The sequence below is a fragment of the Melospiza georgiana genome, chromosome Z (assembly GCF_028018845.1).
Source record: "Melospiza georgiana isolate bMelGeo1 chromosome Z, bMelGeo1.pri, whole genome shotgun sequence".
Classification (NCBI taxonomy): domain Eukaryota; kingdom Metazoa; phylum Chordata; class Aves; order Passeriformes; family Passerellidae; genus Melospiza; species Melospiza georgiana.
The window spans coordinates 18,686,139-18,796,976 of record NC_080465.1 but is presented as its reverse complement, the minus strand read 5'-3'; the positions used below and the strand labels follow the sequence as shown (position 1 = coordinate 18,796,976).

The following is a 110,838-nucleotide window of genomic DNA, read 5'->3' as shown; positions in this document are numbered from 1 at the left end:
CACTGGGCTCTCTTGTGAGAATAAACACAAAAACAGGAACAAAGGGATAAATTTAATTACTATGTTTGGAATTTTTTTGTTAGAAAAATAAAGCAGTAAGGAGTCCCTTTGTTAGCAAAGAGACTGCTACTTCTTTTGTGAGCAGCTTCCATGTGGTCGTTGGTTGCACATGAGTAAGTGATTATCCTGTTTCAGTAACATCCAGGAAATTCTGAAAAAACCCAAGACATAATGCCATTGCAATGTCTTAACAAATCAAATTTCTAACCCCTGCCATCAGAGTTACAGTATTTCTGGGACTACAACAGAAAATCAGGGCAGAGCTATAACGATCCCCCTTCAGGGGAAATAAGCAACTTCTGCTAGTGTTTAACACCATGGCTGCTGCTGTACCAACAGCTTAGGACAGAGACTGTTCCAGCCATTTCAGTTTCATGCAATATGAGATGGTATGATAGGAAGAAACCCACCCAGCAGGAACCACAGTGGTATCAGAAAGAGCAACACTGGAAATATATTGTGGCCAAGGACCCCAGTCCTTCAGAGAAAATGCCACCTAGCAGCAGCCAGACATGAGAATAAGCTGAGGGATAGTGGACAGTGCCAAAAACTGCCATTTTGACTGAGAACAGGCTGTGTTGCAAGACACCCTAACCTTTACCTCACCAGCATACTGGAAATGATGGCCCTGGGAGGAAGCAAAAAGGACAATGTAGCTGGTACCCTGCATGCTGGCACAGCTCACATGGCTGCCCCATGCAGGCAAGGAGTTATTAGGCCATGCCAGCAGACTGTGTACTTACTGTTCATTCCAGTGCCTAATGTACAGCAAGACATTTTGCCTGCTGTCTTCTGCCAGCGTGCCTACAAGCTTGTCTCCCTGTTTAAACACTGGTTTCCACTGGTCTGACTACCTGTAACCTCAGCAGCTTTGCAGAGGGCTGCAGAAGAATCTTGAACTTGGCCAGCATCATTATCCATTTCTCCTCACCGTAATGAATCCTCTTGAAAAGCTTTCTGGAGTTGCAGCTACACAGGAGTCTCCAACACCCCTCTACTGGGCTGGCTGTGGTCCTCCTTGTACAGCTCAGTAAGCAGTTTGCATTATACAAAATGAGAATTACTTTTGGACCATGTTCAAGCTCTTTTCAGAGTTACCTCCAAGTTCTATCCACCCGTCACTTCTCAGTCTGAACCAATCCTCAGGGTTATTCCTCCCTCACCCCTGTGTATCAGATGCACTGACACTTCTGCTGCCTGAGCTGTGTAAAACCCTGGTGGTCCAGTCCTCCCATTTAGAGATACCCCTCTGGACCAAGGCTCTGTCTTTCACCATGTCAGCCTCTCCCTCATAATGATTATTTCCAGCACTGTAAAAAACAGAAAAAGAATATGTAAGTATATATCTGCATATATATGTGGTAAGAGAGAAACATATAACATTTCTGTTTTCTGCAGACATGTGCTGTTGCTCTTCTGAGTTTTATGTTCCCTGGCACAGAAATACTTCCACTAAAAGTAATAAATGTAAAAATACTCAATGAACAAAATGAGTACAAAACAGGAGCCAAAGTTTTATTGATGTTCATACCTGTAGATGCCAGTAATCACTTGGGACGTTTACTGAACCCTCTGCCAAAACCATGGCCTGTCTGTGCTGGAGTGGTGCTGTGACTTGGCCAACAAGCATAAAAAGCCCCAGGTGATCAATTGACTGGTACTGGGTGGCAACTTGCCATTTTGGTAAAGCTGTTCTAGGGTGGGAATTTAAAAAAAGGCTCTGTACAACCTTCTCACCCCAACACTAGTCTAGAGATGACTAACTGGTTCTCAGTAAGTTCCTGTTTAGAGGAAAATAAATAAAACCTAAGTACACCTGCCATTACAGCAGAATCCTGCGAAATTTAGATTGGAAGGGAATCTCTGGAGGTGCCCAGTTCCAAAGCTGCACTCAGAGCAAGGACAGCTTCAAGAGGCTTGCACAGCCAAGCTGGGAAGTCTCAAAGGTCTCCAGTAGGTCTCCTTTCCTTGTAGTGCAAACATCAGACTGACAGCCAGCACCCATTGCATGGTGTGCCTCCTCAGACATGCTCAGCATAGGCAGGCTTTGTGGGTGTGCTTATTGCCATTGCTGCAAGCACAGGAATCCACCACCACAGCTGCCACGACTTGGATAGGCAAAGATGTAGTGCACCAGGGAGGGAGAAGGTCTCCATCCCTGGGGAATGGTTCCTGGGCATGGTGGCACAAAGCCACAGCTATCCTGACATCATTCTGGGAAGAGACCTGTCATATGCCAGAGCAGGAGACCCTCAGAAGGCCCAGCTGGTTTTTGTGCTGCTGGGTCTCATGCGACCTTACATGTCACCCTGGGCTCAGCTGCAGCCTCTGGCCATTCTGGGCAGGTGAGAGCAGGACGAGCTGTGTGCACACAGAGGTGCACCAGAGGCTGCCCCGGGCGTTCACCTCTACTGCCCCAGGGATATTCCCAGCCCCGCTCACCTCCGAACCGAGCTGCTTCAGGTTAGTTATCCCTGGTTTGAACGGAGGCGTGTGAACTGGAGAACTCCATAGGCTCCACCACCATGAGAACTGCTGGGGGTCTGAAATCAGTCAGGTGAGACAAATTGGCCAGAAAAGCAGTGGTGAAGGTGCTACACGAAGCTACTCAATGAAGCGTAAAACGCGGTCTGTGGCAGACAATTGAGATTAAATGACTAGGTACTGCCTTCGGCTTCTCAAGTTGCACAGATAAAAGAAAATCCTACCTAGGTGCAAATGCCTGCAAAGTTTGTCTTTGTTCTCAGATGAGTGCAAACTGACCCACCCTGGCAGCTGTGTGTTCCCACCTTGGCTTAGAAGGGATTCTGCAGGCAACTGGGTTTTGGGTTTTTTTTCTGCAGTCAAATAGCTGGCTTTCCACCCTTTTCCAGGACGAGCTCGGCATCCATCACTCGGCTTGGCGTTCTGACTATGAAAACAGTAAGAGGAGAGTGCCAGCAGATATTCCAAGACTCTCAAACTTTTGACTTTTTGACTTCAGCCCCTTGTGAGGTGTGTGTGTGTGCTTTCCAATGACAGGGACAGAATACTCAAGGATCTCATCCCGCCACCCTGCCACATGATGATATTACAGGTATTGATTAAAAACCAAATAAAGCACTTGTAATTGAAGGGTTATGCTAGCCAAGCAATTGTGCCTTGTCCACTCTGGTTTGTTATGGCCAGGCTACACACAAAGCAACAAGGACACCAGATTCCATGCTGCCTCCACAGCCAAGCAGCAGTACAGGCTGCTGGACTGTCTCTCTCCCGGCGCCAGTCCCTCCTGTCAGCCCACCCCTCTCTTGCCACCTGGGAAAAAAAAACTTGGTAAATTTCTTCCCTTGCCAGGCTTCTACACAAATGGGTGAGAGGCACAGTGGTTGTTGTGGACTCCCCCAGTCTGGGAGAAAGTATCCTTCTCCAGCTGGACACTGTCCATCCTAAGGGACAGCAGCTAGTTTCCCGCACTGAACCCCACAAGAAATACCAGAGGTGGAGACATGGCCAAATGAAGCTGCTTGGACATTTTGAGGCACCGAGACTGCTTTTGTTTGGAGTACCAGGGAGGAACAGCCTGAAGGGAGAGCTCTTCCAAGAATAAGAAATTCCAGCTACCTGGATGCTTTCTTGCCATGGTGCACAGGGCAGTGGTGGCCAGTGTGTGTGCTATCAAAGCCCAGCCCTCCAAGTCTGCAAACTGGGTGCAGATTTGGCCTCACCGTGCTGTCAGACAGTTTGGTTTTCTCCAAAGCCAAGTCCCATCACGGCAAAAAGCATTTCACACTGGTGACAGAGCAGTGAGGCCACTGCTCCTGGAGAGCAGACAGTGTCTTACTGGTGCTGATGATCTCAAGGCAAGGACTGGGGCTGGGGCTAGCCCTGAAGAACAGCTGTTGCCTGCCAAGCCACAAACATGATTTCCCGTCCCTTCCTTACTTTTACTGCTCTTTTTTTTTGCCTCTTGCCTCATTTTTATAAGCATCCAAGGGCCTTGCCCAAGATTACAGCTTGGAAGTGTAACACAGCCTGCAAGTTAAATATACTCAATCCTATCAAACGTTACTAGGGAGTGTCATTACTCATACAGTTACATAGAAACTAGTCTTCTCACAGTTCTCCCTTGTCTACAGTCCATAAAAATGAAAGATAAATGTCTTGAATCAGTTTTTGCCTGTGAATAACAGCTTTTCAGCCTAATTTTTAATTTCACTTCTAACCTTAGAGCAGTTTTTACATGACTCACCCAATAAAATCACTCAAATGAGTTGGAAAATCCAGCTTCTAACATAAATCTGTAGCATGGTCTCCCCCTCCAAGACAATACTGCGAAGTACACCATGCCACATTTTGTTTTCATGAGGCCTCCTGTGCTCTGCATACACCCAGATCAATGCCTGCCTGTCCTTGCATCACAAGCTGGTTTAGCACTTCAAAACTACACAGATTAGAAACATAGCAGCCACTGGTGTGAAAACTGTGCTGAGTGCCTGTGGCTCTATTGGTTTAATGCATCCAATGCCCCTGCACTGGTGCACAGCTGCATGCATGGATTTTGAGGCATTTTCTGTAAGTTGCATGTGGAAACACTACCTGAAAGCTGTCCTCACTGCAACCCCAGTGACTGCCTACCATCTGTGAGCTGCGCTGGGCCTCCCCGTGCCCCTCACCACACAGAGCAGGAAACCAACCCGCAGAGAGCAGTGCCCACGCAGCCTCAGGTCAGCTAGCTCCCCCTCGCAGCCTGGGGAAGGTGGCAGTGCCTCCAAGATGCCCAAGGCAGGAATCAGCTGGGCAGATGCACTCAGATGAAGCCAGTAGGCACTCCGAGCATGGGCCCTTTACATGCTGCTGCAGACCCCCATGCAGGCAAATGTGAAGAGCACGAGGCAGGCTGGAGACTCCTTCTCTGTTCCCAGCTGTTTACCCATACCACAGCTCAGCCCCTGCCACTGTGGCCGGATTCAGTCTTCCTCCCTGCAGCTGTGCGGGAGGTTTGGTATGAAACAGGATATGAAAACTCCCAGCCTGAGGGCTGCAGGTGGGCACTAAATGTAGGTCTAGGAAATCTCTGACCACACTTGGGACATCCTTTCACCTCTCAAAAGGAGAAGTAAGAATGATCCAGCTCTAAATACACTCTCTCCCAGTCACATTTTGCAGCAAGGCCACTTTCTAGGGAAACAGTAGTTCCTACTGCTCTCTCTGGATCCCTGGCCAAAAGAGACAGAAACTCTGCGCAGTTATCAGGACCCGTGGCAACCCACTGCACAGGCACCTGGTGGATTACAACCCATCACAAGGAGAGATAAGAAAAAGGCCATAACTAATATCAACTGGTTGCTGTGTTTCAGGAGGAAGGCCTGTCACCTGATGGGATCTCAGCAGCTCAGGAATGGGCCAAAAGCAGACTCATCAGTTTCTGCACAGGAGAGGTGATCCTCGCTCACCACTTTGTGCTGCTGAAGGCTTATCTCTCTATTGCATCCTTCAGTTTGGGCCTACAAGGAAAATTCTGACAAACTGGAAAGAATCCAGCAGCGACCACTGGGGTGGTTATGAGGCTGCAGCACAGGGTGCATGAAAAGACACTGAGGGAACTGGGCTTCTCCAGAAGGGAGAAGGGACAGCTGGGGAGTTCTCAGAGGGGTCATCCGCTTCCTGAATGGCAGTCATGGAAAAAGCAGAGACAGACTCTTCCAGAAGCAGACAAGGACAGGACATGGGAAAACATAACATGCTGCAGGATGGGACATTCCATCTGGGCATGGAACAGTTCCTCCACCGAGGGTGGCACAAATCAGAGACCAGGTCTCTGTTTTTGGAGGTATGCCGAATTCAACATGGTTAAACACAACTTGATCTAGCTTTGGACTGGGGAGTTGAACTGCAGACCTCCAGAGATGCCTTCCTACCAAAACCTCCTGAAAACTTCCTATTAGATAGAATACAGCTGCCTTCCTTTGGAGCTTTGGGATCCCCCCTGCCCTGGAACACCCCTAGGGCCTAGGATGTATCTGAGATACTATGTGCCTCTCCCTCACCATCCCAGGGCTGCTTTTCTCCTGCTAACATGGAAGTGAGGATTTTCAGCGTAGTTTCTTCACAGCCTGGGAAAGGCTGGAAGCTGTGTCCCAGCAGGCTGTCCTGGAAGAAAGGTCTCAAAACCCAGAGCTGAGCTGGAGCAGGAGCCTCTGTGCTGCATAGTGCTGTGCACTTCGAGCTGGCCCAGGAAATAACACAATGCTGCAACTCAGAGCCCTCTAACATGCCTTTGCACATCTTCTCTGTTACCTCTTTGAGAAGCATTTGTGTCTGTGCATCTACAGTTTTACTGATGCAGAACAGTGACGAAGCAGCCAGGGGAATTGAGACAAGGGTGGAAAATGACTGCAGGCATGTATTAAAGTATTCAGCTTATCCAGCTGAAAGAGATTTTTGCCAAACGATTTTATAAGGAATGAGGCATTTTACAGGAAAAGCAGGGCCTCTCCTCTCATTTCCTTTCCCCTCTCCTCTATGAACTTCAAAGGAAGGAGGGGTCAAAACAGAGGCCAGGCAACTGGAACTGAATTCCTGAGCCCTAAAGCCTAATTAGTCCAAGATACATTTCACTGGGTATCTTTCAGAGACTGGCCTAAATTACCAATCTTCCCTGCTGTGCTGCTGAGGGTCAGATGAAGCCAGAGTGTGGTCCACAGTTTGCAGGGCTCCAGGATCACCAGAGCTCTTGGGGGGAGGGGGAAATGTTTCAGTTCAAGCCCCACAGACACGAGACCGTCCCAGCCCCCTCCAGGCTTTCTGTGGCCACGAGAAAAATCCTCTCTTCAGGACAGAGAATGTCTCCACGGCTAAATCCCCCCTGTCTCCAAGGTCCCTGCCTCCCTGGTGCTTGCCCCAGAGCTGCTGGTGACTGCAGCTGACTAACAGCCCCAGAGCTAGGCGGCTGCTGCCCCTCCTTGTGTCAGCTGAGGCTATCAAAGAGCCTTCAGCCATTTGGAATTACCCTTCCAGTAATTACAGGCTGATATTAAACCTCCCTCCTGCCTCACCTCATCCAGGCAAGCCAAGCCCAGCTCCTGCCAGCAGACCATGTGCTCCATGCCCTTCCCTGCCTTGCAGATGTTTTGCTGGTCCTCCTCCAGCTTCTCCACATCCTACCCAGAAGAAGGGATGACAATGTCCTTTTATCTGTGTCTCCTCACTTCTCACTTGGCCCAGCACGTGGTCTGCCTCACCAGCAACGACAAGTAAAACTTGGTTTTGCACACAGGTTTAACAACTCTCTGGAACCACAAATCAATCTCAGTTCACAGGTCTCTCCCTGAGACACACTGGTCCTGGGGTGGGGTTTTTCTTGAGGGATCCACAAAAAGTATTCTCGAGAACTGAGAAACAGAAACCACAGGCTGCTTCCCTGCACAGCTTCTCTCAAGAGGCTGGCCTCAGAGGTGTGCATCTTATTTGAGACTACAGTAAATGCACTTTGACAGAAGGAATAATTTCTGGCCTTGTGACCTGAAAGCTGAGAAAAGCCAAACTTCACTGTAGATCACCAGAGTAATTCAGAGAGCAGGGAAAGGACATCATTGTCACTGTAAGCTTATGTGGCCTCCTGGTGCCATACCACAGCTCTGGGGCATAGAAAACAAGCCTTGCAGCTTGTGGGGCAGCAGACAGCTGCGCATGAAGTCAGACATCTGACTGGTGGGGAATGTGATGTCCTCGTGGATGTGGGGTGGGCTGTGATTCTGCATCCCATCCGCTTCACGGATCCTGCTTCACACTGTGTAGACTGGAGGCCTGGCTGGAAAAGGCACACCTCACTCCTGGTGCTCAAGCTGCTCTCCCAGAGAAGCAAAACAGCAGGATGAACCAAGGAGCGGAAAGCTGGAAACTGACTACTTTTGAATCAGGAGGTATTAAAAAAAATTTTTATTAAATTTTCTGCCAGAAAGAAAGGTAAACATATTGCATTAAAAATGTTGATTCCAAGATGCTTGCTCGCCTTCCATTTAAAGAATGGGCCTGGGACCAACGAGGACTGGGGTCAGCTCCAGTGTACTAGAGATAACTGTGTTGCCTAACTACATCAGGACTGTATATATCCCTTTGCATCCACTTCCAGTGGAGCCAAAACATATAATAGAAACCTCTTCTTCCCTTATGTAATGCTCTGCCAGAGCTGGCATCCTGTGAGTGTTGGCTGGAAGGATCTCCGGAGGGTTCCAGACACTGGACTGCTGCCAGCACCAGATGATGGCTGTAGCTGTGTCTAGCCTCAAAGTCCAAGTCTGATTCCTGTGTGCTTGCATAGCACTTGGACCACGGGGACCCTTTTCTCAGATGGAGAGCACAAGAAGGTTTACCTGGGGTGCCCACCTGCCTCTGCATCTATCAGGGAAGGAGGGCCAGAAGGGCTAGGTAAACCAGCATGCAGTCCAGTCTGTTAGCAGGCTCCTGAGCTGAATTCACCCCTCAGAAAAATGTCATCCTGAGGACTGGGACAGCTCAGGGCCAGAAAAAACCAACCAAAACCTGTTGGTTTTTCTTGCTAGAAGCTGTTAACACTGGGGGGAGAGCAGCAAGAGAGCACCAGCTGAATTTACTGAGGAATTGAGCCAGATTCCTATGTGCCGCCAGCACAAAAATAGCTGCCATCTTTAGGTTTTATGGCTTTTCTTTGTTAGAGTCTGGATCAGACTTGTTTTCAAAACAATCTTCAAACAACATGAATATACCTGTCATTGAAAACCAATAAACCTGGAACGATTAAACGACACTTCCCTGAAGTAATCCCTGCACCTCCGTAAAAGCAGTTAAAAAAATTAGTCGGGATCACAGAGAGGAAACAACAGAATGAAGAATGTTAGCCATGTATTTCGCTCACTGTTTTTTCAACTTCATGCTATTGGATTACTTTCTTGAGTACTCTGGGGACAGAGACAGCAAAGAACAGCTTTCCTTGGCAGAGGGAGGAAGTTTCTCACACACCGCTGTATTTTCCATGGCTCATCTAGCAAAATGCACACGCCTGAAAAAACAGCAAGAAGAAGTCCATCCAAGAAGGGGCCAGTACTGTGGATTCCACACTGCCATGTACTGGCAGCCTAGCTCTGGTATCAGGCTGGGTGGTATCACTGGATCACGGGGTGCAGGTGGGAAGTGCTGCGCCCAGAAAGCCATGAGCCGCACGATCCTGGTGCTGCCCAGGGAACAAAGAGCCTCTCTTCCTGACAAAGAAGCTTGTGTGCAGCCAGGAGAGTCACAGGGAGCTTTACTCATCTTGTAGCACTAACCAGGGCTACCTCAGTCAGAGTCCATGCAGGACAGATGAACTGCCAGGGCCACTTTCAGTGTGTTCCAAGGTGAGTTGTCTTCTCATCCAGGCACCACTGAAGGGCTCTGCCCAGTAGACTATAATTTTTCCAATTCTTGGTCCATAATTAGAGCAGCCAAGACGTGTGCTATTAATTTCCCTACTCATATTGCTTTGTGCACTGTCATTCTTTTATACATAACCACACTCCTGAGATGCAGAGCTCCCAATGGCTTTTTAAGGCTTGCAAACTGCAAGTAACACCCTGGACTTGCACCTGCAAACTTGCACGTGCCAAGAAACATGCGGCCAAGGAACTGCTGTGTGTCTTTGCCAGAATGCCTGACCTGCAGCCTGCCATGCCTGTGCCACCACAGGGAATCTTCTGAGATCCCTATGAATGACAGTGGTGGAATCACAGAATCAATTCAGTTGGGAAACAACTCTGAGATCTTTGAGTCCAATCTATGACCAAACATCACCTTGTCAATAAGACCACAGCAATAAGAGCCATGTCCAGTCTTTTCTTAACTACCTCCAAGGACAGTGACTCCATCACCTCCCTGGGAAGCCCATTCCAATGCCTAATCCTTCCTGTAAAGAATTTCTTCCTGATGTCTGACCTGAAGGTCCCCTGGTGTGGCTTGAGGCACCATGTCCTCTTGTTCCGTCACTGGCTGCCTGGGAGAAGAGGCCAATCCCCACCAGGCTGTACCCTCCTTCCAGGGACACGCAGAGTGACAAGGTCACTCCTGAGCCTCCTTTTCTCCAGGCTCAACAGTCCCAGCTCTCTCAGCTGCTCCTCCTAGGGCCTGTGCTCCACACCCTTCAGCAGCTCCAGGCCTTTCTGGCATTTCCTCTCGGTGGGAGGCCCAGAACTGGCACAGCACTCACCATGTGGCCTCACCAGGGGCACACTCAGCCCAGGTCCTGCCGGTCACACTACTGCGGATAAACGCCAGGATACCGCGGGCCGGCTGGAGCTGTGCTGCGGCTCTGCGGGAAGCAGGAACCCCTGCGGGAAGCAGGAATCCGTGCGGGAAGCAGGAACCCCTGCGGGAAGCAGGAATCCGTGCGGGAAGCAGGAACCCCTGCGGGAAGCAGGAACCCCTGCGGGAAGCACGGCACACCCGCGCGCGGCGCGCCGCCCGCCCGGCCGGCCCTGCGCTGCCCCCGCTCCGCCGCCGGGGGGCGCGCCAGCCTCGCCGTCGCTGCCCAGAGGGGCCGTCCCGGCCGGGTGACGTCACGGTGCCAGGGGCGGGGCGGAGGCGGGCGCGCGCATTATTTATTCAGGGACACGGGACGGGAAGAGGAAGTGGCGTGCGGAGCGGCGGGCGGAAGGCCTAGCGGCGACACCGACACCACCACTGCTGCCACTGCTACTACTGCTACCGCTAGCGGCGGCTCCGGCACCAGCGGCGCTTCAAGATGTCCATCGAGATCGAGTCCTCCGAGTAAGTATGCCGGTGGCGCGGGCGTGGCGAAGGACCGTGCGGCCCCTGCGGCCGGGGGAGCGGGGAGGGAGCGGTTTGGCGGCCCCGGGCCTGAGTCAGGCCCCAGCGGCGCAGGGGAAGGGAGGCGAGACGCGGCGGCCGCGGCGGCCCCGGGGTCGTGAGGGGGCCGAGGGTTGCGGCCCGGGAGCCCGGCCCGTGTGTCCGGTGCCCCGCTGACCGTGCTCTGTGTCTCGGCCGCAGCGTGATCCGGCTCATCATGCAGTACCTGAAGGAAAACAGCCTCCACCGGGCGCTCGCCACCCTGCAGGAGGAGACCACCGTGTCCCTCAACACCGTGGACAGCATCGAGAGCTTCGTGGCGGACATCAACAGCGGGCACTGGGACACGGTGCTGCAGGCCATACAGTCTCTGAAGCTGCCCGACAAGACCCTCATTGATCTCTATGAGCAGGTGAGCAAACGCGGGGTTCCTGCGGGCTGTTGTGGTCCTTGTGGAAACCTCCATGGGGTGCTTTCCGCTAACCCTTTGCTGATGCAGACGCTTGTCTCTGGGTGCAGGTTGTGCTGGAGTTGATCGAGCTCCGAGAGCTCGGTGCTGCCCGGTCTCTGCTGAGGCAAACGGATCCCATGATCATGCTGAAACAAACTCAGCCAGAGCGCTACATCCACCTGGAAAACCTTCTGGCCAGATCTTACTTTGATCCTCGTGAGGTACGTTGGTTAATCCTTTCTCTACAGACCTCTCCTGCAGGAGCCTCAGCATCACTGCATGCTGCCGATGGCTCACGGCTTTGGTTTTCGCTTGTTTTGGGGAGTGAGACTGTGCAGTTTCACCATTTGATAGTTTTACACCTTCTGTGAAGTTTTTGGGAAGTAGTGCATGATACTTTATCAGGAGGGAGTAAACCTGTGCTGCTCTTGGGAGTTTGGGGTTTTGGCCGTGTGTCCTGCCTGTCCAGGATGCTATCTGCAGCTTGCCTTTTCAGCGTTATGGAGGCAGCAGAAGAAAATGCAGGATGTGTGTAAAAACAAGGCACGTTTTCTGACTGCTAACATCAGTCTGAACGTCTTTGTGAGAGCATGTTGGGTTAATGGCTAACTTAGTTAAGGGCCTGATTTTGGAGATCTTTTCCAACCCTGATAATTCTTTGCATTTAAGGTTGGTATTAAAGAGAAGGGGAGGAGGAGCTCCTCTTTTGGACTCCTAACAGAAAATTTATATGGGAGGGGTTTTAATTTCAGAAGAACAGAGGGTTGTGGTTTTTGTTTTTTTTTTTTTTTGTTTTTTTTTTTTTGTTTTTTTTTTTTAGAAAAAAAAAAATTACTTGGCACAATAACCTCATGAAAATAACTTTTCTGCAGGCATACCCCGATGGGAGTAGCAAGGAGAAGCGGAGAGCTGCTATTGCACAAGCTCTGGCTGGAGAGGTCAGCGTGGTGCCTCCATCTCGTCTGATGGCACTCCTGGGGCAGGTGAGTCTTGAAAGATGTTTTAATGGCTATGTCTTTAGGTTGTTGCTGAATAAAACTAGTTATGTAATTGAGTCTCCAGCTGTTTAAAAGTAAAGTTTAAACGTGGTATAGTTTAAAAAAGTTTTCCCGTGTAGGAAGGATTTAGTAGTTGTGGAAGAAGTCATCACTCTAGTGGTAGATTTCTTCCAGTAGAGTAAATATGCAGCACAGCGTGCACTTTGAGAATAACATTCTGTGACACACGTTTTCTGGTGTGTTTTCAGCCCTTTCTGATTGTCAGAATGCTCGGTGCAGGCGGTGTTTCTGTGTGGTCGATCTGTGTTAATGGGTGGCTAATGGTGCGGTTTTCATCTCCTAAAGGCGCTGAAATGGCAGCAGCACCAGGGCCTGCTTCCTCCCGGTATGACAATTGACTTGTTCCGAGGCAAAGCAGCTGTGAAAGACGTAGAAGAGGAGAAGTTCCCCACGCAGCTGAGCCGGCACATTAAGGTAATGTTTGCTTTGTTTCTGCTGATCTTTCCTTCGCATGTTTAATGTGCAGAGATAAGAGGAGATCTTCTGAGTGCTTATTTTTCCCTGTTGTAAGTCGTTCCCCTCCACTCCCCACCTGTGTGTTTTCCTCCCTTTTCCCTGCGTTATCTTATCAGTAGACTTTTCTTCCTGGGAGTCTGAGATTAGACAGATTAAAATCTGTCTTTTAACAAGATTGGGTGCTTATGGTGTTTGTGATTAAGATAATGGCATCTTTGATTTCACAGTTCAGAACCAATAATTTTGCAGGAATTGGCGTAGTTCCCTTCTTCATTTGTTCGAGGAAGTACCTGTGTCTTAAACTGTTTTTCAGAAGTCATGAGCTTCAACTTAGGAAATCAGTTCAGTAACAACTTGCTAAAAATGCTTTATTAGAATTTTTGTTTGTCATTGCCGATCTTGTGTTTTTGTTTGGGCTAGTGAAGCTTTTTTCTTCTGTTGTCATGGCCACTTGAATTTAAAAATTTAGAAATAAAAAAATTGGACATTGAAAGAAAGCATTCTCTGTAAAAATTACACTGGAGAAACATTACTCCAAATGAACTTCAGAAATTTATTAAGTTCTGAAGTCTCACAGAGTTAAATTTCAGGGATTTAAAAGGTGTTTGTTAGCAGAGAATTCGCTGCAAAAAGAAAAATACCAACTCAGCTCCTGATGTAACCATGCAGGTTCTGTTGTAACATTGGACGTTACCAGACCAAAAGGAGTTGTTTTTTTTTTTGTTTTACCATTTTTTAAAAATGTAACTCTCTGTGTATTGACAGATTTTTTTTTTTTGTACTTCAGCATTAAATTTATTATGCATACCTCTAGAAAGTAGTGTATTTTTACGATCAGAATGACACTGTGGTTTTATTTTAATGAGTTTATTATTTTAAATTGCTTCTTAAAATTTGTTTATGTTCTTTTTTACACAGTTTGGGCAGAAGTCACACGTGGAGTGTGCTCGGTTTTCTCCAGATGGACAGTACCTGGTTACTGGCTCAGTTGATGGCTTCATTGAAGTATGGAACTTCACTACTGGAAAGATTAGGAAGGTAAGTTACTCCTTATTTCACCCAGAGTGACTTTGGTGTGCCAGAGCACCTGGATCTATGCTTTGAAATTGTTTTAATTTCTTAGGGCCTGTGACCCTGAGAAGATTCTGTTTAGGTGATGCAAATATCAGGCTGGAGTAGTTATGTGGGTGTAGTTCTCTGGTTTGTCATAGATTTGTCTGTGTGATAACTTCTTTACCTTCCTGCACTGTTTCTGTTGCCATTAAAATGGTGACAGTGGTAGTAGCCTGTATTACAAGGCTATGAAGTCTGATTTAGAGTAAGTTATAAAATATAACTGAAGTTAAAACTGTAAATGCTTTTGCACTTTGCCTTAAAATAGACTTAATTGATTTCACTAGTGACCCATGAATCTTCTGCTTTTGTTTAGGATCTGAAGTACCAGGCACAAGATAACTTCATGATGATGGATGATGCAGTGCTGTGCATGTGCTTCAGCAGAGATACAGAAATGCTAGCAACTGGAGCCCAGGATGGAAAGATCAAGGTACAAATCTTTTTGTACACTGTCTTGGGAGAGGTGGTGACCAAAAAGATCAGTTTGCAATACCAATAATGTTCTCATTTTGCATGAACTCAAAGGAAATTTAACATGTATTTAACATACGTGTTTGCTCTGATGTTGAAGCTCATGTGTTCTCATAACAAAGTAATCACTTATTTGCTGTTTCCTTTTCAGGTGTGGAAAATCCAGAGTGGTCAGTGCCTGAGAAGATTTGAACGAGCTCACAGTAAAGGTGTTACATGCCTCAGTTTCTCTAAAGACAGCAGTCAAATTCTTAGTGCTTCTTTCGATCAGACAATCAGGTAAATAAACTGAGAATGTGGGAGAACAGAAAACAGGTTTTTCTAATTAAGCAGTATGATTATGAGATAGTATAATCCAGGCCTGTAGGGGTCTCTAGTCCACTGTGCTTCTCAAAGCACAGCTGGCCTTTCAGTTAGGATAGCCTGTTCAGGGCCTTGTCCAACTGTGTTTTCAAAATCTCCAGGGTTTAAGATCCCACTGCCTCTCTTGGGAAAATCCTGTTTGGGTGTAGGGAAGGATATTTTGGTTAGGTTTGATTATGCTTGTTTGGTTTTTGTTTGGTTGGAGTTTTTTGGTGGGGTGGTATTTTTTTAATAGTTCCTGAATTTTGTACTTCAGCTGTACACCTTTTGAGGGGTCTGACTCGACTTATTTTGAAGACATGTTGAGTAGTGATGTTAACCCAATAGTTAGTTTTTTAGGTGTTAAGATACTAAAATTATTTAGGTGAATATACCTTCCTTTCTTCTTTCCCTTCTCTTTTTATTTTCCTTTTTCTTGTTCTTTTTTTTCGAAGGATCATTGCAGGATAGGTTAGAAGTGAGCATAAATACACCCAGAAAAATACTCAAACACTGCTCTAATCTTAATAGGAAAGGATTCTCAAACCCCTTTTCCTACAGTTCTTAGCATCTGGAAAATGTTGATTACTGTTTATGTAGTGCAAAATTCTGATCCTATTTGGTTACTGAGTGGAATTTGCTTACTCATTTTCACCTCTTTTGTCTTACAGGATTCATGGTTTAAAATCTGGGAAAACCCTTAAGGAATTCCGTGGTCATTCTTCCTTTGTCAATGAAGCTACTTTTACCCAGGATGGCCACTATATTATCAGTGCGTCCTCCGATGGCACAGTGAAGGTAAGATGGCATTTACCCTCTGTAAAGAACACATTCAGACTCCTGCTGTCTTATCCCTGCTTTGTTACAATTGTTGCAGTCACTGGGGAAGGACTCGGGGGTTATCTGCAGTAATGAGTGTGCTTGTGACTTTGCTGTAGATTTGTGTGAGAGCAGATGAGACTTGTTATCACAGTCTCTTGCAGAGCATGTCTGTGCTGCATTTATGAAACGGAGACATAAGTGTAGTGCTCCCTGCCTGTTCTGCTTTGTTCTAGACTCTAAACTGACTGTCCTATGATGTAGGGATTCCCTTATCTGCAATAATTGCATATCAGCTCTTTCATTTTTTGAAGCTAATTTGTTTTGGTTTTTTTTTTTTTTACACTAGGTTTGGAATGTGAAGACAACAGAGTGCTCCAACACCTTCAAGTCCCTTGGTAGCACTGCGGGGACAGACATTACTGTGAACAGTGTCATTCTGCTGCCTAAAAACCCAGAACACTTTGTTGTTTGCAACAGATCGAATACAGTCGTCATCATGAATATGCAGGGACAGGTATGTGGTCTTACTGGTAGCCCTCCAGGTCACTCTGTCATTTCAAGAATGCAGAAGACCTAGTTAATAACCTAGCAGAGTTAAAACTGATTTCTCTGGTTTGCTTGCATGGCAAACTATTCTGAACTCAAGTTTATAGAACACAGAAAGCTCTTGAGGCTATGGAGAGATCTGTGTTCTGAACAGGCCTAGTACTTCTTAAATGTTTTTGCCCTAAACATGGTATTGATATGCTGCTGATTAATCCTTCTGTTTTCTTTACAGATTGTAAGAAGTTTTAGCTCTGGTAAGAGAGAAGGTGGTGACTTTGTCTGCTGTGCACTTTCACCTCGTGGTGAATGGATCTACTGTGTTGGTGAAGATTTTGTGCTGTACTGCTTCAGCACAGTGACGGGCAAGCTGGAGAGAACTCTGACTGTAAGTTTTCAGCTCTGAGCTTTTCCAGAGTTTTAAACATGGGGATGATGTGAATGTTCATTATGAAGTCCATTCTCAAACCAAGCAGTCTTTCATCTCTAGCAAACATGACTGCTAACAAATGAATTTCAGGAATTTGGCTGTAGAATGTGTCTGGGGTTTTTAGAACCATATAATTGTAGAAATTAGGGAAGTATTTACCCATCAAGCAAAGACTCAGTTGGTTCAGACTTCCTTGAATGAGGGCATATTTTGACCTGGGCTCTAGTTGGTGGAGAATCTGAAAAAGCCATCAGATTTAAAGGTTTAAATTTGGGGTTTAAATTTGCTTTAGATTGAAATTAAAGAGGAATACCAGCATGAATGTCTAAATTTAACAGGGAACACTTTGATGTTGTGGATTTCAGTGGATGTAAACCTTCACTGAACCTTCCCTTGCCCAACAAAAAGTAACTGCCATGTCAGAAATTGTTGCGACTGGAGTTGAATGTTGGTGTGTGCCCCTGCTTTTGCTCTGTGCACAAAGCACCTTAACCTTCAGTCCAGCTTTCCTTCACTTGTTTTTTGAAGAGAATATTTGTCTTGAATCTGCTGAAGGAAGACTCTCTTAATGTCTCTTTCTGTTTACTCTCTAGGTCCATGAAAAAGATGTCATTGGCATTGCTCATCACCCCCACCAGAACCTGATTGCCACTTACAGTGAAGACGGCCTCCTCAAGCTCTGGAAGCCATAGATTGATTTTGCAGCAAGCTCTGAAGCATGCCTGTTAGTTGCAGGTTACTAGTGTTCGTGCTTTAACAAGTTCTAAATATGCAGTGTGATACTTGCTCAATTTTCAGTTCAGGTTTCCAGAGAATTACATTTTTACCTCCCTAGAGTGGATTGATGCATAAATATAGCATCAGTTAATTTCATATACTTTTATTTTTACTAGAGTAGTTGAAGCAACTTCAGTGAGAATGCTTTCTCTGCCTCCTGAAGTCTATACTCTTCCTACAATGTTTGTTCAAGTTCATTGAGTCAGCAGCTGTACACGCTTGTGAGTGATTGCTGACTTCTTAGAATACAGCAAAATGCTTTTTTTTTTTTTTTTTTTTGAGTAAAATGTGGAATGGAAAGCTGTCTCTTCCCCACTGCTGAAACAGGAATAGTTTCCTGGAATGCAGATGAGGGTACAGTATCATCAGCTTGATGATGGGGTTATTTCTATGCCATTGGGCTTTGCTGTGTTCAATTTACACTATCATTTTTCTAATTATATTGGAAAATAGTGTCACACAACTGCCTCAGAATTAAACTATCCTTCCCCATCTGCCAGCACTTCCTACTATAAACTAAACCTGCCTAATGTGGCAGTGAGATACATTTGATTTTGTTTGGGGATTTTTGTTTTGTTTTGTTTGTTATTTTGTTTTACTTCACTTCCAGACTAAAAGGAGTTATTACCGGGGCCCTCTTTCTGTAAGTGCAAGGTGTTTTCAGACCAGCTATATCTGAAACAGGCTCCAGGGGATCAATATTTTAAAACATGCAAAAGTTGCATGTTTACATAGGTTGCGTTCCTAGTGCTGTGATAATGTTTTAAATAAGTATTTTAAAGATTTTTTTTTTAATTTCATATGCCTGTGGACCTAGCTGAGGTTATGCTTAGGGGTCCTACAAGATTTTAAAAAGATAAAAAAATTGCAGGCTCTTCAATTTGAAGCACATGATTTTTTTTGTTGAGAGATTCTGACTAATGTACACTGTTCTGAATGTACACCAGAGTCTTCTAAAATGTGACTGTCTTTTTCCTGTATCCTATACAGGAAAAACGTCATTTTTCTGCAATGATGAATCAAATGCATGTGGATTTGAATTTGCTATATTGTGTTCTGTCCTCATCTCTTGTAGAATGCTTTCCTATTGTAGTAATCTTTCAGACAATAATAACTTGTCTTCAACTTAATAAATGAGTTCCACTTTAAGTGTTTTGTCTTGTCTTTAGTGGGGTGGGGAAATGTAGAGAAAGCTCAGCTGGAATTCTCTCACGGCCCCTTTGCTACAAGTATGATGTTCAGTTCTGTTGAGCTATGCTGTCTGAATTCCCAGGTTGTTTTATACTTCTGTAGATATGCTAACAGAGGAGGGTTTTAGATACTAAAAACTGATTATTTTTCCTGCCTGAAAAAACAGAAGTATCTGTCAGTGATATCTGACAAGCTCCACGGGCTTCTGTTAAGGGGGAAGATCTTGACAAAATGTTTTTAATATACTTTCCTTATAGAAGAGATGCTCCCATTCCTTCAGCATCTTTGTGACCTTTGAGTGGTCTCTCTCCAGTACAACTCTGTTCCTTTTTTATGGGAAGACCCAAAACCAGATGTAGCATTCCAGGTCTGTCCTCACTTATGCTGAGTAGCTGGGAAGGGTTGCCTCCCTCCACTGCTGTCAGCCAGGACACCATTTGCCTTCTTTCCAAGAAAGAGCTTGGTGTCCACCAGGACCCTCATCTTCCTTCTTGGCTGTTTTCCAGCCAAATGCCCCCAACGTGTGCAGTTCCATTGGGGCACTCTTCCCCAGGTGCAGCACTTTGCACTTCCCCTTGAATTTCATGATATTGCCAGCTCATCCCTCTGCATGGCAACTCTTATTTTATCAGCTACTTCTCCCTCTTCTTGCTGAGGCAGTACTGACCCTGGGACACTGCCCCTCGCCGTGGGCTTTGTTGCACTCATCACCACCCTCTGGGCCTGGTGTTCAGCCAGTTTTCAACCCACTTCACTTTTCACCCATCACATACCTCAGCACCTTCTCTGCATGGATTACTGTGGAAAACAGTGCCTTACGGAAGTTCAGGGACACCATGCCCACTTCACTCCTGTCATGTACCGGGTCAGTCACTCCACTGCAAAATGTATCAGGTTGGTTAAGTGTGAATTCCCTTTGGTGAATCCCTCCTGACAAAACCTCCCTTCAGATGGTTTTCCTGCTCTTGATGTGCCTGCAAATGGTTTCTGTCCAGCTGCACCATTACCTTCCAAGGGATTGAGGTGAGGTTGACAGACTGTTTTCTGAGGATCTCCCTGTCTTGTCCTCCTCAAAGACAGATGTGACATTTACTTTCCACCAGTTTTTTGAGCACTTCTCCCAGTCACTATGCTCAATCAAAGACTGTCACGAGGGGCCTTGCAATGACATCTGCCAGCTCCCAGAGCATGTGTGGGTGCGTCCTGCCAGGGCCCATAATTTGTGTATCTTCAGTTTTCTCTGACGTCATCTTCCCTACATCAAGGGAACATCCTCCTTGCTCCAGACTTTCTTCTTGATCTCTGGAATGCTGAGAGCTTATGTTGTCACTAAATAAGACAGGCAAAGAAGGTACTCAGCACCTCAACATTTTCCATGTCATGTGTGACCAGATGCTCCATCTAATTCTGTGATGGCCCCATTTTTCCCCTGCCCTTTCCTACTTTTGTACTTCAGAGGCCCTTGTTATCCATTTAAGCTTTAGCTTCCATAACTTAATCTCTGGATGCCACATCTGTGTAGCACATCACATCTGTGTTCCCCTCAATATACCCAGCCTTGGTTATACCCTCCAGATAATTCCTTCTTATGTTCTAGTTTAGCCAGGTGTCTTGGTTTCGAAAGACAGTTGTCAGCTAAGGAAGGCAGGAGCCTCCCCTGAAATGGAAAATGTAAACCCTGCCCCTCTGAATTGCTATGAATTTTAAATTAAGGGGCTCTCAGGCAAAAACTATGGGAGCAGGAATAACAGTTCTTTATTAGGGAAGAAAATAAACAATGCAGTAAACTAAAACAACACCAACAGAGTCAGAACACAACCTGACATCCTGTGGGTCAGGGTGTTGGTAGCAGTCCAATGGAAATTGTGGCTGCAGTCCTCCTGGAGCATCAGGTGTGATTCTGTTGGAACAGGGATCCTGTAGAAAGGGTGTAGTCTTCCTCTGAAGATTCAGTGGAAGAAGCAGCTGTTCCTCTGGCTAATGCAGTGGAGACGCCATGCATGTGTTCCAGAATCTCAAGATTATATCTGAGTAGGAATGCTTGGCTCCTCCCTCTGGGCAGAGCATCTCACAGTGGGATGTAGTTCTTATCAGTCATGCAGTGACATTCAACAGCCTATTATCAGCAGATGGCTCCCCAGAGGGAGGAGTGGTTGTGGAAGAGATAAGGAAAACTGCCCACTTTACAGAAGACAGCTGCCATGCAGATGGCAAATAAAATACAGTTAGCTTGGCAATCCAGGACACCAGGAGTTCTCAGGAATTCCCACAGACGTGGCCATTTTTGCCTGGCTTGCTGTTCACTGGGATGGACTGCTCTCAAGCCTGGGGGAGGTGAGCCTTGAATATTAACTAACCTTCTTAGGCTCTTCATTCCAGAGCCTTATCGTTTGGAGTGCTTCTAAGCAGATGTTGAAGAGACTAGTCTACTTTTCTAAAGTCTAGAGTTGAGAACTGTCTTTTCGTCCTAGTTCTTCCTCTCAGTCTCCTGAACTTCACCATCTCATGGTCACTGCAGCTGAGGCTGCCTTTGACCTTGACAGTCCCAACAGTCCCAACAAGCTCTTTGGTTTTGAGTACAAGATCCAGCAGAGCACCTCTCCTAGTTGCTTCCACTATCAATTGGGTCAGGAAATTCTCATTGATGCACTCCATGATCCTCCTGGACTGATTATCACAGAATTGTTCGAGTTGGAAGGAGCTGCTGGAGATCTAATACGATCCCCTCCCAAGGCAGGGTCACTTAGAGCAGATGGCTTTTGAATATCTCCAGAGAGGGGGAGTCCATGTCCTGTTCCAGTGTTCTGCCACCCTCAAAAGAAGTTCTTCCTCATGTTGAGGTTACCTCAGCCACTCCTCATATGACTTCCCCTCAAGGCCTTTCACCATCTTAGTTTCCTTCCTTTGGATGCTCTGTATTGGCCTAATGCCCTTCTTACACTGTGGCACCCAAAACTGCACATAGGACTGGATATGGGGCCACCCCAGTGCAGAGCAGGGCAAGCCTCTCCCTTGCCCAGCTGGTGATGCTGTGCCTGATGCATCCCAGGATAGGACTGATCCTCCTGGCTGCCAGGGCACACTGGATAATTCTCATCCACAATCTCTCAGTTTGTTTATTTGTCCCTGGGTAGAGCTTGATACATTCCTGTTCCTCTCTCATGTAAATAGAAACTCCACTAGCTTGCTTCTCTGACATGTCTCTGTTGTTTCTAAAAAGGACATACCCATCCATGACAATATTCCAGTCATGTGAGCTATCCCACTATGTCTCAGCACTGCAGTGAGATCATGGCCCTGTGAACACACACACACACACACACACACACACATATATATATATTTCTTGTTCATTCCTCATGCTGCATCATTTTGTATACTGACACTTCATGGATAATCAAGGAATGGGGTCTCCTAGAAGGATGTGAGAGGACTCACCACAGCCGTAAGCACCTATGTTTTATGCTTGGATCCTCAACTCCAGGGGCAGCCAAGGTACATCTGACTCTGCAGTGGTTGCTATAACCTGCTTCCCAGGAGGAAGCAGTGGCACAATCGTTGCCATTTGCACCCTGCCTCCCAAGTCCTTCAGTTTAAAGCCCATCTCACCAGACTGGCCAGAGTGCTGCCAATGATTCTCTTGCCCATTTTAGCCAGGGGTAATCCACTTCCCCCATAACAGGCTGAAAATCATAAAAACACAACCCACTGTTATAGAAGCCAAAACCACCTTCATGCTTTTGGCCACAAACCCAGACACTGATTTGCACAATGTGTCTGTCTCTGGCTGTCCTGCTTTGTCTAACAGGGAGGACAGAGAAGGAGATGACTTGGGCATGGGGATGACATGTGGTATTTTATACCTACCTTGCCAGGGCCTTATAGTCTTCTTTGATCTCACCTATTTTTTGGCATGTGTTGTAGTGTGTTTTGTTAATTTGTTCAGTTTCTCCCCTATTGTTCTGTAATGGTTGTGCCCTCCCAGTTTTTCCCGCCTTAGCCCTGTCAGTTATTCTGTTCCCATGGCAACTCCCGCCACTTGTTATGTCAATCCCCTCTGTTATGTAATTTCCCCTCCCCTCATTCCCTTTTATGTAGACTTGTTTCTCCTCCCTGGGCCTAGTCAATCACTCCCTACCCCTCCTGCTCCTCCAGAATCTTCTGCTCTCAGGGAGACTTGATTGGCTTTGGCTCCGGGCCCCTCCCTTATATTGTATCTATTGGTCTTCCTTTAATGCCTATTATCTTAAGATCACTCCCTTGCACTCCCCTATTGGTTCTTATGTAATCCCCGCCCATGTTTTCCTCCCCATATAAAACCTTATTGCACGCCCCCCTCCCCCCGGGTTCGGGGTCACTCCCTGGCTGAGGCCGGTTAGCTTCAATAAATCTGACGGTCCCCAGTGAGTGTCCAAGCTCTTTTCTCTCATCGACACAGCAGCGAATCCGTCCGCCACGAGTGCAGCCCGACGCCACAGACGCCGAGGGGTGCTCGTCCAGTTGCAGTGGGCTGTTGGCCGCCCCTCCTGCTAGCCGGACTCTCTACCGAAGGCCACCTCGCTGCAGGCATGTGGCACCACCTGTACCCATATGAAAAAGTGATGGGGGTAGTGGTGTATGACAGGTCAGGGTACCCTCTTGGCAACACCATGGATCCCAGCTCCTGGAGGGCTGGCAAATGGACAACTCAGTGCCCACTACAACCACTTGATTTTATTTTTACAGTAATCACAATGCACTGCTGGTGAGGTTCTCTTTGTTGGCCTTGCTCATGGACATCTAAAGCCTTTAAAGCATCAGATTTGTATTTTTGGTCTGCAAGTTGAAGGCTGGAGATGGAATTGGAGGCCTGCTTTTGTGGGTCCCCAGGGTGCAGGGTGCCTCAGGCTCAGTGGTATCCACAGTGGCTCTGAATCCACCTATCTCTGCTTCAGCCCCTCTATATACTGCACAGCCAACTGACTGTCTCTTGTCATTCAGCCACCTGCTGCAGCTGGTCATCCACCTGTGCACACTTTGTACAGGTACCAGCCTTTTCTTCAGAAGTACCTGGAGTATCCATGGAAACCACCTGTACTGACACCTGCCTCACCAGTTCTGTCTGCAGGGAAGCATCAGACTTCTCAGGGGCTGTCTCAGTAGACACACTGGCTTTGGCTCAGGAATGCCCACCATTATGGCAGAGACCTAAAGCACTTAGTACTTACCTGAGATGTGGATCTACTTTTAGTTTTATTATTAATTATAATTACTTTGTTTTCCTGACAGCAGTTAACAGGGCAGTTGAAGTCCCATTCTTTGGGCACTGCAATTGTTCTCATTTACTCCCTAAGAAAACAGTTAAGCCTGGCATTTGTTTATGTGCTGTTTTCAAAAAGAGTGGCTTAAATCAAACCTCTTTTCTTAGTGTGCTTTCCTATGCTCTGAGCAGAAATCAGTCACAAACATGTCTTCCCAGGTGAAGCTGCTAATGAAAAAACAGAGGGCAAGTTGCTTGACCTTGCATCACACTGCAAATTCAAAACAGATTTGGGATGATTGAGTTTACACCCCTGGGCTGAACCAACCTTTTCCACTCTTGCTGGCTAGCAGATATTCAAAGCTATGGGAAGGAGAGGACCTGTAGCCTAAGGACTCTGAAAGCAAAGCAAAAGGGAGAGTAGGCTCTTTCCCAGCCAGCCTGTGCAATAGTGGAACTTTGTTTTATGGGGAAAATATGAAGTCCTAAATACTTTTCACTGGTGCACAGTGAAAAGAATAATTGTAATAAACGAAAATATAAGCTTGATCACATGAATTAGGTGGTGTTGAAACACTGGAAGTAATTGCAAACTCAGATTACAATAGATCAGGTTACTATACTGGCAGTTACAGAAACAGCTATTTTGTGCTACTGTATCCTTTGTTTGGGGCACAGATTTTGTATCTGTAACCAATTCATTTCAAAACAATACTAATCTGGTGGTGTTCCTGATGCCCCCCCTCCTGGCAGAGCATCCTTCCCTGGACTGCTCTGCTAAAGCCTTTAGAGGCAGCTCCTGGTCAGCCACCCTCCTCCTGGAACCCGGCCCATCTGCCGTGTGGCCACCAACCACCAAGCACAATTGTCATGTCATGGTCTCCAGAGTAAGTCAAGAATGTCACCTCAACTGCATGCCAATGCAGCTATGGGTGAGTGTGGCGAAAGGAAACGCAGTGCTCCTGTGAAAGTAAGTTTACGGAATGAGTTTTTCTGAAATATAATACACAGTCATCTGAAGCAAAATCATGTCCCACTGTCAAGACAAAGGCTATGAATGGGTGTTGTTTGTCCTTACTGTTTTGATCAAGTGGTTAAGGAAAAAAAAAACACCCCAAAACCAAGGGTGCTTACTGAGCTGAAAAAAAAGTAGCTTATTTTACTGCTGTTTAAGTCTCAAGCCAGCTGTGCAAGATTCAGCCCTAGCCAGAAGATTACTTTCTGTTTCTCCGCTTGACTCAAACCATCCTACTGATAGAGCACAGGCACCTGCAGGTCACATTTTTCATCTCACTGATGAGCTCACTCAAGTAGAATTTGGAAAAACACTTGGCCTACAGAATTTTATTTCTGTTGAGAAAGAAAACAGAAAAGTAGGTGAAACATGCAGGTGAAAGACCACAGTTCTGTAGGTACCTGAAAAGGACCACATTTGAGGTACAAAATCCACGGTATACTAGCTGTCTTTATACAATGAAACTTGGAAGGCTTAGATAAGCTAGAGATGTTCTAAGAGCTTCCAGATATTCAGGTTACAATACATGTACTACCACGCAGCAGCTACTCAGATGAGTTCTCCTCGTGACACTTTTGCTTCAAAGCAGAGAAGCACAAGCTCTGTCCTAAGCCAGATGGTTGAGTAAGACTAAACTATCACACTAGAGGTTAAATCTGGACATGTCCTCTCAGCATATTTTCTGAAAGAAGGTTTTAAAGATTTTTCTGTGAATAGCTGTCTAAAAAGAAGGGGGTGGTGTTTTTGAACCAACATCTGGTCTAAGAAAAGAGGCAATGAACAATTTTGTAATTATATCGGAAACACTTCATCTACAATAATTAGAACATTCATACAGAAATTTAAGAGTCAGCTTGAAATAATGCACACAATACATTCATTGCAGAATATCCTAGATGCAGTGGTTGGTTGCATTCACTAGCCTTCTTTCCTCTGCAGGATCACATATACCCACTAAGAGGACTGGTGCTGCTCTCCACAACACACCAAGGGTATCTGATTTCAGTAATCAGGGTGGAAATCGAGCTTCACCTAGCAGCACTCTGACGTTCCGAGCCACCTGCATGCTGACAACACCTAGAGGATTTTACTGATGCACAGCAGCCAAGGCAGCTCCAAGCACGCCCTGGCTCCACAGGCAGTGTGGCGCAGGACAGCAGCCAAATGGGAGTCACTGATGAAACAAAGGAAGCTCCATACCTAGCTCTGGGGTCAGGACCAGTGCTGGCAAAGGAAAGGACTATCCGACCTCATGTGGAATAGCGTGGAAAGCTTGGGGATCTCCTGACATTAATGGGCCTGCGAAGATTGATCACATCTGTGTTAGCCTCATCTACCATGTGTGTGCATTACAGCCAGGCCCTGTTTAACAAACACTACTACAAGCCCAAACATTATTATCCTAATTGTACAAAACTTTACTACATCTTACCATGGATTATAAGTACTTGTGCATACTTTATTCACAGAGTATAAGATCTAGAATTTCTAAAAAGCACACCACAGAATCTTAGTTTAAGCCTGGGCAATTGCACACATACAGGAATTACAAGGTTTGGAATAAAAGACAAGCAGGTAAGGGAGTTTTCTGGAGCAAGAGGCAGGGGTGAAGTGCAGTCAACTTCATTTCAGCTTGTATCCTGGAGCTTTATACAAATCGCAAAGTCAGTTTAATTACTTAGTTTATTTCTTTTTGCTTTTAGAAATGACTATGGCTGGATAGAACAACAAATAGCAGGTGAGGGTAAACTGCTTGTAGTCCTTCACTCATCCACTACTGCATACAAAACAAGCATCACAAGTTATTCACTGGCCCATTTATGATGTCTGGCACTGAACACCACCTCTAGGCTGATGCTCATCATCTTCATACACTTCTCCATTATAGTGGTGTTTTCGCTTTTGAGACGGATCGAAGTCCACTAATTCCACCTGTTCCATTTCCTCGGTTTCTTCTATCTCCTGCCTTGTAGGTAGCAGTTTTTCGAGTAAGGACAGCTTATCTGAGGAGAGGAAGCCACTCTCTGGGAAAATCACCTGAAATCAAGAGCTAAGGTTACTCAAGTCTATCTGAACTGTTTTTTCATTAGGTCAAAGAGACCTACAGGTTAAATATCTGTCAAAGTCAGGTCTGTCGTCCTAGGTTACTTAAATTCAGAGCTTAATGTCAGCATCATTAAGCTGGTTTTTAATGCCTGCATGAAGTTAGCTTCTAACTCTGGCAACTCAATCAACACCTTTATTCTTCTGCCTCAGGCTGCCCTCTAGAATCAACCACAAAAGCAAAGCAGAAATGTAATACAGTAGCACATATTACTACATATTTATAATAGCATATACAACTACATATTCAAATATATATATATATAAACAAAACATCAACATTAGAGATATGGTTAAATATATTCTAAGCTGTAGCAGACAGGCCTTACAGCTACAGCTCCCAGTATTAGCCTCTCCCCAGAGAAAAAAATCAGCATTTTCCAACCTACTCTTCTGCTCCAGTGCAGAAGTTGAAGTTACTCATGCATCCTTCCTACAGGGCAATAGAAACTAAACAACATGTCAAGCAAATAGAAATTCACAAGGTTGCTGAAGAAACTCCTCTGGTACCTAATGTACTTTGAGGGCACAGTGTTCCGGAAGTTTTCTCTGTTCTGAACTATAATTCTGAGGGGTTCCATGTTTCCATCATTGTAAAGAACAAATACCAAAACAGGATATCTGATTATTGGTATCTCTTCTTGACTGAGGTAGTGCTTACTGGTTGAATTTTGGATGGATGTTCGGTCCTGAAATGCTGCGGAAGTGAGTTGAATCACTTACCCTGAATTCTATGATCAGACGTCCTTTTTCATACGGTCTGCGATAGATTGGCATACCTTCATTCAACACACACTTAATAGCCCCATGCTCAACAACCTGGCCTAAAAAAAAATAAACAAAAAATCACCAAAAAAGGAAGAGAGCCATGCAAGCAACAGAAGCAGCTTTTGTTATAATTCCCTTCAATATTTATGTAGCTTTCTATATTGTGGTTAGGCAGCAACATGTAGTAGTCTAACAGGAACTTACTGCCTGGTAACATATCAGCAGGAAAGCAGATTGATGTCTCCATTACATTCCTGTAAACCTTGTTATGCTTCCCAAAGGAAGCATACTTACAAATTTATTAAGTGCTCCATCGCTTCCAAGGCTGAAAAAGTGGTTTTCAGAGACCCACGGCCTTCAATTCTCATGAGATATCCTCAGGATGCAAGTATGTCCATGAGGTAGGGTCTGTTACTATGTCACGCAAAGAGAAAGTTACTGCTGACTGCTATGCAAAAATCCTTTTTTATTTTAAGATTTGTACTGCAAAGACTAGGGCAAAGAATTTGACACCAGCACACATCCCATTTACATCAAGATGGGGTGCTTCTGTTCCTTTAGATTTCCAGCTTACATTCACTGTATGCAAGAATTTCCAACAGAAAGCAAACCAACTCTTACCAGGATGGGAGGTAATAATAATAGTTCTGTTATCCAGAGTTGTGATGGGCTTTTGAAAGCCACATAGTGCTTCAACCAGTTGAATATCCATAGACAGAAGTAGATCTTCATCTCGTCTAAGGCAGAACCAATCAACAACAGTCACAGTGAGAAATAGTACAAGGATCATGCCCAACTTCAGTATTTAAAATCTAGAAATTACAATAAGCTGTAATTATAACAGAAACCCAGGCAACTAAAAGCATACCAAATATTAATGTAGCTCCTCAATTACTAGAATGATGCTCACTCTGAGAGCCATTACGATTATGTCAGGCTATCTAAAGTGTTACAAGTGTTTATTGAGAAGAAATAATACAGTAAGGCCCACTGGCATCCAGTTTCACTTCACTGCTCATTCCCAATTAAAAAAAAAAATTCTCAGCCTCATAAATACTGAAACTGGGACAATTAATTCCTTTCTTTGTGTAGATAAATACAGTCTTAATTGCACTAGTTTGCACTACGGTGATCTGTGACACCTTCAAGATTTATTACCAGGGTAAGTCTGAACAGGTGATGGCCACTTTGGGTAATGATACAAGTACCTTTGACACAAGTACCAAGAAGTATCTGGAATAGATAGTGTTAATTACTTTAACTGTGTTCTGACTTCAGTATGACACTACTAGTTCAAAGTTCTAAGGCTACAAAATCCTTCATCTTATTCAAAGAATATAGAGCACTCACCCTGTTTTTAAAACATCTCTGACAGGAGACTTGAACGAAAAGCTAATTTTAGACTCTGGCAGGAGAGGAGGAACATCCCACTTGTGCGAGAGCATGACCTCAGCATAACCCCACAAGACCAGTAATATCAAGTGTTATTGAAGGACACTAGAACTGAAAGCACTGGGCAGAAGGACAGACAAAAATAATGTAGCAGCATTTTGACTTCAGGTCCCAGGAAACCATGAGAACAGTTTGGCATATCTGAATCAGTGTCTGGTTTCACTGGAAGTTAAGAAAAATCAGCTGAGTAAGCAGAAGTGATTCTTAACCTGTGAGCTCAGTGTTCCTTGGCACAGAATTCTGGCACCAGCTTCAAGAGCTCAGCACCATACATGATAGTGAGGTACACCAGCTGCAGGTTTCCCAAGAACCTTTGGCTCACTGTTCCTATTTACAAGCACAAGGTCAGTGATAAGTGCTTTCTCTAAACCCACCACTTCCTCTGTAACTGCTCTGAGCAGCAGCAGTGAGAAAACAAATGCAACACAGTTCTGCAAGCTCATCAACGGTGCTTTTAACCAAAATATACTGAAGAGACTAATTCCACAAACAGTAAAACTACAGAGGGAGGTATGCAACACCCAGCAGTATTGCCTGGGAGCATGAAATAGTTGAGATGTGGTCAGCGCTGCTTGAGTCACTTTTGCTTTCACAAGAAAAGCCAGACAGGACCAATTATGCTGCCCATAGCACTTGGGCAGGAAATGAAGTGTGGCAAACCATGTTTGATCACAAGGGTGCACGCTATACTGAGTAAATTTGTCCTAAATAAGATCCACAAACACATATGCACACACTCCAAGTTTTCTGTGTCTTGAGGCCATGCGGACAACAGTGGACTACATTAAATGACAATTTTCTGAGCTAAATAATTGAAAGCAAGGAAACAGTCACAAATATTCAAAACTACTATAAATCTCAGTATTCCAATGAGTTCTTAAAATTAAAGATTTGTAAACTCTTAAATGTAACTGCTTTTGTTTGCCTTCTATTCCCTTCTGCTGCCAAAGCTCACAGGAGATTACCTCATGCTATCAGAACACAAGTGGCCAGACTAGCTGCACCAGAACTCACCTCAGCACTCCTCTGACCACCCAGACAAACTCATGGCTGAGTGACAGTCATGTGATCCTATCTCCTGACACTCCAGTACCTACAAGATGAGTGGTAACCAAGGAAGCACGTGGAAAAACATCACAGGAGATAACATAAGAGAATTCAAGTGTCTTTACCTTGTAAATACAGAGTGGTCTTTCTGATCCAAGACAATAATAATATCCCCGGGCTCCAGACCTGGCTCTTGGTCCCCTTCACCATGGAATGTTATTTTCTGACCATCCTTCATTCCTATTGCACAAAGCAAAAACATTTTTCTTATTTTTAAGATAAAAGCACCAACAACAAACACTTTTAGAGGCATGAGCTGGTATCAAGATATCTTCAAGCAAGAACATCAGGATTTCCCTTGAAGGATTTGTTTTTATTTTTTCTTTTAATCCACTCACTTGTTCAACCGATCTTAGCACTGCTAACCTGAATTCAGTCTCAAGACCATCAGGTTTAACTGTACTGCCAAAAGAGCCACCAACATAAAGTCCTGAAGGAAAATATCATCAGGACAGTTTTCATTATACACACAAATACAAAGAAGAAATCAGAAACACTGTGTACAAACTCTGTTCAAGAGCAATTGACTAGTCAGGTTCTTCAGTTTCATAAATATGTGGCACATCTTATGAAGCATCATTTCAGTGCCTGCCAAGTAAAAGAAGCATTCCCCATGGACTGAAAATCTCCTGTAAGAAACTTGTTTCACCCACACAAGAAGTCTATTGAACAAACATACTAGCTCTCTAATGCTATATGAGTCTCTTTTCCCTTCCTTCTAGAAAAACATCCTCATATGTTCAAAGTATCAGTAATATATATCCCTTCTAGTCCTCATATTTACTACTACTGTAGGATTTGGCCTACAAATTCAGGCATTGCATAAGCTCTGCTTACACTTCACACAAGTAACAGCTGCAGGTCACAATCACGAGCGAGTCTCTAAAAGTCATGTACTTGTCAGCTTGCTCTGTCCTACAAGCTGCACTACTCCACAGGCTTCTCCCACCAGCCTCTGGGCAGCCCCCTCAGCAGAAATGCATTTGTCACTCAATACCATTACCTTCACGCATCACACTGAGGGTCTGTGTATTGAGCTGCACTTTGACAGGAAAGGAAGCAGTACCTGCGCTGGGCAGCACTGTCAGGGGTGTGTAGCCAACAGAGTTCTAAGCACGAGAGGCTTAGCACTGTCTCTGCACCCTATCACTATAGCAGACCTGGTTCCCCTTCACACTGAAACACAGCGGAAGTGATCGGAGTCTGCAGGGTTTTGCTGCAGGCAGTGAAAATTGATCAGACTACCTGATCACAAACTGGCCTTAGAGGGACCTGAAAAATAATTCACTGCTTACAATAATGTAAGTTTCAGAATTCACTCTTAGTTATGTGCCAGGCTTAAGAAGTGAACACAGATATAGCTGACCTTCCCTAGAAAACAACTCTACTTTTTGTAAGACAACAATAAGCAATTTTGCTATGTATCCAGCACTGTTACTTACCAAATTGACACCAGGTATTTGCTAAGGCTTCTGTTTTAGTGCTGCAAAGTCAGTCAGCACATTCAAGTTCAATACTTCACCTCAGTAACACACCTCACCTTTGTCAATGTGAACTTCCAGGATCTTCTTCTCCCGAACAATTTTTCTGCCATTGCAGCTCTTACACCGGTCCTTGGGGCTGATACGCTCCCCATGCCCCTGGCACTCCATACACACAGACTGGATCTGCTGCACCATTCCTGGCCCAATCTGGTGAATTCTGATCTGCATGCCTGTTCCCCTGCAATTAGGGCAGCATTCTACTGCACCTTTCTTACCACCACGACCTGAGAACAAAAATTGGAGACAGGTAGTTATATGCTACCAGAAAAAAACCCCAAAAGCTTTAGAAACATATTCTCTTTAGTTTCAGTTTCAACATTACCTTCACACTTGTCACAGATGACATTTTTCTGCAGTGCAAGTTTTCTCATTGCACCATTGTACATATCTTCCAAACTTACTGACAACTGGTGGACCACATTTTTACCTGTAAAAGAACAAATATTTATTCAAGCTTAGAAGCTTGGTCTTCACATCTCCCTGTCAAGCCATGATAAGCCAAGTCTCTGGGCTTTAGCATCTTGTTCCAATAGAGCTTTGTCTTGTTTTGCTCATATTAGTCAAAAGCCCCTTCTCAGCTGCTGTCATATTAGGGAACAGTTGTTATGACTGACTCTGGCAAAGTCAGAGGAGACCTTCTGGAAAAGTACAAACAGTGAAAGCAACAGAACATACAGAACCTCAAATGTGTAAATTTTATAATATATATATTTTATATATATATATATATAAAATATATATATATATATTTTATAATGCAGGACCCTGGTTTCAACAAAGTCACCAAACAGATCTCCTACAAACAAGTGAGAGACTCTGTTTGGAATCTCCACTTCAGCACCTTCCTCCTCTCACCACGTGACCTTCTGGAACCAGAAATGACCAACTATATTTTTACTCTCAGGAACTCCTTAGCACTTCAGCTGCTGTAGGCTTAGTTATCTAAAGGATGCTGAGCTCTGGGTTGTTACAGACTCTTAACACTTGGATAAAAAACAATTTTTCTTCCCCTTCTCACCAGATCTGCACTAAGAGGTGATGGGGTCAGCACTGCTCTTAACAAGTTTAAAGTTCTTCCCAGCGTGATTAAACTGGAGCTTAACTTCTGGGTAGCATTTTACTGCACCTTCAACATAATACCAATGCACAGTGCAGAACACAGAAAAGTTTCACAGACTGAACTGGATCTTGATGTCAAGATAGTTGCTTTTACATGCTACACTTACACTAGCTTAGTTAATAAACCATTTTAAGATACTTTACCTTTCCATTTCCTATTTTGTCTACCAGCAGCTGGGCTTACACTCAGCTAAAGGTACTCCGAACGCACCTGGTTGGCGATTAACAGAGGACAATGCACGGGAGACCAAACTACCACTGCACCAACCACACGCCCTCCCTCGGGGTTTCAGGCGTTAAGGGAAAACAGTTTTCTCCAATTTGCAGATTAACTCTGTAACTTCAACTAAACTCTGTTTAAATTCCCAAATCTATGACATTCTCTTCAAAGAATCTGATATCCCCGCCGACATCTTACCTCGCCTCTCCCTCTGCATCCTTCCCCCGCCGCCGAAGAACATATCGAATATGTCCATGGGTGACCCGAAGCCGCCGCCAGAGCCGCCCTCCTTGATAGCTTGCTCGCCTCCTTTGTCATACAGCTCCCTCTTCTTCGAGTCCGACAGCACTTCGTAAGCTTGCGAGATCTGCTTGAACTGCGGAAAGGACAGTCACCGGCACTCAGGCACCTGCGGCACCCCCGGCGGGACTCCCGCCCGCCCCCCCCTCCCGGCCCGTCCCGCCGACCTTCTCGCCCTCATTGGGGTTCTTGTCCGGGTGGTACTTGAGCGCGAGCTTGCGGTAGGCCTTCTTCAGCTCCTCGGCGGACGCGTTGGGCTTAACGCCCAGCACATCGTAGTAGGTGGTCTCCTTCACCATAGCGGCGGTGGCGGCGGCAGGAGGCCCCCGGGGCGGCGGACGCAGATCCCACTCGGCGCTGCTCTGATCCCGACTCTTCTGGAAACTTCGGGCCGGTCCCGCAGCCCCGCCGCTTAACAGCCGGCCCCGCCCCGGAAGTCCTGCCCCACCGCGCGCCGGGCCCGGGCGAGTGGCCCACCAATGGCTGATGGGGAGGGGAAGAGGCTTGGCCAATCAGCGCGCGCCTCCGCCGCCCGCATTGAGCGCTGACCCCGCCCCGCGCGGGCTGTGGCGTCCCTGCCCAGCGTCTGCCTCGCCCTGCGCCTGCGCGCCGGGCTGCTCCCGTCCTCGGAGGCACCGAGCTGCACCGGATACGGGGCGCCGCCGCCTTCCCGGCACTGCTTCCCTCCTTTCCCCCCCTCACACGACGCGCGCCTGGCTCCGCGCCGCACAGGCTGGTAACCGGCGGCCCGGGCCGCTTCACTCTGCTGCGCCTTTGCCTGGACCCACTGCCCACCCCCGGCTCCGCGGGCCCAGTGCGCCTGCGCTGGGCCACGCGGCGTGGCGGGAGCCTTTACTTGGTCACGTGGGTGACACGCTGCAGTATCTGATTGGCTGCGGGGCGGCGGCGGCGCGAACGTCACCCGCGCGGTAAGGGGGAGGGGTCCGTCCCGGCGTTGCCATGGGAACGGGGCCCACGGGGATGGGTGTGCCCTGGGAATGGGTGTGGGGATGGTGGGTGTGCCGTGGGGATGGGTGTGCCGTGGGATGGGTGTGGGGATGGTGGGTGTGCCGTGGGGATGGGTGTGCCGTGGGATGGGTGTGGGGATGGTGGGTGTGCCGTGGGATGGGTGTGCCGTGGGATGGGTGTGGGGATGGTGGGTGTGCCGTGGGGATGGTGGGTGTGCCGTGGGGATGGTGGGTGTGCCGTGGGATGGGTGTGGGGATGGTGGGTGTGCCGTGGGGATGGTGGGTGTGCCGTGGGGATGGGTGTGCCGTGCGGATGGTGGGTGTGCCGTGGGATGGGTGTGGGGATGGTGAGTGTGCCGTGGGGTGGGTGTGGGGATGGGTGTGGGGATGGTGGGTGTGCCGTGGGGTGGGTGTGGGGATGGGTGTGGGGATGGTGGGTGTGCCGTGGGGATGGTGGGTGTGCCGTGGGATGGGTGTGGGGATGGTGAGTGTGCCGTGGGGTGGGTGTGGGGATGGGTGTGGGGATGGTGGGTGTGCCGTGGGATGGGTGTGCCGTGGGATGGGTGTGGGGATGGTGGGTGTGCCGTGGGGATGGGTGTGCCGTGGGATGGGTGTGGGGATGGTGAGTGTGCCGTGGGATGGGTGTGGGGATGGGTGTGCCGTGGGGATGGGTGTGCCGTGGGATGGGTGTGTGACAGTGCCGGTGTTACACCGGGACGGAGCCTGGCTTTCCGCGGGCATGAGCTCTTCACCGCAGAGCTGGGAGGAACAGGGCTGAGCGCCGGGCAGGGTGAGAGATCTTTGCTGTTCAGGGTCAAATTGATGTAAACTTGAAGATTTCATAGCATGGTCCGTGTGCTGAGTGTTGCTGGATGGAAGCTGTCCCGATTTCTCTCATCTCTTGTCTTCTGCTGCTCTCTCTTGTTTTGGTGGTTAATTTCTCGGGTGAACTCTGATCCAGTGGGAAACAAATTGAGCTTTTTTGTGGCTAGGCTCTTCTGTCAGACAGAGGAGTCCCATTAAATCCAATTGATTTTTCCTGTATATGGTTCACGGATGTGAGAATGTACAGTAGTGTAGGAAGGAAAACAGGATTGCCCTTTCACCAGCAACCTGCTCATAGATTATGCAAGTGCTGGTGACATGCTTTGCTTTGAATTTCAGAAACTTGAACCAAGTTAGCAGAATTGGTTCAGCTAATGGATGGGCTGGCGCCAGAATTCATGGACCCTGTTCCACACGAAGGTGGCCCTCGGGAAGTAACACACTGTTTATTTTGCTCTATAGCTCAGTGATGCGTGTGTGCTGGCTTGTGGACAAAGAGAAATGCGCTCAGCGGGTGAAACTGCCACACTTGGAAGCTGTGGTGGTTGGGCGTGGCCCAGAGACCGGGATAACGGATAAGAAGTGTTCACGGCAGCAAGGTAAGGTGATTTCGCTCAAATCCTGCTTTCCATGTGCAGAGCAGCTCAGCTTGCCTCGTTCCTCTGTGTGGTCTGCACTGTGGCCTGGTTCTTGAACTCATCAATCCTTTTTAATAAGCACTTACAGAGATCTCTGGGGCCTAAAAAATCAGAGACACCCAGTGACAGGACATCCACCTCTGTAAACTAAAGCTTTGAATCTTAATGTGAGTTCCCAGGCCAAAAGTTGTGTTTCACTGCCTGCATCCCCCTATTCGTGAGCAGCATTTCTTCTCCATAGTATTCCACCAACTGATTTTTAGCATGACTTGTTATTATATACATAAAATAATGTGATGTTGGAGAATATATGAAAATGCCTATCACCTATACAATGCTGCACATCTTCCTTGCTTTATCTTCTGTGCCTCTGGACACAGTCTTGCTCTATGCCTTTTTTTTTGTCCCAGAGGGCTGGTAAGAATGTCAAGAATACATATAAGACATCAACAGAATCCAGCTTTGTTCTGAAGTAATTCTACCCTTGGCTCAGTGTGTGGGTTGGCTCTGTTTTACCTGTGGTCCTGGAAAGAAGAGATGAGGCAGAAGTATTCTTGGCACACATTCACAAAGATCAGCTCCAGAAAGAAACAGCTCTTCAAAAATAGGAGTGTTTCCTGCACTGGGTGGTTCAGCAGAGTTCTTTTTATTTGCATGGTTTTGTGACACTTTGTTCTTTCTTTTCCAGTTCAATTAAAAGCAGACTGTAACAAGGGGTATATCACAGTTAAACAGGTATGTTTTTATGTATGGATCTGCAGTGTTTCTGGCAGTTGTACTTACTGGGACAGTTGTACTTAGCTCCACAAATGCTCCAGATGGTGATAATGATCACTGGGTCTGAGGGACCTGAAGCTTTCTTATCACCAAGGGAGGTTAGAGCAAGTGACCCTCAGAAGTGAATGTTCTGCTTTGTGCATCTCAATGAAAGGCTGCACTATTCCTTCCAGATACATTCCAGTCTAAGACAGCCAGACTTGCGGCATCAGGGAATGCTGTTGTGAATCCTCAGTCACTTCTGTTGGGTGCTGCATTTGAGAGACTTTGGACTTCTTCTACTGAACTTGTTTATCTTTCTCCTGAGCCTTAAACTTCATAAGCTGAGGCAGCCCTTTGTTTAAGATTGAACTTCTTGTGTTAATGGGACTCCCCAGCTGTAGAGTATTTTATGGGTGAGCTCATAGAGCTGGAGATGTGGTTACTTATGGGAAGAGATGGGATGAGAGACAGCACTGCTGGAATGCCCCTGTTACCCGATGGATGGTGGCAGGCCTACTCCCTCATGTGCACCAGACCCAGTATCTCTGAGATACTATGAAGGGAAAGGTCTGTGGTGCTGGTGTTAGTTTGTGTGTGTGTGTGCCCACAGCATCAGCCTGTGCAGACAGTACCACAACATGTTGTACCTGCCGAGGGGTCACACTCCTCTCTCAAAATATCTCCACAGCCCACTATGCACCGGCACCTGGGGGTATCTGGTGAATCTGGCGGAGATATCTAGGACAGTTTCTCTCAGAAATCAACCCTAGTCATGATTTGAATATTGTGTTACTGGAATCTCAAAACTGAGGATACTTTCTGGTGGTGGGTGCTAGCATGTTTTTGCTGCCTGTTGAGGAGTTGCTCCCCAGGTGTGTGGCACAAGGTTCTAGTGATCAGTTGTTTGATAATTTATTCACTCATGGGAGGCATCCTTGACCTGAGTGAAACTGCAGAGCTGTAGACTAAAGAGATCCTGGCTGGAATCAGGTGTGTGCTTCATTGCAGTGAATACCAAGTGAGAGGTGTAGTACCATCTTGTAAAGCATGCAGGTATGGCAGTGACAAAGCTAACAAAAAGTTTCTCTGACTGAGTTCATCAATCACAGGAGAGAGCTGATTTCCTAAAGCCCGTTTTGTGAATAGATATTAACCAAAAGCATTTTGCTGAAGACTCCTAATTTTTGTAGGGTCACCCACATGATGATGCAAAATTCAGCTATCAAGCAATCACTGTGGGTTGCCTACATCACAACACCATTGCACTGAAATAATTTGCTAAAGCTGCTGTTACTCCTCAGAAATAATTGCTGCTGTTATTAGTTGTTTAATAGGTTGCTAATTTGTGTGGGAAGTGCAGCACAAGTGGTGCTGAAACTGTGTAACTGCTGCAGACCAGGCTCCCTCTGACACAGGCCCTAAGGCTGTGTGCTGACAGCCGTGACTGCAAGACTGGGACAGAAGCAGATGTCCCCAGATGTCCCCAGTGCTGCACTGCCTGGTCTGCTGAAGCGCGTTGATGTGGGCAGGGTGGGTGGTGAATACAAAATGCATTTTCTTTCCAGGATAATGGTATTCCAGGAGAACTGAACAGAAGTTGGCAATTCCACTCACAACATAATTTTCTACTATTTTTTCCTTTTTCTGTCTACCAAAGATAGGGGTCAACCCAACTAGTGTTGATCTTGTGAATATTGGCAAGGGTGAAGTGGTGAAAATGAAGCCAGGCCAAGTTCTGCATATTGTAAATAACCTTTACCCCTACACGGTGCAATTTGCTGAAGAGTCTGGGAAAGCTGTTCCAGAAACAGACAAGATGCCACATGAAGGCTCCTGTGAGAATGATGATATAGAGCTTGTGCCCAGAAAAACAATGAAGTTGGAAGTGGTGGATACACAAGGCAGTTCTACAAATCCAAAGCTTAGCAATACCAGTGTAACTACACATGAAGGAACTTTGAGCAAAAAGGTGAGTGTGTTGGTATTAGTACTTGTGCTGTTTCTTCTGGGGTTGTCTCCTCCATGAGGAGACATGGTCTTTTGCTTTTGTGGATTCTGCTGGTGAGAGGCATCTCGGGTGAGCACAGATCCTCAAAGTATACAGAGCACGAGAGGTGTTGTGTGCTCCTGACATCACCCATGCCCTGGGAAAGTTACTTGGGACCCATGCTAACCTGATCTGAGAGTTAGGTATGTGTGAGGATGAGCAAATGAGGATTTAATCTCTGGTTTCAGCTGCAGTTTCTGCTAGAAGAACAGTCCACGTGAGCTCTATTTAGCTGCAGTCACCCAAGGACACTGTCCGGGCTCTTGAGTGGTTATCTAAAAGCAAGTGCACAGAGAACAGAACAACCTGAGAATTTTCTTTTAAAAATTTGTATGTTTATAATTGCATGAAGCTTTTTTTCTCCTCCTGCTTTGTTCATTCCGTATGGCAGAACCATGTTTACATTAGTGAATGTTATCAGCCAGAATCTTTGAAAGGGAGTTTTTAGCCCTGTGACATGGACAAAATAAAAGACCTTAATGCATTTGGAACTAGTGCAGTGCTGAAGGAGAAGGCACAGAAATGCAACCCCTTAAGACAAAATGTTATTCTCAGGTTGCTGTGAGTTAACCACTTATTTAATTTGTGGACTTGGGCTGGTTACTTTAGGGCCAGATTTGTGGTAGAATGAGCAGGGAGATGACAACTCACACTATAGCCCTGCCAGCACTATAATAATGTTTGAATATCTTTCTTTGTAAGAATATGATGAATGTTATTACTGCTCCGAATAGTTAAAACATCTGTTTTGAAAAAGGTGCACTCAAGACACACCTTCTATTAGGTGTTCAGTAGCAAAGTTAAGAAATAGTTTGTGTTGATCAAAGGCTTGATCTCCCCATGCTGATTGTTTTCTCTGCAAGCCACTGAACAACATAAAAAAATCAATACATCTAAGGATAAGGCCACACACTGCAACTACTTTTTTTCTGTGCAGAGCAGTATGGGATAGGACAGTTAATGGACATCTTTGTTCTTTCTTTGGTTCTTATGATCCCTGAAGCAGAGGGCCTTGTGCCATGACACATGCAGGCAAATTATTAAATTTAAACACATTTATAGTTCCCTGCTGTTGAATTTCCAATGTTTGGAAGATTTAACTTTCCATCTTCACAGTATCTTGTTAAAAGTTTTCAAAAGTAGCTTTTTGGGGGCAGTTGGAGCAGGTATGTTGGCATTTTATAGAAGGGAAATAATTGAACTCTCATTCAGCTGTTATTGTACTGCTGTGTACAAATGAATATTCTTTACTGAATCCTTTGAAGTATATAATTGAACGCTTAATTGTCTTACAATTTATTTTTCCCATTCTGTACTATAGGAACATTTAGGACACTGGAATCAGGGTCTAAAGAGCTCCATGCAAGATCCAAAAATGCAGGTGAGAGCTGTATACTTGTACTTTACAGTAGATCCTGTCTCATAAAGCTAAATGAGCTTTCTTTCTTCCTTCTGCAATTTGCTTTAACAGTCTGGTTAATCAGTGGAGTCCTGCATGAGGTCTGAATTGTACTTGCATCTCTCTGTAGTAACATTAACTTGGAAGTCCCTACTGTACTGATTTCGTAGATTCTCATTGTGTTAATTTCTTTGAGCTCTCTGCACTGTGAGATTTGGCCAACAGATTTCAAAAACATTGATGGGATAGCAGGAGAGCTGTGCAGTTGCTTTGTTTCCTCAGGGAAACCAACTAAGTGTTATCATTTGAAGCTGAGCAAGCCACAGGGGTTCCCATTCTCCAGCAGTCAGTGCTGTGTTGTTTCCTTGTTTCCAGCAAGTTCTTAACTTTCATGCCTTTATGTCAGCTGACACGATCTGACCTCTGGCCTCACTGGGCCCCTTCAGGTGACGATCACTGTTAGGCTGAAGATAATTTAGAGTCATAGTGTATGTTGAGTTGGAAGGGACCCATCAGGATCATTGAATCCAACTCTTAGCCTTCACAGGACATTCCCAGAAATCATATCATGTACCTGAAAGCTCTTCTTGAGTTCTGACGGACCTGGTGTCATGACAGGTTCCCTGGGGAGCCTTTTCCAGAGCCCAGCCATCCTCTGGGTGAAGAACCTTTCCCTGATATCCAGCCTAAACCTGCCCTGACTCAGCTTCAGGCCATTTTGTCAAGTCCTGTCACTGTTCATGAGAGTGAAGAGGCCAGTGCCTGCTGCTTCTTGTCCCCTCACAAGGAAGTTGTAACTGCAATGAGTTCTCCCCTCAGTTTCCTCTGGGCTGAACAGACAAAGTGACCTCAGCTCCTCCTCATATGTCTTCCTTTCAAGGCCCTTCATCATCTTCTGAGCCCTGCTTTGGACATTTTCTAAGGGCTTTATGTCCTCTATTGTGTCACTCAGAACTGCCCCCAGCACTCGAGGTGAGGCTGCCCCAGAGCAGAGCAGAGCAGGACAATCCCCTCCCTTGCCTGGCTGTGATGCTGAGCCTGATGCACCCCAGCACACGGGTGATCCTCCTGACTGCCAGGGCACTGCTGGCTCATGTTCAGCTTGACATGAACCAGGACCCCCAGCTCCCATTCCATGGAGCTGCGCTCCAGTCTCTTGTTCCCCAGTCTCTCTCTATGTCCAGAGTTGCCCTGTCCAAGGTGCAGAATCGAGCCCATTACCTTGTTAAACTTCTGCCCAGCCCTCAATTTGTCCAGGTCTCTCTGAAGGGCTTTCCTGCCTTCAAGGGAGTTGACAGTCCCTCCCAGCTTAGTGTCATTGGCAAACTTGCTTTCTGTTCTTTCCAGTCCTTTGTCCAGGTAATTTATGAAGCTGTTGAAGAGCACAGGGCTGAGATGGAGGCCTGTGGAACCCCACCAGTGACAGGTCACCAGTCTGATGTCACCCATTCACTGTAACCTTTTGTGCCAGACCTGTGAGCCAGTTCCTTGCTTAGCTGATAACTAAACAGAAGGCTCCTGTTTCTGGATTGATTTTTCTTCTAATACAAGTGTGCAGTGTTGAATTGCATAGATTTACAGGAGAACTGGATAGCCATTGTCCTAGAGTTGCCAGCACTTTCAAATGAGTCTATATATAGGGAATGATAAAGCCCCTATAGAGTACATTCTTCTTCCATACTTTTTAAACATGAAACCTTATTTTTACCCCTGAAGGAGAATTCTGTATACTTACCAAAACCAGGCTTTCTTGACCCAAAATGTAAGCAGGTTTTAAAACTCTTTTTTTAATGTTAGACACAAATACCTGTTTATGAGTGAAGGTTAGCTTTATTAGTTGTAGTTTCAATCTGAATACACAAACAATAGAACTCCTATCTTTTATTTTTAATCAAATATTAAATAGCCATATTTCTTTTTTCTTGAACTTGAAAAGATTTGAATGTGATCCTGTTCCTGTTGGCAGTAGGAGCAGACAGTAGTATGTGTGTATAAAATATCTTGCTGCTGAAAGAATCAGTCCTATGATTTGTGTGCCAATAGAACTCTAATCTTCTTTCCTGTAGAGTAAGACTGATCTGTATATAAACATCCAAGACTTAATTAACAAAGGTGACAAAGACATCATCCATCTCTCATCAGCTGGTGCCCTGCTAAGAGACCAGAGACACAATACACAGTTTCTGCGTCACAGCCTGATGGCTTTTTATTGCTAGGTTCTCCCCACTGTTGTCCACAAACTTCCCAACCATTTCTCTTCCTCAGCTGCCCTGAATTGTTGCAGAACGTAAAACAAAATGAAAACAGGAAGAAGGACATGATAGACAGGATTCTGTTCTCCTTCTTGTGAGTGATCTTACAAAGCAGCACACTGGGTAGGATGAACTGAAATAGCCCAGACTTGAATATTTTTGTCTTTGTAATGCTGGTGGAGGTCTGTTGCACACTGCTGTTAGCACATCTGAGATTTGTGCTTCACTCTGGAAATTTGCAGCCTAGTACATTCCAACATATTCTGTATTGAGCACTGTGGTTTTGTTTGTGACTGCAGAGCTTGAGCATAGCCTGATGGAAGTAGAGTTCCCTAGGCCTCACTGATATCTCAGTCCAGGTGATTTTCTAAAGTTCATATACTGCTGTAGTTATGGTTAACTTACTGGAAAGTAAGATTAGAAAGCTTTTGCCCCTTTTATAATAAAGTATATGAAAAAGGATGCTGGAACATCTTTCCATAGCTGCCTGGTATATGTTATGGAAGAGGGTACTTATCCTGGAGCAGCTTAATTCCAGCAAAAGTTTTCACTGGATAGCATCTCTCCACTAAATATAGTGCTTATAGGAATAATATGTTTAACTTTCAATTTTACAGTAATCTTGTTATTTCGTTTTTTTGCAAGGTTTACAAAGATGAAAAGATTGTAGTCATCAAGGATAAATATCCCAAAGCACGTTACCACTGGCTTATCTTACCATGGGACCCTATTTCAAGCCTGAAGTCAGTCACCAGGGACCACCTTGCACTTCTGGAACATATGCATGCCGTTGGGCAAAAAATGATTGAACAGTGCCCTGCCCGAGAGAGCCTGGAGTTCCGACTGGGTTACCACGCTATCCCCAGTATGAGGTAAGACCTAGAGGAGTCATGTGGCGGACATGCTGTTGTTCCAGTTACACAGATCTGGGGCTAAATCCATGAGGAGATTTGGCATTGCTAAAGAACAGGCAGTCCTCCTCAACACTAGAGACAGCTTGGTGTGCAGTCCTTTGCCCCACGCTGCTGTGTAGATCCTGAGGCGCGGGGGAAATGCTTCTTGGGCTTCTCTAGCAGAAGTTGGTGCCTGGGGCTGTGGGACGCCTGTGGTCCAGCCCCAGTGACAGAAGCAATACTGCCATTGCTAGGGCATCCCGCTCCCAGGGCACCAGCATGAGATTAGAGACTGACTCCTAGACCTGTTAAGGCTAGGAGCAAGGATTTGAGTCTTGTGTCTAAGTCCAGACCTTAGAGTGTCCAAGTGTCTGTTGATACTGCAGTCAGTTGTTCTCCAGTTCTTGAATGAAGTTTTTGAACACTGATCAAGTCCCATTCAATTACTCTACAAATAATAAAACTTTGGTTTATTATTAAATCTTTAATAAACCTGTGGTTTGCTAACACTACTGTCTCTGCCTTTTTGGAAACTAGCAGGAATATAGACTGCAGTGAGGACCAATGGAATATGCAGACTAGTGACCCTGACTCTTTATAAGTGACATGCTTGGCAAGAGACAGTGCTTCCAGAACAGACTGTGTTTCTTCTGTCACAGGGTCAGGACTGACCCACAAGGCTGGCACCCTGTTGAATCATGTTTGCAACTGACGCAACTGCAAAACAACTTTGAGCATTAACCATCTTCTCTCATATCTACGTTATATTTTTTTTCCAGTCAGCTACATTTGCATGTAATCAGCCAGGATTTTGATTCTCCAGCCCTGAAAACCAAAAAGCACTGGAATTCTTTTACTACAGACTACTTCTTAAACTCTCAAGGTAATGATTAGAGAAAGTATTTCATAACATACTTGCACATTCTGGCTTCGGGCTTTTCTTCCAAACAAATGTGCAAGTCATACTTGCATACAAATTATTGCAGTAAGTGAAAGATTTTATTTAATTTAAGATATTGGGGAGTAGCACTGAGTAAAATTCAACAAATTTTGTGCCTGGTTTAAATTGGAATGCAGCAATGACATATTGTGCATGCAAAACAATGCACAGAGATTTGCAGTGTCATGTGTTTCATGACACCATGTGGTCTCAATACCTATGGTCTTTTTTATTTTTTTCCCCAGATGTGATAGAGATGGTAAGAAGCAAGGGAAAAGTAATGGTGAAAGACCATACCTCTGAACTTCTCAAACTCCCCCTCAGATGCCATCGCTGTAAACAACAGCTGTCCACAATCCCACAGTTAAAGGAACATCTTCGGAAACATTGGCCAAAATGATTTTGCAAAAAATAATCTTTCAATCTGTCTTCAGATTTCAAGCCAACACAAAGACGACAAAATGTTAATGGAAATATATGTTTATTAACTAGAGTGACATGTTGTAATGTGGGGAAAAGTGGCCTGGAAACAGCAGCATACTAATTTAGTAATAGCTTCAACAAAACCTCAAGCCCTCTTCTTCCTTCCTACTGAAAATGTAAATAAAGTGACTTCTGAAATGGAAGCTTTTTGGTTGCAGCTTTATTGTCGTACAGTCGCACCAATCTGTAAGTGAACTGAAGTCTGGGAGAAGTGCTTTGTTTGGATGAAAGGATTTATTTTAATTCAGAAGCTGAACTGAGCCCAGATCTAGGTTTCTACTGAGAAAGAAACAATGATCCAGAGGTCTTTCTCTTGACATTTTCTGCTTACCACTGAAGTTCCTCCTATGTGTTAATGTTGCAGGCACTGGTGTGGCTGACAGAATGTACTGTCAGTGGAGAGGCAGGAGCAGCAGCTGATCACCCCCGCTTCGCTGAAAGGCCTGACTTCAGGTTCAGTGCTGCTGAACTGCCCCTCAGCTAGGGTACAGCCACTGCTCAGGCTCTAAGTGGACCAAAAAGCTCATTTGGGTACAAGGATGTATTTAAACATTTTTTATGTAATACATTTGTAATACACAATGACCAGCTTTACTACTTCCTAGAGTAATAAAACTATCAAGGTTTGCAGTTGCTTGTCTGCATATGTTGAGGTTGTACAGAAATTCTGTGGTTTAATCCTGTACTGTTTTTGCAATCAGGATTTTAGTGAGCCTCTAATAATTTGATTGTTGTCAAGATGTGAACTTCCAGAAGCAGCAGGACAGTACTAGTAAAAATCTCTTGAGTCCAGATCTGGTTTGTACAGTTCAGCTTCATCTTAAGCCCAACTTTGAGTTAAGTAAGATGCTCTCTGGGTGAAATGGCTTTCAGTAAAAGAGTGCACAGAGCTTTTGTTACACAAGCAAAATGCTGCTCCTAACAGTAACACATTCTCTAGGGAGAGGGTGTCCTCTTCTTCCATTCCCCCATGCAGCAGCATGTTACTGTACCCACTCAAATGGGGCAAATAATAAGCAGATGTTGCTGGAAAATAATAAAGATGTTTCTGTCATAAAGTGACTCCCAAAAATGTGCTCTTTCAACCTGGTATGCAAGAAGCCAAACCGCACAGAGGATCACATTTATTTCATGCTTCTGCAGAGATGGGTGCTGGCTGGTGAATCCACAGAGCTAGCACACCCAGTTCTAGCCAAGCAGTGTAGCCAAGGTATTTTCAAAATATCTAAGTCTGCACTTACCTGATGTCTAAATACCTGCCAACTCAATAGCTATTGGACAATCTTTTGCCTGCTTCAATATAAGGGTATAATGCGTTTTGAATTTATTATGCATGTTCAGTAGGTAGGATTCTTCATTTGGAGGTGGGTAGTCTAAGCCTTAGAGATATGGCTTTCACATTATAATGAGCTAAGTTCATCTAAAGGATGCTTTTTAGCTGCTTTAGTTAATTTCAGTAAAACAGGGAACCTTGCCAAATGCACGATTTCTGTTTGTGTTCTCTTGTTTCAAAACTATTCTGCAAGACCTGCCATTTCCCCCTTTTCTGGGTCTTTAAAGTATTTATTGTTCTCCTATGACTCACTGTGCAAAATCTTTTCTTAAACCATTCACCAGAATGGGGTACAGTAAGCTTAACAGGTGGCCATGGCCTAATTTAAAACACCAGCCACAGTTCAGCTATTGCTGACATCAGTATTAATATGCCTTAAATTACAGAATAAAGCTTAAGACAGTATGGAACAAGGACAAAAGCACAGCCAGTCTATGAATCCATTCTTGTCACAAACTAGGGCTTCAGCTGCTCCAGAGGTAAAGTGCTAATGCTTTGCAACGGGAACTAATTTGTACCAAGGCCAGTTGCGAATGCTAGAGAGCTGTGGTCTTCCTCATAGCAGACCCAGGCCAGAAAGGGAAGCCATGCTTCTCCACAGTGAAATGTGCTGCTTTTGGCCCATGGCCCATCACATCTGAGTGGGAGTCATGGTTTTAGAACTTCTTGGAGCAGGTCAGAGTGAAGCATAACCCCCTGCAATCCATCTGTCTGGGAACATCATGTAGCTTAGTCACAGTTGCCACACACTCAAATGGGGAGCACGATTCAGGGGGACAAGCCTAACTATGATGTCGTAAATCAGCAGCATCACCAGGAGAACCACTGCCACTGGGCTGACCTCAGGGTGAGGGATGGCAGCATGTCCAGCACTGTGTGAGGTCACCAGTGTATGGAAAAGGTCCGCAGGAATGGCAGCAGTGGGCACAAGCTCTCTGAAGCCAAGAAGGGGAAGCCACCTATAGGAGTAGCCTCAAGGCCACAAAGTGTCACAAGTGACTTTGTGTGTGGCTTTGCAGGTACTCACAGCCTTCCTCCAATCTTTCCTCTACAGCTGCTAAGTCCATACAGGAGACTGCGAGCAACCAAGATAACATCTCTGGTGGAAGAGAGCTGCAGAATAGCAGCATAACCTTAACACTCATCAGCCAGTGATGATAAAGCATCTCCCATCCACACCTGGCTGTAATTAGATCTCTTATGGAACTGTATTATTTTCTGTGATATTGTTACAGAAATGAGGCCTAAAGCCAAGAAAGATGTGGTAAAGGACTTTCCATGAGATATGCCATGAGATATGTGAAGAGATTAACATGGGCTGATGGTAGGCTGATGGGGTGACGGGTTATCAGGTGGAGGGGCAGATGACCCCTGCCCCTGCAGCCATCCCAGTGGAAAAGTGAACGGTACAAGAGTTCTATTCCACCCTTATGAAAATGCCACTGGCTTTGTTCTCTCTTTGTAACTCTTAATACTAATTTACAAAGGAAGTTCTCTCCCCCTCTTCTCCGTTTACAATTGCAGTTAATAGAATATGAGACTATAGTCATCTCTACTTCTCTCAAAAAGAATAAATTTATTCTTTGAAAGCCTCCAAGGCAGAGGATGAGAACATAACCACCTTGCAGAAAAGTCAAAGGGCTTACTCATCTCTCGCCCACAGCAGTTGCCTCTTTGGAAAGATCTGTGATTCTGACTTCATTAGAGTATACCTGGGAACACTTGTACAAAGCACTCTACGCTTGTATTTAGCAGGTGTGTTTATCACTGGCAAGAGCTATAATCTATTGCTCCAATGAACCACACTGTGCATCTGTTCATGAAACTTCCTACTGAACTTGATGGATTTATGTTCCTTCTGTGTTAAATGAAGCTAATCAGCAGACAGGTGGAAAATATCTAACAAGAGAAACAGGCTTCCATAGAGCCGTATTTGCTCAGAGGTTGAGACATTTTTAAAGTGAACTCCATATTTCTGCATTAATGGTTTACTTCAATTCCTGGTATCTGCGTTTGTAGGAGCCCCCACAGAATTCCTAAGAGTAAATTCAATGTGTCTGTAATGACAGTAACTAAAACTGAGTATATTTCAAGATTACAGGCATCACTAAGAAAGTAAAAGAACATGGCAGCAGAAATCAAGGGAAAGCTGCCTCCTAGCTGCTGCTGAGAAGATATTAAGGTCCAGCAACTGCAGAAGTAGTAAGAAGGATATTCCCCCTTGAGGCTCACCCACACCAGGTGCTGCTCCCAGCTCTACTGCTCCTTATTCCAAGTTCACTCAGGAGGGAAAGGTGTAGAGGAAGACAGTAAGAATTTGAAGAATGATGTATAAGACTGGTCTTCACTTGGATGGCAGATTTTTGCCTTGGTGAGAGAACAAGAAAGCATGCCTAACACAAAAGGGTCCTTGGCTTTCACCATCACTATGATGAAAAAACCAAAGAAATCGTACCCATTCTTAGGCACAAGCATGAATCCTCAGTAAGCCAGTGGCAATTTTATCTTTTCTTGTGTTCTCTTTCTAAACAATAGGTTCAGTTGTGCAAGACCTCAGCATTTCTTGGCATCAGATTCAGGAATGTCAGGAATTACTAGTGTCAGTGTCACATTTCAGCTGCAGGGCCAGAGTGCTTTGCACAGAAGCACAGACTCTCCAGATCTGGTAGATGGCTTCTGACTTCACCAGGGACTATGCTCTGCTACCATTTTGAAGACCAGGTCCTGTGAAACAGTCTTGTCCTGTAAAGACTTTCATGTGTTTTGCCATCTCAAAAGGCATTACTCTTGGAGAATCTCTTTCCAGTGTAGTCACAGTATTTGACAACAGGCTTAAGTCACCCCCACACAACGCAGAACAGGCCAGGCAACTCAGAAAAACTGGAGATGTGCTCCAATGCTTCACACTGAAAAAAGACTTCACACTTTTACCACTCTCCTCCATCCAGCAAGCCCAAGCCAGCACAACACAGACAGTGCAAGACTAAATGGCCAGTCCAATCTGATGGAGTTCTTGCCACACAAGAAGTTACCTGCAGCACTGCACATGCTCACGGCTGTGCAGTCAGAACACAGCTGTGCCATTAAACGACTCCAACAGACAGCAAGCACCTTGTCTGTAAGGTGTTTTTCTGCAGAACCCAATGGAAATGGCCTGAACACTACCAATGCCAGGCCAAAATTAACCAAGAAGGGGATGCTGCCACTGTGAGGGCTTCCAGTTTCATCTCCTTCCTCTGCTCCCAGAACTACTGCTGTTACTTCTTGCATCAAATGACAGTATTCTGATGTAAAACCTAATTCTCAGTACAAGATCAGTTTCCAGATGACACAGCTCTGCAATAATGCTGTGCACTATTGCACTATTATCAGGATACAGCGGCTGATCGGTCAGTGCCATAAAGCACCATTACTTTATCTTCTTTGATGTCAGATAATTAGGGTAGTATTACCCAGCAGAGTGAAACACCAACACCACTGTCCTGTTTTTATTCGTGTTTTCCTCTGTCCAAGACACCCTGGTGTGATCAGGCCCAGTTTCAATACAATGGCTGTTGGCACTGCAGCATTCACTCTGATATAACAAAGCAATAATGAAAATCTGGTATCAGCAACACCCAGTTTCAGAAGCAACACCCAGCAGAAAAGACACAAAATTTGTTTGGCAACTGCAGGAATTTGCTATTGATACAGTCTTGCAGGTGAGTTCTCTAAAGCAGGCTGAAGTGCTTAAAATGTGGCCTGTTATCATAGCAGATATCAACTCTGGGAGGTAGGGATGGCAGTGAAGATAACCCATCCAACACTGGTGGGATTGCTTCATCCAGAAGGGGGAACAGTGGTAGGAGCTGTCAGAGCTGCATATCCTTTTGCTCCCCAGCCTAACAAGCCACCTCTGCAGTGCACATGAGGGCTGTGCCCACAAGTGTGACACCATATGGGTGGCAGTCACAGCTGCACCAGGTGGAGGGACCCTTCACTTCCACAGCCCTAGGAACAGTGTATCAGAAATACCAGAACAGCAACGCCTTCTGCAAAGATATAATGAAATTATATGAAAAGTTAGAGTTCGGAGTCCACAGAGATTCCTTGGCTTCTGGTTACTGGAGAAGATGCAGCTTCCATTGCACATTTTTATTGAATTTTGGTGCAGTCAGTACTTCTGGATCTGAAAGACAAATGGAGCAAGTGTCAGAACAGGGGTAACAGCATACAGTTTCTTCAAGAGCTGTCAACTACTTTTGTCCACTTTTCTTAAATCAAAGGATGCTGACAAATCTCTTGACATCTATAATTTCCCTGTAGTGACTGATAACCAGCCTGCACAGAACAGCGTCCTCAGAAGACCTGCTTTCACCAGGAAACGTCTGGGCACACCAAGTCCCCTCTTAATAGTTAAGTGTCACTGTTCAGAACGAGGAGGCACAGGCACAAAGCCACAACCATTAGTGGCACAAAGCAGAACCCAATTCATTCACCTGTCATTGGCCCATCATGCGTCACAGTGAGCTCCTTCTGGAGTGAGTAAGAGCTTTTTCTGAAGCCAACCCTGGCAAGTGGCAATAGACAGGTTGCATCTATAGATTCATCAGAGGATCTCCCCAGGCAATTTCAGGACTAGCAGGGAAAGAAGATGTAGGACTAGGGGAGAGATGGAAGACTGAGGAATTGGGACCACCCTTTGCTAGGTCTCTCAGCCCTAATTTTGTATTCACTGCAAGGACTTCGAGAAAGCAAAGTGACATGACAGATTGTAGCCTGGTCTGGTCAAGGGCCTGGCCTGACTGCCAAAGGCAGAGAGAAAAATTCAGCAGGTAAGTTACAAGAAGAATTATCTAACACGCTCTTTAAGAAATCAGATTTTCAATTCCCTCACAACAGACTGACATTACACACACAGTAACCCAAGAACAGTTGAGATATTTTAGCACAGGAGACAGTTTTAGAACATGAATTCAGAGCAAAATAAACTTTATTAAGAAAGCTGCTCACTTGCCACAAGGCAGGATGGCACACCCATAAAGAAAAGCGAGGAACCACCACAGCTGAGTAACTGGTACAATTGTTGGCAGGTAGCAGTGTTTGGAGAGCCACCAAGCCCACTAACCTCCCTGACATTTCACACCCAAACTTAATTCAGAGACTCAACTAACCTTGTACAACAGGAGGCATCATCCTCTTTTGCTGATAAGCAGCCATAATGCTGTTTGCAGTTGAATTGGGTCCCAGGACCTGTAAGAAGAAATAGCCATTTTCCAACCTGAACAATGCAAGGCACAAGCAGGGACACCCTCAAAGGAAACTCTGCTATGATTGTCCAAAACCAGGAGACCTCACAGTACAAAGTGAACAGGATCAAAGTGTGATCGGTGTGATCAAAGCCCAGCAATGTCTCAGAAAAGTTAATACAGAGGCAGAAAGAGAGAATTGCTTTCACACAGCTTTTCATGACACAGAACTCTTATCCAGCACCTACTTCTTCACAGCACCATAAATGACATGATTCAGCAGGACCGACTTCATTACAGCACCACCAATATTTAAAGTTCATCTGGGAGTCTCTGTTCCCTGTCACACAGAACAATTTTAGTCTGTCTTTAAGAGTCCTGCTAATCAGCAGTTGGGGGGGAAGATATTGGGGAACATTTTGTGTTCACCATAAATGCTCAGAAACACTTATTAGAAATAAAAACTTTTACTCTGGAAGGGAACTAACTAAAGCCCTTGTGATTTCCTTATTCTGCATTAAGCTGAAGCTTAGAAGCCTGACATAACCCTTCTTTATGTAACTTACTTCTTATGATATATGGTTCAGACTTAATTGACCAATCCAGTAGTTTTTCACTTCACAAGACCTACTCTACTCCAGTACACTTCTACCATTAGGCCTAGAAAAGAGAGAGTGTTCCCATATTTTACAAATTGCTTAAGATGGAGCTTACAAAAACAAGCCACCACTAGGACAAGGCAACACAATCCTCAGAAGACCTCATCACATCCAATGTGACACTCAGTGCAGGGGTGACAGTAGACTGTACATGTTGTACCCATCTAGAGTGTACTGAATCAGCAGGTCCTGCCCAGAATATCTACTGAACCTCTAACAGAAAGAAACCCCAGAGTTTGAAAGCCATGGAAGGATTCTAGGGTCTGTGCTGGAGAATGCAAAATACTGTTAAACACTTGATACTGTCTAGTGAGAATGAAAGGTGCTGTAGATGAGCACAGACCAGGCTGACAGAGCTCTGTTGCAGGTCTGGAGTCCAGATTTCTGGGACCGAGGTCTCCATCAACTGCAAAACCTCTTCCAGGACTTGCTGCAGTGCCCCAGCTTGCTCATCATAACCAAAGAGCACAAGCTGCTTCAGAAGGATGTGTATCTCTCCTGCAGGAGGGAACAGAAGCAATAAAATAGCAATCAACACAGGTATACTAAATAAACAGCTGCATTTCTTTGCTATCAGCATACAGGAAGGAGAGCAGTAACTCAGAACTGGTTCTGTTCCTACTGAGCCCCTACAGCGTCTGAGAACAAAAACAAGACAAATCTGAAATGGTACAGAGAAGGCTTCTTTTCTCTGCTCCCAACTTCAAACGCAGAGAGTTCAGATTATTCTGAGCACAGAGGCAGATTAAATAAACCAATGTTCAATGCAGAGAGCTGTATGGACCAGGCAGCTTTTCTCTACAGCATACACAGTAAGAACAAGCACAGTACCTTAGCTGTCCTCATCCTCACAAGCTGCAGCATGGATTAAGATCACCAATTATCCTACCTTTCACAGTCTCAACAGCACGAACACTCTCTCCCAGGACTTCCAGAAGGGCAATATCTTCAAAAGGGCTCCCCTCCTTCAGGCTGTATCTCTTACGCTCTGCCTTGCGTCGGTTCTTTGAGGATCGCCTGGAAAGAGCACGTTCAGTTACAGTGCGCACAACAGATTTGCTGTTAGCAGGGCTATGCATGAAGAAACATCAACAGTGTGCATGAAGCTTGTCACTCAAGTCCTTGCCTTCTCCAGTGACAGAGGACTGTGTGTAACCTTACGTGCTCTGACAATATTTTCAGCTCTATTTAACCAATATACTTAGTGGTCTGAAACACAAGATAGGAATCAAACTGTTTCTCTACTCCAAAAAGGACTGCTCCATGTTCCAGCAAGGTTAAAGCATGTGAACAACACAAAGCAGGAGCTGGTCTAAGCACAAAGCAGTAGTCATTATCAGGCAAAGTTGAGGTCCACTTAAAACACTCGTGGCCAGGGTCTGTGCTTGGCTGTGATCATTTTAATTTCTGCCATCTCCAGAGCCTGCTCAGCTCCTAACCATAATCACAGGAAAACAACTTCTTTCACAGACTAGACCTACTTGCATAATGTTCCTAAGTGATCCGCACACTTATGCTGAATACTAAGGCAGCATTCTCCTTCTTTTTTACATCTGGTCCACAAGAAAAAAAAAAGTGTCTAAAATGTGCACACTTTCCCCACAACTGTATTCTTTCACAATTCAGCCAGGGGATTCAGAAGTGGTCCCAGAGACTACACCAGCCTGACCAGCCTGTAACGCACCCCATCCCACACTGCAGCTCATACTACTGAGAGCATTCACAAACAATGCACATAAACACTGTAGGAAGACATTGGTATGTCCCACACACCAAGTGTGAAACCTGGGCCAAAGAACACAAGGCATGCGCACAAGCTGCTAATGTTTGTGAGACTCTGCCTGTACTCTCTGGCTAACTTTCTACAGCCAACATCCATGGGAGCCAGAACCCACCCAGAGTCCGTGCTCTCAGCTCTTCTGCTCTTCCTGTTGCACGAGTAGCTTTTGGCTTTTTCTGCTCTTTCCCTTCCAATGAGAGCTAAAATAACCATCAAATGCCTGTAATTAAAGCAGCTACAAGGCATGCACAGCTGCAGGAGGAGCAAGCCAAGCTTGAGCAAGCTAACCTCCTGAATGCTGATGCCAGAACAGTCACTACCTGACTTGAAGGCAGATACCTACGCTGATATTCTTGAATTGCTGTGTGTATATTTGCTGTTCATGTCACTGGCTGTCACAACACTGCTGGTTTCAGAAAAAAGCTCCAATTCCGGGCAATTTGGCACTTCATAATCTGCAAAACATAACAACGGTCACAGTATGGAAAAAGGTCAGAATTATTTCAAGCTTTCTGATTGATCTGTGTAGCTTGCTGGGAAGAGTCATTCTACCTGCTGGTGTTCTGAAGCTTTATGGCTCCCAAATTCACTGAGCCAGCACACAAGATGAAACAGTAATTGTGAGAACAACACTGCTCCTCCATCCTGGTGGGGATCGTGATATTGAACAGCACAATAAAAGGGATGATAATCTCAGTGCAGCAGAACTGGACTAGGACACAGCATTCTGCTTTCAGAGAATTCCCTGAGCCTGTGTCAGTGGGCAGGTGAATATGCCTATAGGTACTTGGCACGGAGGACATGCTCAGCACTGTCTCACCCAGTCAAGTTGGTACTGTGGAGACAATGCTGTGTCATTTTGAAGAGCTTTCAGGTGCATTTTCTTTGCGTGAAAGCTGTGACCCAAGGAAGAGCTGAAAATACAAGAGTAACCACACTCCAAATACGGAGTGAGGAAGGGTTGAGAAGGGTGCTGTTTTACTCCTGTAGGTCCCATTGGAGCTAAAGGAGAGCATAGCTCCATCACAGCAAACAGAAACCACACATAAAAACATGATCACAGTTACTTATGTAGGAAAAAGTCATATGCAATTCAATACCAACCCTGCAGGTTCTCACAGGCCTTCTCCTTCAGCTCTCGCACCACTTGCAGGCGACTCTTATGGCGAAGAAATGCTGTTTTCTGGGAATCTAGGAAGATCAGCTGACTTTTCTGAGCTGATCATTAAGAAAATCAAAACATAAACATTTGTGCAAGAGAAACAGAAAAGCATTTTTTACACAAGCACAGTCCTTCAACAACCTCAGAAAAAAAATCCCTCAACTCATAAAGCATGAAAAGGAAGAACAAGCAATAGTAATAAAACATTCTTCCTGAATGGAAGGGAGAATAAAGCTATCAAATAATTTTTTATTTCCAAAAACTACTCATCAAAGCTTACAGTACAGATAGCCATTTTCCTGGTCCATAGCTCTGCTGCCACATATGCTTTGGAACAAGGACTTTTCTGCTTGTTCATGGATATGCAGACACGGACCTCTTTGCAGCTTTTGACTGTGTAGTCTGGAAAAGCTCCAAAGGAGCCTGACTAAGCTAAAAAGGTCCCATGACACTGCAGGGTGTCAAGATGAACTGAGGACAGCCAAACGCAGATAACTGAGCAGCATCAATTAGGTGGAAACAAAGTATCCTTCCATACACCTTCCAGTACTGAAATGCTGCGACTTCCCGCAGACCCAGCAAAGATCTTCTTTAGCCTCTACAGCACAGAGAAATATTCTAGCACAGACTCACCTTCCAAAATAGCAGGTTTCAAGTTGGTTTCCAATATATCCAGCCTACCATACTTGTGAATCTGGATCAGGGAAAGAGAAGGTATCATTCAAGGATCTAACCCACACCACATCCCTCTGTTTTTGCACTCTAAAGATTTATTTCCACTTCTGTTATTATAGTTTGAAATGTCTTACCAGTCTCAAAGCCTCTTCCCAAAGAGCTCCTTCTAAGAGCAGGAGAACAGCCTCTTCATAGTCCTAGAAGGAAAGAGTAACCACGGGTTGCTGCTGCTGCTAGCAAGACATGTTCAGGTAGAGGCTATTCAGATGGCTATTTCTACACAGCAGTATCCCAGTCAAGAGAGGAAAACACTACTATGCCAGCTACTTCAAGGTGTTGATGACATAAAAACCCAAACAAGCAAACAAAACCCACAAACCAACTCAGCAAATCTATGTTACTTCTCCCACACTAAGGGGAAATCCCTCTGGAACTCTGTCTTCCTTATTCCAGTCCTCATGCTTCAGCTCCCTGAGACAAAACAGAGCTGAAACATTTTTCGTATCAAAGCATGGGAGGCTTTACAAGTGGAAAAACTCAGAGACACAGCATTTATCCCCAGCCTGCTCATGGCATCACCCAGGCCTGCTCTGCCCTCCCCAAGGGGGCCCTCGGCAGAATGTTTTGCTGTCAGCATGCATGGAGTCACATGTGGCGCAGAACAGAGGAAACACAGATGGTGTATCTGACTGACAATACTGGGCATTACTGGTCACAGTCAGGAGGGTGATGACATTACCTGAGTGTACTGCTCCAGGAGTATGGCTGCCTCTGCATACTTTCTCTGTTCAACTAGTTTTCCTACAAGAAAAAGTGGAGTTTCAGCTTCTCAGAAAAACCTAGATTTTTGTGCCAGAAAACTACAAAGTAGAGGAAAAATCCCACTCACTGAGAGACTTTCTATCCGCTCACACATGTACTCAATTGCTAAATTACAGCTGTAATTTAAAAAGGGCACCATAAAAAAGCATTAAAGGCATGAAGGATTTAAATCACATTGACAAAAAAAGCAAATACTGGGGTATCTGACTCTGGAAGAGTAGACTTCCAGAAGCCATACTCCCTCTGTGTTAAGTGGCCCTTCATGAACTCTGCCTCTGAGAAATGATGCTCCATTCTCTTGCTGAAATATAGGTCCACCAGGTCCACAACACACCTCACGTCTGACCTGTGCTAGTGAGTACAAATTCTGCGACCAGCTATCTTCCTCTCCTTAGGACAGCACACAGCTTTATGTATCAGCTGGTCCTAGCTGCTAGCTGGCTTCAAGGAGAAAACAAGATGCAGCTCCAAATTATCCAACAGCCTTGAAGGTTGGTGAATAGGCACAGCACTTGACCAGTTAATGTCTAGAGGCCTCAGTTACATCAGACACTTCAGTGCACGTCCATTCCTTGGGGTTAACTAATGAGGCAATTTGGAAGAGCAGTCTGGCAACCAGCTGCAAGGGAACAATGCAAGAAGCAGTCAGCACCAGGCAGCCAAGGGCACAGTTTCCTTGGCAGCTCCTGTGTTGCCTACCAATTCAGCTTCAGCATCTTTTGGTTCTTTTGAAAAACAAAGGTCATGTGCAAATGCACAAACCTTGGGGAAACATGGGATCTTTGTTCTCATTTAAGAAAACCGCTGCTGAATAATGAAGCTTTCATTGAATTTTAGGAAAAATTGAAGTGAACCATAAATAACAGCAGCCACTCTGCTCTGCACATTTACATCTCTTCAAGGCCTACCTGCCATGCTCCGTGCCAGGCTGGACAGCTTATCCTTTGTGTAACCAAGCTGAGATGCCATGCACAGGGCTTGTTGCCAGCTGCCACTGCTCTGAAAAGCATCAAGTGCTTTTGCAAAGATGCCAGCACGAGCAAATATCAGTGCAGCCTGTTCATACAGCTGCTTCTGAATCAAGTACTCCCCATATGCATCACTGATATCCTGAAAGACAGGGACCAAAAAAAAGAAAAAAAAGAAAAAAAAAAGAAAAAAAGAAAAAAAAGGAAAAAAAAAAAAAAAGAAGAAAAAAACAAAAACAAAACAAAAAAAAAAAAAAAAAAAGGGAAAAAAAGAAAAAAAAAAGAAAGGTCAGTAGCAGTCCTCCATTGGTAAAAATGGAGGCTTATCAACAAAAGCCTCTTACCGAGCTTCTCCAAGGAATTTCTAGGCATGAAGTTTCTACCTCATTTCAAACTCTATCAAACCAAGGGCTGATGATCAGCACATGGAGATACTTCACAGAGCTACAGTAATGTGACACAGGGCTGGTACCTGATTCTCCAAACCAAATGCTGGGTAAATTAGATACTACAGGAAACCAGACCCTTCCTCCTCACCCACATGAGCAGTTTTTGTAGAATATCTCTCTGAACCAACCTACTTTAGGAAACAAACACTGGCACAAGGGAACACACAAGCTCAGTAACTCTACAGGCACAGGCTACTCAAAGCTCACTATCTCCATGAAGAAGGGGTAAGTGGATTTCACTGGAAGGATACAGGGGGAATAATAAATTATTTCCGAGGAGTCACTCAGAAACAGATCTCCCTCATGAATAAAGACTCCTTTTTGCTTTCACTGTACTGCAAATAAACCAATTTTCTCTTTTTCCTCTCACTCAACTCCTCCTTGTACAAAGGCTTGTGTGTTTGAGTATTTACAGTATCTACATTAGCTTATATTAAATGTATTTAACATTTTATCTCAACCTTGGACAAGCTGAAGTTCTTCAGTAATACTGAAACCAGTAAGGGACACTATGTACTAGGAAGCAGCACATCCAAAAGTGTCCAAGTTCTTCAGCACTTTTCAGAATAGTTTAAGGATAACAAATTGTCCCCACACAATCTGCAAGCCACACAGAGGTCAAAACAGGGAGAAGTCTTCCTGAGGTTATGAGTTATTCAGCACACTACAGGATAGTGCAGCAGAAGAAACAGGACTTCCAGATGCTCTCTGAGTCACAGGATGAAAGGAATAACAACCATTGATGACCAAGTCACACAGGGTTAGTGCTGAGAGTCATTCCACCTGTTATCTCAGAAAAGGGTCTCAGACAGCACTGGAAGAGCAACGACCTACAGAGCTTGAACACATGCAGCTGCAGTTTCTTTCCTGCCCTCATGCAAGGTGCTGAGGAGATCCAAACACATTCATAAGGGAATATAAACCTTTGACACTGCACTGTCATGAGCTTACACACCTTGTACTCCTGAGTGCTAGAGGAGTAGAGCTTCAAGGCCTCAGAATACAGATTCTGATCTTTCACCAAGTTCAGAAATTCAGAGAAGTGTTCAGGACCTGCAGAAACAATTTACTTTTTGTAAAAATTAAGGAGAAAGTACATGGCTCCGAGACAGTCTGGGTTCACAACATGAAGAATCAACTAGAGGTGCCTGGGTGGAAGACCACCCATTCTACTACAGTAAAATCAAGGCGTTCACTTCCTTGAGGTTTTGCATCAAGAGATATTAACCAGGCACAATTCACTTGAACAGGAACAACACAAGGCTTCATGTGCTTCATGACCACAGAAGAGTAAACACTTCTTTCTTCCCACACAAACCTACAGTACAAAAAGCAAGTAGCAGAAGTTCACCACCCATTACCAGATGGGAAGATGATTCTGTGCAATCCTTCTCTTTCTTCAGCTATTTTCCCTGAAAGGCTCTCCCAAACGGACATGTTACACTGCAGAAATCCTCCTTAGGATACCTACCACATTTGCTGAGGTGGCCAAGAGCTTTTGTGTATCTCTTCAAGTGTCTGTCTATTGTATATCGCTGATAATTGGTTTCCATCTTCCGGAGGGCATTTAAGAAGGGCAAGTATTCTTTTGGATCCTGTAAAGAAAAATAAAAATGGCAATTGAGTTAATCTGCTAAAATCCTTATTTGCCCCCATCTTCACAAACAGACAGTCCCATATTTGAAAAAATATGGTAACACACTAAAAAAGGCTTTTCCCCCCCAAATGTAAGCCATCTTAATCGAATTGTGCACATACTCTTGCCAGAAATTACTAACTTGAATTACCAGGCTCCCACATGGATTTCAACAGTATCTAAAGGCTGGCAATATTTAAAATTCAAGCCTATGTGTCATATCAAGTGTTGTTTTCTATTATCTATGATTATGTATACATTTGCAGACATAAGGTTGATCAACTTCCCCACACCAAAGGTTATAAAACCTGTTAACACGAATAGGGTGTCCTAACTGATGAGCAGTAGAATTTGCTATAACATTAGAAAACTCTGAAGATGCAGATGGGCATTTCAGTTCAGAGATTTTACATTAAACCCAAATGCTATTATCATAGGAACCACTAAAGAAGCAAGAAAAAAAAGTGCAGAACTGAGAATGAAAGGAAGGCAGTTGCAAAACTTCAGATACCAATCCCTCCCTTCCCCAGAGCTACTTTGCTCTGCTGCTCTAGAACAGCACTGTTTCACCTTGAACACAAATAAATTTCCAGAGCTGTGCTCAAGAACCAAAGGATGCAGAGACATGACACTTGCCCAGCATCATCCCAAACACACATAGGGCTTCTGAGCAACTGCAATCCTGCCTGGGTAGAGAGCCATTACTACGAAAACATGCAAACTGATCTGCAGACTACAGAGAACCTTTGAGAAAGCAGAAAAATAAGTTCCTTAGCTGGAACTATGAACCAAGACCTTTTGAGACTTTTCTGCCACCATGACGACTAAATCAAAATCATACGTCCCCAAGGAATAATCATACAATTCATTGACATCCACAAGGAAAAGCAGGTACTTTAGTGCTTCTTCTGCACTCACAGCTTGGACGTCTGGCGTAATGGTTTCTGGAACAAGACAAAACAGCATATGACCTGTTACACCACCAGCAGTGGAGCCGTGCTGTGAGGAAAGGATGCATCATCAAGCACAACCCTGACATCAGAGAGATCCCATCGGACTAACAGCTTGCTCTGCCTTGCAGAGGGGTTACTTTGCCTTTACTGGGCAACTTCAAGGACCATCCCCAGCATAGCAGTGAGTGTGCAACTGTGATGAACTTGAAGGATCAACACAGAATAAAAGCAAAGTTTGCTAGTTTGGGATACCAGAATCCAGAGTAGGAACCTCCTATTCCATTCTGGGAGAACTAGAGCTCCAACTGGAAAGTGAAAACAGGTCCAACTCTGGGGTAACTGCCAAAAGACCTAGTCAAAAGGGTGAGCTGAGGGTATGTAGAGCAGCCTGTCTTAGCTGATATGCTGCTGTACCTAAACACATACTGGATTCAAGTCCATTTCTGGTTTTTGGCTTGCTCCATAAACAGCAACCCTAAAATAATTTTTTTGGTGAACCAGGCTAATGATCAAAGTGTTGAGGAACACATCCAGTGCAGTATTTCAGGATTCAGCTGTGCTGGGAAATCTGGCAGGTTGAGCACTGGGTGGTGAGAGCTCCAGTTTGAACTGCCAACCCCTTGCCTAGCAAAGGGGATAGAGACCTGTGAGACACAGTAGGAGCTGAGGACTGCCAGATTTTTGCAGCGATGTACTGCGAGGGTATAAAAGTACTCACAGGCCCAGGGGTTTCTTTGCTCGGGTCCTCTCCTCAGGGGCAATAGCTGGAGCTGCTATTTTGTTACTTAGTTACTGCACTGAGACTAATTATATTGAGGACCAGAATGCCTGAGACTCTGATACGGGAAACTGAGGTGGAGCCAGTAAGGAATCCTGGTCTGACTGTGAGGGTAGGGGATGTAGCTGTGGGGGGTGGTCCCAGCTCAGGTGGTGCAAATGTGACTGCCAGTCTGCCAGGATCCTGGATGGCCAGATGAGGAAGTTTCCCCCTTAACAGTTTTGGTTGGACAGAGAAGTTTCCTTAACATAAAGCTTCTGCAAATGACCCATTTTCAAAACTTTTGAGCTTCTGATACAAAACCTCGAAGATCATGAACCTTCTGGAGAGCAATTTCCAGTTCTGGAGGACTTTTTTTCACATGTGCTGTCAGTATTGACAGGCAGTATCTGAAGAAAAGAGAAGAAGTGAATGAGAAAATGAGAAGGCAGAAACACAGCTTATTCCTTTTTTAAGCAGTTTGTACAAGTTCTAGTTTATGTCTTAGTAAAAAAAAAATAAAATAAACTGCTCAGGCACTGTGATCCTCCTAGAGGGAGGCAGCAAACACAGGAAAAAAAGAGAATAGACCAGAAAGGCTCTTCTATCAGCATGTCTTCCCAAACATGTCACAAAGCTGGAAGTGTGTTTTGAGTAGAATGAGCTTCCTTTACCATGCCAGCTAGCATGATGAAGGAACTCTCTCTGAAAGTTCAGATAGCTGGACATGGTTTTCCAAATGAAATCTGGCACAAAAATAGCATTTTTTTAAAAATTGACAGCTTTCTAGGGTGTTATTTGTACTTCCATACATCTCACATTTACTATTTCAAAATAGCTTTCCCAGCCAAGCAAATGCTTTGTTTTCTGAAATAGTTTGCAGGAAAGTGTCTAAATTCTCAGTAGCTACTCACCACCAGTTGCTCCCCTCTCCACTGTTTAATATTAGACTGTCAATACTTTAGCACCATTTCACCAGGCATTGTTACTATCCTATTTTCCCAGCTTTTATCTTTGTCTGGTGTTGATTCATCCAGGAAGGATGGTTACCAAAAAGGTAATCAATCAGAAAAATGGAGCTGATCATTTACAAAGTAATTCAGTGTCAAATGGAACAGCTGATATCTTTCCAAAGGGCCAGCTGCTTCAAACAGTCAGCAACTCACCAAGATGAAACTCTCGCTCATATGTCCATTCCCACACAGACTGATCCTAAATTGAGTGTATCTCCAAAATCTTTATAAGCATCCTGCATTTATTATTTTAATTCTATTATTTTATTTAATAGTAAAATGTTGGTATGCTGTCTGTGGAATTATTAGATGTTTCCAGGATAGCATACTCAGCAGAAGCAAGGCATGGTATAGTTAATTTTGTGGAGCACAAGCTCACCTCAGAGAACCTAGGGCCAAAGGAACTGATGTCAAGGACAGCTTTGCTTCCTGTCAATGACTTACTGGAAATCTCTCTAATGGTTCCTTTACAGTAAGAAAGTGCTCACTTTTGAGGGTCAATGTGCTCCATGGCAACTCTCATCACGTCACAGATGAGGTTTACTTTTTTCTGATCAGGATGCTGGCGTGGCTGGCTGTTACTGCTGCCGTTCAGAGATGGGTACATACTCTTAGTGAAATCTTCATCTCTGCATAAAAACAGGTAATGTGAATAAGAGCACCACCCGCCACATAGCCCAGAACAAAGACAGTAAGGTTAAGGAACTCAAATGCATGCAGAACATAACTACTCATTAACTGCTATGCTAACAGGAAGTTCTCCAAAAATCTCTGACAATCCAAACTGATTGTCAGCCAAGAAAGGCATAAAAAATCCCCTAAAACTGGTCAAACATTTACTTCAGAAGCACCAAAAAATCAGAAGACAAGATTTACAAGATACAGCTGTCTTCCACTAAATTCGCTATGGATATTTCCACTGAACAATTCAGAAGAGTAAGCCATTTGCTATTATTTCTGGTCAGGTCAAGACTGAAAATCAAACCGAAGCGATAGCACCAGTTCCTACACAATTATTGACTTTAGCAAGCTTGAGAAGTTGTGAAACTACCATCACTGTAAAGCCTCATCACTGAGCCTTTAAAAAAGAAGTCAGGGGACTTGGTTTGAGGATTCAAGCAAGTATCTTGGCCTCAGAGTAAATATGCACTGCTACCTTACTCCTCTTTATGAGGGAAAAAAACTTTCTCTGTTCTCATTTACTACTCTACAGCAAACCAGCAGAGAAGTCAAAGCACTAGGATAATGTACTAATTACTTGCTACAAAAATCTAATGGCTGCCTGCAAATGGGAATTTCCAACAAGACATGCTATCCCTGAAACTACTGAGCCTACTCAAGACTTTATGACTCAAGATGCCAGATTTCTGATTCCTTGCACCCACACTGAAGAGTTGCCAACATTTTGACAAAATAAAGTACAACCACTGATTACATGCATGTTCCATTTGCAGACTTATACTTACTTCAGTTCTGTGAAAAACAAGTTGATATAGTTCACAGAATCTATTTGCCTGATAAAAGTTTCTGTGTTTTCCAGAAATGCCTGAAATGAACAAGAGTATTACCACTGATATTCTGAACAGTAAGAACATGTACATCAAGTATAAGAATAAATTCAGAGACCTTGTCTGAAAGTACAGGATGAAGGAAATGCTAAATTTGATCTGTGTGTGCAATGATGCTGCAGTGCAGAACAGCCAGCCATCACTGCTGAAAGCAGTACCACCTACACTTTTGAGCACACTGCTCAGTGGATTCCAGGATAGATTAGTGTAGCAAACAACACAAGAGAGCTGGGCAGACTTGCCTTGGGATTGTGGTCGTAGAGAAGATTGAGGTTGATTCGGAGCTTCCTCATACACTGAAAAGCTTCCCTGAACATAAGCCTGGAGGAATGAGTCAAGTAGGAGAGTTTACTTAGTGGATAAGATGCAAACAAAGGCAACTGATTAGAGCTAAGAACAGAAGCAGTGGGATGAGAACCGCCTACACCATAAGCTGTGTAGACAGCATTCCAGAAAAATGTGCAAGGTCAATAGAGCTCACTGCTGACCCTGGCAGTGGGACACGCCAGCTTGCAAGGTTGATGAAGCAATACAGAACTTCGATTATTTTTATTTCCATTAAAACAATGTTACATTTTGTATCAATTTCCCTTTCAGAAAATTTCAGTGTAAATGAACTCAGTAAAAAATGGAAAACAGCCAGCTTAATCTTAAAGTGATTGAGACGTCTGGAGAATGGAGCAATGAAGATTTCTCCCACCCACACAATTTCAGCACATATAGATGAAGATTTCTCCCACCCACACAATTTTTAGCCCTTCAGTGGTGAAGCGAGAAGTACCTGGCACAGCTGAAAGCTAGACTCCTGGGTGGTCACCCTAGAAACAGTTTTGCTCCCTCTCATAAGGTCAATTCCTCTGAGTTTAGCCTCCCTCTCTTTTCCAGGTCAGTCAGCGTCTAACAGCTCAGACTGGAGGAGGGAAGACAAGAATACACCAGCACCATTTACCTGTCTAGCCACTTCCGAATCTGGGCAAGAACCAGAGCACGGTGGTGAATAGTCTCCAGATTTCCTCTTGGCATCTATAACACAAGATCCACACGAATACTTACTTTAGTTACTCTGCCTACATTGTGGGGAAAGTAAGGACTGGCCAGTTTCTTTGGCCTGTCTGCTACTTGCAAGTGCATAGGCCTGGTTGCTCACTTCAGAGGGCAAGCAATTTCAACAACTGTGGAAAAATACCTGAACACTCTCTCAGTCCAGAAACATTCCTTCCTCAGAAGGTTGGACTCTATCCAACCAGGCATGACCCAGAGCAACCTGATCAAATTTTCATGTTAGTCCTGCTCTGTGGAAGATGTTGAGCTCCACACCTTCAAAAGTGCCTCTCAAATTACATCCTTCTCCATTCTGTGAATCTCTAGCAGTTCTGAAGAGCAAGCTCAGCAAAAAACTAAGTGCCAAGGCTAATGGAGGGCTGTTAGTAAATACTAGGAAGTGAGTCTTGGATTCATGATGAGAGGGCACAATATGTAGCACTACACTACCTCAGCCATTAGGAACTTGAATAGTCCTTCCCAGTTCTGCACATACCTACCTGCCTCTACTGAATCTAACTTCCAAAGGCATGCTCAAAATCCCTCTGCAGCCAGAGATTTGTGAGGTGCTCTGCTGTAGCACTGCAGGGCACCAGCTTTGTAGCACTGCACATACTGTTTGCAGGCTGGCAAGGTGCTCACAGTGACAGACCCCTGCACATCCTGATAGCACATGTCAGCAGACACAGGCAGAGCACTGACCTGCAGCACCACCTTTGTGTCCTGGGGAACGACGGTGACGATACGTGAGCCCCGCTCCACCTTGCGCACAGTCTCACTGCTGGGTGCAGCAGCGCTGCTCAGGCTGGCCTGGAGGGCTGGAGACAACATTCATCAGCATACATGGCACACGCAGCACAGTGCCCCATTTAGGACCTCCTGTTGTAGGAGCCAGGCAAGTACAAGCCACCAGTACAACAGCAATCTTCAACAACTCCTGACAGGATGAGACCTTGTGGAGTGCTGATCACAGCTGAACAAGACAAGCAAAGCTGCGTCTTCTGCACAACAGGATGACAAAGCTCAACAGACCAGGTAAGAGTAGCACTGAAGGGTGTAAAAGGACCAATAAGTTGTTGTCCTGCCTTTACCAAAGTCATCATGCTTCTCAAAGCCAGACACCACCAGAAACTATTTCTACAGTGATTCCCCTCCCTACCACACACCCTCAAATAGCACACAGACTTCTCCTTTTGAACATGGAGGGAAGGAAGACAATGCAGGGCTAGGCTGTTAGAAACAGTGTAAGAGTCAACTACAGCACAAATTTTCTTCCCTGTGAAAAACACCTGATATACAGTCAGTTCCTGAGCTCCTTGCTCTCTGGTAGATTTCTGAAAGCAGCTCTCTTACTCTCATCTCTTTAACATTTCCTTTGAGGAACCCAAATACAACAAAAATGGGGACATCTTGTGTTTCCAAGACAAATGCTAAATGATATTTACCCTTCACTGACAAGTTCTTCAAGCAGAAGCACTGACAGGTGTGCGAGTTGGTTGTCACCAACAAAAACTCATTGTATGTTGCAAATGATGTGATGTTAGAAGCAACCTGTAAAAAAATGAAGTTTATCACAGTTTAGACCAGGATATGGAAGCTGCCTTTGACAGAGAAAAAGGGCAGGAAATGAGGGGCAAAAGCTTTGTACCTCAATATCATTAACAAAAAACCGGCATCGATCCGTGAGGCCCAAGATCACCTCCTGTAATTAAAATAATGACAACTATGAGCCATCACAACCTCCAGTCTTTCACAACACTGACAAGCACTGAAGTACCTTACACTGAAGTACCTTACAATTAGGTAACGAGTACTTCATGTGAATTAGTTAGAGAAGCCAAACAGCAAGTCATCCAACCTCTTTTCCAGGAGGACTTTAACTTGAACATCTTTAAACACTGCTGGCTGAAAATCCAGCCTGGCCTACCCTGTAACTGCACAGTTGCAAAATGGAAACAGAAGCCATGCTAGAAATCTAGACTCTTCTATTCAGCAGCACTTGGTCTAGGGTACCAGAGGAACAGCTCCACAACAGAGCTGAGCAAAGCAGCTTCCTACAGCTGGATGCACACTGAAGGAAAGAAACCCCAGAAATATCAGCAAAACAGCTAGTCATTCAAGCTGTTGTAACTATCAAGAAAGCATCTCCAAGAGGAAAAAACAGTAGCAGGACATCTGCAGTAACTCACTGCAGCCATATTTGCTAATATGTTAAGTTCAAATAAAACTGAACATTCCTTTCAAAAAGAGTGTGGCAGTAACTGCTAGAAATTTCCAATCTGAATTTTCTCACTTTTTGATGAAATTATTTGTTGTATTCATAGAACAGGGTGATCAGGTGTTAACTGCAATCCACCAGAAATGCTCTAGAAGGCAAGGGAAGATAAGCTTTCAGCTCTGAAAAGGGCCTTATGAAGAACATGAACAAGTATCACTGGGCCCTGGGCAGAAGACCATGGTGTACTTTTGGCACAGAGAACAACTGAGTAGGGAATTTAATCTGTTTGCATCCTTACTTACTTCACAACTGATCCTTGTGATGGAAGTCTGCACACAACGGTAGGGGAACTGAACAGCAGAGCTACTGCTACTCCGCCAAGGCTCAAGGACTGGAGTAGAAGCCTCTAAGGAGCAAAGAAGATATAATTGTTTTCCAGCCAAACAAAAATTCAGACATTAAAACCACATGATATGTATCTTAAGAAAACCAGAACTGGGAATAAGCTACACTATCTGAAAGAGGCAGGGAATGCTGGCACAGAAATCCATGACACAGTGGACAAGAAGTTGGTAACTTCCAGGGGCTCAGTGGTGCCTTTATTCCACCGTCGAATGAGAGAGAAGATCTATGAATGTGGCAGTCAGTAAGCACTGAACTTTGTACGTGCATATTCGTGTTAACATATGTGTTACCTTTAATTGAATTGTGATACAAATCACTAATTTCAGCCCATTTCTGGAAGGAGAGGAAATATAAAAGCAGCACCAACTATACAGGAAGAGTCACTCAAGTCCCCGAAAGTCAAATCATCTCATTAAACTTTTTAAGAAATATGTAACAACTACCCCTAAGACCAGGTACTTTAACAGGGCCCAGCTTACCCCACAGGTATTTTAGGATCCGCCTATCAGTCAGCTGCAGAGCTACAGTTCTGGTCACTGGGCTGCAGTACAGGCTGATCACTTCTCCATCTACAGGCACTGACAACCTGATGCAAGACGGAGGATGTACAGAATGTCAGTCACAGCAGACACACTTAAGAGCAGATACTTTGTTCCTGCCTGTCTTGTAGCCAGCTGAAAAGACGCACATCTCCAGCATGGACATACTTTGATCATATAAGGATCTTTTGCAGTCTTCTCACACCTGTGTCAGTTGACAGTGGCACCACAGAGCACCAGCAACTCCTGCCAACAGGCATCTGCCTAACTGCGCTGGTCACTGTCTGCAGTGCAGCACTCTGCAAACACACCCCTCTTTTTCTGTTCTGCAGTTCATGTGCAAATCATTCTGTCTCTGCTGGGTGAGTGCTGCAAAAAGCAGCCCTCCCATATTTCTGCACCCCAGGTGGCTTTCTTTTGTGTCTGGTTTTAGCTCAACTGGCCCCACAAAGACCAGCAGGTGAGGAGGAGAAAAGAAGGAGGACAGCAATTTTGATGGCTACTGGTCCCCTCCTGGACCTTGATAATGGTGGGAAAAGGAATGGAGGAATTTAGTGCCATGTGCCGTCCCCTCTCCCCCAAGGGCCTCGAATTCCAAGGAACAGAGTTATCCTGTACTGATACAGGCAGGTCTGGCATGCACCCTTGCCAGGCTGGGTGTAGGCATCAGGACTACAGGCAAGTGCTGACCAGCAGGGAGCCTCATGAGCCGTTTGGTTCTCCTGTCAGAAGAGCACCAAATCCCTTAACCCAGGGCCTCCAGGCTAATACGAGACTTAATTCCTTCTAGGCACTGTCCAGAAAGCATTCTCAGACTTCAGCCACAACTGACAGATCTCTAGTACCGTAAATTCAGGCACTCTTCTTCAGCTCCAGCCACAGGAGGCACTGCAGTCAGATGGTGAAGGACAGACTGAGCAGCATGCTGACCTTCACCAACAACCAGGAAGCTGTCATCTGGCAGCCAGGTAAGAAATCGGAGCCCCAGAGGATTCATCACTTCATTGCTGCTGCTGCTCACATCAACTCTGTCACGAAATAGGAGAGGTTGAGACACAAATAGAACCTGATTTCGATAGGCCACCTCACTAAAGAGGCAGAGGACTTCCTAAGCACAGCCTGACTGTTTAAATATACAGCATGGCTGGGAGGGCTCCACTGCAGAAACACTAATACCCAAAGCATGAATCCCCTAGGAACAAAGAGGGAACATGGTGGGAATTTTAACCTCATCACTGTCTCTGCCATGCAAGCAGGTCTGTTGCTCTGTGTGATGTGATCATGGGCCTGGGCACTGCACCATCACTCCTTTGTGCACCAGGCACAGGAAGGCACAGGAAGAGATATCTTTCTGTGGTCATTAACAGTCACTGGTTCTGCTAGATTGAGACCTCAGTAAAGGATGCTCAAAGTCCTTTAGTTAGTCCTAGTTGCAGGCACAGTGTCCACAAAATGATACCATGCTATCTGATAGCCTCTTAAAAATCTTGAGAAAAGTGGTAAGAGCTGTGACCTCCTAAGCATCCAGTCAGGTACAACCCTCTTATCCCCTCTACAGCTGTAGTAGTTCTTTATCACCTGTAGGTTTTATCCAGGTATGGTGTTTCTACAGTTGCTTTAAAGCCATTTCCTCCCACAGCTCCAAACTTGACAGAAGGGTCATTCCCTGTACTCTGTCCTAGCAAACACAAAGCAGAACAAAGCAGAGTTTAGACATCCACCCAACAGAGCCCCTTCCATCTTCAATCTTTGCAAAAAGTAGATGCTTCGTGCAAGTATTAAAAACATCAGAAAATGCCATCCCTATTTTTACAGCCAAAATGTTAACTCTCATTAACACTCACTTTGAGAAAGACAGTCACATTCCAACATTGCAGTACAAAACAGCTGTTTCCTCACAGCACACTGTGTATAGAACTGCTTTGGGAAGTGCTGGGTGCCCCAGACAGGTTCCCAGACACTTCCCAGTGATCATGCCATCAGAGCAGCTTATGCAAGATACCACGTGCTGCACTCAAGCTGAAGCTAGGCAGGGGAATATTACCAGCACAATGACATAGTCAAGTGCCAAACGCTGTCTTCTCACAAAGTCAATGCACCACCAAAATGCTATGTCACTCAAACTACTGGAAATGAGAAGAGAGCTTAAACTCACACTTAAACCGAGTATGTCTTGTGTAAAGATTTAAGTGACCATCAGCTAACCAGTCTCCCTAAGGTACTGTTCTCAGGAACACAGGGTTTCTTTTAACAAGGCTGTAACATGCTCTCACCATATCTGTACAAAGAGATCCTGTTATCAGCATCCAGGATAGCCATGTCCCCACTATGTTTGGGATCTGTGTGAAAGGCAACCTGATTAACTGCCTGTTGGAGCTGGAGCTCATAGGTACACATGGGTGGAGGCACCACAGCATGCTGGAATGCTGTGACAAGCACTTTATCTGTGGAAGAAAAGAGAAGAAAATACAAGATGAACCCCAAATGTTCAAATGTTAGTGAAGTTCTTCCTGGATTCTTTATAGGAAGCAGAAATGATGTTACAGGAAAATGGTTGGTGTGCTCTTAGTGGTTATCTTCATTGAGCTAACCCTGAAGCAGGTATCAATTACGTGGATCCCTCCCTAAAAGTGCTGTAGCAACAATTAAAAGAAGAACTGAATACAAAAGGCTACCTCATCTTTTCTCACCCTAGAGCTGGAAAGCTGTCCCACTGCTTACCTCCATCTATGACAGCCACATTTGCCATATGTTGACTATTCTCCCCCAGCCCATGGTCTGTGGTCCAGTGCCAGTCGTAGAAGAGGTAATGCCAGCCCTGGCAGAGTATATGTAGTCTATACAGGTTCTCTCGGTCCCATAGCAGTGACACCAACTGATTTTCCTCCAAGCTACCAAAGTGTAGACTTTGCTTTAGGTACCAGTGATAGTTCCCTGTGGTCCACAGCTGAACTGCAGAAAAACAAATAGTTACCACAGACTAGTATTTGAGACCCAGCTCAAACCATCCCTCCCAACCACCACTGCCCCTCTATGGGTGGGTTAAGTGCAATTAAAATAGCAGTTCTAGTCTTCAGTCCATGACCTATGTCATACAACACACAGCACAAGAAAACAACACACTGTGCAAAAGTCAATCCTAAAATTTACTGAGCTACCCTTTGAGACAGTACCCCTGGTTTAATGGAGGACTCAGACCTTTACTATTCCATTTGTACCATTTCCAGTTACAGCAGCCTGGAAGATGCTTCAAACTCAGGCTGAACTACCAGTTCTTCCTCACCAGCTGAGCTGGTTTTGGCTGGGGTGGTTAATTTTCTTCACAGTGTCAAGTATGGGACTCTGTTTTGGATTTGTGCTGAACACAGCATAAATAATAAGTGATGTTCTAGTTATTGCTGAGTAGGGCTTACAGAGAGCCAAGGTTTTTTCTGCTTTTTGTACTGCCAAACTGCCAAGCTGGCAAGGAACCTGAGGATGCATAGGAGGTCAGGAGGGCACACAGCCAGGACAAGTGACCCCAGCTGATTAAAGGGATATTTCCGACCACATGACATCATGTTCATACATAAAGTGAGAGGAAGAATGAGGAAGAGTGGGATATTTGAACTGATGGCATTTTTCTTCTGTAATAGAAGTAACCATTACACTTGATGAGGCCCTGCTGTCCAGGACATGGCTGAACACCTGTCTGCTCAGGGGAAGTGGTGAACTAATTCCTTGCTTTGCTTTTTATGGCACACATGGCTTTTTCTTTTTCATAGTAACTGTTACTATCTCAACCCATGGGTTTTCCAGCTTTTACCCACCTGATTTTCTCCATGATATTGCTGGTGGGCAAGTGGGCAAGTGACTCTGTGGGGTCACTTGGCTGCTGTCTGTGGTTAAACCATGACACCAGCACAGTGGTCTCAAAGCCACTTGCAAGCCTCCACAGTGTCTCCTACCCTGCAGGTAAGTACCCACTACTAAGAACATTTGCAGGCAAGTGTTAAGAGCCAGAGCCCCATGGAGTGCTCTCACCATAAGTGTTTGGATTGGAGTTTTCCACCTTCAGGTCTTCCAGCCATAGAGCCAGGATTGTAGAATCTGCATTCCAAAGCATTTCGTTAACCTGCAGAAAATAAACATGGCTGCTGCTGATATTCTTGCTCACAGAAAGTTTACAAGACCAGGAGGGGCTCCAACAACAAAAGGCACATGGGCTAATACACAAACAGAGCCCATGCGCATCACAAAGCTCCTGACAAGGCATCCTGAGAAGACCACAGATGAGGAGGCCAGAAAAATGACAGCAGCCTTCTCTTTGCTTTCCTTGACATTGAGTTAAGCACCTGCCAAAAGACCTCTCAGCATCCAAGCACAGAAGCTGAAGTAACACTCTAGCAATAGCTTCTCACTTATTTGGGATAATGTGAGTACTCTTGCAATGACTGACATGCTGAAAAGTACTTTTGATTCACTTGCCTAGTGCAAAGTATATAGAGCACAGGAGTACCCCAGGGCTACAATCATCCTTTACTACATGTCTTTGTACTATGGGCTTGCATCTTCTCCACAGGCTTCTTCATTGTTCTCTTTTCAGGTCACTTCTCCCATTAGGATAAGCACAAAGTATTAAGTTAAAAAACTTTTCCTATAATCTGTAAGAGATCTAGTCCTCTTCTCCATTACACTCTCATCAAAGAAGCCCAGACAAGGAACTTACCTTGACCTGCCCTTTCTGGAACGGGAGGGTGAACTCTCCATGAAGAAGTCCATTCTTTTCCAAAAAAACCACATCATGTCTGTTGGGTTTTTCTTGTGTAGATGCTATCAGGTTTCCTGAGGGCCTTAAAAAAGAGCCAAATGAAAACTCATTGCTTACACAATCCCTAACTGTCATTCTAAACCCCCATGATCTCACATTTTTTCCAGTGACATGAAGAAAAGGCAGCAGAGGACGTGTTTTCCTCAGCACTGTTCCAACAGTCATAGATCCAGTACAGACCAGAGCTTATGATAGCCACCAAATGATATGTGACCGAATAAATGTCAGCACTAGGAAAGGAACCTGTAATATTTCTTTTTATACAGCTGAGCCCAAACCCACTTGACTCTGACTTTATGCAGAGACTCTATCCCTTCTTCCCACTTGTGATGAAAGTATTAGGATTTTCAGGGTTTAAAGGGCTACTCTTCTTTATGCTGAATCAGAAGGCAACTTTCTTCAAGTTTTGGGAAAAATCAACCAAATGCTGAAGAAATTAAAATAATGCTGATCAAAGACTGTGACCAGGGAATAACAAGCACCACTGCTGTCGGCATGCAGACTGCAGTACTACTCACTTCCAGGACAGTGCTTGTTCTAATCCTGAGATAGGCTCACTTGTTGACTGCAGCACAAGCTCTCTGCTCCATACCCGGACCTTCCGAGCACCTACAGGTTGAGAGAGCAATGAGACAAAAGTCTAAGAAAACTGGGAAGAGACTTTCCTGAGGGTACAAGAGCAAATTTTGATGCACATGCATAAAAGGAGATTTCTCTTGTACACCTTAAGGGCTAAGAATTTATTCTGTGTCAGGCAGTTCTCCCATAGTAAGCAAGTGACTAAAGGAACTGTGTTAGGAATTTCAGTCTGATGTAGTTCAGTCATAATAATTTTTCGCTCCAGCTCTCACCATAGAAATGTTAAAATCGAGCTATAAATTTACAATCCTCCCTAATCTGAAGTAAACTGAGGTAAAAATCCAAACAAGTGGAAGAGCAGTGCAGTTTGATGCAGTTCAATATGTTAACCAATACATTTAAACTGCTCAGAAAGTAGTATTTATAATGGAAAATACATTGTTTTCCATGATACAGTCTTAGAAGTAATGTACAGTTTTTCATGAACACACAGTCTTAGAGGTAATGCATATGCTCATCACCTCTTTGAGTTCAGCGCAGAACCAAGGGAAAAGTATCACCAGTATCTTTAAGGAAGTGTGCAAGGCTAAACTCTAATATGAGGGACAGTGGGTATATGAACCCAAACATATTCATCCATTTGGCATTGAGAGCCCATCAGGTATTGCTTAAAGCTTGAGCAGGTAAAAGAGATAGTTCAGATAGTATCTGCAAAGTAGTACTCCTTCCTGGCATCTCACAGAACTGAAAACCAAACCACACAGAAGATATTCAAAATATCATATCTATAAAATGGCTCTGAGAACATCAGAGCAGAGAAAAGGGTGATTAAATAGCTCAACTCACCCTCACTTTAAATTGTCAACAGACACAAACAGACCTTGCCTTACCTAGATTCTGCTTAAGAAGCCCTTTACACAAGCTGGTATTTCAAAGAAGTGGAGTGTCATACCTGTCTCTGGACAGACAGCACTCACTGCAACAAACTGCCCATCTCCTCTCCACGTCACCCGAGGCCTGCCATCATCCCAGGCTGATGCTGGTAGCACTTCCTGAAGTCACACAAAAGAACGTGGCATCAAAGCTTGGGAAGGCACCTGCTGTCTTTGTCTAAACAGACTGCTCTTTCAAGAGCCTTATGATGAAATCCATCCATTAAAAAGTGTCAAGACTAGTAAGTTAAAAACTCAGTATTCAAAATGTTGTTTTAGGAAACACTAGAATTAAAACTATTTAATTCAATCTGTTCCTCCTCCAAGTGCATATGACTGTCTCTTCACATAACCACACATTATCCTTCCCATTCACTGGGGTCTCTAATTATAGACAACAGTGCATAAGTTGGACACACGGTGAATTGAGATTTGCTTAAGATTGATGCTGGAATGGCTGCAAATCTTACTTTGAGCTCTGTTTGAAAAGTAAATACTCTCTGATGCTTGCTTGAATTCAAAGAAAGATAAAAATGTATGATTTCAGACAACACAGGAACAAACAGAAGCAGCATATGAAGAGAACTACCAGAAAGGTGGTGGCAAATCAGCATCACAGGAATAACAGAAACTCTCTTTATGCATGTTTTCCCTGAGAGAGCATTGGCTTGACACAAAAAAGCAGTATAATACCGTCTGCTTGCGATGTGCTGCCTGTTTCCCTTCTGATCCATGGAACTGTGTCTCCTTTTTACCCCATCCAAGAGCAACAAACTTTCCTGGAGAAGAAATAATCATTGTAGTGAAAGATTTACAGATAACACCTTAACTACTGTGCATTATGAAAACAACTAGAGCCTCAAGCAACCCACACCATTGTGGATGCCACAGTCAGGTCAGAGAGAGAAAGCCAGATAAACTTTCCCAGGAATTGTTCTGGAGAGTTCTGAGAAGGCTGAGAGAAACAATTAAAACAATCTTGCAGCTGGTGTTTTGAACAGTTGTTTTCCCATTATATGTTTATCAAAGGGCATCTTCTTAATTAGCTAGTGGTGACAGGGTGTTGATTACATGACCAATGAGGTTCACCTGGACAGGAATGGCACATAAAAAGAACTGGTTTCTAATAAAACTCATATTAGCCTGCTGAAGAGAGTTAGAGTTTTTGTGTTGCCTCACTCCCGTTACAGATTCAATGATGACACACCTTCTTCCCAAATTTTATTCTAAAAACCTGCTGGGAAGTTATGTAGCCTACAAAGTACATTGGTACATGGACCTTACTTGAATTTATGCTGACAAGTAACAATATTGACTTTACCCTTCAGCTGTCAAGCAGCATTACAAAATAAATAAAATGTCTCCTGGGGCCTCAAAGTGCTCAGCTCCATTTCCTTACTTTCCATGTGCTTACAACATATCAACTACATCAGCTAGGGCAACTTAATTTCAGTGCGCTTCTCACCTTCTCCAAACTCATCTTGGTGGATTTGCTTCTCAGAAATTGGTTCAAAATCCCTTGTCATCATGATGAGAGTCTGCTGACCTGCAAGGCAGATATAAAATACAGTATTAGTAATGATATCTGCAGCAAATAAAAACTCAAGTGCTCTCCTGTGTGCTCCTATTGTTCTGCCATGGACCTGAATACAGAAAACATGGTACTAGAGAGAATATATCCTCCAAAGCATGAAACCGTAAACTGGAACAGAACACTTCCAAGTTTTTCTCCTCAAAAATATGCTTCCTGGCCTAACCTTAATAAGTTTTTCCACCTTCCAAACAAATACTTGGTTCCTTTTCTCTGGAGATATGAAGGACAAGAAGGCTACTGGGAATAGTCATGAAAGATTTATGAAGAGAAAATCATACCATCCTGATAAGCTCCTACAATGAGATGACCAGCTTGTGGATATGGGGAGAACAGTGGATTTCATTTATCCTGACTCTAGTAAGGCTTTTGATGCTGTGTGCCAACTCATCACAGAGAAACCCATGAAGTATGGGATAGATAAAAGGACAGAGAGGACCTGCCAAGCTCAAAAGCTTGCTAGCATTGTCATTAAGTGCAGCTCAAGGTCAGCCACCAGCGTGCCCCTGGACACTAGGCACAATGATTAACATTGTCCTTAATAATCCAAAGAATGGGACCCTTTCCAAATTTGTAGATGACACAGAACTGGGAAAAGCAGCAGGTAAAGCAGAAGGTTATGCTGCTGTCCACAGGGACCCTGTCAGGTAGGCAAGATGGGCTGCCCAGAACTTCATAAAGCTCAACAAGAAAAAAATGTCCTGCATTTGGAAAAGAATAATCTTAGGAACTAAAGAGAGAGTGGGAATCAAGTGGCTGGAGAGCAGCTTGGCAAAAACCAGTACACTGTGTTTCCTGAGGCACCAAGCTGAACTAGCTAGCATTACATCCTGCTGCACAGGCGGACAACAGCATCTGGCTGCATTAGGAGTGCTCCCAGCAGGCTGTGGGAGGTGATTTTGCTCCTCCATTCAGTGCTGGTGAGAAATATGGAATGCTGACTCCATTTTTGGGCTTCCTAAATGGAAGGACATACTGGAGTGAGTCTTGCAAAAGATCAAAATTATGATTAAGGGCTTGAAAGATGTCACATGAGTGGAGGCTGAGACAAGCCAGACTGCCCTGGAGAGAAGGCTTCAGGTACAATCTTTCCAGGTAAGAATCTCAACAGGATGTGTAAATATATTATGTGGGAGGTGGGGTACAGTAAAGAAGACACAGCCATGTTGTTTGTGGTGCTGAGCAACAGCACAAGAAGCAATGGGCACAAACTAAAATACAGAAAATTCCCTTAAAACCTAAGAAAAGGGGGTTTTTCTTACTCTGAGGGTGATAACAGATAGAAACAGGATGCCCAGAGGGTTATGGGGTCTTAAACCTAACTGGGCAAAATCCCCAAACAACTTGCTCTAGGTAACACACATTGACCAAGGTGGTTGGAATAGGCAATCACCAAAGTTTCCTTTCAGCCTCAAGCACTCTATGATTCTCTTTTGTCTGAAGCTAATTTGATTTTCTAGATGAGTCACACCTGTAGTTAATTAGGGCCTGTGACACATATACTTCATACCAAAGGCCAAGAAACAGTTTTTGTAATGAAGAAACCAAATGGTGATATAAAGAAGTCATTATGCTTTTGAGGCAAGATCAAATGTACTTCCTGGGAAGATTTTAAGGACTAAAATCTCTTCCACAAAGCAGCTTTTTGGGCCTAACCAATTTCTCCTTGGATCTCCGAAACACCTTATGAATCATGAAATGAAATCTAATACATAGGATCTGGTAGAGTTTTTTCCACTTTAAGTCCTAGTCCCAGTCTTGTAACTTTTTCGTCTCTCTCTCAATCTCAGTTATGTTTTGTGCTTTGGCCACAGAGAGTTTCACTCCTACAGGCAGAAAGCTTACAGGCTGTTGTTGATACCTGTTGCAAGCAAAACGAGCTCTTGGTCAGGACTCCAGCTCATCACACTCAGACCGCTGTCCACACTTCCAACACATTCCACCTACAAGACCAAAATAAGATCACAGGAACATGAGGGCACCACTATCCCAGCACAAAAGCAAACAGTCACCAAGGGAAAAGAAAATTGCCTTCTACTTAAAAAAAAAATCTAAAGTCTAACTTCACACTTTGTGTTGAGCAAAACAAAAGACACATTTCTGACTAAAAAGAGTTCCAGAATGTTTATGAATGAGAACCCAGGTAATGTAGAGTCTACACATTCTACCATGCATCATTTTGGAAAAAACTTTATTCTGCAATTCTCAGTCTTGTGTCAGCACATATAGCGTCAATGCTAATATGACCTGATAGGGCCTGTGATTACATTGGCAAATATTCTTCAGTAACAAAACACAGACATAATGATTCTTGCCTAGAAAATTCCAACACAGGGGTAAACTCTGACCAGCCTGTGAATGCTGAACTTGACAACTGTATATACCTGCACCAATGTCAAAGTTTATGGAAAGCTGGAATAGTTTTACTGGGCCATCATGAGCAAGTAATAGCAGTAGGCAGAGAACGTTTGTTATGCATGGTTACTCTGATTTGTAAAAGGCATGGAAAAGAACAACAAATATATTACTTGTGATAAAAAGCAACATGATGCCATTGAAGAAATTAGGTTTTGGGGGTCACAATCTTTCCACGTAAGAAAAGTGAGACTGGGCACCTGTCAGCAGAGTAACTATCGCTTACATAGAGAGGGTTTCAGAATAAGCAAAAGAGTCTTCCAGACCTCCTTCTTGGTGCCGAGACTGCACCAAAAGAAGACTGAAAAGTAAAGCAAAAAACCAGAAAAGTAAGCCAAAACCCCACAAAATAAAGAATCTGATGTTAAACCTGGTGCAACTATCAATGCAAAAAAAAAAAAAAACCCAAAACAAAACCCAAATAAACAAACAAAAAACCCAAAAGCCCCAAAACAAACAAACCAACCAATCAACCAAAAAACAAAAACAAACAAACAAAACGAAAACAAACAAAAACAAAAACAAACAAAAAAACAAACAAAAAAAACCCCCCAAAAGCTCTGGTAATTTCTATTCTCTAATGATATACTGTAAATTGCAATACAGGACACATTTTTCAGATACAGCTGACTGAACACTTAAGTGGTATCTGCAAATCAAGTGCAAACATGAACCAAAACAGACAAGCTACAAATAACCACAATTTTACAGCTAACTCAGACAGACCACTATCATCTCATGTCCACTTAAACCTGCACTGTTGGACTGGTATTGTGGGAGCTGATTCAGATTTCAGAGGATGCTGCTGTGGTGTCTTGCTGAAGATGATACAAGACACTGAGGAAGGAGGAGAAAGCAAGTATCTCAGTTTCTGCCATTTCCTAAATCATGCCAACATGTACCTACTGATAACAAAATGGTAGCTACACAGTGGATTATGAATGGATTACTTTACTCTTCACCTACTCTCAGCGATATCCTGCTTCTGTAAGACTCTCCAGCAGATCCTTTGCTGCTAGGAGCCCACTGAGCAAACTCAGAGGATGCAGGCTGTGGACAGGCAAACCATAATTTCAATTCAAGTTCTTTTACAGAGTATATATTCTGTCTTTAGTCATTCCCAAGGCTACCACAAAAATCAGTTTGTCTGCCCAGAGAATGGAAACTAGCCACAGCTCAGTATGCAATGAGTGTACAACTGGCCACTGAAGAAATTTAAAATGTTACTCTTTCCTCCAAATTTCCTCACTACAGTTGAGTCTTTCCTCCCATGTTACCTGCTCTGTGCTCAGATTGCACAGTAGGATGTCTCCAGCTGCTGTAGCAACACACACACTCTCCTGCTCTGGAAGATCTTCAACACCCACTATGCAGCCACTTCCATCCTCAGGCAAGAACCCATCCACAGTCAGGGAAATTTCTCTTGACACCTTGATACAGAAAGGTCAATGGCTTACTAATTATACATCACCTCCCTGGGATTTTTGCAGAAATGACAGTGTAAAAGACATAGGTATATTCCATCCTACTGCAGTGACACAAAGCACTACACAGTAGAAGTGTGAATGGCACCAGAAAAAAGCCAACTCGCAAGAACTTATCTCCACTTAAGGCAAAAGTGATAGAAGAAAATGAGAAAACCCAGATATGGGAACAAACAATACACAACTTCCAATTTGCCCTGCTAAACATCTTTCAATACCCTTTTCACGTTTCACCACAGTATCAACATTAAGAAGTGCATGGGCAGCTGCTTAAAGTGTCCCACTGCTCATAAGGGGCCATGCAGACTACTAGACACAGCATAAAAAATAATTTCTAAGAAAAATCATTTGGATGGTTAAGGTACAGCAATCTTTGAAAAATAAATCCCTGGAAAGCTCCAAAGTTTTTTTGTCACTTAATTTCAGAATTGAATGTACTGAAGGAATTAGATGCCTCAGAGCTGCACACTGAGAAGAAAGCAACACAGCTCTAACAGGAATTCATGACTCAATAGCATTCTATTATTTTAGCGGTATCTCGGCGTGTTTTCCTCCCTAGTGCAAAGTTTACAAAGTTTCCTCTTGTACTCTTCACCACCTCTTTGCCGGCGCTTGGTTCTGTCTGGATGCAACTATTCGTAACGTCGTGCTTAAGACTAAACCACGGGAATGACACGCGTCTAACACAGCCACGCTCTTAAAAAAGCAGATAGAGTATTTTAGAGGCACAGAAAGCCTCTTCAGCCACGGAGATCACAGTGCAGCGGCTTCCACGGCACCGTGAGACAGCAGCAAGCGGCGGCGGGGAGCAGCGGGAGGGTCCAGGACCGCGCAGACACCGCCAGGAAGGGGGAGCCGCATCAGGAGACAGGCGAGCTCCCGGCGAGCTGCCGCTGGCGGAGGCTTTGCAACCACAGCCGACCCCAACACGCCGGCAAGCACCAGAACCCTGCCCCGCAGCCGCGGCCCTCACCGAGTCCCCGCCGGCGCGCAGTTCCACCAGCCCGTACTGGGAGCCCACGAGAACCGAGCCGGGCTCGGCGCCGAGGCAGAAGCATCGCGGGGTGCCCGTGGCGGAGGCGGAGCGGCACCCGCCGGCCCGCAGCAGCCGCAGGTTCCTCATGGCGGAGGGAGGGAGCGAGCGATGAGGCCGGGCAGCGAGGGACGCCGGGCAGCGAGGGACGGCAGGCACCGGGACCGCCTCACGGGGCCGCCATGTCGCGCAGCGCGGGCGGGCGGGCGCAGGCGCCGTGCGCGGTGTCGCGCTCGCAGGGCGGAGCGCGGCCTCTCCTTCCCTCGCGGGCCGTGCCGGAGCGCCGGGCCCGGAGCTGCGAGCCGCCCCGCTTGAGGCGGCAAATGCAGCGCTGCGAGTCCTCCGGAGCCCAGCTCCCTGTGAGCCTGCCGAAATAACAGAATCACCGAGTCTGGGGGAGAGCTTTAAGGTCACCCAGTCCAACCATCCACCCGACACTGCCACTGTAACTCTTAAACCACATCTCCAGATCCAGATCGTTAAACAAAAGGGATGGGGGACTCCACTGCCTCCCAGGGAAACCTATTCCAATGTCTGACCACTCTGACAGTGATAATCTTTTTTACTAATATCTAATCTGAATCTCCCGTGTCTCAGATTGAGGCCATTTCCTCCTGTCCTCTCACTGCAGGCCTTGCAGGAGAGACAGACCCCCAGCTCGCTGCACCCTGCCTTCAGGGAGTTTTAGAGAGCAATGGCGTCAGCCCTGAGCCTCCTCTTCAGGACACTAAACAATCCCAGCTCCCTCAGCTAGTTCTCATAAGACATGTTTTCTGGTCCTTTCATGAGCCTTGTTCCCTTTTCCAAACATGTCCAGCACATCAATGTCCTTTTTAAAGTGAGCAGCCAAGAACTGGATGCAGCACTTGATGTGCTGCCTTGCCAGTGACAGTGTATAAGATGACAGTGTGTAAGTATGAGCAGGATGGTTCTTTTGGAGCCCTTTGGGCACTAGCCAGCTGAAGCACCCCAGCTGAGGCTTCCCAGGCACTTACAGGCCAGCCTTCACATAGGTTAGTGCTGTTCTAATGCCACTGCTTCTGTCACATTCTGCCACCTCCCTCCAGGTGTGGCTGAGGGGGAGAAGGTAGTTCAGCCTTCAGGGGAAAGAAGGACTTTGTGCAATCAGTTATACCCTTCACACTTCCCTCTTTTCCTAGTGGAACTAGACTCAGACAGTCAGTACTGATGATGTTTTAAAAAGACAGGGAGCCATTGGAGAAGGTCCAGTGGAGACAAACATAATTTGGGGCCTGGAGCTTCTCTCTTATGACAGACTGTGGGACCTGGGCCTATTCAGTCCAGAAAAGACTGAGAGGGGATCTCATCAATACATCCAAATATTTCAAAGGCAGGTGACAAGAAGATGATGCCAGATTCTTTTCAGTGGTGCCCAATGACAGGATGAGAAGCAATGGCTGTAAACTAAAACACAAGGACTTTCACCTCAGCATGAGGAAGAATTTCTTTATGTTGAAGTTTGCAGAGCACAGGAATAGGCTGCCCAGGGAGGTTGTGGAGTTTCCGTCTCCAGAGATATTAAAATCCTACCTCAATGCATTCTACTCTAGGTGATCCTGCCTTGGCAGGGAGGGTTGGACTAGATGGTCTCCAGAGATCCTTTCCAACCCTAACAATTCTGTGATTCTGTGTGATCCTATAATCCAGTCTACTGGCCAAATACCAAGAAAAGACAAATTTGAGACAAATTGTTTTTGTCTATGGCAATCTGTAAATTTTGCATGCTGTAATCAACTTTATGTGCTCCACCATTTGGCAGTTTAGGCCAGTGGAAAGATGGGCCACACCTGGACAGGTCTGCTTTTTGCTGTTCTGGGTACTAAACTTAGCTAAAGTCAGTGATAAAACTCAGCAACACTTTCTAAACTCAGAGAAGGCTTTTCTGAGACCAGTGGAAAAGGCACAGCTATCACTGCACACCAGGAAAATTAAAGCCTTCCAGACTCCTTCTTTTTGGGATAAAGGCATAAGAAGTTCTTTCCCAGGCCAGTACAGCACCTGCCAATGCCAGCAGTGCCAGGCTGCACTGGTAGGAGGAAAGGCAGTTGTCAGAGAGCATGTGAACCTGCCTGTGCTGCATGTCTTGTCCCCTGTGCCCCCAGGACATACACTGCTTCATTAGGGTGGTCTGACACCCCTGTTCCTTGCAGTATCTTTTCCAGAGGCTTTTTCCTTTGGTGCAGCTTGATCCTATCAGCCTCCAGTGTCCCAACTCACCAATTTACCACTGTTTTTACCCAGTGAAATGTGCTTCACTGAGCAGAGTTGCCCTAGCTGACTGCACAGCCGTGCCTCTCGCAGGCTCTGCATCCACCACCCGGTGGAGTTGCAGCTCTGGAGAGAAGTGCCCCATGGCAGATGGCACTTGCTGGTTCCGTCTAGCCCACGAGCTGTCCCTCTCTGCTTGCTTGCCTTCCGTGTGCGTCATCACCCCGGTGAATCACTTTCTTCCCGAAACCCGTCTGAAACGCCCTATATTGTTGTTGTTGTTGATATTTTTCCCGCGGCTGCAGCTGACGTCCCCCGCCCCGCTGCTCTCCCGCTCCGCCGCCGCGTCCCCGCCGCTGTCCCGGGGCCCCGCCCCGCCGGCACCGCCGCAGACCGGCCCGGCAGGAAGCGCGGGGCGGCGGCCACCGCAGGTATTGCCGGCGGGGCTGTTCCCGCGGGGCTGCCGCGCCGCCATTCCGCCCCCCCCGCAAAATCCCCTCTCGGCGAGCGGCTCGGATGCCCCCCCGCCGCAGCCGGGCGCTGGTACGAGCGGCGCCAGGCTCAGGCCAGCCCCGTGCCAGGCTCCGGCCGCCGGCGCTGGTGCCCCGCGCGGCGCAGCTGGGCTGGGAGGCGCCTCTGCGGCGCTGCGGGAGGCGCGGGGAGTGGCCGTGGGGGCTGCCTTGCGCTGGTCGCAGCTCCGGAAAGGTTTTTGTAGGGTCCACCCTGATCCGTTTTCATTGGTGAGTCAGTGTCGGGGCAGCTTTCGGCTAAATATATCTTAACTGGACCGAAGAAAACCTGAGACAAACGCTGCTTTTCTGTTGCTGTTGGATTTGTTGGAGGCTGTGGGTACCTGCTTGGTTGTGCTTGCAGCAATAGCTCTGTGCCAGGAGACGGTGACTTCCAGGAGCTCCTCATTACTTCCCTTAAGGAGGTGAGGTCTTATCTAGAGATCTTTGAATGCAGCTCTGACATGATTCCTTCTAACTTGTTTCTTGAACCTAATGCTTACTAAATAACCTAAATTAAATTACATAAAGTGCTTGCTTGGTCCTGTTCACGGTGTGGACCCATGGACCATCACGCTGGCAAGAAGTAGAAGCGTGATGGAATCTGCAGGGCATAGAGAAGATACTTACACTGGTGCTGACATAAAAGCCTCAGCGTCTATTTGGGAAAGTTGGAAGTGTTCATTCCTCCTGATGATATTTCCTTTATGACAAGCAAAACTAGCTTGGAAATGAAGTTTTTTTGTGTGTTTCAGAGGTGTAGTTGAGGCAACACCTTCTGAAGGAGTGGTTGTTGGTGTTTGTGAATGTGTTCACAACCCTGATCCACAGCGTATGGGAGTGAACTAAAAGAATTTAAGTAGCTTTTCACAAAGAGTGAACATTATTGATAGGTGTCTGTAAAGCTAATGTGGGAACAGGAGGGGGCAGCAATAAACATGTTGGGGCTTAGCCAGTGCTAGGATGCATAAACCTTCTTTCAGTCATGAGGACAAGTTGTTCCTAAGAGCCGAGGAAAAAGATCAGCTTGGGAAACATCTCAGTGTGCTTCATTGTATTATCTCACTGACATGTTGCCATACAGCTGGATGTTGGGTTGAATAGTTTTGTGTCTGCAGTTGGATTCACACTAACTTAACACTGCAGCAATTTATTTGCTGGCATATTTGCTTCAGCTATGTTAGTGTCTGGAACTGAAGTTTCAAAAAATGCAAGAAGTTATTTATAGATACTTTGCCGGAGTGTTGTTAGCTTTGTTTATACAGGAGCTGTGGGTATCTGCCACTCTGAGCAAAAAATCACATCTGTCATGTGGTTAAGCACCTGAAAAAGTGCTTGGAGACATGGCAAAATTGCCATCCTTGCATAAGGAAAAATTTACCTGAATGGGGGCCTGTGTAGCTAGCTACAGCTTTTATGTCTGAGAGATAAGTTGAACTTGAGATTTACAAAGATCTCCTCCAGCCTGAATTTTATCTTTTTCTTTTACACTTCTGGGACCCAGGTGGTTACTTTGGTCACTAAGGCAACCAAGTCTCTTTTGCAATGCCACAGAATTACTTTCTCTGGTGCATAATTCATCACATGAATCCCTTCTACTGGATGAAGAACTAACACGTAACATGCAGGCATTTTAACAACTATAGTCAGCTGACACAAATTATTCATAAAGATGCTGCATAATGCTGCATTTTTCTCCAGATGCCATGGTTTAAATATTAGTTGAACATTCAGTGAAAATACCAGGACACACTTACCTGCAATTCCTTGACCTGACTATGTGCCTACCTGCAGATCTTGTTATCTTGCCATGTTTTCTTCAGCTGTTCCTTAATATTAAGTACTGAATGCCCTGGTTATTGCTATGGATTTGGTATGCCCTTATGTATGTACTTATTTTTCTCACAAGAGATTAAAGTACTGTTTCTTGACTGCTAGTCCAGCTTAATTTAGGAATGAAAAAGGGAGAAAACAGTTATTAGAGGTCATTGGAGCAGAGGAGGGCAGGGAGCAATGACCAAAAGTAGAGTTGGAGACCTTGGCTGGGTAGTTTGAAAGCTAGGAAGTGTTTTTTTGTCGTGTGACAGACCTGAACTTATTCCTTCCTTTTTTTGTTGTCTGCAGGTTCTGTAACAGTGATGATATAATTGGGATTGGCTTATTTACCTAGAGAGTATCCTGTTTCAATCTATTTCCTTAAAGAGATGAAGAAAGGGCTAGAAAGCGGAACATGTATGCTTGCTGCTCCAGGCAGTTTAGTGGAGTCAGATCCAGACACTAACAGCAGCAATGGAACCTCAGCAAGAGAGAAAGACATGCTTCCTTCTCCCAGAGAACTGGAAAATGTACCGGTGAAAACCAGCACAGAAACATCCAGAAAAAAACTCTGTGGTTATTTAAACAAGTTGGGCATCAAGGGGCCAATCAAGACCTGGAAGTCTCGCTGGTTCTTTTACGATGAAAACAAATGTCGCTTACTGTACTACAGAACTGCCCAGGACATTAATCCTTTGGGGTCTATTGATCTCTCCAGCGCCAGCTTTGACTGCAAAATGGAGAATGGGGAAGGAGTTTTTGAGATCAGAACACCAAGCAGAGCTTTTACTTTGAAGGTAATGAAAAATTCTCAGTCAGGATAGACATATTTGTAGCTCAGGTATCTTTTAGTTTGAGTTTGAGTCCTTGTAGCTTAGATTGCTACCACTTGGACCTCAATTACTTGTGTTGTTTTGGCAAGTCTGGGACTCCTTACCTGTGACATGGCTGTTGTTTAATAGTAGGAATAAAAGTGGAACTGTGTGCCAAATTAAAGTAATTGAGGAGTCCTGCAGTCCATATGTCATTTACAGAACAGAAATTAACTCTTCTGTCTAAAATAGTTGTTCCAGGAGGATTCTTTGGTAGACTTTTATTTCTGTGTAAGTAATTGTTAAAAAGCTCTGGGGAGGCTTCCTGTCTAAAACAGTTGAGAAATTTCTGCTTAGTCTTTGACCATAATAAACCAAACCACATTTAAAATTAGGTCAGTGGTCCACTGAGATTCTACCCCTTAAGGCCATACTAAAAATTTCCTCTGTTCTCCCAAATCAGTGTTAGGACCAGAGGATACAGGTACAGCAGATACAGCTACGGATAGGCTTGATACAGCTACGGATAGGCTTGATAAAGCTGACCTTTTTTCCTGCTGACTTGTTCAGGAAAGTGGTGGTCATCTCCTCAGGCTGTGTCTTGTGTTGATGAGATGATTACCCTCCCTTTCCTGTTTTGTTAGGCAATCAGCAAACAAGCAATGATGTACTGGCTGCAGCAGCTGCAAATGAGACGTTGGGAATTTTGCAACACTCAGAGCAGATTTCCTGTGGGCAGCTCCCAGCTTGTGAATGAACCTCTGGCTGGAAGAACAAGTAGGTGTTGCACATGTTAGCCTTTCTTTTGCTTTCAGCCCCCTGGTGATGAATGGTGTTCCTCATCTGGAAATGGCAGAAGTTTTGGTCAGGCTTTTAAATGCAGGTGCCAGCTATCAGTACTTGGCCAATGTTTGACACTTCTGCCTTATTATGTATAAAAGTGAGAAAGCTGCCTCCTAATCCACAGCATATGTTTGGGGATTTTCAGGTGTCTTGTGATCATCTTGATTTTCCTCACACGTGTGAAATGTACATATTTAATGTATCACTCCTATAAGGCCTCTGAAATTTCAAGCAAGGAAAGTTTTTTCCAGCAGTGGGCTTAAGATGCCCATTCCTAGAAATGGTAGTAGACAGGTCAGTGGATCAGGGGAGGGCACAATCAGGGTATCCACCTGTTCAGTAATGACTAGATGCACATTTTGTTTGAAACAAATAATCCCCTCCCTAGTTAGTGTCTGCTCTGAAAGGTTCTGGCATCTTGCTACAGCAGGCAAAAATTTGGTAACAAACTGTTCTTGCAGAGTGTTATCTGCACATTAAAACTATCAAATGTGGTTTGGCATGTGGGAAGAGAACAGCAAAATTCTCCTTCCTTATACCTTTGGGCCATTAAAGTTTGATTGTTTAATGTTAGTCATGCTCATATATATGGTTGAAATCACTTGATTGTCCTTGAGTAGATCATTCTGTTTGTACATGGAAACTTATGTAATTTAACCTAAAATTAAGGAAGCCTACCCCACTGTCCTTGACCACTTGAACATGTAATGTGTATCTGTTGTATAAGCTGTTGTGGCTGTCAGGTTACATGAAGGACCCAAAGTCCAATGGAATTCTGTCTTGCTTATTTGCTTTTGTGTCCTGTTTTGTTTTTACATTTGTAGATGTAGTTGACAATGAAGACTTTCTGCCTCTTGTGAAAACACCAACAGAAGCAGTGGGTTTAAAGGCAGCATCTTTGCCTGCACCCCAAACATCTACTGCTTTGCAGAACATCTCCCTTAAGCACCCTTGGACAGAGATACAGTAAGTGCATGAAGAGAACTGCAGTGCAGTTGACATGCTGGCCGGCCACTGTGTGCCTTCTTTGCCTGTCATGTATTGTGTGAAATGGGACTCTTGCCTAGGTGGGAGAACTGTGAAGCACCTTTTCAGAGGCTAGTCCAGGCCAAAGTAAACTTCCTGCAGGTGGGTCTTTCACATCCCCCTGTTCTGATGCATTTCACATAATCTAGTTCTCTTAGCAAAGATCCTGGTAGCAGACCTAGGACTTGACTAAGTTTTCTTCAATGTAGTCAGTGCTTTTCATGCCTAGTATGACACACCTGCACAGCGATCTTGGAAGAGCACATGATCAGCTTCAGCTGTACTCAGTAGGTACATAGAAGCTCATTAGCTCTTTCCAGTAGTTTCAAAGGACCTTGAATGTAGTGTGTTCTCCAAAGCAGGAACTCCAGGGAAAAGGCGCTTGAGCCTGTAATGTGGCCTGACTGCACAACTTGCTCTTGCTTGCTGAGTTTCAAGGGTCTTAGTATTCCTACTGCCTGCTTCTGTTGCAATGGATAGCCCCATCAGGTTAAAAGTTACTAGTCTGGGGCAGTTACAGTTTCACAAAGGCAACTTCATCAGTATCTCTTTAAGTGTTTCCTAGTCACTAATTTTCACATAATAAAAAATGAGTAAGTGGCCGTAGGTGTAGTAGGCAGCCAGGCACCTGCCAAATATTGTTGGTGTGGAAGTTGCCTGTAGTTTTTTTACCACCACTGCTGCAGCTACAATCTGATGCTTATATGAAGAAAGATCCTCCATGAGACCGGTGTTTCATGTTAGCAGCTTCATCTACAGTCAGGAAAACAGCAGACACTGAGTCTTTTATAGATCTCAAGAGACTTGTTTTGTTTTAGCTGAAGGACAGCACAGGACGAGAAGGAAAAAACCTGTATGCATACTTTATGGTATAGGTTTTACACAAACTACTTGTACATTTGTAGTTCCTCAAGGTCAGCTGTTCTATTTTTCAGGCTATGCATTCTTTCCTACTTGCATTGATTAAAAATAACACAAACATATCCTTGGTCCCTGCTCCCGTGTGGTGCTTTTACTCAAACATGAGCTTAGGTAACAATTGTCTCAGCTTCAAGTTGTATTGCTCCCCTTGTTCAGTAAACATTTCTCCAGGCTCTATCACTATCAGGCTGGGTCTTCATGAGCATAGCACACCTGGATCCCTGAGCTGCTATAGACTCATGGAGAAAATAGTGCAGCATTAGATAGGGAAAAGTAGGAAAATTGCATTGGATGAGTAGTAACTACAGACTACAGGGACTGAAGGTCTGCTAGTGTTACACACCAGTATGTTCTCCAAGGTCAGCAATGTCTGTTCTTCTGCTCTGGAGCCTTACAGTAGCAAGGCAAAAGGATAATGTTATCTAAATGGCAGCTTCATTTAGAGTTAGGAAAGCAGCAAAGACTGAGTCTTTTATAGATCTCAAAACAAGGGACTTGTTTTCTGTTTTAGCTGAAGGACAGCGCATGAGGAGAAGAAATAGACTTGTATGCATGTTTTCTGGTACAGGTTTTACACAAACTACTCGTACCTTTGTAGTTCCCCATGATTCTATCAAGTCATGTCTTAGTGCTTCTGGCAATATCTGATAGCAGCAGTTGTAACAAACTGTTCCTGCGTGTGACTGCAGTTTTTTATTCCTGAAACTCTTTCCTACATTTTAGTTTATGACTTTGTAAATAACCTTTGGCAAGGTTATTTATTAAATGTTCAGAGCACAGGACCTGTGGCTACTTCAAATGTGATAATTTGTCCCAGTTCTGGCTGTGTTGTAGGTAACTGATCTTCTCTTGGCAGCCTTTCTTGGTACCTGGGGATTTCTGCAGTGAACTAAGGATAGGGATGGATGAAGGAAGTGAAGGGGAGAGGGAAGGATGTGGTTGGTTTACTGTTGCCTTTGATTCTCTCTTTGATCTGATGTATAGGGCTCAAGTGCATGGGGAAAGATTATCTGATTTGACGTTGCTGTGCTGTACCGATTCTGTGGCATTTTCCTGGTTTACACTGGTTACAACCTTGCTCTCCTCAAATCCACCAATTCTATAAAGAGTTAATTTTCTCAGCACATGAAGGAGATAAGTTTTGGGAGGAGAGGCGAGAAGTAAGAGGAGATAAGGGATTGTATAATTTGAATATGCACTGGCTGGCTTCAGTGATCATGACTTCTGTTCACTAGGCTGTCTTGATCTCTTCTTGTTTCAGAAACACTGTCTACAATATTTGTGGCTCCAAGCAGCTCTGGGGGAGCAATGGGAATGTCTTTAGCTTTGATGAATTCCAAGAGCATCCTGAGAATGTGGATGAGGAGCAAGAGGCAGAAGGCGCAGGTGATTGTTACTGAGCTGTGTCAGCTGACTGAGATGCCTTCTAGCAGGAATGCAAGTGAGATGGTAACAAGTTTTCAAGGGATATGAAACCTCGGTTACATTGTCTCAAGTCTCTTCCTGTGTTGTTGCCACAAGACTGACTCTCTTGGCTCTGCTTCAGGTTCCATCTATCTCCTACCTCTGGAATTTTCTGCAGAAGCCAAAAAAAACCCCAAAAAACCCCCACCAAATCAACCCCAAACAAATAAAATCCACCAGATTTATTTCTTTGAGATAGAAGTATAATTGCTGCACAGCCACAAGCTAAGCGTGGCAGCTCTACTGGATGCATACCTTTCCATGGTGGTAACTTCCATTTCCTGTGGGCCAGATTCATTTGCAGGGTGCAAGGGGGGTTAACAGGTACCATAAACCATCACAGCTTTGTTTATTGTGCGCATATCAGTGTCTGATCCCTACAGGTTTGGATCCAATCCTGTGGGTCAATTTTCCGTGTCCTGTATGTCAGCCTTCTCTGTGGAACTGTTGAGTCCCCACAGCAAGACTTCTACTATGGGAGTCCATAGTAGAGGAGCAATTCTGTCTAAATTAAATGTATCTCCCCTCAGTTAAAGAAGGGACCCTGGAAGATGGGAGGATGGGGCCCAGGCTGAACTGGATTAGGAAGGCCAGGTGGATGAACAGTGGATTCCCAGGCTCTGAAGAATTGTTGAGGGAGAAGAACTCAGTGGATAAAGTGAATGTCCTTCAGCAACAGATTCTGACGCTGACAGAGGAAGTCAAGTCACAGAAGGTGAGTGTGGTAAAGAGACTATTTCTAAGGGTCAGGGCCCTGAGGCTGGGCTCAGGGACTCCCTTACACATTGGTGTGATAGAAGCACTGAGAAGTGCTCATCAGTTAGTAACTGGAGACCAGTTGAAGCTCCTGGTGTTACCACCTTGTGTGTGCCTAAGTGTGCCCAGTGCAAAAGAAGACCTTCAGTTCTTTCTAGGAAGTGCAGTAGGTGTAAGAGCGAGGTAAAACAAATTCAAGTGTACTCCGCTGTTATCTTTCTTCTGCATCTCTGTTGCTTGATAAGTTCAGTCCTGAATGGGTACTGTGACACTGGTGAGAACTGCCAGGTGGAGTCATGATGTTAACCCCAGATCATTCTTTTGAACAGTGACCCACCTTTAAAGTATGATTTAACTATAAGAAATCAGGGCATGGGTCACTGTAAGGGCTGTCTCTCATGAATGAAACTGTTCTTCAAAGCATGGAGCAATGCCAGGCTCTCTGCTAATGATGCTGGTAGCTCTTCCAGCCAAAGAGGCAGGAGAGCCAAGTCCCATGTTGGGCAGTCAGTTGCATCGCTGATTTGCTTTCTTAAGTGTCTGAGATGGCAGAGCCTGAATCAGCAATGTGTTGTGGGGCAAGGTTTCATGCCTTCATGCAGGATAGAGTGAGGGAGGACTCTTTCAGAAGGAAGGTTAAAATGGATACTGCAGTTTCATTCTGGTAGCACAGGTAGTTGCAGACTGCATTATTTCCCTCCCATTTTACCACTCTGCTGACCAGATCTCCATGTTCTGTGCTGGGGCTCCCAGGAATGACTGTAGGAAAGCCAGAATTCAGACAGCCAATCCACATCAAGTCATCTGTGAACTGCCGCAGAGACCTTTCAGGCTGTCCTGGTTCAAGGCAAATTTGGGAGAGAACTCCCAAAGGGCTCCTCTAGGAAAGCAGATTCAATCAGCCCCTCCCACCCCAACTGGTCCAGGAGAAAATACCTCCTTGGAGAAAAGTGGAAAAAACCTGTTTATTGAACAATAAAACCAAAACAATATTAAAAAATAAAACCCCTTACTGCTCCAAAAGAGATGACAAAATGAGAAAGTCCTTCCCTGGGTTGCAGCTCAGCTCACTCAGTCTCTGGTCAGTCCCTCGGGCGCTGGAAATGTCGCAGGCCAGGCCCGGCCCGGTGGGTGCCAGGTGCAGCTGCTGATGCTCTGCTGGGTGTCCAGTCCAGAGCAGGTTTAAACAGCTCCAAAGAAAAGGGAAGAAACCCCACAGTCCAGGGAACTTCTTTGCCTCAGCTAGCTAAAACTAACTAAAACAAAGGAGAGCTCTGTCCCGCTGTCTGTCCATCCGCAGACAACAACAGTCCAGTGGAGGGGCGAGTGCAGTGTCTGAAAACAAACTCTACACTTCTTCTCTCCCCATTTCACTCTCTGGAACAAGTCTTAAAGGTAATAAAAAATTATTATTCAGCATAAACAGAGCAGATGACTGGGGATAAAAGCATCATATAGTCAACCTAGGACACAGGCCCAGCTCTGGGAGCAGAACATCTCACAATGGTGTCACTGTGGATTCAAGATTTCTGCTTTTTTTTTTTTTCCTTCTGAAAGGAGGCAATTTCAAGATATTTCACTGTTGGGTCTGTGCTGTCCATAATGCCATTGCCCTGGACAGCACAGTGATGTAATGGTTTTGCATTCCCTTTCCAGGAACTAGTCAAACTTCTCCACAAAGCTCTGGAGGCAGCCCAGCAGGAGAAGCGAGTATCTAACATGTATCTCACTGCAACAGAAGACAAGGACAGGCTGGAGCTGGTGCGCCACAAAGTGAGACAAATTGCAGATCTGACCAGTCGACTGGAAGCTCTTGAACAAGAAAAGAAGGAACTGGAGCAGATACTGACTTTGAGAGACAGCCATATCCAGGAGCTCAAGGAACATGTGCAGCTTCTGATGGAGAAAAACCATGCCAAACAAGAAGTCATCATGACCTTGACAGAACAGATGGCCCGAGAGCTCTCTGACCCCCTGCAAGAAGCCAACACTATCACTGTAGAGACATTGTATAAGCAGCAGGAGGAGATTGAGCATCTGAAGGTGAGTGAGATGGCACAGGTCTTTTGGGTCCATTTTTATGCCGTCAGGTTCAGTGGGGGATGTTCATTGCCGTAAGCACAGAATATACTTCTGCTGGTTGCTCCATCCCTCTCCAAATGAGAGGAAGGCTGGAAGAGGCTCACCTGGTGCCAATAGGGTCCTAAAAAGCATCTGGGTCAGTTTCAGATTCAGCCTAGAGCCTGTTTTGTTTGACTTTCTGTTATCATTCAGTGTCTGTCACTTTATTTTCTTTCTTTTGTTTCACAGCTGCAGCCTGACTTGCTGCCTTCACTTAATTTGTTGTTCTATGTTTCTGTCTTGCAGTTTCCCAGTACATCTTGGTTCTTTCAGATGCAGGCTGTTGTATGTGCACAGCTGTAATTATAGGTTAGTGTGAGGTGGAGAATTGCCAAAAGAGCCACTTTCTGTGGAGAGTGTTCATTTTTCCTGCCAGGCATGGGGCTGAGATTTGTTTCATATAAAAAAAAAAAAAAAGATACCAACCAAAATTAAACCAATCAATCAAAAAAAACCACATATATTCTTAATCTGAAGGGAATCTCTGGCTTTATATGGTCTGCAGCTCTCCAGTGTTTTTAAGTATATATATACATTTAGCATTTTCAGGTGTCTTGTTGATGCAAGACAGTATTGTGCCTTGATTTCCTTTGTAGGTAATATTTGTACTAGGGACTCCTGTCTACTCCTCTGTGGGATCTCAGCACCTCAGGACTGATGTGCAGAGTGACCGAGACAACCCCTGGGGGGCTCGGGAGTCCTGGAATGTTGCCAGAAGTGTCTGGTGACAGGACTTTGATCCTGCACAGGAGACAACACCTGTATGAGGATAGAAGGATTTCACTGGGGTAAATGGTGAAGGGATAAGTTAATTAGAATGTGAAACACAGGGTTTAGGATTTCTGTACAGGGGGGTCTAAAGAAGTAAGATGGAGGAATTGGGGCGTGTCCTGTCCTTCTTCTTCTTCTTCTTGGCCTCCATCTTCTGTGGTGATGTTGGCACTTTGGGATTGGTTATTACTAAAAGTGCACTGGTTAATAAGGGCAAAAGGTATTGGGGAAAATTGATAAATATTGTATACGTAATTTTGAGTATAAAGATAAGTGACCGCCCCGGGGGCTCTCAGTGTGCTCATGGCTGGCTTGCTGTGCAGACCTCTGTTGGGCTGAGAGAAAATCTTTTAGATAAACAACTAATAAACACCGAGACCGAGAAAAAACCTGAAGCCTCTTCTCGTCCTTTGAAGCGTGGGCTGTCCAAGGCCACCCTGGGCCTTTCCAGGTCATTAAAACAGCCGAGAAACCGACACTCCTCAGAACACAGAATTTTTGAGATATTTTATTGTCATTAACTTAATCTGATGTCCCTGAAATGTGAAGGATTTTAAGTCCCTCAAGATCTCTCTTGTGTCACTGTTTTGCTTCATGACAGGATGATATTGATGCATACAAAACCCAGAACCAGTTTCTCAATTCTGAGATCCACCAGGTTACTCGACTCTGGACAAGTGTTGCTGAAAATGAAAAAGCTCTCCTGATGAAGGTAAGGCCAAGTGACCTTTTTTCTTGGTGTGAGCTGTTACTAATTTATTTTCAAAGTTTCTCTTCCATCGCACCAGAATAGATTTTGATCCACAAGGAATAAGCTTTCTTGTGTTATTTTTTTAGTGTGACCTGTTTACTGCTTTGTATTGTTCCCAAATTAGACATGATAATTTTAATTCTTCAACAGAAGTAAAATACCTGTGAAGATTAGTCTTAAAGGTGCTGAAGCTTAACCCAAATTTCTGCATTTCAGCTATACAAATAAAAAAGCAACCCTGTGTAGACAATCAGAAAAATTTCCTGAGAGCTGACAGATCGAGTCCTGACTCCATCTAGTCTTGGTTTCTTTGCTGGACTTGACATTACTAGGTGGCAGCATGGTGAAGTCCTGCAGTTAGACCAGAGTTCTTATGTTTTCCTAAGTTGTATTTTTATTTCTAGCTTTATAAGTGTGAAAAATCTGGTTACTCTCAGACTTGTCTAATCCTATTTTCTGATTCTGAATGACTCTCAAGGCTGGGGCTGTGTGCCAGCATTTGTTTTGTGGGTTTGCCTAGGATTTACTTCCCTGGGTTTTAAGGTATTGTTGTGAATGAGTGTCTTAGATTGCTTAAAGAATCACTGGTAAAGGTTAGGCATAGCAGGTTCAATATTGAAGTGAAAGCATGGCAAAGCTCATTGCCAAGATTCACTCTACTACTTACTAGATGGTTAAAGCACAGAAAGATAAAATAGTACTAACCTAAAAATCAGTTAAAAATCTATGTGGAAGCTGGGGATGGAAACGGGTAAGGATGGGAAAGCTTTAGCATAAAAGGAATGAGGGTGGCCCTCCCACTGAGCCACAAGGTTCAGTGTGGGCTCCTGTGCAAAACTTAGCTCTGGACTTGAACAATAGTTTGGGCCTAAAGATTTTAATGCACTTAAAGTTAGCCACACTTAAACAATGGCTGAATTTAAACAATTTACAAAAGATTGTATGGAATTTACTGCAATCACAACAGTAGCTCATTTATAGGCCTAACTTACTAACCTAAAATACTTGAGAATCTAAGATTCTAGGTACATTTTCTGAAACGTATTCACACAGACCTAGAGTACGTACAAGGCACTTGTGAAAATTCTCCCTCGAGCTCAGTGAAGTGCTCGTGTCAAATGTCTGCATCTTCTCAGCAGGCCAAAGGGACAAGTGGGGGCATGGGCCCAGGCTTTGTCATCATTGTTTGGCACTGGTGCTCCACAGCAAACCTGAGAATTCTCTGGCTCTGAGAGGCCCCACTCAGAGACTCAGAGGGAGGTTGGTGATCACAGCACACTGTGGTCCAGAAGAGCTCAGAGGGTCTCACTTGAGACCACTGTTTATACGTTCATAAGAGAATTGCCTTTGGTCATAGTAATTTACTATCCTGGCTGCAATTGGTAACTTTTGAAAATTTGATGACAAAAATGTTCCTCCACTTGAGTTTGCAAGAAAGATAAGTTTCCAGTGGTGTTTGTTAAAAACCAAAGCTCATTAGCACCAATTCCTGGGAGCAGGCAATATTTCTGAGAAGCACAAGAGCTTAGCCCAGGTGCTGTTCATCAAAACTGAGGCCTAACAAGCATTTCTGAGATCATAATATGGCCTTAGGGCCACGTGATGGGAGAGTGTGCCATGACAGGTATGTTCTCACAGTCATGACTTCTGGGACAGGGCAAAAACCTGCTTCTGGAGTGTTATTGCCATTCTTAGGTCTGTTTGCTTTCTAGTTCTTTGAAACCCTGCCTTCCTCCTAACTTACTGCCCTTTCATCCTGACACTGCCATAACCTTCAAAAAGGAAGTTATCACATGAGCCTAGGAGGCTCTGTGAGGTAAAATACTGACTAAAGTGGTAGTATGAAAGAAACCATGCTGCTTTCTGTCCCCTCTATATGCAACGTAATTCTCTCTGTTTTATTCTTGTTTCCAACTTTTGCATCCCACTGAACAGGAGTCTTCACTGAGCTTCCTGTGAGACACTGGGTGAGTCTTGTCACCTATGTGGCCTCAGTTCCCCACTTGCAGAGTGCATTAATAATCCTTAGTCATTTTTTTGCTTTCTGTGAGCAGGACTAAGGTGGTGACAGGTACTGTCCTGCTGTTTGATCTCAGTTGGGTTTCCTATGCATGAGAAATGATGTGTACCAGTGCCATGGGACTGGGGATGCTGAGGGGCATGTGGTCACCTAGTCTGTGGTGCTACCATGTATCTTGAAAATGCTGTACTTATAGCTCAGTCTCTGGAGTGGTATGTTTTATCAGGACACAGCTCAATGTGGTGTAGAGAACTTGTCTGAGGATGAGGGGAAAAGACAGCAGAGAACTCAGATGCAGAGCTGGCTCTTTGACTGTGTCCTCAGTTGAGCTGGTGGGGTGTGGCCATCTACTGACGCAATGCAGTAGTTAAAGTAGGTGATGATGTAGTAGGTCTCCCACTCAAGCAATTTCTGTTGCATGCTAGCTCCTGCAGCTTGTGCTTGTTCATAGACCGTGGTGATTCATTCACGGCTGCAATTCCACTGATTGTGGAAAACTACTATATGTGTTTCCTGGGGCTTTGCTCTGCAGAAGTCTTTACTTTATGTGCAGACCAGCCCAGCAGAGAGCAGTGGCAACACAGGAAGGGCTACCACTGAGCGAGCTCTTTCCTTCTTGTTTCTCCAACAGTGTGCCTGCCTGCAAGCAAGAAACTGCCAGATGGAGAGCAAATACTTGACAGTCTTGAGAAAGCTGCAGGAGGCTGTGCCTGGCCTGCCCAGCTCGCACGCTGAATTGGTGAAGAACCTCATCCAGGAAGCTCTCCAGTGGGATGTGAAGGAAGAAGCAGAAGAAGGTTTTAACTTGAACCCTGTAAGGTAGGAGTTGAGAGCATGGGGATATTCACAGCTTTGTAGAAGCCTGTCTGCAAAGGGAAGTGTGCAGGCAAGATACATCTAACAACATCCTGTAGCAGGGCCTACATTTGTGTCTATGCCTTCCTGCACAGTGGGGGCCCCTGTTCTGTAGCAGTTCCCGTTTTATCTGTTTGGTCAGTCTCACAGGTTCTCCATGTAGCTTTGGAGATTATGTCACCCTTGAGCTGAGAATGACACAAGAACAGATGAGAAACCCAATTGCAAAAGGAGAAAAAGAAGCTTTATTACAAAGGATTTTTCAGTTTATATAGACCGATACAATATATTCTACTTGATTGGCTAGTTACACATCATTCTTGAGAAGAATAGGAAAGCAAAGTGGAAAAAACACCACCTGCAGATTGTTTATACTAACAAGTTATCACATCCCTACAATTCCTTAAAATTCTCACAAACCACTGTGAGAAACAATTGCTGTTTCTCTCTCCCTGACTGGGCTGGCATCCACAAGAGGAGAACCCCCTAGGTCTCTTTATCAAGAATATGATGATACCTTATAAGTTTCCCACCTTGTGGACAGATGGTGCACAAACCTTGACAAGCTGTACTATCTGTAGTCTTGGCGTGCTCTGATCAGTAAGAGATTTTCATTTTTACAAGGAGACACCAGACGGAACTGTGGATCTCTGTACTTTGATCTCATGCCCCAAAGCCTTTCCAGTCATCTCCTACAGAACTGTCTCTGCACTGGGACAGGGTAGGGAGAAGGTATACAGGGTGAGCTCAGTATTTCTTTAGGGGCTGATGAGGGGTCTGATGAGGTTGGTCTGCAGCTCAGAGCAAAGTTACACTTGAGTTGGTGTGTGTATGCCAGTGCTGCAGGTTCTCATTTGTCTTTAAGGCTCTGAGGTAGGCAGTCACATGCAGAGAAGTGAAGAAGTACTGTTACAAATGAGTGTTGGAGATCACTTTAAAAAAATCCCTAGCAAGAGTATCAGAAAAACCCAATATTAAGTGACAGCACAACCAAGTGAAGTTGAGGCCTAAGGAGCATTTCTCAGATCTCAGTGCAGCCTGGAAAGGCAGGGGGGTAGGGTGTGCCCACCCACAAGTACTTGTGCTCCGGTATGGGTGACGTGAGCCTGGCAGCAGGCTGTATCTGGAATGTAAGTGTAAGTGTCCTTGACACAGGTACCAGCACTGTCATTTGAACTAAACACTGCCTTGTGTCCCTCCAGTGAGTATGATGAGTATGGGTTTATGACTGTACCTGACTATGAAATTGAGGACTGGAAACTCCTGGCCAAAATTCAAGCCCTTGAGATAAAGTCCAACAAACTGCGGAGCCAGGAAATAGTGGAGAAGCCCCTCCGTGACAGATGGAACAGCATTGGCGAGCTGAACCCCTGTGCAGAGCTGAAGAGTCTGATCCGAAGCGGCATCCCGGTGGAGCACCGGCAGCGGGTGTGGCGGTGGATGGTCAGCCGGCACTGCAGCCCAGCGCCTGGCCACTACCAGCGGCTGCTGGAGCAGAGCAGGAGCACCGAGCACCCGGCCTGCCGCCAGATTGAGCTTGACCTGCCCCGCACACTGACCAACAACAAGCATTTCTCCTCTCCCACCTCCCAGCTCATCCCCAGGCTCCGGAGGGTGTTATTGGCATTCTCCTGGCACAATCCTGCCATTGGATACTGCCAGGGACTGAACAGGTATGCTGCTTCTTCATGAGATGGCACTGAAAAGGTGTGGACACATACTCTAGGCTGTGATTCCAGCAGCCTCAGGCTCTTGCCTCTCTACAGTTCTGTCCTAGCTGTAGGTATTTAATTGCAGAATTCTGCATTTGGTGACTTATTTTTCATCCAGTGTTGTAACTGGGTTCCAAAAAGCAGCAGGATGCACTTGCATGGCATCTCTATAGTTACAGAATGGGAAAGAACAGCTATAGGAGGAGGAGTGAAGTAGTCCCAGAATAACACCGCAAGGCTGGGGCTGAATTTTTAAGTAATAATGTAAGGTAGTAAAGCAGAACACCACCCTGGTGATTCCCTTTTTTGCTGAGAACATTTGGAGGAAATGTTGGGAAGTGTTAACATGCAAGGGAGTTGCAGCAAATGACGCAAAGAGAGACTGAGGAAACCATGGTTGTTCTGTCTGGAAAAGAGAAGATTCAGAGAATATAAAAGTTTCTTTCACTTCCCAAAGAAGGCTACAGGAAAGATGAACCTAAATTTCCTAGAATTGTGCTGCCAGTAGAAAAGGCAGTAGGTGTTAGCTGTAAGAAGGGAAATTCTAGTTGGACCTTTTTACATGAGGGAGATGTGCATAAGCTATTTATTCCTAATGATGTTTGGATGATCCTCAGAAAGACGATAACAGCTTTCCTCCAGAGAGCCCTTAATAAAAGACATCATCTTTCTAGTCTGTCTAAAAGGCAGTAAGTCACAGCTGAAGGAAGTCAGGGCTGTAAAGAATGTGTGGAGAGATTAAGCATATCACATAATATCAAGTACCTCTGTGTGACCTCTTTCTTGTATTGAAATAGCCTAAATCAGCACACTACTAATTTCAGCAGATCTACAGAATATTCCATTAGCTGGGAAATCTCTCTTTGTCAAATCAGTTCCATATGTTCTGACAGAGCCACATGGGAAAGAAGATCACATGCTTGTGGTTCCTTCAGAAACAAATCACTTGCCTCTGTGTGGCTTTCTTGCCACATTTGATATTTTGGATACTGATGGAACTGGAGACATGGAAAAAGACCTCTTGTATTCTTCAATTCCTGTGTTGATAACTCCTCCCGCAGTACTGAATACTCTCACCATGTCTTGTCTATCACAGATTGGCAGCTGTTGCTCTTTTGGTCCTAGAAGATGAGGAAAGTGCTTTCTGGTGTCTAGTTTATATTGTGGAGAACCTAATGCCGGCAGATTACTACAGTGAAACACTAATAACATCACAGGTGAGCTGAGCACCCTCACATCTGCTTGGACTCTCATACAGTGATGTGAAGTAAAGATTTAAAAGTGAGTAGTCAACCTGCTGTGTGTTTGATTTCTCACAGGATAGTGATAGCACCTTACAATCCCTTCCATTGCAGAGGCATTGGAGACTTGAGAGTACAAAATTGTTACATTCACACAGAGCAGCAAAATTAGTCACCAGCTCTAGGAAATGAGGTAATAAAATGAAATCACATAAGTCAGAAGGAAAGTGCCCCATTAATTGCACAGTTACTTATTTTAAAGAAGTTTTAATAGAGTAGAAGCAGCAAATTCTGGTATGTATAGACTGAATATGAGGAAGGGACCACTTTGCAGCCCTCCAGTGTTTGAAGCTGCACTCTTTGGTGTTCCATGTACATGTGGATGAAAATGCTGAGATTTTTATATTCACATTATTTGCCTCAGTTCATGATCAAGCATAGGGTTAGTTCTCACTGTGGGGCTCTCTGCACATCAGAAAAGATTCTGGCCTTTTGATATCAGCTGTTGTGCTGCAAATAGCTTATCCACCTGATTCAAAGTCACTGGATTTCAAAGTTTTCAGTGTGTCTTGTGTCAGATATACTTGGTCTTCCCAGGCAGACTGAGATAAGCTAACTCTCATATAATTCAATGGAATTGTAATTGTGTGCCCATACCACCCACACCCATCAGTGCCTGGTCTGGTAAACCTTACTTGGTGTCTCTATTACGTGTGGTCCTTTCAGAGAAAAAAAGGTTTGTTTTTATCTGTGGGCCCACAATAGAGGAGGCTTCAAGAGTCAGTAGTTGAGAGTGACTGATACCAGTGAATTTGTTGACTAACATTTACTGGGACAGTGGTGTGGTGATGGAGAGGCCAACTCACAGACTGGGGAAAAAGTTATATCACTTTGAAGACAGCAAAATGTCTCTCCAGAGGAGGCTGTGTTAGCTGTGGGATTTAATAGACAGCACTCAATACTGAACAAGTAGAGACTGACAGGGAAAATATGACAGACTGAAGAGGCTTGCCTACATTTGGTGAGAAAACACTGTCAGCTGAAAGTCTTCTTTAGAAAGAATTTTTGACCTCATGGTTGGTATCTGAAAGTCTAGCCAAGACCCATGTAAAGAGGAACATCTAAGGTGATGCTTTGTGGGTTGGCTTGATAAAGTGAGTTGGCTGAAAAACTTAAAATTGCAACTTTTGAAGGCAAAGCTTATTACCTGTATAGTTTGTACCCCTGTGCCACAGCTAAGTGGGCTGATACAGCTGGGGCATTTGATATGATATGGCAGAGGGAAGCCCAGAACATGAGGGCTCTTTAGCACTTACCCTCCAGAAAGCATGGCTCTGCTGACATGAAACCTTTACAAACCCCATCAAGGATCTCACTGACTGCATTTCTGTGTTCTGGCTCATGCAACCAGAAGCAAAGCACAGACAGTACTCAGACCACAAAGAGAAGCTTAAGTGAGAAAATCAGGTTTCTCTTGCAAAGTCAGAGGTATTCAAGGTATTCAGTCTGTTGGGCCATGTAGAGTCATTCAGACCTGAGCAGGTTTTAATGCCTGTCATTCAATTGGATGCTCATGGTATCACAGAAAATCCCAGTAAGACCAATGCAGGAAGATTGTGTCAGATTTTCCTTGTTGACTTTGAGATTGGCAAGGAATATGACTTTGCTTGAGAAGAACGTGTATTTCTCTGCCTATATCTTGGCCTTGTTTCAGCTCCGTGCCTTGCTCTGGATGCCACATACAAGTACACCGCTCAGTGAGTTTGAAACAAAGGATGCTTTGCTCCTCCTAGGGTGTGGTTCACTATAAGGCAGCACCAGTGATGACCCTGACATGCAAGGGCCATTGTCCTGTTGCACCACTCCTCTCCTCTAACAGCAAGGCTGCTCTTGAATAAGACTTCATTGTTTTCTTTTTTGTCAATTTTAGGTAGATCAGAGAGTCTTCAAAGACTTCCTGTCCGAGAAGCTGCCTCGCCTCATGGCTCATTTTGAACAGTATCGCATTGATGTCTCACTCATCACCTTCAACTGGTTTCTGGTGGTCTTTGTGGACAGCCTGGTCAGCGACATCCTCCTGCGAGTGTGGGATGCCTTCTTGTATGAAGGAACTAAGGTGCAGCTCTCAGTTAGGCCTTCATTCCTCTGTACCACCTCTGTGGCATAGTGACAGGGTGATGGGCATACACATATGTCACAGATATGTGAGGTTGAACTGCTTTGGCCTATCCTGCCTGTTTGGTGGCATGCCTTGATGTCTCCAAGCCCCTGTTTTCTATGTACTTGCTGCTAGTAGGGAGACCTAGTCTCTGATTCTGTGCACTTGGTACTTTTTAGTGGATAGTTGTACTGCAAAACATCTCTCTGATAGGCCATGGTGTCTCCTACTCTGTGACACAACTAAAGTATTACAGATAAAGGGAGCATAAGATAGATGGTGTCTGAAAATGTGAGTCCTGCACTGTCCCTGTGCATAGGGAGAACTACAGAACCCTTGTGAAACCCCTGTGGGGTACTTTTGTAGAGCCTGGTATTCTCTGGGGTTGCAATTTAGCTAACAGATGGTCGTTCTCTTGAGATTAGCTCTGTACTCCTTTAGCCTGCCCTAGAACATACTATTGAGAGCAGGAGTAACCCTGGATCTAGTCTGTACTGCAGTGCTATGTGCCAAACACCATCTTTCTACAGGATGGCCTGGACCTTAAGTTACTTAAAACTTTATCTACTCAAATACCTTTTAACCCTCCAGGTCATTTTCCGCTATGCTCTTGCGATTTTTAAATACAATGAGGAGGAAATCCTAAGAATTCATGACAGTGTGGAGATCTACCAGTACCTACACTTCTTCACGAGGATGATCACAGACGGCAGGTAGGACTGAGTTGTAGACAAGCTTCCATTCTGTATTTGTACTTCCTTGCCTGTTGGGTCAGTTTAACAGGAGTTGTAACTAGTTTATTAAGAGAGACATAAATGCGTTGATAGGTCTATGGCATATGGATCTTTTTGACTTTCCCTTCATTGTATTATTTAAAATATTTTTGGCTCAAGCAAAGGCATGCTACAGCAGAGCAAGCCACAAAGTCTGTGTCAGTCTTCTTGTAGCAGCTGGTACTTGTGCTAGTGATTGTTGGATTTCTCTCAGCTGTAGTTGGGGTATTTGGGAACACAGCACAACCCATGACCTTGAATGGCAACATGTCTCTGAGATGAAGATTTCTGTGATCAGAAAAGCTCTACATCAGGAATATCCCTCCCTGACAGGCCATCAGAATTGGCATCTGATCCATTGTCTCCTAAATGATGGCTGCACACTGATATCTTAAAAGGTGGGATGGTATACGTGGATGTGAAGTACTGCTTGAGTTGGTGTTTGTGTGGGAAAGAATTCCTTTAAGACTCAGCTGTTTGGTGACTTAGCTCAGAGAGCTGAAGTCTGTGGCCCTACTCTTTAATATCCTGGAATGCTCCTGGTGTATCTGCTACCATGTGTTACCAGCCAGTAAATAAGTTGACCACAGCTGTCCTTTCTGTCGTAGGAAACTGATGAACATTGCCTTCAATGACTTAAACCCCTTCCCCATGAAACTGCTGAGGAACCGTCGGTCAATGCACAGAGAAGAGCTGGAGGCAGAGTTGTGTGAACTTCAACAGATCAAGGCAGCCTATGTGAAAGAGAGAGCAGAGCAGGTACCTCAGGACCTGGAGGAGGTTGTTAGTGAAGAGGAGGAAGAGAGCTAACGAAAAGAGTTTATCATCACTTCCCTCCCATACTGCAGAAGGTCACCAGTAGCAACTGTCAGTAAGAAATGGACCAGAGGGGGAAGTGTGGTCACAGGAGATCATCTGCCCCAATAAGCAAGGCTGTAGTTATGGGACCATATGAAGTCAGATTTATAATGGATTGGATGGTGTCTGAGGAGTTTAATCCTCTTCTTCATTCCTCCCCATTTAGCCCATCCTGTCCTGTGCAGTTCAGGATTACAGCTGAGGGTGCAGAAGAAATATCAGTTGTGGTGTCATGACAGGAACTGACATGATGCAAAAGATCTAGCAGGGTTTTTATACATTTTCTGATGGAGGCTTGAACGAGATCTTTACCTACAAGTAAAATCTCCAGAGATAATGAACCAAGAACACTCCGTTGTTACCTAAACACAATGCCAGATCCTGCTGCCCCACTTTCCTGCTGAGTGGTGTATCACTCCAGGTGTGCCTGCAGTGCTGGCACTGACAGCATGCAGCAGACCCTGCTACAAGGAGGCTCTGCTCTATGTTTTAGACTGACCTTGAATCCAAGTGGCTTATGCCTTCTTTAAATATCTGGTGGTTGATAACCCAACCCTTCAAGTTGTCAGTGCTTGTAGAGGAAGGAATGGGAGAAATTCATAGCCTACAGTATTCTCAGCCCCACGGGCTGTAGCCAAGATGACAGACTCTAGGGGAAGCGTTACCTATTCACCTGAGACACATGGTCCGCCTCACTGGACAAGTCAGCCAGTTTCAATGCATTATAGAAGACTGAGATGGGAGAGAGCTGTGGAGGCACCAGCCACACAGCAGAGAAGTAATCAAAGTGGAAGTGAAGTTTTGAGACGAGTGGATAGATCCCCCTGAAGGTCACCGAGAGCTGCACACATTAAAAGCGTGGGATGAGAAGAAAATGTTACTGGAAGCCTACTACAGTATCTCAAAAAAAATGAGTTCATTCTAAAAGTATGCCTTGTATATAGAGAAGTCTAAAAGGCAGGTTTTTCTCCACAGAAGATATTGCTAATCTAATTTATTTATACTCTTATGTTCACGAGTGCACACAGAATTTTGCTGTTGTTACAGATATTATCTTCTCAATCGAGACCATGAAAATTAAAAGCTTACTCACAATTTTGTTTCCTAGGGCTTTCTACAACAGCTTAAAAATCTTTCCTCCTGACTTGGCCTTATGTTTAATAATAAAGACATTTGAAACATGTATTATTAGACTAAACCACAGCCTGACATATGTCTACAGTATATAATAAACATTGGTCCATGTGATACATAAACTCTTCTGATGTAGACATAAGGATCAAAGTATTGATCCTGATGGGGAATTCTGAAAATAATTTTTAAATTAAATCAGAAGGGAAGGACATGTGAGGGTTGTTATAAGTTTCTTTTATTTTGTGTCTTCCTCAGCACTTGTTTTGGTCCACATGTATTGGCTGAGGACCATCTTCTCTGGTCATATTGATAACCAATCACTTGTGGTCATTCTTTATTAAACTGTGATGAATGCTGGAATACCTGCAAGGCCTATAAAGACCTGCACCTTGGAGCCAAGGTCACGTGTCCTCATGGGCTCTCATCTACTTTCCTTCTGCTTCATAAACTTCAGTGGTACTGAAAAGCGCTGAACTTAGGTCACAAAATTGCAATTGGGCCAGACACAAATCCCTCAGGCCCCTGCAAGACCTGTGGTGACTATCAGTCAGTGCCATGGGTGTTTTGAACCTCTTGGTTACCTCTGCATGAAGTGCTCAAGAATTATTTGTGCTGCCACTGACAGCTGTTGTGGCTGGGAAACAGTTTGACCTGGTTATGCAGCCCAGCAGCTCCTTCTGCCTCTGCTGGTGCCTGTGGTAAAAGAGGAGTCTTTCTACTCAGAACCAGTCTTTGCTGAGCTTTACTGTATGCATAACATTACTTGTGAAATTAAGCTTTCTATCTCTGCATTAACCTCAACCTTAAGATACCAGCTCCAACCCTAAAAAGGACAGTTTTGATTTCCACACCCACCCTCCTCCCTATGATGTTCCATTAACTTGTAAATTCACTTTGTTGCAGGATCTTGTGGCCACCAAAAGTTCATAGGGTTTGAGAGGATAAAATGGTGGAGTGGTGCCAAACACATAAAGCCAGTGCTGGCTCAATAAGTCTCTGAGCTGCCAACAAGAAGATGCTGTGAAGCTTCCCTTTTTTACCTCTTCTTTTTGGCCTGGCTGGCGTTGGGCTGGCAGGATCTGCACCTTCATATGCTGTGGCTAAGCTCTATTCTGGCATGCTGCCAGAGTGGTAAGAGGCACTACTGGGGAGGTTGTGTTTTGTTAATGTTTAGTCTAAGCTTGAGCTTCTCGTCCAGGGTGAAGGTGAGAGCTAAGGGGCGAGGCATTTTCCGTGGGTGGATGTCTACACCACCCTGTAGCAGGAGCTATACCACAGTGCTGAGTTTCTTTTCCAGTTTGCAGGCTGGGCAACCTGCTGCCAGATGCAAGGCCTTGGCCTTGCTCTCTTCCCATTTAAGAGCTCACTTGCGGTCTGAGAAAATGCTGAGGTTTCCCCAGCCATCTCCCCGTGCTAAGAGCTCCTTTACAAAACATTAGCTCTAGTTTGTCTAGGGACATGTCAAGTGCAAGAAGACAAACACTTTCCAATGACAGAGCCACAGTGCTGGAGCTGATATAATATAATGCCAGGCGAGATAATTTAACCCCTTTCCTAAGTTCAGTGAGAAGCTGGGGCCTGCCCAGAGATGCTAAATCATGAGATTATCTGTGCGCTTTCTGTTCAGGAGCTCTCCAGAGGGGAAAACAGTGCACTGGGTTAGTCAGTGGAAGAGAAGGTATTGTAACCATGACACGTTTGGGGTGAAAGGTACCGTACTCTACTGCAGCTAGATGTTTGCTTTGGTCACATGGTCCGCTACCTTTGAGATGAAGTCCTTATTTCTCCTTGTTATTAAATGACAGCTTCCTGCAAAGTGCAAAGTCTGCCTTTGAGCCTCCAGCTATTGGATCAGTATCTGCTCTGGTTTTTGAGCTTATTTTTTATGACAAAGAACCTCTGGCACATTCTGGTGTCAAGCTGTTCGAAGCTTGAAGACTTGGAGCAATATCCAGGGTAAGCAGAATTAAATTTCAAGCCCCCTTGTAATACCAAAATTGTCCAGATAAAAACTTTCTAACACAGCTTTGAGTATTAGAAAGCAGCATTCTTTATTGCAGTGTGCTGGTCACTCACAGAATCCTTCCTCAAACTGAGTGCCCTGAACATTGGTAAATGCTCAAAACTGAGAGTTTTTAATCATACACACTGATGGCATACTCATTGGCTATCCCTGATTACATGATGTCTGTGTATTACTTTTTTTTACATAGTTGCACACTTTATTGGAAGTCCCTATATGGCTCTTTGGGGTTTGTCTTTAATGTTCAGTGTCCTTTTTAGATGCCTGTCCCTCAACTCTCATTTTAAGTAAGTGCAATATCATTGCTTTGCATAACTTCTGCTTTGTCAGCCTTGCAAAGCTAAGCTGGCATACTGTTTGTGTTTTGCATGAGTTTTTTTGTCTACTCCTCCAAGACTATATTGTTCCTTTATTTGATAAGAGTAAAATGTTTTCCTGTTCTACTGTCCTTATCATTTGGGAAAAAAAAATAGTACTCAGCCCAACATCACAATTCCATGCTGAAAATAATACCTACATATTTTTCTTTTGCAGAGTCATTTTGTTGGTAGAAAAGTATTGTCTATGGGCAGCATTTTGCAGGGATGAAAAGTTCCAAAACAAAATTAAAACCAATTGACAGTTTTTACTGCATCTTCCAATAACATTTTTCAACATCATAAAAGCTATTGCACTTGATGGGAAATGCCAATGCCACAAACTCTGAAAAGGCTTCCAGTTTTGGCACTACCATTGCAATGGTGCTTCAAATCAGTCCCAAGGCTGGTAGGTGTTGTGCCCTCCATGCCACCTGCCCACATACCTGTGGCACAGTTAGTTTTAGTGAGCTGCATGGGGCTGGAAATAATTACAGTAGGAAAAATAGGAACCAGTGAAGTTTTTGTTAAAGATGAACCTAATTGGTCATAACTAATTAGCAGCTTCTTCCATGTGTCTCCATCCAGAGCCACGTCAGGCCCCTTGTCCTCTGCAGGCAGGGGTAAAGCAGAGTTCAGTGTTTGCTGCAGTGTCTCCTCTTCAGTGTAGATGTACTGGGCTGTGTGCTGGTATGACTTAGCCTTGAATTAAATATACCTGAGGATATCATATCTGCAAACTGGTCATGCCTTTCCTTGAGTTGCAAGGCATATCACTGTGCAGAAAGCTAGTTCCCTTCTGTCTCTTCTCATCCACCTGTGTAAATGCTCCATGCCAGTCAGGACTTTGCTCCCAGGGAGCTGTGCCCAGCTGGATGAACTGCTTCATCATTGCTGCACAGACACCATGAATGTGGCCATGCTCTGTAGCTCCTGCAATGCAAACCAGCCACAACAGGTGCCAGCTCTGCTCTTCCAGTGGCTTGCCACAGGTTGAGATAGTGCACATGGCTAACAGGAGTGTTGTTCTGTTGCACTGCTGTCAGGCTCCCCTTCATAACCAACTCTGCTGGAGTGGTAGCTTTCCACTTCTCACTATTTTGCATGGGTCAGAAAGAGATGGGTGGGATACCAGCCTGCCTCTTGGCCTGATTTCTGGTACCTAATGGTATGGGATGGCAGAGAGTTACAGAACATGCTGCTCCAACTTCTGCTGCTGGATCTCAACCGAAAGCACAAACATGTTGGCTGCTGGAGGCCCTTTGCACAGCAGAAGTGTTGTGTGGGAGAGCTCTTTCCCAAAAGCCACTTCTGTGGACACAGGCTGTCAGCAGCAGTTGCTCAGCCAGGCTCTTGCTGCTGGATGACCTGTTGAGACATCTCAGGGAACACATCAGAGATTCACCCCAATCACCAAGGACACCCCAGGCCCAGCCACCAAGTTTAAGACTGCAAAGGGGACTGGGGAGCAAAACCATTCACTTTGTCAGCACCTAAAACAGCTCTCAGGAATGGCACTTGTACATGAGTAGCACAGCCAGATGCCTGCAGTGGACAGAGCTGTAGGTGAAAGAAATCTTTCTCCCCAAGGACCCTAAAAAAAGATGTCTTTGTCTCTCTGTCAGTCCTGCATGTAATCTTCTACAGCTTACTCAGGGTTGGAGCACAACATGTGTTAAAGGAAGCACTGGAAATCATCTGTGCATCAGTACATGACCTGTCTTGTACTTCTCCATGGGGAACATGTGTGCACACACTGCGAGGATCCTGAGGGCTACCAGAAGTCATCTAAATTCCTGTAGGCACGGCAGGCCCAGGACAGCTGCTGCACTAGCAGCCACAATTTGTGTCCACAGGAATTCCTTCCTGTGCTCTATCCATGGATATTGCTTCTCCACAGTTGTCTGGTGGTGGATCTGCTGAAGCACCTCAATCTTCTGGGATGTCCTGGGCTGGCACCTGGTAGCAAAGGATGAAGATCACTCTTGGTGATTGCTGGTTGGTTCCGAAATTCTGCTCAACACCCTTGAAACATTCAGTGGATCTGGTCCTTTCACAGGCATTATTTTTCTTCTCCAGAAGGACTTGAGGTGTGCTGACAGATGTGCTAATGATGATATCATACATGCAGTCTCCTCTTTTACTAGAGTTGGGGTCTGGAGTGAGGAACTGGTTACTGGGTTGGTGGTTGTGATGTCCCCTTGATGGAATTATCTTTCAGCTAAGGACAGCAGTTCTTACTGTTCCAGTGATTTCAATCCTGCTATGTTGCCTGTTGTTGCTTCAGTTGAGAGTGTTTGAGACATTTTTTGGAAGGGTTCACGAGGCCTCTACCACTTCTGTCTTTGTCTACATTTGCTAAGGTTGATATACAGCTTCTTGATAAATAGTACTTTGCCTTGAGAAGTTAATAATTGGTAACAGCATCCACACTATCATTTGGGCACGTATGCTTTTCTGTTAGCTCACTTACACTGATCTGCAGCATCTCACTTGTGAAGGACACTGAGTCTCACAGTCTTGTCACAGCTGCTAGCTCAGCCCAGAGCTGCCTCTGCTAACCCAGCGAGTGATGGGACTAAGGAATGTAGATGAGCTATCTGTCTCAGACTCTGATTAATCAGACAGGACCAGAGCAGTGTTAGCTGAGGTGGTGACCTGGCCAAAGAAACCTCTGCTATTTGATCTTGGGTGCTGCTGTCTACTTACCAAGTTCCTCATTCAGGGCACTGAGGAGTTTTGCAGTGCTACCAAGGTACCAGCTGACCCCAAAGTATGAGTGTGAGCTCTATGAGAAGCTTTCTAAAGCCATATGCTATCAGTAAAGGGCCTGCAGCTTTGGGCCAGTCTCTCTCCATCTGCCAGGGACTGCTGAGACAGCCAGAGGCTGCCAGCTAAGGCTGGCACATCAAAACTGTTGCAGGGGTGCGTGCAGTGTTCAGGTTGTGCGATACCTGGTGGGCACAGAGAACTCAAGCTCTCTGAGCTAATGCAAGGCCTGTGGCACTCACTGAAAGTGACGGCAACGTCTTGATGCTGTCAGGTCGATCTCATAAGG

The 110,838-nt window shown here is 44.8% G+C and overlaps 5 protein-coding genes across 11 annotated transcripts; 3 read left to right on the top strand and 2 right to left on the bottom strand.

The window, feature by feature from the left end:
• The first annotated feature begins 10,698 nt into the window (after positions 1–10,698).
• SMU1 (SMU1 DNA replication regulator and spliceosomal factor) lies at positions 10,699–18,469 on the top strand. The gene is made up of 12 exons (XM_058043330.1): positions 10,699–10,815; positions 11,056–11,266; positions 11,374–11,526; positions 12,178–12,288; positions 12,649–12,777; positions 13,738–13,857; positions 14,249–14,365; positions 14,558–14,685; positions 15,420–15,546; positions 15,917–16,084; positions 16,349–16,501; positions 17,137–18,469. The coding sequence occupies exons 1-12, from the start codon at positions 10,790–10,792 to the stop codon at positions 17,233–17,235; spliced, it is 1,542 nt and encodes a 513-aa protein (XP_057899313.1). The 5' UTR covers positions 10,699–10,789; the 3' UTR covers positions 17,236–18,469.
• Positions 18,470–26,203: 7,734 nt separating this feature from the next.
• Positions 26,204–33,802, bottom strand: DNAJA1 (DnaJ heat shock protein family (Hsp40) member A1). The gene is made up of 8 exons (XM_058043332.1): positions 33,546–33,802; positions 33,277–33,454; positions 32,062–32,166; positions 31,736–31,963; positions 30,261–30,375; positions 28,258–28,373; positions 27,592–27,692; positions 26,204–26,802 (listed from the first exon to the last, which is right to left on the bottom strand). Exons 1-8 carry the CDS (start codon positions 33,675–33,677, stop codon positions 26,584–26,586), a joined length of 1,194 nt encoding a protein of 397 aa, XP_057899315.1. The 5' UTR covers positions 33,678–33,802; the 3' UTR covers positions 26,204–26,583.
• Positions 33,803–33,980: 178 nt separating this feature from the next.
• On the top strand, positions 33,981–44,725 carry APTX (aprataxin). 3 transcript variants are annotated; one of them, XM_058043336.1, is made up of 9 exons: positions 34,868–34,920; positions 35,045–35,136; positions 35,634–35,770; positions 36,498–36,544; positions 38,226–38,537; positions 39,937–39,996; positions 42,912–43,138; positions 43,939–44,042; positions 44,345–44,725. In XM_058043336.1, the coding sequence occupies exons 3-9, from the start codon at positions 35,641–35,643 to the stop codon at positions 44,497–44,499; spliced, it is 1,035 nt and encodes a 344-aa protein (XP_057899319.1). In that variant the 5' UTR covers positions 34,868–34,920; positions 35,045–35,136; positions 35,634–35,640; the 3' UTR covers positions 44,500–44,725. The 3 variants fall into 3 exon arrangements, with proteins under 3 accessions (XP_057899320.1, XP_057899319.1, XP_057899317.1); XM_058043337.1 differs by lacking the exons at positions 34,868–34,920; positions 35,045–35,136 and adding an exon at positions 33,981–34,307; XM_058043334.1 differs by lacking the exon at positions 34,868–34,920 and having other exon boundaries at positions 34,995–35,136.
• Positions 44,726–49,558: 4,833 nt separating this feature from the next.
• ELP1 (elongator acetyltransferase complex subunit 1) lies at positions 49,559–80,807 on the bottom strand. Of its 2 annotated transcripts, XR_009115880.1 has the most exons (37): positions 80,573–80,807; positions 79,393–79,545; positions 77,562–77,643; positions 75,575–75,655; positions 74,803–74,888; positions 74,130–74,229; positions 73,117–73,207; positions 72,497–72,620; positions 71,812–71,902; positions 70,510–70,740; positions 70,062–70,232; positions 69,367–69,466; positions 68,634–68,816; positions 67,729–67,835; positions 67,147–67,250; positions 66,275–66,328; positions 66,072–66,177; positions 65,329–65,444; positions 64,535–64,608; positions 63,828–63,906; positions 63,484–63,563; positions 62,506–62,646; positions 61,329–61,414; positions 60,090–60,238; positions 59,130–59,253; positions 58,614–58,711; positions 57,150–57,351; positions 56,159–56,220; positions 55,554–55,616; positions 55,378–55,438; positions 54,687–54,800; positions 53,926–54,037; positions 52,692–52,819; positions 52,146–52,300; positions 51,069–51,147; positions 49,868–50,083; positions 49,559–49,808 (listed from the first exon to the last, which is right to left on the bottom strand). XR_009115880.1 is itself a non-coding variant. In XM_058043329.1 (36 exons), the coding sequence occupies exons 1-36, from the start codon at positions 80,720–80,722 to the stop codon at positions 50,016–50,018; spliced, it is 4,005 nt and encodes a 1,334-aa protein (XP_057899312.1). In that variant the 5' UTR covers positions 80,723–80,807; the 3' UTR covers positions 49,559–50,015. The 2 variants fall into 2 exon arrangements, 1 of the variants encoding a protein (XP_057899312.1); XM_058043329.1 differs by having other exon boundaries at positions 49,559–50,083.
• A 2,733-nt stretch (positions 80,808–83,540) lies between these two features.
• On the top strand, positions 83,541–105,450 carry TBC1D2 (TBC1 domain family member 2). 4 transcript variants are annotated; one of them, XM_058044040.1, is made up of 14 exons: positions 83,541–83,601; positions 85,573–85,982; positions 86,642–86,774; positions 87,665–87,806; positions 90,049–90,173; positions 90,782–90,966; positions 92,664–93,050; positions 94,501–94,611; positions 97,302–97,489; positions 98,728–99,198; positions 100,334–100,454; positions 102,409–102,594; positions 103,228–103,349; positions 104,018–105,450. In XM_058044040.1, exons 2-14 carry the CDS (start codon positions 85,575–85,577, stop codon positions 104,217–104,219), a joined length of 2,781 nt encoding a protein of 926 aa, XP_057900023.1. In that variant the 5' UTR covers positions 83,541–83,601; positions 85,573–85,574; the 3' UTR covers positions 104,220–105,450. The 4 variants fall into 4 exon arrangements, with proteins under 4 accessions (XP_057900023.1, XP_057900022.1, XP_057900021.1 ...); XM_058044039.1 differs by having other exon boundaries at positions 83,545–83,795; XM_058044038.1 differs by having other exon boundaries at positions 83,545–83,795; positions 85,495–85,982.
• Positions 105,451–110,838: the final 5,388 nt, after the last annotated feature.

Excerpts from the sequence above, each read along its gene's own strand:
- TBC1D2 (XM_058044040.1), top strand. The coding sequence starts at position 85,575 with ATGAAGAAAGGGCTAGAAAGCGGAACATGTATGCTTGCTGCTCCAGGC. Across the intron at positions 86,775-87,664 it reads ACCTCTGGCTGGAAGAACAA|ATGTAGTTGACAATGAAGAC; the intron begins GTAGGTGTTGCA and ends TTACATTTGTAG. Across the intron at positions 99,199-100,333 it reads TACTGCCAGGGACTGAACAG|ATTGGCAGCTGTTGCTCTTT; the intron begins GTATGCTGCTTC and ends TGTCTATCACAG.
- APTX (XM_058043337.1), top strand. The coding sequence starts at position 35,641 with ATGCGTGTGTGCTGGCTTGTGGACAAAGAGAAATGCGCTCAGCGGGTG. Across the intron at positions 38,538-39,936 it reads AAGGAACTTTGAGCAAAAAG|GAACATTTAGGACACTGGAA; the intron begins GTGAGTGTGTTG and ends TCTGTACTATAG. Across the intron at positions 43,139-43,938 it reads CACGCTATCCCCAGTATGAG|TCAGCTACATTTGCATGTAA; the intron begins GTAAGACCTAGA and ends TTTTTTTTCCAG.
- DNAJA1 (XM_058043332.1), bottom strand. The coding sequence starts at position 33,677 with ATGGTGAAGGAGACCACCTACTACGATGTGCTGGGCGTTAAGCCCAAC. Across the intron at positions 31,964-32,061 it reads CATCTGTGACAAGTGTGAAG|GTCGTGGTGGTAAGAAAGGT; the intron begins GTAATGTTGAAA and ends TTTTGTTCTCAG. Across the intron at positions 26,803-27,591 it reads GTCTGATCATAGAATTCAGG|GTGATTTTCCCAGAGAGTGG; the intron begins GTAAGTGATTCA and ends TCTTGATTTCAG.
- SMU1 (XM_058043330.1), top strand. The coding sequence starts at position 10,790 with ATGTCCATCGAGATCGAGTCCTCCGA. Across the intron at positions 12,778-13,737 it reads AGCTGAGCCGGCACATTAAG|TTTGGGCAGAAGTCACACGT; the intron begins GTAATGTTTGCT and ends TTTTTTACACAG. Across the intron at positions 13,858-14,248 it reads CTACTGGAAAGATTAGGAAG|GATCTGAAGTACCAGGCACA; the intron begins GTAAGTTACTCC and ends GCTTTTGTTTAG.
- ELP1 (XM_058043329.1), bottom strand. The coding sequence starts at position 80,722 with ATGAGGAACCTGCGGCTGCTGCGGGCCGGCGGGTGCCGCTCCGCCTCC. Across the intron at positions 71,903-72,496 it reads TCCAGAAAGGGCAGGTCAAG|GTTAACGAAATGCTTTGGAA; the intron begins GTAAGTTCCTTG and ends TATTTTCTGCAG. Across the intron at positions 64,609-65,328 it reads ACACAAAGGTGGTGCTGCAG|ATGCCAAGAGGAAATCTGGA; the intron begins GTCAGTGCTCTG and ends CTTGTGTTATAG.